General features: G+C 54.2%; 1 protein-coding gene and 1 long non-coding RNA gene across 3 annotated transcripts; one reads left to right on the top strand and one right to left on the bottom strand.

The window, feature by feature from the left end:
* Positions 1 to 26,646: 26,646 nt before the first annotated feature.
* On the top strand, positions 26,647 to 120,063 carry CMTM8 (CKLF like MARVEL transmembrane domain containing 8). 2 transcript variants are annotated; one of them, XM_051818533.2, is made up of 5 exons: positions 26,954 to 27,089; positions 89,556 to 89,675; positions 114,659 to 114,832; positions 118,798 to 118,914; positions 119,652 to 120,063. In XM_051818533.2, the coding sequence occupies exons 2-5, from the start codon at positions 89,604 to 89,606 to the stop codon at positions 119,733 to 119,735; spliced, it is 447 nt and encodes a 148-aa protein (XP_051674493.2). In that variant the 5' UTR covers positions 26,954 to 27,089; positions 89,556 to 89,603; the 3' UTR covers positions 119,736 to 120,063. The 2 variants fall into 2 exon arrangements, with proteins under 2 accessions (XP_002716293.1, XP_051674493.2); XM_002716247.5 differs by lacking the exon at positions 89,556 to 89,675 and having other exon boundaries at positions 26,647 to 27,089.
* LOC127482851 (uncharacterized) lies at positions 111,501 to 118,954 on the bottom strand. The gene is made up of 2 exons (XR_011388238.1): positions 118,834 to 118,954; positions 111,501 to 112,646 (listed from the first exon to the last, which is right to left on the bottom strand). It is a non-coding gene; the product is annotated as an uncharacterized lncRNA (long non-coding RNA).
* Positions 120,064 to 130,459: the final 10,396 nt, after the last annotated feature.

The following is a 130,459-nucleotide window of genomic DNA, read 5'->3' on the forward strand; positions in this document are numbered from 1 at the left end:
GCCCGGGAGTGCAGTGAAGGATGGCCCAAGTGCTTGGACCCTGCACCCGCATAGGAGACCAGGAGGAAGCACCTGGCTCATGGCTTTGGATCGGTGCAGCGCGCCGGCTATGGTGGCCATTTGGGGGGTGAACCAACGGAAGGAATACCTTTCTCTCTCTCTCTCTCTCACTGTCTATAACTCTGCCTGTGAAATAAATTTTAAAAAAAGAAAGAAATAGATGTCTGCCCATAATAAATTACTCAGGCAAAGGTGCACTGTTATCGGAGCACAAAACAGGTTAAGACACTGACCAAAACGTGGAACACGGGCAGTGAACCCATTTTACAACTGGGAATTATAATTAAGTCCACAAATGTGTAGGTGGTGGGGGCTGGCCCTGTGGTGTAGTGGGTAAAGCCACCCTCTGCAGTGCCGCAATCCCATGTGGGTGTCGATTCAAGTCCCGGCTGCTCCACTTTCTGATCCAGCTCTTTGTTATGTTCTGGGAAAGCAGCACAAGATGGCCCAGGTCCTTGGGCCCCTGCACCCACGTGAGAGACCCGGAAGAAGCTCCTGGCTCCTGGCTCCGGATCAGCCCAGCTCCGGCCGTTGCTTCCATTTGGGGAGTGAACCAGCGTACAAAAGACCTCTCTCTCTCTGCTTCTGCCTCTGTAACTCTGCCTTTCAAATAAATTAATTTTTAAAAAATGTGTAGGTGGTGACCACTACTGTTTGGCCAGTGGTGCTTTTCAGATATTCTTTCTGAGCTGTCAAAATGTAAAAAATAAACCAAAATGTTCACTCCAGTATGGTATATCCACAGCCTAGGACTTCTCCTGCACACAAGGTGAACTTCAGTTAATATACCTTAAGTAAATAAATGTGTTTTCTAGCTTGAATATCTGTGGGGAGCAACTCAGACTAGACTAAGTTACTGGAATTAAGACTTATTCTATGCATCTGCTCTCCCACAATATGGCGCTGGGAGGAGTAAACAGCTTCTACGCAGCTGCCTCTCGCCAACTTGAGTGATGACCTCCAGGAGCTGATCCTGCTCCTGATTGGAGGAGAGCAGCGTACTCGGCGTGTGGGTAGCAGAGTTGGGATTGGTGGAAGAGGACTATAAAGGAGGAGACACCATGCACCAGGAACATCTAAGGGGAACACCTGAGGAACATCTGAGCAGCCCCCGAGAGAGCCGGCCGGCGGTGTGCCGCTCCCCTGCAGAAGTGGGGAAAGTGGCAGGGGGAACCGCCCTTCCACGGAGGTGCAAGGGTCGGTAGCCAACCCGGGAAGGACCAGCAGCAAACCCGGGAAGGGCCGAGCAGACAAAAGAACAGCGCAGGGTCCTGTGTCGTTCCTCCGCGAAGAGGGGGAGCGACAATATCTTCGCTCTATTATTTTCCTCTATTTCTGGCTTATAAAAAATACGCTGTCATTAGGTACCCAGGCTGGGAATACTCACGTTACCATGTTATTTGTTTTCTTTGATTTTGCTAAGTACAACCTCAAGAGTAAAGTAGGTTATGTACCAAACAAAGGCGTCTCCAAAGTAAGTGAAAGCCCAGAGACTTTGAAAAACTAATTTACGGGTGGCCTTGAGGGCAGGCTTTTGTGTCACAGCTAAAACACTGGTGCCCCAGTTCTTAGCCCTGTCGCAGAGGCTGCTGAAGCTGTCGGAAGCAAGCAGGCACAGCGCAGCTGATGTCGTTAAGTAGCACCTTAAGGAAAAATTTATCTTCCATCTCATTACCACCAGGCATGACTGCGCTCGGTCCATCCGTATCATCTGTTACTCTCCAGTCGGCTTCCTAGGATAAATGGCCAGCAGGGCATTTCAGATGCTGATGCAGAATTCAAGCCAATACAGAGGTCAGCACAGCCCACCGGCGTTCTGGTGGGTGTCTGTCCACCAGACAGGCCGGTGTCCACTGAGTGTTCCATAACAGGTTAATAGGTTCTTCTACCACATAGATACCTTACGAGTGATTCTGTCTGGGCAGAAAGAATTCCTAACTCTGGTTATGCATATAGCAGGATTACTTGATGTTTCAGAGAGCAGGGAGCTTGTCAGATTCCCCACGCTGCGTCAGTGCTGTGGTTATGTGAGCCCTCGGGGGAAGCTGGGCGCAGGGTGCTTGGGCTGGCTCTGTACCGCATTTGTAACTTCGGTTGAGACTCTAATTGTTTCAAAATAAATAACTAAAAAGTAAAAAGAAGTGATCTTTTGGATCATTAGGTTTAAGATTATGTCTGAGGCAGGCGCGTGGCTCACTAGGCTAATCCTCCGCTTGCGGCGCCGGCACCCCGAGTTCTAGTCGCGGTTGGGGCGCCGGATTCTGTCCCGGTTGCCCCTCTTCCAGTCCAGCTCTCTGCTGTGGCCCGGGGAAGGCGGTGGAGGATGGCCCAAGTGCTTGGGCCTCTGCACCTGCATGAGAGACCAGGAAGAAGCTCCTGGCTCCTGGCTTCAGATTGGCGCAGCTCCAGCCGTAGTGGCCATTTGGAGAGTGAACCAACGGAAAAGGAAGACCTTTCTCTCTCTCTCTCACTGTCTATAACTACCTGTCAAAAAAAAATTATGTCTGTGAAGGATTTGTACACCATAAACAAGTAAGAGGGAGTTGACCCCTGGGGGAAAGTCCTCTGTATTGATATGTGTGTGTGTGTGTGTGTGTGTGTGTATACAAAGCATATTTACTTAACATTTTATTTTAAAAGATTCATTTACTTACTGATTTGAAAGGCAGAGCAAAAGAGAAAGACAGAAATATTCCATCTGCTGGTTCACTCACCAAGTGGCCACCATAGCCAGGGCTGGGCCAGGCCACAGCAGGAGCCAGGAGCTCCATCCGGGTCTCCCACATGGGTGCAGGGGCCCAAGTCCTTGGGCCTTCTGCTCTGCTTTCCCAGGAGCATTAGCAGGGAGCTGGATTGGAAGCAGAGCAGCCAGGACTGGAACCAGCGCTCCTGTATGGGACGCCGGCATGGCAAGGGCTGACGTAACCCACTGAGCCACATGCTGGCTCCAATTTAAAAATTATAAAACTTCTCTTCAAAAATTCTTCTTAAATTAAAAAATGGCATGATGGTTGCTTCTGGAGAGAACAGGGAGGAAGTGATTTTCTTTTCTTTTTTTTTTTTTTTTTTTTGACAGGCAGAGTGGACAGTGAGAGAGAGACAGAGAGAAAGGTCTTCCTTTGCCGTTGGTTCACCCTCCAATGGCCGCCGCGGCCGGCGCGCTGCGGCCGGCGCACCGCGCTGATCCGATGGCAGGAGCCAGGAGCCAGGTGCTTTTCCTGGTCTCCCATGGGGTGCAGGGCCCAAGCACCTGGGCCATCCTCCACTGCACTCCCTGGCCACAGCAGAGGGCTGGCCTGGAAGAGGGGCAACCGGGACAGAATTCGGCGCCCCGACCGGGACTAGAACCCGGTGTGCCGGCGCCGCAAGGTGGAGGATTAGCCTAGTGAGCCGCGGCGCCGGCTGTGATTTTCATTTCTTATATTTCTTTATTGACAGAATGTTATACCGGGAGTTGTTATTCCTTTTATAATTTGGGGAGGAGAGAATTTTCACTGTAGATGTTTCCTGAAACAGTTATAAAAGTCAGATTGCCCAGCGAAAATGTTCCTGAATGCTCTCCATTTTCAGAGGACATCTTCCATTTTCAGTGCCTCGGGATTTATGGCTTGGGAATAATTTCAGCACAAGGATACGTTTATGAATCGAAACTGCTATTTCTGCTACTCTGCTAAATAAAAGTAAACGACGTGGTATTAAAACTGGATCTCACCAGTGCACTTCCCCGAGGGCGCCAGGCTTTTCATAAAAGACTAGATGGCTATTGTGATTCCATTAAAGTATCATTTTTGTGTTTTTAAGATCAAATATATCACTCTGTAGCCACGGGCAAGTCATAGACTCTAAATAATACTCTCTTCCCAGTGTGTCCTCTCCTGGGAAACACTGGGAGAGAATACCCCGTCTGCAAGGGAGACTGCGTTTTCCAAACCGGCTCTGCCGTGGCAGACGGTGTTGACCTTGCACTCCTGACCTTGCACTCCTGACCTAGGGTCACTCCTGACCTTGAACTTTCCCTGGCTGTGGGTCATAATCGCTCCCTTTGTTGATTTCCTCTGCCCAGTTTCTGCTTCTTATCACCCCATCAGATGTCAGGATTTTTTTAGTTAATTCACCTTTGCTTTTCCACCACTCTGGGGGCCAACTGTGGGTCAGCTACCAGGCTCAGGCACAGTCAGTATCTGGAATGGAATCATTAGGGCCAGGCGTGATCAATACATCTCAATGGGAAATACCAGTTCTTCAGGGCCCGATGTTAATCCTTCCTGAGCAGCGGCCATGTGTCAGACCCTGGCCTGGGCATGCCAGAGAGAGATGAAAAGAGACAAGGGGCGTGGACATGTGGCGCAAGGGGCTGAGCCGCCACCAATGGCATGGGCTTCCCACAGGAGTGCTGGTTCGAGTCCCGGCTGCTCCGTTTCCCACTGAGCTTCCTACTAACGCATCCTGGGAGACAGCGGATGATGGCTCAAGTGCCACCCATGTGGGAGATCCGGATGGAGAGCTTGGCCCAGCCCTGGCTGTTGGGGGCATTTGGGACGTGAACCAGCAGAAAGAAATCTTTCTATCTGTGTGTCTTTCAGGTTGATGAAGAATAAATAGACAAATAAACAGACATTTTTTTAAAAAGAGGGGGAGACATGGCTTTCCTTCCCTGGGGAACCCACAACCCCAGGAGGGAGACACCAGACCCAGAGAGCCTGCAGGAGCATGAGGGCAGCTGGGTAATTTATCCCCCAAACGGGACATCTGGGGAGTCAGAAGGAACGCCATTAGAATGACGCCTAGACGAGACAAGCTAATTCAGACTATCCCTGGCTGGAGCGGAAGTTTGTGCAATGCATTAAGGAAACAAACAGGTAGCAGCTGGCTTCCTCGAGATGAAAGTTGCTGTCCTCCATTTCAGATCCCTAGGACTTTAAAAAGTGTGTGTGACTAAGTCCTTTAGCTTGCGAAGGGCCTTTATTCAACCAACCGTTGCATGAAAGTCACTTTTCAAAGCAAGGCTGCCCAGTGTGATTTCTGGAAGTTGTATGGGTGCTTGCGTACCTGGAGAAGGTTAAAGATAATTTATTCCCAGAGTAAGGATGGCATCGATATATTCACTTAATATCAAACGTTAATAAACCAGCTCTAATAGAGTAATTATTTGAAATCTTCCATGCAAATCTTTCTTTTTTCTTTTTTCTTTTTTTTTTTTTCTTTTTTTTTTTTTTTTGACAGGCAGAGTGGACAGTGAGAGAGAGAGACAGAGAGAAAGGTCTTCCTTTGCCGTTGGTTCACCCTCCAATGGCCGCCGCGGCCAGCGCGCTGCGGCCGGTGCACCACGCTGATCCGATGGCAGGAGCCAGGAGCCAGGTGCTTTTCCTGGTCTCCCATGGGGTGCAGGGCCCAAGCACCTGGGCCATCCTCCACTGCACTCCTTGGCCACAGCAGAGGGCTGGCCTGGAAGAGGGGCAACCGGGACAGAATCCGGCGCCCCGACCGGGACTAGAACCCGGTGTGCCGGCGCCGCTAGGCGGAGGATTAGCCTAGTGAGCCGCGGCGCTGGCCAAATCTTTCTTTTTTCATCTACTGCTTTTCCTAAGATTTCAATCCCAGCCACAGCAGATAATTAGATATGCTTGTCTGGCTTAAGGAGTAAATTGATTTTGCACATAATTCCCCAAAGATCTATACGACGGGCAATTCCATTTCATGCCCCCCCCCCCCCCCCGAATGGCATTAAATAGCACAAGATGTATCTGAAACCACGGGCCGCTAGGGTTTAAAGGAGAAACTTCTAGAAACTCACTTGCTTCACTATCTCCAGCCCCCAACGGCAAACATTTTCTAGACAGACTTGGCAAGAAAGCTGTTGCGTGCGCCTCTCTCGGAGGTGCCTGTCGACACCAAGCCAGCGGCGTGGGCTCAGGCGGGCACCCCGTTCTGTGCACAGAGGCAGCGGGAGGGAGCCCGGGCTGCGTCTCATCCCAGCAAGCCAGTGCACAGGGAGCATGCGCACATCCTTGCATGTGCGACGCGGATGTCCGAGCGGCAGGAGCTTTGAGAGAAGCGCCTGAACACACGTGACGTGATATCTTCATCAACAGGGGCCAGCCCGGATGCCAGATTCAGGCTCTACAGGAAAGGAGGGCTGGGTCAGGCGCTAACTCTGAGCATCCACCCGGGTCTCTAAGCCCCTCCCCACCAGAAGAGCCCGAGCCCCGTCCACAGCCTGGAAGGAATGTGCCACTGGGAGCAGCTGATGCAAATTTCTTTTGCAATGAGCTTCCACTGCCAATGGATGTGCCCACAGGGCAGTGGGAGGCTGCAAAGGACGAAATGCTATAATGCTATTTGGATATCCAGGGCTCCACCCTGGCCTGTGACTCCATCCCATATGGGCGCCGGTTTGAATCCTGGCTGCTCCTCTTCCGATCCAGCTCTCTGCTATGGCCTGGGAAAGCAGTGGAAGATGGCCCAAGTCCTTGGGCCCCTGCACACGCATGGGAGACCTGGAAGGAGCTCCAGGTTCCTGGCTTCAGATCAGCACGGCTCTGGCCGTTGCAGCCAATTGGGGAGTGAACCAACGGATGGAAGACCTCTCTTTCTCTCTCTCTATCTGCCTCTCCTTCTCTCTGTGTGTAACTCTGACTTTCAAATAAATCTTAAAAAAAAAAAAAGGCATAAAACTTCAGGGTAATACCATAAGACCCCAGGGGTCACCTACATCACCTCACTTCCTAACAAATAATGATTATTTCCACCCCCAAAATAATGATTACTACTATTAATATGCCTTAAGAAGGTAGACTCAGGTTTGCTGAGGTCAGAGGCGTCATTTTTAGGGCCCTCTTTAAGAAAAGGAACACACAATTATGATGACAAAATGAAGCGGCAACTGTGACGGCATCCTGAGGGCCCTCAGTGGTTGGTTTTTTTTGTTTGTTTGTTTGTTTGTTTGTTTGTTTTGTCAGGCAGAGTGGACAGTGAGAGAGAGACAGACAGAGAGAAAGGTCTTCCTTTGCCGTTGGTTCACCCTCCAATGGCCGCCGCGGCCGGCGCACCGCACCGATCCGATGGCAGGAGCCAGGTACTTATCCTGGTCTCCCATGGGGTGCAGGGCCCAAGCACCTGGGCCATCCTCCACTGCACTCCCTGGCCACAGCAGAGAGCTGGCCTGGAAGAGGGGCAACCGGGACAGAATCCGGCGCCCTGATCGGGATTAGAACCCGGTGTGCCGGCACCGCAAGGTGGAGGATTAGCCTAGTGAGCCACGGTGTCGGCCCCTCAGTGGGTTTTTGCAAGGGCCTGTGCAACTGAGTGGCTTGTACCTTAAGTGCCATTAGCTTTAAGGAAAGTCCACTCTTAGAAAAAAAAAACTTTATTTTTATATATTTATATATTTGAAAAGCAGAGAGCAACATAGAGTGAGAGAGAGATTTCACATCTGCTGGTTCACTCCCCAAGGGCTGGGCCAGGCTGAAGCCGGGAGCTAGGATCTCCACGTGGGCTTTCGCTGCCTTCCCAGGCGCATCAGCAGTGAGCTGGATCCGGAGAGGAGCAGCCGGCACTCATGAAATATGAGGCAAGGAAACGCTGAGTTGAAATCACACTGGAACCCTGTTGGAGGGACTGAGCCTTTAGCCTAGTGGTTAAGACACCAGCTGGGGTGCGCATGTCCCAGACTGGAGGACCTGGGTTCTATGCCCAGCTCTGGGTCCTCTCTCCAGCTTCCTGCTGATGCAGACCCTGGGAGGCAGTGGTGATGGCTCGGTGGCTGAGTTCTTGCCATCCACGTGGGAGACCTGGACTGGGTGCCCGGCTCCTAGTCTGGCCCCTTGCCCAGCCAGGGGCTGCTACAGGCACTTGCAAAAGGAACCAGTAGGCCGGCGCCGTGGCTCACTAGGCTAATCCTCCACCTGCGGCGCCAGCACCCCAGATTCTAGTCCTGGTCAGGGCGCCGGTTCTGTCCCGATTGCTCCTCTTCCAGTCCAGCTCTCTGCTGTGGCTGGGGAAGGCAGTGGAGGATGGCCCAAGTGCTTGGGCCCTGCACCCCCTGGGAGCCCAGGAGGAAACACCTGGCTCCTGGCTTCGGATCGGCACAGCGCCGGCCCTTTCTCTCTGTCTCTCTCTCTAACTCTGCCTGTCAAAAAAAAAAAAAAAAAAAAAAAAAAAAAAGAACCAGCGAATGGCAGCTCAGTTCCCTGCTTCTCCCTCCCTCTCTCTCTCCCCCTCCCTCTCAAATAAATACATTTGTAGAAAGAGAAAACCTACTTGTGAAAGGGCAAGCAGTAATGGATGCATTTCCACTAGAAAGACGTGGTTTCTGGGGTTCACAGGGAGTTGACCACTATCTCACCTCCCTGCTCTGCCCCAGGCCTGCCCTAGTGAGAGACACTTCCTCGCAGTGAGGCCACTGGACACAACTGTAATCTAAAAAGAGATAAAAATAGTGTCTGTCCCACTCCCTCCACCGCCACATCTAAAAAATAAGTCTTGCTCTGATAATAACAAGGACCTTGGATCCAAAGATGTATTGATAAGGAGAATGACAGGGCCATCCCTCCAGGAGACGGGATCAGTGGTCTATTTCCTTATGTCATCCGGGAAGTGTTTATTAAGTCAGGATAATGACCCTGGGCTGTCTTCGCTCTACCCTCTCCCACTCTGCTCTGGGTACCAGGCCTCCCTGGACAGACCGCCAGGGGCTGCCCACATCAGCCAGGGGATGCAGGCTGGGGGGTTGGTTCTCCCAGCCTCTGCCTCGCAAGGCCGGCTGCCTCTGCTTCCGTGACTTGCCCCTGTCACCAGCACCTCCACACAGCCTCTCTGTGTAAGGAACGGCTTCCTCCTGGGAATAACTCTGGGCCACTGCACCTCCCCCCCACCCCGTGTGGTTTCTCCCCATTCTCACAACCTCCCACATGCAAGGGGACTTCAAAAAGTTTATGGAAGGGGCTGGCGCTGTGGTGCAGCAGGTAAAACCGCCACCTGAGATGCCAGCATCCTATATGGGCGCCGGTTCGAGTCCCGGCAGCTCCACTTCCCATCCAGCTCTCTGCTATGACCTGGGAAAGCAGTAGAAGATGGCCCAAGTCCTTGGGCCCCTGCACCTGTGCAGGAGACCCAGAAGAAGCTCCTGGCTCCTGACTTCGGATCAGCCCAGCTCCGGCCATTGCAGCCATTTGGGGAGTGAACCAGCAGATGGAAGACCTCTCTGTCTCTCCCTCTGTAACTCTATCTTTCAAATAAATAAAAATAAATCATTTTTTTTTAAAGAAAGATTCCATGCAAAAGCCAGCAGCATCAGGTGTCAAATGGCCCTGCAGGCCCGCAGGGCTTGAGCACAGATAAGGGCGAGAGTCCAGGAGTCCTGGGCTTTTACTATGTGCAGGCACCAGTCTCTAACTTGCTCAATGCTCACAAAAGCCCAGGTAGGCACTGGGGGCTATTCTCAGCCCCATTTTTCAGATGCTCTAGTTGAAAAAGCTAAGAGTAGCTGTTTTGGGTACCTGTCACTTTGTAGAAAATCGCCCCCAAACTTGTAAAACTAACCAGGATTTGATTGCACATAGGGACACTAAGGACCAGGAGTTCGGCCAGTGCGGGCCTGTCTTTGCTCTGTAAGGTCGGAGAATCATCGGGAAAGACTGACTAGCCGGGGGCTAGAATAACCCGAAGGCCTTCTCAGGTCACATGGTTGGCCCTGGCCCTCGGGCGAGATGGCCTGATCAGCAGACTCAGCCAGCACAGCCTCACAGCCTGTGGCCTCTCTCGGCTTCCTCACAGCCTGGAGGCCTCGGGATAGTCAGATTCCAACTCGGCAGCTCAGGGCTTCCAGCGTGAGTGGTCTAGGGTTAAGCTCCCACTTAGGAGACTCCTATCCCGCATTGGAGCGCTGTTCCACTTCCAATCCAGCCTTCTGCTGGTGCGCCTGGGAAGGCAGCAGATGATGGCCCAAGTGCTTGCCATCCTGTGGAAGTCCCAGATGGAATTCCCAACTCCTGCTTCATCTGGCCCAGCCCTGGATGTCGTGGCTACTAGGGGCATGAACCAGGGGGTGGAAGATCTCTCTCTTTGTCTCTCTCTCTCTCTCTCTCTCTCTGTCAAACAAATAAGAAACTAAAACAAGAAAGAAGATCAAGTGAACAGCCAGTGGGCAAGGCTAAAGCTGCCTCTCTTTTTATGAGCTTGCATCAGAAGGAACACGGTGTCACATCCCCCACGGTCAACATTCAAGGGCGTGCGAGAGAACACAGATCTCACATCCTGGTGGGAGGGTCAAGGACCTTGCAGACGGAACATGAAGGGGACCCCAGCTGATGTCTGAGCTTAGCCACTGCTTCACTGGGAGTGACCTGCAAAATTCAATCCCACACCTGGGCTTCGTGTAGTCCTGTAGACTTCACGAATCAGTGTCTCATTGGCGATGATTAAGCAGGTGTTTCTATCTCTGTCCCACAACTTAAGAACCCGAGGTAGCTCGGAGACTTAAGGAACTTCCCCAAAGTGAACTCTGAGCTCCTGACCCAAGCTTTCCAGCCGTCTCCAGGAAAGGCTTTGCCCGGTAGCCTGGGCTGTGGTGTGCAGGCGCCGGCCCGTCACCTTTCACTTCTCCCAGGGGCAGGCATTTGGTGTAGCAGTGAAAGTGTTGCTGGGATGCCCCTGGCCCCATCAGAGCGCCTGTGTGAGTGCAGGCTCCTTCCGGTCTGAGCTGCCTTCTAACGAATGTTCGAGAAACAGTGGCGAGGACTGAAGTCGCTGGGTCCCTGCCACCCGTACAGGAGACCCACGTTGGGCTTCTGACTCCTGACTTCTGTCCTGACCCAGGCTCCGCCCTCGCTGTTGTAGACAACTGGGGAGTGAACCCAGCAGGTGGGAGCATGCTCTGTCCATCTCTCTGCTTTTTAAATAAATGAATGAATAAAAATTTGCATTGGAGCTTGATTCCTTTGGGCTTGAAGGCGTTTGGTCCCGTGCACACTAGGTGGTAGATCCTCTGCGGAAATCGCACACAGTGAGTGGGAACCGTTGTTACTGGGGCAGCGCTGTAGCACAGCGGGCTAAGTTCCGGCCTACAGTGCGGGTATCCCATATAGGCACCAGATCCCAGCTGCTCCACCTCCGATCCAGCTCCTTCTAATGTGCCTGGGAAAGCAGCAGAAGACGGTCCAAGTCCCCAAGTCCCTGCACCCACGTGGGAGACCCGGAAGAAGCTCCTGGCTCCTGGTTTCAGCCTGGCCTAGCCCTGGCTATTGTGGCCATTTGGGGAGTGAACCAGCGAATGGAAGACCTCTCTCTCTCTCTCTCTCTGTCTATCTCTCTGTCTCTTTCTCTCTGTCTCTCCACTCTCTGTAACTATGCCTTTCAAATAAATAAATAAATAAATCTTTAAAAAACAAAACTGTTGTTACCTGTTCCTGCTCAAAGGGTGTGGCTTAGGCAGAGCCCTGCCTGGAGGCAGGAGGGGCTTACAGGGCACAGGGAGAAGGTCAAGGGCACAGAAACAGCATCAGTGAAAGGCAGACAGAGCCAAGGCTATGCACACACCTCGCTGCATGCAAGGCTCTCGCGGTGTTACCTCCCATCCCAGGGCTCGTCTAGAGCTTGACGTTGGCACTCCTTCCAGAAGAGGTGGGGACCAGTACCCCTTTTCCTCACTCTGACCTGATCTATGGCTGACAACCAAAAGAAGGTAAAGAAAGCAACCCCTTGTGCCCTCCCAGGCCAGGTCAGAAAGATCACCTGGCTCTACCTGGTTCTCCTGGGATGCTCGCAGGTGCATGGAGGAAGCTCAACTTCCCGAAGACGGCCAGGCAGGCTCTCTACTCGACAGTCCCAGCAGGGCCCCCTCCCTGCCTTCTCCACCAAGACGCAGGCGTGAGTGATGTTGTCTGGGATCCTCCAGACCCAACCATCCACCTGCTGAGCAGCCTCAACAGACAAGACCACATCTGACCCAGGGAACCTGAGCTATCGTAAAATGCGGGGTGTTTCACGCACCGCACTGCATGTTGGGTAGTTTAGTAAACAGCATTAATGATGTGACACACAGCTTGACATCCGGTACCATATGGTAACCATTATTATTTCCGGATTAGGAAGCCGGGGAGGGGTAGTTCAACAACTTGCCTGGCCCTGCCCTGCCACCGATAGCTGGGACCATAACCCAATGCTCCAAGGCTGGCGGTCTCTGCCCCCGGCTGATCCTAGAGAGTGAGGGGAGCCTGGCCCCAGCCTGCACGATGCCAAGGAGAAGCACTGTGTCCCTTAGGCTTTGTGGGGGCCAGGCTGTTCCCGCGTCGCTAATTATGAAAGCAAAGAGCTCTCCCTCGGGTCCAAGGCCCAGAATCCAGCACCTGCCACTGTGGCTTTGGCCTCCAAGGTCTTGAGGAAAACCATTTGTTTGTTTGCACGTTTGTCCCTTGTGCCTCTTGGTTTCACAAAAGACAGAAGAGAGGCAGAGGTTCAAGGCCACCGAGGTGATGTCACTCGGGGACAGCGGCTTCTGTCCCCCCAGGCTGACAATTCCATCCTTTCTGATGTGTGTGCCCTATGGCTTGGACACACTATCCACTCTATCTTCCACAAGCCACCCAGCCCCGCAGCAAATCCTACTGACTGCGTGTTGAAATAGATCCAGCATCTAACCCCTGCCACCTTCTCCCAGGCGACGACGGAGCCACCACACCACTCTCCTGCAGGATTGCAGTCGCCTCCCCACCAGGCTCCCACTTCCTGCCCCCCTTGACCAGAGACCCCTAACGAGACCGTGTCTGGGTGAGCGTTCAGCTGAGGCGCTCATGGACTCACCTGGGTCCCATGCCCTGCTCTGCTCTGGCTCCAACTTCCTGTCAGTGCAAACCCGGAGAGGCCGTGCTGATGGCTCAAGTAGTTGAGTCCCCGGCCACCTACAAGGGAGGCCTGAATTCCCAGCTTCTAGCTTCAGCGTTTGGGTAGCAAAACAGCGGACGGGTCCTTCCCTGTCTCTCTCCCTCCCTCTCCCCCCCCCCCCACCCCATCCTGCCTCTCAAACAGATAAAGACAGGCCCATGTCTGAATGTGTGTCTCCTCCGCTCGCCCCCGTCTGTCCTGGCCCTGCACTGGCTTGCTCCTTTCCTGCCACCGGCACCATGGCTTTCCCCCCACCCCCGCCGGGAGGCCTCTCCTTGGGGCCTCTGCTCTCCCGTTCCCTACGCCCCGGGAGACTGTCCCAGAGCTCCCCAGGGCGAGCTTCACGGCTCCTGCAGGCTTTATGGGGCTGCTGCCACTCCCCAGGGGCTTCCTCCAGGCCATCCCAGGTGCACCCCCCCCCCCCCCCGTGCCAGGGGGTCTTCAAGAAGTTCATGAAAATGTGGATCAAGGAAGCCTGCATGGATTTCAATTGCTCTGCGCTAAATAATAAGATAAAGTAGAAGATAAACTTCTTTTTTACTCCCATGTCCCCCAAATTTTTGGAGACCTCTGGCGCTCCCTACACAGCTGGGTGTCTGCAGCGGACTTATTCCTGCCTCTGACTGATTCTGGCCTCCCTCCCTGGGAGGGACGGGACGCTGGCTGTGTTTACCCACTCTCAGCTAGCACGCACTTTACTGTGAAATGGACACTCGGCGCAGTTACTTCCCGAATGGTCCTGGACAGATTCAGTCTCGGAGTCTCTCGAACGTCAGGAGAACTTCTGCTCCGATGAACACGGTTCGGGTATGACCTTGCAGACAATCTCGGTGGGGCGGAGAGGCGAGGAGGGGGTCCCAGGTCGCCAGGCTCCGAGCAAGGTAAGGCCTTTTGCTTTGGGTGGCCAGAGTGGAAAACCAGGACCTCCAACCTCCGACAGCTGGAGCTGGATGCCCGTCTCAAGCTACACGTTTGTAACACTGCAGCCATTATTCAAGTCCCACCAACGCACCAACACGCCTGCCCTCCGCCCTCCATTGAGAGCCAGCTGCTTGCCAAGCGCTGTCCTAGTGAAACAGAATATCCTGAAGACCCTCAGTGCAGAGGAAAGAGCACCGGGTAAGTGCTGACTCTAACTGCTGACTCTAACAAGGTCATTTCAGAACCAGGGTGCAAGCTGGTGCCGTGGCTCACTGGGCTAATCCTCCGCCTTGCGGCGCCGGCACCCCGGGTTCTAGTCCCGATCAGGGCACCGGATTCTGTCCCGGTTGCTCCTCTTCCAGTCCAGCTCTCTGCTGTGGCCCGGGAGTGCAGTGGAGGATGGCCCAGGTGCTTGGGCCCTGCACCCCATGGGAGACCAGGAGAAGCACCTGGCTCCTGGCTTCAGATTGGCGCAGTGCGCCAGCTGTAACAGCCATTTGGGGGGTGAACCAACGGAAGGAAGACCTTTCTCTCTCTCACTCCACCTGTTAGGGTGTAGTGTGATGGGTGTTGTGGTGCAGCAGGTTAAGCCACCACTAGTGACACTAGCACACCGTAACAGAGGGCTCCTTTGAGTCCATCTGGTCTACCTCCAGCTAACGTGCCTGGGAAAGCAGTGGATGGTGGCCCATGGACATGGGACTCTGCTACACAGGTGGGAGATCTCATGGAATTCCTGGCTCTTGGTCCAGCCCTGGACATTGAGGAATGGACCAATGGATGGAAGATCTGTGTCTCTCCCTTTCTCTATATCACTCTGCCTTTCAAATAATTTTATAAAATTACTGTGTTGTGCCTCGCCCAATGGTGACCTAAGGATTGCTATGACTATCTCTTAGGTGGATCTAGAAAGAACTCAGAGAGCACAGGTTTGCATGGCGCCATTTGTTTTAAAGGATTCATTTTATTTATTTGAAAGGCAAGGTGTTAGAGAGAGAATCTTCCATCTGCTGGTTCATTCCCCACGTGACAGGATGGCCAAGGTTGGGCAGGCTGAAGCCAGGAGCTTCCTGCAGGTCTCCCACATGGGTGCAGGGGTCCAAGCACTTGGGCCACCCTCTGCTGCTTTCCTGGGCACATTAGCAGGGAGCTGGATCAGAAGTAGTGCAGCCAGGAGTCGAACTGGAGCCCACATGGGATGGTGGCACTATAGGCCCCAGCTTAACCCACTGTGCCCCAGCACCGCCCCCATTACAACAGTTTACACTCACTGTATGTGATTTCTGTCGCTCCCCGTCTTCGTGGAGGAACGACACAGGACCCTGCGCTGTTCTTTTGTCTGCTCGGCCCTCCCCGGGTTTGCTGCTGGTTCTTCCCGGGTTGGCTACTGTCCCTTCCACCTCCGTGGAAGGGCGGTGCCCCCTGCCACATTCCCCACTTCCGCGGGGGAGCGGCACACCGCTGGCCGGCTCTCTCGGGGGCTGCACAGGTGTTCCCCTTAGATGTCCCTCGTAGATGTTCCTGGTGCATTCCGTCTCTCTCCTCCTTTATAGTCCTCCTCCGCCAATCCTAACTCAGCTGCCCACACGCCGAGTACGCTGCTCTCCTCCAATCAGGAGTAGGTCCTACAGTTTATTGGTTGAACTGGAGGCAGCTGCGTAGAAGCTGTTTTCTCCTCTCCCAGCGCCATATTGTGGGAGAGCAGATGCATAGAATAAGTCTTAATTCCAGTAACTCAGTCCAGTCCGGGTTGCTTGCTCCCCACAATTTCCATAGAGGATCCTACCACCTAGCATGCCCAGGACCAAAAGCCTTCAAACCCAAAGGAATCAAACACCAATGTAAATTTTTATTCATTCATATGAATAATCCATATGCAATGCTATGTTGCAGGTGGCAGCTTAACCCACTAGGCAACAATGCCTGCCCCTTGAATTGGGTCTTGAAGCATGCATAGGAGTTCATCGGGCAGAGACAGGCAGGCAGAGTGATCCCGACAAATACCACCACATCTGCAAAGAGAAAGCCACCCCTGGTCTAAAAATTCAAAGTGAACAAACTGGTCTTAGTTCACACTTTCCCTGGAAGCAGATCCGAGAGAAAGATTTGAACCAGAGTAGTTTATTTTGGACTCTGAAGGGAACACGGGGAGAGAACTGGGAAGTGGCAACAGGAAGAGAAAGTGGCAATAAAGCGAGCATTGTGAGGTTAGCCAGCGTGTGGGCGCTCAGTGTGCACACTCCCACCCCATGGTGGGGGCGGGGGGAAGCTGCTGAGAGCTGTGTCCTGGCTGGGACAGGCGTCCCTTCCCCCGCTTCCCACCAACCAGGATAGCAAAGGGAGGCGGCTTTCCTGAGCCAATCCAGGCCCACTGCGGAGCTGCGGGGCGGGGTACAATGACTCTAGGGGAGACAGCCTCAGAGCCAGCCCTCCCTGCACCAACTCAACCTTCAGCTTGGAGGAAGAGCTGAGGGCTGTGGCTGCCGGATCGGGGGAGGTGACCAAGGTCTCCGTCCGCCCGCTCAGTCTTCTATCTCTGACTCTGCCCTCGTTCCGCAGTCACTGAGCTGGAGGCACCTGCCTCCCTCGGATTGAAGTCCTCTCCTTTTGAGTTTCGTCATCTGCCTCAGCCCGATGTAGGAAATGTTATTCTGCTCAGAGAGAAGAAGCAGGAGGGCGCAGGGCAGACTGCAGGTGACCCGGATCAGCCCAGGACGAGGGCGCGGGGATGGGTCCCACGAGGGCGCGGGGATGGGTCCCAGGAGAGGCTGATTAAAGCAAAGGGTCCCTCCCCCGGGAGGTCTCCCTTGCCATCAAAGGAGGATTGCTCCCAGCCCTGTGGTCCTAGCAGGTGAACGGGAACATGGGCAGCTCAATTGGGCTTCAGTTTCCGCAGCTCACAGCAGGGCAGGGCAGAAACTGACGAGTAGCCCGGAGGTGAAGACCTTAAGAGAATAGGAAATCTTTTTCCCCCAGGCAGAGACAGCAAATCAGTAGCAAAGCGACACAGGAAGGAGAGGACCCGGACACCTTCGAAAGGTGGCGTGGGAGAGGAAGGGAAGCCCAGGTGACACCCAGAGAAAGGGCAGGCACTGGGGCTATTTACCGTCCTTAAGCCTACATCAAACACCCAACAGGATAATCGCTTTCTTGGAATTTGCTGTCCTAATAGCGGAGTGTGGGGGAAGGGAGGACCCTGTGGCCCCGGCTGTCTCCGATTTGGCTGTCCACTACAGTCACCCAGGCAGCTCTTTAGCAGCCCAGGACCGGAAGTATATTTCGAACCCATTACATCCGGACCCCTGGATAGGAGACCCGGCCTCCGCATTTGCGAATCTCCCCAGCTGACCCCACAGTGCACCCAAGTTCAAGAACAGGGTCTTCAAGGAGACTTTGCTGCTCCACTTCTGCAGCGCACGAAGCACCTGGGGATCTGCTGAAGACGCAGCTCGGACTGGTGCTGCTGGCCTGGCGCGATGCGCAGGTGGTGCTGAGGCCTTGGTCTGTGGCCCGGCTCTTCGCGGAGCAGGCCTGCCGGTGTGTCTCCAACACCACAGGGAACGGGGCCATTGGGCAGCCAGAGAGTGGAGGGGCAGCCGTTCGGGACACTCGGCTCCCTGCTCCCAACCTTGCCCAAAGGGCTCCCTCCGCAGCTGAGCCACACTGCAAGAGCCTGACCACGGCTGACCAATCCTCACCAGGACCACTCTGTGCAAAACGCTGAAGAAGCAGGCACTCTGGGGTGGGGCTTGGACTGGGATGTCCCCCAGGTGAGGCCGTTCTGTGGGAGTGGCCTCGCCCTGAATCCCCAGGGTTCCAGCACTGGCCCCAGTTGATTTGGGGGGGGCGGGGCACAGACGCTATCCACCTGGACGCTTTTCCTGGAGGATGGGATGTGAGATGCAGAATCCAGCTTTGGCTGCCCCTGTTACTGCAGGAAACAGTAGAGACTGTTATTCCTGGTCTCCTGCAGAAAACGGGCAGGGCGGCACCACAGTGCCTGGGACCCAAGAGGTCTCCAGGTAGTGCTGGTGTAGGCAGACAGCGAGGTACCCGGCGGGCACAGGTGGGGCACAGACCTCCCTGGAGCCCCAAGGACTTCGCATATCTGAACAACCACCGGGTTGGAAAGGAGCCTCATTGTCAGCCATGTTGTCCCTGCCTTGTGAAATCACCGTAACAGATCCAAACGGGCTTTGTTAGAAGAGACGTGGAAACCCCACCTCACTCCCAGAACTCGCCTCCCTAGCTCATGAATATTCCACCCCTCATTATAAGGTAAAAGAAAACCTCCTCTGACCCTCCAGGCAGGCCCCCCCCCCCCCACGCACACATCTGCACACTGCCCTGTCTCGTGAGTGTTCTTTCTCTCTTTTTAAAAGATTTTATTTATTTGAGAGAGTTACAGAGAGGGAGAGGGAGAGACAGAGAGAAAGGTCTTCCATCCACTGGTTCCCTCCCCAAATGGTCACAATAGCCAGGGCTGTGCTGATCCGAAGCCAGGAGCCACGTGCTTCTTCCTGGTCTCCCATGTGGGTGCAGGGGCCCAAGGACTTGGGCCATCCTCCACTGCCTTCCCAGGCAGAGAGCTGGATCAGAAGAGGAGCAGCCGGGACTCGAACCGGCGCCCGCATGGGACACTGGCGCTTCAGGCCAGGGCTTTAACCTGCTGCGCCACAGCGTTGGCCCCCACCTTTGTGTCTCGAAGAGGGCCAGCTTCCCAGCTAGGGGCTTCACACGACTGCCCTGCAACCTGGAAGGTCCCACGTGCCCAGCCAGCAGCCAGCACGCCCTCCACCTTCAACCCTCCTCTTTTAAAATCCATGCAAACTGAGAAGGTATTTTGCAAGTTTCAAGAAGAAGGGCTTCTGGGGTCTCAGTCGGTGCTATTTGTAGAGGAACCATCGCCTTGAGCTTCTGCAGCTGTGCCTTCTAAATCCGGCCATCTGTTGACGTTAGGGGTAAAATTGCTTGTCTGGCCCGTTTTCTCAACTATCAAATGGAACTCAGCGTACGATCAAACGATCAAACGGCTTTGGAGAGGAACTAATAAAAGGTTATGAATCACCACGCGGATGCCGCAGCAGTGCTGCTGTGGGTGAGTCACCTCCTGGAGGCATTGCTGCAGGGGAGTGAACGGAGGTGTTTGGAGAAGAACGCCTTTGGAAATCCCGGGCTGGCCACCTGTGTCATCCTAGGCAAAGGGCTGAGCCACACTGGCCGCAGACGCTGGCGGCGCTGCTCTGCAGAACTCTCGTGGGGGACAGAATGAAGACACTGGACGAACAGCAGGTGCTCCGAGACTTGCTTCCCTTCCCACTGTCACCGCTCTCTTCCCATAAGGTAGATTCGTCAGGACAGAGTCTACTACAGCATTGCCGTGCCAAAGACTATACCTGTCCTCTCCAAATACAACGGCTGACGTCAGAGAAAGGTTGCTCTGTTTCTCATGTAACAATCTGAGCACGAGGCATCCAGGCTGACAGTTCTGCAGCGCTGGGCACCCGGGCTCTGCACGCGACTTCCCTCTGCAGTTTGAGATGGTGACCACCAGCTGGCAGGAAGGGGCAGTGGAGAGGAAGCCCCTCCCCCTTCGAGCTCTACTACATCCATGGGCTAAACGAGAGCTAGAATGCAAACCTGGGAGCCAGGCTTTTGTGGACGAAATCCAAGCTCTATCACCTACTACCCATGTGGCCTTGGGCCTTAGTTTCCTAATCCTTGATGATGCTATTGTGACAATTCAATAGGTTAATAGAGCTAAGCGTTTAAGAGAGTTACCTGGGACCGGCATTGCGGGGTAACAGGTTAGGTAGCTACCTGCAATGCCAGGACCCCATGTGGGCGTCAGTTCAAGTCCTGGCTGCTCCACTTCCAATCCAGCTCTCTGCTAATGCACCTGGGAGAGCAGCAGAAGATGGCCCAAGTCCTTGGGCCCATGCACCTGCGTGGGAGACCTGGAGTAAGCTCCTGGCTTCGGATTAGCTCAGCTCTGTCCATTGTGGTCATTTGGGGAGTGAACCAGTGGGTGGAAGACCTCTCTCTCTCTCTACCTCTCTTTCAAATAAATAAAATAAATCTTAAAAAAAAAATACAGAAGAGAAGTGACTGTGATCTCTTATATGGGCCTGGAAACACCTACACAGGGACAGCTTTCTGGTGCTAATGTGCACCCTGGGGGGCATCAGATGATGGCTCAAGTGCTTGGGTCCCTGTCACCTGTGTCGGACACCTCGATGGAGTTCCTGGTTCCTGGCTTTGGCCTGGCCCAGCCCTGGCTCTTTGAAGCATTTGAGGAGTGGACCAGTGAATGGAAGACCTCCCTGTGTATGATTCTCTGTGTCTTTCAAATAAGGTTAGACATAAACCAGATGCCTGCACGTGGACCGTGTATTTGAGTAAATCAAACTTGAAGCAATTCATTGTAATGAAAAATGCTACTGGGGTGAATGGGAGCAGTGCCTAGAGGTGGAGACAATGTAACAGTGAGTGGGGAGGGAGCTCTGTCTGGGTTGTCAGGGATGGCCGGCTGGGAGGCCCACAATCCTCTGGTTTTGGGCAAAGTGCCATTTTTTTCCTGCCCCATCCTCTTCCCAGATCTTCCCAAATGCTTAGCATCTTCCAGGCGCCCCGGACGGACGCAGGTAGGGTGTCCCCCGTGAATTCTACTTTCTCATGGGAAAGGCGCCCAGGATGCCTCCAGGGGTCTCCCTGCTCTGCCCCGACCCCCACACTGTGAGTGTGCCAGGAGATCTAACTGGCTTTTCCGGTTACAGATTCACCAGGTGAAAGGGAGGGAGGGGCTTGAATGCAGCCTGCCATCCAATGGGAAGCCCGATGCCCCAGCCAGGCCCAGAGCCCCTCCCCCAACTCCCAAAGCAAGCACCTGCTGGGGCTTCCCTCCCAGCCAAGTGGATTTGCACAAGGGAATTAAAACTAAGGGAGAAGCAGGTGAGGGCATTTCTTGACCAACTTCAGAATACTCAGGCCACGCTTTACCTGCCAGCAACTCTACAAGAATGCGTCGTAAATACATCTTGTACTACAAATGCAATGTTTCTAAGCCCAAGACCCCAGCCATCCCAGCTCCCTGTCTTTCTGCAACTAGGAAATTGTCCAGAAACAAACACTTAACTGTCTGTTGGCCCCTCGGGTGCCAAAGAACCCTCCAGTTAATTCTTTCTGAAGCCAAAGGCCAGAGCGAGTCAATAACCACCCCCTAAATTGCCTGCTTAGCGGGGTTCCTTTCGCAAGCCTTCTGGGGAGCACACAGGAACAGTAATTACTCCCCCCTTCCGAGTGCCCTTCTGATGGCCTGTGGAGGTCCTGGCGCTTCCTTGGGAGCAGCTGGCTTTGGAAGGGCAGGTCCTTGCTCATCCAGCACCTGCGGCAGAGGCTTGTGCACGTGGGCGCCTAATTAACCCCAAAGAATGAAAGGAGTGGGCACCTCTGTCTCAAGTCCTCTTAAAAGAGCACAGAGCTCTTCCAGTCTCCTAACAAAGCCTGTAGGTCTGGGCCCAGGGCACCTCCGCACACAGCATTTCCCACCGTTCTGTGGGGCTTGGAGGCGGCTCTTCCCGACTCAGCTGAGCTCACGGGAACCTCGCCCTGGATGGTCACTTGTGGGCTTTGTGTGCCTGTGAAGGTCGTTGCCCTATCTCTGTTGCAATGTGACACCGGAGCCTTGCTCCCAAGGCGTGCCTCGGGGCTCTGGCCCTTCCGGCAACAAGTCTCAGCTAGGTTTTTCTCTGCAGCCTGGCGCCATGGCCCCACCCCACCTCCAGGTCCCTCACTGAGCCTTGTTTTTATAATAATAATAATAATAATAATAATAAAAACATATGCATATGTATAATCCATCTGATTCTCTATTGACTTGCCAAATTGCTGGATAAAGTAAAAAGTCTGTAGACCAACAGGACAGTGTTTTAGCCCTGGAAGGTGATACACGATACACGGGGACTCTGGGTGCCTGGGTCCCTCACCCCTGGGTGCAGCTAACCTCCCATCAAAAATATTGAGGGAAAAACTGCCTCTGTACCAAACCTGTGCAGACTTTCTTTCCTTGTCATTGTTCCTTAAAAAGAAATCCATATAACTACTTACATTGCAGTTGCATTGTATTTGTTATTACCTAGAAGTAATGTAAAGAACACCGGCAAGGTGGACATTGTGGCACAGTGGGTTAAGCTTCCGCTTGGGACATCCATATCCCCTATCAAAGCACCTGGTTTGAGCCCCAGTTGCTCCACTTCTCATGGGCTTGGAAGGCAGCGGAGGATGGTTCAAGTATTTGAATTCCTGTCACCTCTGTGGGAGACCCGGATGGAGTCCCAGGCTCCTGACTTCAGCCTGGCCCAGCCCCAGCCGTTGTGGCCATTTGTGGAGTGAACTAGTAGGGGGGGATCTTTCTCTTTCTGACATGTATGAATGTTTTAAAAAGTTTTAAAAATTGAATCCAGGGGCTGGCACTGTAGCGCAGAGGGTTAACGCCCTGGCCTGAAGTGCCGGCATCCCATATGGGGGACGGTTCGAGACCCAGCTGCTCCACTTTCAATCCAGCTCTCTGCTATGGCCTGGGAAAGAAGTGGAGGATGGCCCAAGTGCTTGGGCCCCTGCACCCACGTGGGAGACCCGGAAGAAGCTCCTGGCTCCTGGCTTCGGATCAGCGCAGCTCCAGCCTTTGCAGCCATCTGGGGGGAAACAGCAGATGGAAGACCTCTCTCTCTCTTTCTCTCTCTTTTTCTCTCTCTTTCTCTCTGCTTCTCCTCTCTCTGTGTAACTCTTTCAAGTAAAATTAACAAAAAAAAAATTGAATCCAGGGGCTCTGGCGCTGTGGTGTAGAGGGTAAAGCTGCCACCTGCAGTGCCGGCATCCTATACGGGCGCCGGTTTAAGCCCCGGCTGCTCCACTTCTGATCCAGCTCTCTGCTGTGGCCTGGAAAAGCAGTGGAAGATGGCGCAAGTCCTTGGGCCCCTGCACCCGTGTGGGAGACCCAGAAGAAGCTCCTGGCTTCGGCCGTTGAGGCCAGTTGGGGAGTGAACCAGCGGATGGAAGACCTCTCTCTGCCTCTCCTCTCTCTGTGTAACTCCGACTTTCAAATAAATCCAGAAGGGAGTGCACAGGTTATCTGTAGATGCTACACCATCATATTATGCTGCAAAGCCGAGGTCACATCATGCCCCTCGCCAGGTCCCTCCAGCCACTCTGAGTGTGGGACATTCCCTCGGCGTCTGCCTTCACAAAACTGACAACAGAAAGCCTCTTGAGGCCGGCGCCACGGCTCACTAGGCTAATCCTCTGCCTAGCGGCGCCGGTACACGGGGTTCTAGTCCCGGTCGGGGCGCCAGATTCTGTTCCGGTTGCCCTTCTTCCAGTCCAGCTCTCTGCTATAGCCTGGGAGTGCAGTGGAGGATGGCCCAAGTGCTTGGGCCCTGCACCCCATGGGAGACCAGGAGAAGCACCTGGCTCCTGCCTTCGGATTAGCCCGGTGCGCTGGCCACAGCGCACCGGCCGCGGCGGCCATTGGAGGGTGAACCAACGGCAAAGGAAGACCTTTCTCTCTGTCTATCTCTCTTACTGTCCACTCTGCCTGTAAAAAAAAAAAAAAAAAGCCTCTCGCTGTTGGTCCATCTGCGCTCCTCCCGAGTCAGCCTGGGCTGTGCGGATCGGTCAGAATCGTAAGGAAGCAACGTGGGATCTTCCCGACGCGGCACCTGACACCTGGTGATGCCTACCTCGCTGCCTGGTGAAGCTGACCCCCATTCAAAGGGAAAATAGTGCTTTCTGGGCGCAGACTTTGAGAGGGTGTAAAACATTCTTTTTCTCATCATGCTTTTGTCTGCTAATTTTTTCTTAAAGATTTATTGAGTTATTTGAAAGGCAGAGTTACAGAGAGGCAGAGACAGGGAGAGGTCTTCCATCTGCTGGTTCACTCCCCAGTTGGCCAGAATGGCCAGAGATGTGCTGATCCGAAGCCAGGAGCCAGGAGCTTCTTCTGGGTCTCCCATGCGGTGCAGGGGCCCAAGGACTTGGGCCATCTTCCACTGCTTTCCCAGGCCGTAACAGAGAGCTGCATCAGAAGTGGAACAGCAGGGACTCGAACCAGTGCCCATATGGGATGCCGGCACTGCAGGTGGTGGCTTTACCCACTATGCCACAGCACATAGACCAGCCCTCCTTGTCCTTGGCTTTGACCAACAGAATGTCCCACAAACTCCCTTCCTGGAAAGTTCCCTCTGGTAGCTGGTTGCCATGCAGAGCTTCGGAAAGGCCACGCTTCAGGGAGACAGTGAGCGAAGCTGGATGAACACTGAAGCGCCTGCCTGTGAGTGAAGTCTCTGTGGACTCTCTAGCCCTGCCCAGTGGCCTGCCGGAAGCTGCTGAGGGAATGACTTCAAGCAATGCAGCACAGAGCAGAAGAGCCTGCCAGCCAAGCCCTGCCCCATTCCCTACCCGCAGATCCCTGAGCAAGTTACCGATTGATTGATTTGAGAGGCACAGTTACAGAGAGAATCAGAGACAGAGAGAACTCTTCCATCCACTGGTTCACTTACCAAATGCCCACTACAGCTGGCGCTGGGCCAATCTGAAGCCAGGAGCCAGGAGCTTCTTCTGGGTCTCCCATGTGGGTGCAGGGTCCCAAGCACTTGGGCCATCTTCCACTGCTTTCCCAGGCCATAGCAGAGAGCTGGATCGGAAGTGGAGCAGCCGGGACTCAAACCAGTGCCTATACGGGATGCGGGCACCATGGGCAGAGGCTTAACCTACTAGGCCACAGCACAGGCCCCGAGATGGTTATTTTAAGTCACTAAAGTTTGGGAACATTTATTTCATAGCAATAGATAACCCAGGACTGGCGCTGTGGTTAATCCTCTGCCTGCGGCACCAGCATCCCATATGGGCGCCAGGTTCTAGTCCCGGCTGCTCCTCTTCCAGTCCAGCTCTCTGCTGTGGCCAGGGAGTGCAGTGGAGGATGGCCCAAGTGCTTGGGCCCTGCACCCGCATGGGAGACCAGGAAGAAGCACCTGGCTCCTGGCTTTGGATCGGTGCAGCACTAGCTGTGGTGGCCATTTGGGGGGGGGGGTGAACCAATGGAAGGAAGACCTTTCTCTCTGTCTCTCTGTCTAACTCTGTCTGTCAAAAAAAAAAAAAAAAAAAAAAAAACAAGATAACCCAAACATACATGTCTGTTATATCTTTATTACAGGAAATTAAGTGTATTTGATTACAGTGCCACTCTAGCACTAGGGTGTTAAATAATATACAGCATATGCATAATTTACCTTTCTAAATTATAAAAAAAAAAAAAAAAAACAAACAACCTCTGAGTCCTGAAATCCCTTGGGCCCCAGGGTTTTGAGGATTGTCCTTTGTATTACAGAAATAGAGTTGTGTAGACTTCCTTCCTGTCTTAGGAATTCATTAATGTCACGCGCGCGCCTTGGGTGCCCCCGCCATTGCCCATGTCTCTCACCTGCCCAGTCTAACCCGCGGCTCTCACACCAGGGCTGGCCTCAGTGTCTTTGGGGGGCTCCTGAGCCCGCCCTCATTTTCTGACGCAGTGGCCGTGGGGCGTTCTGGAGAACTTTGACAAGTTCCCAGTGGATGGGGAGGCCACTGGTCCTCGGGACACATTCTGACAACCACTGTGCTAGGGAGAGTGGCATCTCGCTGAGTTCTGATGCGTTTACCCACCGACCAGCCCAAGCTGCCAAGCACATGGCCGGGCGCAGGACTTCCCCAAATCTTCACCTTGCCCACGCCTTTGAAGTCTCGGCGTCCTGGGCCCCAGACTGGGAGAAGCCAATGTCTTGTTTCATTCTCGTCACTGCTTCGTAGTTTTTGCATTCTTCTCTGCACATTTGTGGAAGATGAAATGTCCCTTCTCACCTTTTTTTTTTTTTTTTTTTTTTCAACCTGGCTTGGAATAGCTCAGGGGGAACGGGACGCCTACTCTGCAGACCCAAAGCTACCCTATGTTTGGGCCCAAGGGGATCACCTCTTCCCGGACGTGGGTGCCGGAGACAATGTTCCTTTAGCGAAACAGGAGGGACTCGACCGAGGATGGGCCGGAAGCCCCGTGCCAGAGCCTGCACAGTACAGACCTATGACCAAGGCCCGGGAAAGCAGGGCCACACGCGGTGACCCCACGGCCGCCCCGTGCAAGCGCGCAGGTCCCGGTGCGGGTCTCCCAAGGGGCCTCCCTCACCAGGGCGCGTGGCTGCTCGCCTGCCCCAGGGTGTGTCACAAGCGCCACTCGACCCAGTGTTCCAGGGGCAACGGGGGGCGATACGTCCCGACCAGCGACCCCGCACCTCTGCCCCCTGCCACCCACTCCGGGCTCCTCCGTCTCGCGCCACGGAGCCGCGGGGAGCGCCTGGACGCGTCTCGCCCTCCGAGCGCAGAGATTAAGTGGGTTCCTCGAATTGTTCCCAACAGGAGGGGCAGGAAATAGCGCCGGGACTCGGTGGCGGCCGCGGGGGCCCCGCCCAAGTCACCACCCCGGCCCCGGCCCCGGCCAGGTGGAAGCACACAGGTCAGCGGCCGCAGCGGCCCCAGGGGGCGGAGCCTTTCGGACGCGCGGGCCGGCGGCTGCGACCCCCCACCTCCACCCCCTCCCAGCTTTCCCCTCCGCGCCCCCAGCCCCTCGGAGACCTCGGGCGCGACCCCCGGGCGCCCTTTCCGCCGCGGGTCTCCAGCAACAGGTGAGGCGGCCGCCCGCCCGCGGCGCCTCCGCGGGGCGGTCCCTGCGCCGCCCGCCTCGCGCCCGCCCCTCTCCACGCCCCCTCCCCTCCTCCCGGCCTCCGCCGCCCGCCGCGCCCGGCGGCCTCCCCTCGCTCGCTCGCTCGCTCTCCGCCTTTTCCCTCGGGCCCCCGCGCAGCCCCCGAGCCACGCGCCCAGCAGCGGGGGTGGCGCCGCGCGCTCGCGGGACACGCGCGGCGCCTGGACGGGCCCGGGCGGGCGACCCCCGGCGCGCTCCCCTCCCCCTCGCCGGTGTCCCCCCCACCCCACCCCCCAACCCGGGGGCGCAGGGCCGCGTGCGCAGCCCCGGCCGCGCCGGGGGTCGCCGGGGCGCGAAGATGGAGGAGCCGCCGCGCGGGCGCTCGCACACGGTCACCACCACCGCCAGCTCTTTCGCCGAGAACTTCTCCACCAGCAGCAGCAGCTTCGCCTACGACCGGGAGTTCCTCCGCACCGCGCCGGGGCTCCTCATCGTGGCGGAGATCGTGAGTGTCCGGCGGGCCGGGGCGGGAGGCTCGGGCGCAGGTGGGCCCCCGTGCGCGCACCCGCCCGCTGTCCTGCTCGGGACGGAGTGTGCGTGGTCCCATAGGTGGGCTTGAGGTGCAGCCCGCCTGGGCTCTTTTGCTGGGAGAGACGGCCGTGACCCCCGGGACGTGGGTGGGCAGTGGCCGATGCTGGTTGCGGGATGCTTAGTGGGCACTGGGTGACGGGGACACCTGGTGCCTCCCTCACCTGATCTCCACGCGGATGGGCTCCGCTCTGAAAGCGAAGCGTTCTGAGCATGGGGGGTGGGGGAAGGAGACAGCTTCCTGCTTTTCCTCATTATCTCCCCGGAGGGAACATTGAGGAGAACCAGGACAAATTGCTGAGCGCGTCAACTCCAAATCTCCTGCCTGGTGCTGTGCACATCCCGTGTGGGTGCAGAGCGTGCGAGAAAGGAGGCAGAGGGGTGCCTCCCCCTCTCCCCTGGAGGTGTCCCCAGAAGCCCCCCCCCCCTTCCTTGCTGGGACAGAAAGGTCTGGAGCCCTGTCGGCAGCTGGTAGGGGTCACCCTCTGTAGACTCTGCACCCGGCCTGGCCAGCCCGTTCCTTGCCCTCCTGCGCTTGTGCAATGCCTACAGGAGCCGTCCCCTGTGGATGGTGGCGCTAGGGTCCAAGCCCCACCTTGCTCTCCCAGGCCCTGCTCTTAACGCTCCGGGGGCGTCCCTTCTGCTCTGTGTCCCAGAGTCTGCTTTCGGCAGGCGTGCTGCTGAAGGTCAGCTTGTGCGGGAGCTGTCGCGGTGCGGAAGTGACCGAAGGCTGCCCTCCTGGCCCTTTGAGAATCTTTCAGGCAAACGTGTCCAGCAGGCCGCTCGCTTGCCCCTGCAGCCCCAGAGCGCGGTCCACACCCGCTCCATCCGTGCACCCAGAGTGGGACCCCAGGGGTCCCCTCGGCTGGGCTGAACCCGGCAGGGGGCCCAATCAGAAGCTGCAGGCCTTGGAGCCACCTTCCAGCGCCTGGATTTCAGGAGTTCCACAAATATTTGCTGTGTGCATAGGGGAGTTGGCAGGCTGTGTTTGGGCAGGGCAAACAACCTGACATGACACGGCGGGCTTTCTACCCTGGCTACGTGTGGAGCAGGCATCAAGTACAGTGCCTCTTGCTTTCTGATTTATCTTCAGAATGCACTGTGTTCCAGACTTTCTCGGAAAACGTGCAGGGAAGACATATTGGCAGCCCATGCTGCCATCCCTAGAAAGAAGCGCATGTGGGCGTGTGTCCTTTGAGATTTTAGGAACTTTCTGGAAGCGCAGACGGGCACATAAGCAAAGCTGCCCTCATGACGGCTTGGGCCGAGTCTTTGTCCGCATTCATTCGGCACAGGTTGGAGTCCGGCCGTGCTGCTGCAGATGTCCGCCTCCCTCCCTCGCTGTCGCCACACCTCGGGGGCTCCCCAGTTGTACGCATGCGCCGTTGCCTTCCTGCCTGAACGGTGGGGCGTGTTGGCTCTCCTGGGTCGCCTTCCCCCACCTTTTACGTCAAGGGGTCTTCAAAGCCTCCTGGACAATGCATGTTGTGAGTGAACCCTGTGTCCAGACTTTCTTTCTACCAGAATAACTTTGTATTTCAATTCCATTTTCCCATGAGCCCTTGGAAGTGCCCGCGTATGCCTTACTCATCTCCCACCATGGCCATCAGGTGGTTTGGGTTAGAACAACAGCTCACCTATGGCACCCAAGACACTGTGCACCCCTGGGCCACCCGGCAGCCTGGGGGAGCTTCCCCTTGTTCTTCCTGATGTCATTCTCTCCTTCTGAGTCATAGTTCTCCAGGTAGTAAATGCTGGTTCAGCCCTGGATGTCCAACCCTCCTCCCAGTTAGCTGAGCAACCCCTCCCCTGTCGCTCCCCCTCTTCGTGGAGGAACGACACAGGACCCTGCGCTGTTCTTTCGTCTGCTCGGCCCTCCCCGGGTTTGCTGCTGGTTCTTCCCGGGTTGGCTACTGTCCCTTCCACCTCCGTGGAAGGGCAGTTCCCCCTGGCCACATTCCCCACTTCCACAGGGGAGCGGCACACCGCCGGCCGGCTCTCTCGGGGGCTGCACAGGTGTTCCTTCAGCTAGATGTTCCCCTCAGGTGTTCCTGGTGCATGTTGTCTCTCTCCTCCTTTATAGTCCTCCTCCGCCAATCCCAACTCGGCTGCCCACACGCCGAGTACGCTGCTCTCCTCCAATCAGGAGCAAGTCCTACAGTTTATTGGTTGAACTGGAGGCAGCTGTGCGGAAGCTGTTTCTCCTCTCCCAGTGCCATATTGTGGGAGAGCAGATGCATAGAATAAGTCTTAATTCCAGTAACTTAGTCTAGTCCGAGTTGCTCCCCACAGATCCCCCTTTCTTTTTATTTTTTGGCGTTGATACGCGCCTGTCTTCGGTGCCCCGCGGCACACACTCTGCTCTGCTTGCTAGAGTTGCCACAGGTTCTTACAAGTCCTATCAATCAGGCAAACCGAATCCGGGTCCTCTCTTTGCCATGTTGTGAGGAGGTTTTTAGGCGCTGATGCGTGCCTGTGTTCGGTGCCCCGCAGCGCATGCTCTGCTCTGCCTGCAGGTGCTTACAAGCCCTATTAGGCAAACCGAATCCAAGCCTTCTCATTGCCATATTGTGGGGAGGCTTATTGGTGTTGATTCGTGCCTATCTTCGGTGACCTGCAGCTCATACTCTGGTCGAGCTGCCTGCTGGTGCTTATCGCCTTAATCAGGCAGACCGAATCCAAGCCTTCTCATTGCGGTATTGTGGGGAGGCCTTATTGATGTTAATTCATGCCTGTCTTCGGTGACCTGCGGCGCATAAGCTGCTAGCCGCCCGCAGGTGCTCACCACCTCCCTAATCAGGCAGACCGAATCCAAGCTCTCTCATTGCCATGTTGAGGGGAGGCCTCACCTCTCTCCATTTCTCTATCTCCAGGCATTCCTATCTCTCCTATTTTACTTCTATCTGCCAGCATTCCTATTTCTCTCATTTTACTTCTAAACCTCTGTTTCTCTTATCCCTGCGGCTTCCCGGTGCCCGCCCCGAGGCTGCTTCTCGGCGGCTTTCCGGCTCCGAGCCGCTTCAGCCAGCTTCTCTCATCTGCGCGGCTTCCCGGCTTCGTGCCTGCACCACGGCCTCGCACTAGCCCAGCGTTCCCTATCTACTTGTGCCCCGCACGCTCTCTCTGCGCGCGGCAGCCTCCACGAGTCACACAGCGTAGCTTACGTCTCCGCCACTAGCATTCAATCCAAGTTCCCCAGACTAACCTGGCGAATTCCAACCTGGCGGCCCACGTCTCTGCCTCTGGTTCCAGATCTTCGCCTCTTGCTCCCCGGGGTGACTTGAAGAATTCCAAGGTGGCTTACGTCTCTGCCTCGGCCTGCACTCGCGGCTTCATCCTCCCTAACATTTTTCTCTACCCGGTATGTTTCCCTAAGTTTTCTTCCAACAATATTCCTCCCTCATTTCTCCTGGCCTCTCCCCACAGTCCGTATCCAAGTCTAAGTTTCTTATAGGTTTCACTTTCACTTTCAACCTGCAGTCCGTATCTGAGTCTAAGTTTCTTCTTGCTTTCACTTTAAATCCTAACTTCTTTCTCACAGTCCATATCCGAGCCTCTGCCTAGGCTTTCAATAGCTTCTTCCGGCACCTAGGCTCTTTGCTAGTCTCTCTCTCCGGTATTTTCCTGCTTCTTCCCTCCTAGGTTTCCTATCCGTCCTAGGTTTCCTATCCGAGTCACGGCACCATTATGTCGCTCCCCGTCTTCATGGGGGAACGACACTAAGCCCTGCCTAGGCTTCATATCCGAGTCACGGCACCATTATGTCGCTCCCCCTCTTCGTGGAGGAACGACACAGGACCCTGCGCTGTTCTTTCGTCTGCTCGGCCCTCCCCGGGTTTGCTGCTGGTTCTTCCCGGGTTGGCTACTATCCCTTCCACCTCCGTGGAAGGGCAGTTCCCCCTGGCCACATTCCCCACTTCCACAGGGGAGCGGCACACCGCCGGCCGGCTCTTCTCGGGGGCTGCACAGGTGTTCCTTCAGCTAGATGTTCCCCTTAGATGTTCCTGGTGCATGCCGTCTCTCTCCTCCTTTATAGTCCTCCTCCGCCAATCCCAACTCGGCTGCCCACACGCCGAGTACGCTGCTCTCCTCCAATCAGGAGCAAGTCCTACAGTTTATTGGTTGAACTGGAGGCAGCTGTGCGGAAGCTGTTTCTCCTCTCCCAGCGCCATATTGTGGGAGAGCAGATGCATAGAATAAGTCTTAATTCCAGTAACTTAGTCTAGTCCGAGTTGCTCCCCACACTCCCCCACCTGCCTGGTGGCCTGTGCCCGCTTGGGTCTCTCTGAAGGCTGTCATGTCCAGAGCTCTCCTCTGCCACCTGGAGTGACACACAGGTTTCTAGTGGGCTCATGGAAATTGAGACTTGGATTTTTTTTTTAAAGATTTATTTGTTTATTTGAAAGGAAGAGTTACAGAGAGGCAGAGAGAGAGAGGTCTTCCATCTGCTGGTTCACTCCCAAAATGGCCACAACAGCCAGGGCTGGGCTGATCCGAAGCCAGGAGCCAGGAGCTTCTTCCGGATCTCCCGCGTGGGTGCAGGGGCCTTTGAGTCATCTGCTGCTGCTTTCCCAGGCACAGTAGCAGGGAGCTGGATCAGAAGTGGAGCAGCCAGGACTCGAACCAGCACCCACGTAGGAGGCAGGCGCTGCAGGCAGAGGCTTTACCCTCTCCGCCGCCGCGGCGGCGGCCCCCAGACTTGCACGTAATGAATAGACTGATGGTTGGTTGGAAATTCTTGTTCTTCGGAATGTTGGAAGTATCCATCTGCCGTCCTTTAGCGATCCTCAGTTTTATTCGAGTCTTCGCTCCCCCCACCTCTCCCTGGAAGCCCACAGAACCTGCTTTCTCCCCAGAGACTGGAAATACCACAGGGACCAGTGTGTGTTCCTCCCTAGCACCGGCGCCTGGTGTGTTCTCTCCAGGAGGGAAACACGTTCACCTCGAGGAGAGGGACTTTCTTTTTGCTTTGTCTCTCTCCATTTTCTCAGTTCTAAAACTTTGTATTTTCCCCTACGCATGTATATGCCTGTGATTCTTTTTTTCATGCTGATTTGCGGCCTGCTTCTTGTATTCTGTGCCATGGGCGCTTCTCGGGGTGTGTGTCTCCTGAGTGGTTACAGTTTCTGCCGACAGTAAGGACATCCCTTGCTGGCCTTCCTCAGTCCTGCTCCTGCAGTAGAGTGTACAGTACGTGCTGTTTCTCGTATAATCAGTGCTGTCACGGCCTCCTTTGTCTTTCCACATTTGCGCAGCGGTTTTTCTCGAGGGAAAGCTTCTTAGAGTGGAATTGTTGGGCCCATGGGTGTGCACATTTTAAGATTTTGTGACGTGTTATCAGGTCGTTTTCCCCAAACTTTTTTTTTTTTAAGATAACCTTTATTTTTCTTTTTAAAGATTTATTTATTTGAAAGTCAAAGTTACACAGAGAAAGAAGGAGAGGCAGAGAGAGAGGTCCTCCATCCGCTGATTCACTCCCCAATTGGCTGGAACGGCCAGAGCTGTGCCAATCTGAAGCCAGGAGCCAGGAGCTTCCTTCTGGTCTCCCACATGTGTACAGGGGCCCAAGCACTTGGGCCATCTTCTACTGCTTTCCCAGGCCACAGCAGAGAGCTGGATCAGAAGTGGAGCAGGGCTGGCGCCGTGGCTCAATAGGCTAATCCTCCACCTGTGGTGCCGGCACCCTGGGTTCTAGTCCCAGTCGGGGTGCTGGATTCTGTCCCGGTTGCCCCTCTTCCAGTCCAGCTCTCTGCTGTGGCCAGGGAGTGCAGTGGAGGATGGCCCAAGTGCTTGGGCCCTGCACCCGCATGAGAGACCAGGATAAGCACCTGGCTCCTGCCATCGGATCAGCGCGGTGCGCCGGCCGCAGCTGCCATTGGAGGGTGAACCAACGGCAAAAAGGAAGACCTTTCTCTCTGTCTCTCTCTCTCTCTCACTATCCACTCTGCCTGTCAAATAGATAAATAAAAAAAAAAGAAGTGGAGCAGCCGGGACTCGGACAGGCGCCCATATGGGATGCCAGCACTGCAGGCGGTGGCTTTACCCGCTACACTATGGCACCGGTTCTAAGTTCTACTGGTTTAAATTGTCATCAGTAGTAGCACAAATCTATTAGGTTAAACACATAAGGATACTTTTGAAAGTTCACGGAACAGTGGAATAGAAAGATAAGTGTGTTTTGGTGCAAAACAATTTGCTGTCTATGCATAGTTTTTTCATAATATTCATTTTCCACAAACTTTTAAGAAAACTATTTACTTGAAAGGCAAAGAAACATAGAGAGAGAGACTGATACAGATCTTCCAGCTGCTGTTTATTTCCTAAATGCCCACATCAGCCTGGGTGGGGCCAGCTTGAAATCACAGGTGGGGAGATCCACGTAGGTGTCAGGAATTCAATTACCTGAGCCACCCCTGCTGGGTGTACATTAGCCAGAGCTGGGGCTTGAACCCGGGGACTCTGGTACAGGGTGTGGGTGTCCCAGGCAGTGGTTCACCTGCTGTCCCACATGCCCCCCTGTCCCCCCAGACTTTCAAGACTGCCTGTTTGTATGGATTTCATTTTTTTTGTGCTAAAATGAAATTATGTTTTAATTTAATTTTCCATAAAGTTTTCTTTCACAATTTAAATTTGTTTATTTATTTGAGAGGCAGAGGAGAATGATGGCGCTCACATCTGCTGGTTCACTCTCCAAATACGCCCAGCAAGCGGGGTGAAGCCGGGAGCCGGGAACTCCATCCGGGTCTCGCGTGTGGGTGAGCTGTCACCCCTGCCCCCCAGGTGTGTGCTTTAGCAGGAAGCTGGGAAAGGGAGTGGGGCCAGGATGTGCCCAGGCACCCAGGTACCCAGGCACCCAGGCACCCAGGCACTCCAGACACCCAGGTACCCAGGCACCCAGGCACCCAGGCACCCAGGCACCCAGGCACTCCAGGCACTCAGGCACCCAGGCACCCAGGCACCCAGGCACCCAGGCACTCCAGGCACCCAGGCACCCAGGCACCCAGGCACTTAGGCACCCAGGCACCCAGGCACTCAGACACCCAGGCACCCAGGCCCTCAGGCACCCAGGCACCCAGGCACCCAGGCACCCAGGCACCCAGGCCCTCAGGCACTCCAGGCATCCAGGCACCCAGGCACCCAGGCACCCAGGCACTCAGGCACTCAGGCACCCAGGCACCCAGGCACTCCAGGCATCCAGGCACTCAGGCACCCAGGCACCGAGGCACCCAGGCACCCAGGCACTCCAGCGGCTGTCTTACCTGCTGCACCACAAACTTTTGGAAGCACTTTGTACTTTTTTTAAATTGGATAAATTCTTAAAATTAAAAATGAGATACCGTGAAATTTTTTTAAAGATTTATTTATTTATTTGAAAGTCAGAGTACACAGAGAGAAGGAGAGACAGAGAGAGAGAGGGAGAGAGAGAGAGAGAGAGAGGTCTTCCATCTGCTGGTTCACTCCCCAACGGGCTGCAATGACTGGAGCTACACTGATCCGAAGCCAGGAGCCAGGAGCTTCTTCCGGGTCTCCCATGCAGGTGCAGGGACCCAAGGACTTGGGCCATCCTCCATTGCTTTCCCAGGCCATAGCAGGGAGCTGGATTGGAAGTGGAACAGCTGGGACTTGAACTGGCATCCATATGGGATGCCAGCACCACAGGCAGTGGTCTTACTCGCTACGCCACAGCACCGGCCCCGAGATAACCTGTTTTGATTCTAAGATACTCTTTGTTCATGTTTTAATCTCTAAATCAGGATGTAGTTTATAATAGATGACTTCTTGGATGTCAGGAAATATACTTTTTTTAAAAAAAGATATATTTATTTGAAAGAGTTACAAAGAAAGAGAGAGAGAGAGAATTTTCCATTTGCTGGTTCATTCCCCAAATGGCCGATGTGGCCAGGGGTGGTTCAGGCCGAAGCAGGAACCTGAAACTCCATCCAGGTCTCTCTTGCAGGTGCAGGGGCCCCACTCTTTAGGCCATCCTCTGCTGCTTTTCTAGGCCATTAGCAGGGAGCTGGATTGAAGTGAGAGCAAATGGGATTAAACTGGCACCCATATGGGATGCCGGCCTCGTGTCGTAGCCTGGAATATGACACTTGCGTGGAGTGGGGACTCCCAGTAGATTTATTCCAAGTTCTTGTCTCTGCCTAAGAGATGACTTCAAAGCAGGGATGGAGATAAGGTGGGAGAATGGCGGGAGGGGTATTTCAAGAGGTTAAGGGACAGGTGCACACTCACAGGTGGATGTGGGTGACCTCGTTGGGAGGCCTCACTGGGCAGGGCGTGGTGTCTTACTTGTGTGTCCAAGTGGGTAGAGTTTGGGTGGGGTCAGTGCGTTTGATGATCTCTGGGAAGTTGTCATGGAGTCTCCATGTGGAGCTCATTCCACACCTACTCGTGTGGTGCCTCGTGCATAACGGAGGCGGCTCAGGTGCATCGTGGGAAGTCGGTGTGCAGAATTGGCGTGGAAGGGGGTGGGGTTTTAGCGGTAGAGGGCTGCGGCAGGGCCTGCTGGATGCCTGTTACCCTTTGTTCAGCAACTCCCTGCCTCGCCCATATCAGTTCCACTCGTTCTTTATATGGTGTGTGTGTGTGGGGGGGGTTCGTGTGTGTATTTTGAACTATTGCTATCCCATTCCTGAGATTAAGATACACCTGCCGGGGCCGGCGCTGTGGCTCACTTGGTTAATCCTCTGCCTGTGGCACCAGCATCCCATATGGGCACCAGGTTCTAGTCCCAGTTGCTCCTCTTCCAGTCCAGCTCTCTGCTGTGGCCCGGGAGGGCAGTGGAGGATGGCCCAAGTACTTGGGCACCTGCACCCGCCTGGGAGACCAGGAGGAGGCACCTGGCTCCTGGCTTCAGATTGGCATAGTTCTGGCCGTGGCAGCCATTTGGGGGGGTGAACCAATGGAAGGAAGACCTTTCTCTCTGTCTCTCTCCCTCACTGTCTAACTCTGTCAAAAAAAAAAAAAAAAAAAGATACGCCTGCCACCAGAAAAGTGCTACTTCTGCCTTATAAAAGCAAAACACTGAGGCCAGCGCTGTGATGCAGTGGGTTAACACCCTGGCCTGAAGCACCAGCATCCCATATGGGCGCGGGTTCGAGACCCAGCTGTTCCACTTCTGATCCAGCTCTCTGCTGTGGCCTGGGAAAGCAGTGGAAGATGGCTCAAGTCCCTGAGCCTCTGCACCCATTTGGGAGACCCAGAGGAAGCTCCTGGTTCCTGGCTTCGGATCGGCGCAGCTCCAGCCGTTGCGGCCATCTGGGGAGTGAACCAGTGGATAGAAAATCTCTGTCTCTACCTCTCTCTGTAACTGTCTTTCAAATAAATAAAAACCTTCTTTTTTATTTTTTAATTTTTTATTATTTTTTGACAGGCAGAGTGGACAGTGAGAGAGAGACAGAGAGAAAGGTCTTCCTTTGCCGTTGGTTCGCCCTTCAATGGCCGCCGCGGCCAGCGCACTGCAGCCAGCACACCGCGCTGATCCGATGGCAGGAGCCAGGTGCTTCTCCTGGTCTCCCATGGGGTGCAGGGCCCAAGCATTTGGGCCATCTCCACTGCACTCCCTGGCCACAGCAGAGAGCTGGCCTGGAAGAGGGGCAACCGGGACAGAATCTGGCACCCCGACTGGGACTAGAACCTGGTGTGCCAGCGCCGCAAGGCGGAGGATTAGCCTAGTGAGCCGCGGCGCCAGCCAATAAAAATCTTATTAAAAAAAAAAAAAAAGAATAGACTACTGTCAAATGTTACAACATGGGTGAAAATTAAAAAAAGAAAAACTAATTAAAAGCAAAACACTGAGAGAATGACCAAGAACCTGACTTCCTGCTTGAAATTGGGCATTGGAAAAGAAAACACAGTTTTTCCCCAAATTGTTTATTTACCTGGCTTCCTCACAGGGACGAGTGGTAGTGGCTGTTCCTACTCAAATACTCAAGGGGTGCCAATGTAACGCCATTTCCTTGCCTTTAAGGTTTTCTAATGAGCCAGAAGCAATCCAGTGCTTGCCCTGTGACTTGCAGGATGCTGTGATGCTGTGGGCTTGGGACTGTCACAGTACTGGAAGGATCAAGTCATTTGTGAGCGGCTGAGTTAATTGTGCCCTTTCTGCTGACTTCATGGACTTCATCCATGATTTAGAGCACCATGCCATAATGTGAAGCTTTTATTTACTCACTGTCCCGGGCAAACAACGTTGAGCCCTGCACGCCGGGTTTCCTGAGAGCTGGAATCCAAACTGCTCTCTTGTTGATCCCTTCGAATAACAGTGAGCGTGGCTGCCATCACCCAGTCTCTGTGGGAGAATTAGGAGGAAACGGACTCGCGCGGTGGTTCCTGCAGGTGTGTGAGTTCCTCACGCCCCCGTGGGAGCAGATGGGCAGGGCGTGTGCCGTGTTGGGGTTTCTGTAAGTGCCCTCGAGGCCAGGAATGCTAAAAGTCCTGAAATGCAGGGCTGGGCGCTGCCACGGAGCATTGCCTCATGGCTGGTGGGTAGCAGCGTGGACTGTTGCAGGAGTCCTAAGCGATTGCGGACAAACGCTCCTCCTCCCTCCTGTGACCGTTTGTGACCCTTTGCCACATGTCCCATCACCACCACTGAGGTGTGCACTGTGGCAAGGCCCCGCCCCCGCCTCTGGCCTGCCCTGACACCTGTGGGAGGCTCCCAGGCGAGGGGAGGGGACAGCTCCCTGCTGGGGCTCAGCAGGCTGGCTGGGTCTCTCCCATGGCTGTTTCCCCAGCTCTCACTGTCCCTTCTGCCCTGGACTGTCGCTTGTGGTTCTCCTGTCCCCTGCTTTATAAATGACCCCTTTGTTAAGCTCTACTCGGATTACCCAATCTGAATGTGCCTGGCTTCCTGCTGAGACCTGATACATTGCCTTTCCTCATCAATGATTAATTTCTTGTGACATTCTTTTTTTTAAAAATTATTTAATTATTTAATGTATTTGAAAGAGAGGCAGAGGCAGAGACAGGTAGGCAGAGAGTTCTCGTTTGGTGGTCACTCCCCTGTTGCCTGCAACAGCCTGGGGCTGGGCTAGGCCATGGTCAGGAGTCGGAAGCTCATCCAGGTCTCCCCATGGGTGGCAGAGAGCCAGTGCTTCAGGCATTGTCCGCTGCCTCCCAGGGTGTGCGTTAGCGGGAAGCCGGAATCGCCAGTAAGTCCAGTAGAACTCAAACTCGGGCGCTGCACTATGGGATGTGGGCATCTTTTCCTTCCTTCCTTTCAAAGGGGGGGGGGGAGGAGAGGAGGGGGAGGGGAAGGGAGCTCTTCCTTCTGCTGGTTTACTGACCAGATGGCCACAATAGCCAGGCCTGGGCCAGGCCAAAGCCAGGAGCCAGGAGCTTCTTTCCAGGTCTTCCATGTGGGGTCTAAGCACTTGGGCCATCTGCTGCTGCTTTTCCCAGGCCATAGCAGAGAGCTGGATTGGAAGTGGAGCAGCCGGGACATGAACCAGGACCCATATGGAATGCCTATGTTGTAGGTTGTGGCTTTACCTGCTGTGCCACAGCTCTGGTCTCTCAAGCTGTATCTTTAACTGCTAGACAGGACCAGCACTGAGGTGTAGTGGGCATTCCATATGGGTGCTGGTTCATGTCCTGGCTGCTCCACTTCCAATCCAGCTCCCTGCTAATACACCTGGGAAAGCAGCAGAAGACAGCCCAAGGAGTTGGGTCCCACCCGTGTGGGAGACCCAGAAGAAGCTTCTGGCTCCTGGCTTTGGATTGGCCCAGCTCCGGCTATTATGGCCATTCGGGGAGTGAATGAGTGGATGGAAGACCTCTCTATGTCTGTCTCTATCTATCTCTATCTCTATCTCTCTCTAACTCTGCCTCTCAAATAAATAAACATTTAAAAAAATCTACTAGAGAAAATGTCCAGTCTGTGTTTTTTTATTTATTTATTTGGAGGAGAGAGGGAGAGAGTGAGACAGCTAGCTAGCTAAGTTACATCTGCTAATTCACTCTCCAAATGCCCACAGTGCCCAGGGCTGGGCGGAGCTGAAGTCAGGAGCCAGGAACTCTGCAGGTCTCCCCTGTGGATGGCGGGAACACATCTGCTTGAGCCATCACTGCTGCTTCCCCGGGTCAGCCCTGGCAGGAAGCTGGAGGCGGGTACTGAACCCAGGTACTTGAAAGACAGAGTTGTAGAGAGAGGTAGAGACAGAGAGAGAGGTCTTCCATCCGCTGGTTCACAATTGGCTGCAATGTCCGGAGCTGCGCCGATCCGAAGCCAGGAGCCAGGAGCCTCCTCCTGGTTTCCCATGTGGGTGCAGGAGCCCAAGGACTTGGACCACCCTCCACTGCCTTCCCAGGCCATAGCAGAGAGCTGGATCGGAAGTGGAGCAGCTGGGTCTCGAACCATCGCCCATATGGGATGCCGGCGCTTCAGGCCAGGGCATTAACCTGCTGCACCACAGCCCTGGCCGAATGATTTATATTTTCTTCTAAGAGCTTCATAGTTTGAGATCTTTCACTTATGTGTGTGGCGTTCCTTTTGAGTTCATTCTGTATATGGGGTGAGGTAGGGATAGCTAATCACCCCGCACCATTTCTGTTCTTTCTTTCTTTCTTTCTTTCTTTTTTTTTTTTTTAATTTATTTATTCGAAAGGCAGAATTAGAGAGATAGAGAAGGAGAGACGGAGAGAGACTTTCCATCCACCAGTTTACTCCCCAAATGGCTGCAATGGCCAGGGATGGGTCAGGCCAAAGCCAGGGACCAGGAGCTTCTTCCAGCCTCCTACATGGATGCAGGGGCCCAAGGACTTGGGCTGTCCTCTGCTGCTTTCCCAGGTGCATTAGCAGAGAGCTGGATCAGAAGTGGAGCAGCAGGATCTCGAACAGGTGCCTACATGGGATACAGGTGCTGCAAGTGTTGGCTTAAACCACTGTGCCACAGTGCTGGCCCCACGGTACCATTTTTTTTTTTAAGATTTATTATTTATTTATTTGAAAAACAGAGTTACAGAGAGAGGTAGAGACAGAGAGAGAGGTCCTCCATCTGCTGGTTCACTCCCCAGATGGCTGCAATGGCTGGAGCTGCCCCGATCTGAAGCCAGGAGCCAGGAGCCTCTTCTGGGTCTCCCACACAGATGCAGGGGCCCAAGGACTTGGGCCATCTTCTGCTGCTCTCGCAGGTGCATTAATAGGGAGCTGGATTGGAAGTGGAGCAGCCAGGACTCGAACTGGTGCCCCTATGGGATGCCAGTGCTGCAGATGGCAGCTTAACCTGCTGTGCCATAGCGCCGGCCCCAAGTCACTTCTATAGAGAATGAAAAGAAACGGTGAGTCTCTGTTCACCTGTCCTCCTTCACTGCCTGCTCTGCTGTGCACTGCCCTGATGCCACCTCCCTCGCCTTTCTGCAGATCTTTCTCTGTGCACGTACGGGTGTCTACACGGTCTTGGTATTTCTGTCCTTCTCCCTTTGTCTCCTAGCTGAAGTGAGGGTCACATGACAGAGTGAACCAGTTTAAAATGAACAGTTGAGAGGACATTTAAAATGTTGTCCAATTGCCACTCCTAACTAGGACCAAATGTTTCATCTCCCCAAAAGGGAAATATCCTCTTTTTTTAAATTTATATTTTAAAAGTGAACATACTCACTTAAAGGCTTAGAGAGAGAGAGAGAGAGAGAGAGAGAAGCAGAGAGATAGCTCCCATCTGCTGATTTATTCCCTAAATGTTCACAGTGACCAGGGCTGGGCGGTGCAGAAGTTGGAACTAGGCACTCAGTCTGCGTGGGTGGCAGGGACCCAGGTACCTGAGCCATCACCCGCTGCCTCCCAGGTGCACTTCAGCAGGAAGCTGGAGTCAGGAGTGGAGCTGGGACTCAGATCCAGGTCCTCCACTGTGGGATATGGGTGTTCCAAGTGGCGTCTGAACTGCTGTGCCAGGCACCCAGCCTTCCTTTTATTTTGTAACTTTTCTTTGTCATCTTGTTCTGAGTACATCTTCTATAGCCATCATGCAGGGGGCATTTTATTTCTATACACAGAATGAGAATTTGTTTCAATATAGGAATTTAACACATTCATATTGATTGTGATAACTTACTTAGAATTCTTGGTTTCTCTTACTGACAGAAAGTTATAAATTGTATTCCCATTTTGTTTCAAGTTACTTTAAAATCTTTGCCAGAATGTTTGAACACTTGCTACCTAGTCCTAGCCATGTGCCTTCCCGGCTTGATCACTCATGGCTGTGGCTCCCATAGCCTTAGTTGCCAGGTAAAGGACAGTGAGGGATAGCCACCCCATGCCGGCCGCCTTCTGCTATTATATTACCCACGGGAACGTAGCGACAAGCCGGAGGTGGGATGCCATCAGAGGTGAAATAGATGATGGCGGGCAGGCGGGGTTGATGGGGTTGGGAGTGGAAGAAGGTTGTTCAGCCCCTGCTTAGAGTTTGCGGAGTCGTGTCGGGGTCTCTCCCAGGCCCTGGGCGAGCAGAGTGTCCTCAGGGAGACCTGGAGCCCCCTTCGCAGATGTCTGTGGCCAGACTGCAACATTTGCATCTCCTGCTGTAAACTCTAACTTGCATACAGTGTACTCAGAGGTCTGGTTTTCCCTGGCCTGCCAGCTCACCGCCCTGTGAACCGGGTTCACCTTCCCTTTTGTAAGTAACTGAATGATCTTTTTTCTCTCCAGGAGCTTTTGGAAATTTCTCCCCATCTCTGGGGTCATATTTGCAAACTTTACCCATGTGTGTCTCTCTGCTTTCCTCACCACTTTTTTGTAATGGATACTCAACTCTGGTTTCAGTCAGGGTGATTTTTATATCCTGCATTTTTTTCTTTGTTTTCCCCTTTAAAGGAATTTTTATTCAATCCAGGGGTCTAGGAGAGATTAGACTGTCTTCAGTACCTCGTAATTTTTCTTTCATTTCCAAAAATTCTTTGCATAGAGTTTTAGAGAAATTGCACTTTCGGCCCCAATTCAGATTTTTAGTGGGGTTCGGTCTGCTTTTCGGCCCATCTGTGGGGGTTTTATTTTCTCACCTCACTGTGAGCTTTACAGTGTAAATGACTAATGCATATCCCGTTTATCCAGTCTTCAGAAATGTTGGGTATTTACTGCATGCAAGAATGTGTGTCAGGCCCATACAGTATCTCAGTAAATAGCAGCACCTCTCTGTTTACACCTCGATCGGTGATAGGATGGGAGGCAGGAGCGGCATGAAGAGGAAACTGCTCAGGAAGACCCTGAGTTTTAAAAGTGGAGCTGAGATTGAGAGGCATTGCTTTCTTGTGTGCTTTTGGTCCTGCATGTATGCTACAGAGTTAACTAAAATTTACCATGTAAAATGCTATTCGTTTCTCCTTCTTGTTTTTCTTCTCCTCCTCTTATCCCTCCTTCTCTCCCTCCTCCCCCCCTTCTTTCCTTCTTCCTCTACCCCCTTCCCCCTCTTCCCCCTCCCTTCCCCTCCTCCCCCTCTTCCCCCTCCCCCTCCCTTTTGTTAAGATTTGTGACCAGGGCTATTTCCAGTACTTGTCCTTAGATGAACATTGTACCATGTAAAGGGTTTTCACAGTCATTGTCCGACTGATAATTAACCAGCCCAAGCTGTGGGGAGTCCCTGCTCTCTTTCATTCCCATTTCTAGGTGAGCCTTGAGCCAGGAAACAGTCCCTGTCCTATATGGGAATGGGTCAAGCCTGCCCTGTGAATTGCAAGGTGAAACCAGCCCCATGGATTGCTTGCCCTGCTCAGGTCTCCGGCCATGAGATTCACTGTGACCAGTCCAGTAGTATCTCCCTTCCCTGGGAAAGTGGGGTATCCATTATCTTGGACAGGGTTCAGTTGCAGATGACAGAATCCAGTCTGGCTAGCGGAAGCAACGTGGGATTTGTTACACATCATTTGATGAACTCTGAAATCTTGGGTAGAGTTGGAGGAACAGACTGTGGGCTGGGCTCTGAGGAACACCTTCTAGAATGGTAATACAGACCTGGCCTGCCATGAGCTGGAAGGAAAGGAAGCAGGAGTTCCCCTTATGACTGCGGTTTGTGACACATGGCACCAGATGGCACCGGATGACACAGCCCCCTGCCTTGCCTCTCAATATTTTAAAGCTAGGAGTGGGACACTGGGGTTTCTTTTAACAGCCACAGAAAAACCAGATGCCTTCTTGGCTGTGTCTGCCATGGGAACACAGAAACACCCAGAGCCTGTCTTTTGCTTCCGGTGTCTTGGATAGGTGTGTCTGCCGCAACTCCGTCGTCATAGTAGCACCTGAGCTTCACTGTGTCTCTCCTGTCTCTGGTGAGCAGTGAGGCACAAGCAAGGGGACAGAGTGGAGTTGAGTAGATCCACCTGAATCTAGTATTGACTGTGTCTCCTTTCCCTGGAGTCAGCCTGGGTCACTGTGATGCAGGTGGAAGATCTCCTGGGAGTGGGTGTGCGTCTGAAGCGCTCTGAGGATTTGGCCTGTGTCAAAGACAAGCATTCTAGCTGTGTGACCTTGCACAACTGACCTAGTATTTCCTGAACTACTGCCTGTGATAATGAGAAAGGTGATGGCAGCTTCACTAATGGAGTGAGCAGAAGTGCCTGTGAGCCCAGTCCCAGAGTAGCTGTTGGTTATTTCTTGGGTAGAGTAGTTTGTTCCTTCAGTTCTCCCCTCGGTAGGTGTAGACTTGGTTGACTGGTCCTGCTTGGACAAGGCTGCATTTGGGTTGAGTTGCACACTGCCAGCAATGAGCGTGAACATAGAATTTAGCCTCATTGCTAGGAACTGGGGTTAGGATTAGGATAGTACCTTGAACAAAGCTTGAAGACCACATTAAGAAACGCAAAGACTTGCTTATTTGAATTTTTTACATGATGAGTGCATTTAGACTTAGTGAGAGATTCGTAGAATTAATGGATGATGCCAGCTTTGTACTTACAGGGCAAAGATTTTATCAGTTAACGTTCCTGCAGGCTTTATTCAAGGAATCGATAACAAGCTAGGAGGTGTCAGATTTCCAGAGATCTGTGTTGAAAAACAGGCAAAGCTCACTCCTTGTTCTTTTCCTTCGTTCTTCCAGAATCTAATTATAAGAGGTGTCACTTTCTGGGGGAAATAGAATTCAGACCTCTTTATTGTTTATTTACAATCTGCCTTGTTTACTGAAAGGGCTTGAGGCGGGACAGAAGTCTTTACATTGCGGCTTTGAAGGCTGCAACAAGAAATCTACATCAATCAAGGTTTGAAGAACATCCAAGATCAGTGGAGGGAAGAAAGCCGTGATCTGACGCAGGCTGGAGCGAAATGCTGTAGAACCAGAACAGCGGTCGAGAGATAAAACTGTGAGCACGTGTGGGCTGGCTGGTCGCCTTCGGCTTTGGGTTTACTTGAGTGAGGATAAAAAACCTGTGTGCTTTGAGACTCTGGCCTTCCAGGCCCAAATGGAGATGTGCTAGCTGTATTTAATATTCCACTAGCGCCTACACCGGCACTTGTGCGTAAGGTTCCTTTAACTCTGACGTGACTCCTGAGTGAGTTTCCTGTTCATTCAGTTTCCAACTGTGTGCTCACATACGCACCGCCTGAGGACACTCATGTTGGGTTTTTCCTCCCCCTCTATATGATTTGCTGAGAGGGGAAGCCCGAGCTCAGTTCACTAGGTCACTGGTTAGTACCGGGCTGGCTTAGCTGCCGCAGTGGGGCCAGGGGTCAGAGGGGAGTGCACCTGCTTCCCGTCTCCCAAGGTCTTTGAAAGTTGGAAAAGTGGAGCCACAAGGGTTCCTTTGCCGACTTGCACGATCGAGGGGTGGAGCTCTGTCTTCTGTAGGCTTTGCTCATGCTCCCCAAGCTGGCTTAACTGAGTGTGTGTGTGTGTGTGTGTGTGAAATGTACAGCACTAAAACCCATATATGAGTTAAAGAATAATGGAGCAAGTAGCCATATCCCAGCTGCCCTAGTCCACTTGTGCCAGCTGTAACAGAACACCTGAGACCGGGAATTGTCCGAGACTGAAAGGGGCTGTGGGGTGAAGGTCATGGCTGCTGGTAGGGGCGCTGTCTGCTGAGGCACAGCTCCCCGGTTCCCAGATGGCGCCCTGGACGGTGCGTCCTCACCAGGCAGAAGGGCACGAAAGGGCAGACTTGCTCGGCCAAACCCTCGCACAGCAACATCAATCCATCGTGAGGACGTGAACGCTGTGGAGTTGGGCTTCAAGCTGCCAGTAGGGGGTTTGCGGGGACACACTGAGAACATCACATCGACCCCGGAGCTCGGGGACCAGCACATCCTCAACTTCTGGGGCCTCACGTGGGCCTGCCCTTCGCCCCAGAGGTGGCCACCGCCCTCGATTTTGGTTCCGTACGTTCTGTGTTGAGTGGCGCTCAGCATGTTCTGGGTGCCATTTAGCTGTGGCTCACTTTGAAGTGTGCAGAGTCCGGGGTCACACGTAGTTCTTTCTGTCGCTCTCCTCTTTCGCCCGCTGTTGAGTATTTCCATGTTGGTCCATGTTCACTCTGGAAGCCCTGTCATGTTCCGTTCTCTCAAGTGCCGTAATCCGCATCTTCTGCGTTGGTGTCTCCTGGACTGCCACGTGGTGCACTGACTGACTGCTTTCCTTCTTGTATTTCTCATTCCCTCTCTTCTGCTTATTTGGAAGTTAATCTGTTAGTAGATTTCCTAGTTTTCTTCACATGCATCCTTAGTCTGTTACACAGGCTAATTTTTTTTAAAGATTTATTTTATTTACTTGAAAGGCAGAGTTCCAGAGAGAAGGAGAGAGAAGGAGAGAGAGCTCCCATCTTCTGGTTCGCTCCCCAGGTGGCTGCAGTAGCCGGGATGGGACAGGCCAAGGCCAGGAGCCAGGAGCTTCTTCCAGGTCTCCCACGTGGGTGCAGGGGCCCAAGGACTTGGAGTATCTTCCCCAGCTCTCCCAGGCCATAGCAGAGAGCTGGATCGGAAGTGGAGCAGCCAGGACATGAACCTGTGCCCATACGGGATGCCGGCACTGCAGGCGACAACTTAACCTTCTACGCCGCAATACCAGCCCCAGACAGGTTAATATTAATCAGCATTTTTAACCTGTTCCTAATCAGAAAGATCTCAGAACACCAACTCGAGATGGTATCCATGACGATTTACGTTTTCTGGGTATTTCGTTCTGTCCACTTTTCTGCCTACAAGGGAGGCAGTGCGCGTGTTTCGTGCAGCTGTGCCCGCAACCCAGACAGCTGCCTGGTGCCTTTCTCATGGTTCCTCCTTAAATCTCAGGCCCCCGTCTGTTTGTTTTTCTGAAACTCTTTTGCTTCCTCATTCTTGAGAGATAATTGTACAGGTGCTAGGATTCTGTGTTGACACTTACTTTAGTCTCAGCACATCGAGGGCATCAGCCTTCTGTCTGTTGGTTTCCATGGTTGCTGTCAAAGTTGGCAAAGTGCAGATTGCCACTGCCTTCAGTTACTGCTTCTGCTTTCAGAATTGGCTTTGCCTTTGTATACAAAACCTCTTTGATAGGTCTAGCTGAGGATTTCTGTTTATGTATCTTTGGGTCCGGTTGGGATTCTTTGATCTAATTGTTGGTCTTTTTTTTTTAAGTTTTTTTTTTTTTTTTTTTTTTTTTTTTTTTTTTTTGACAGGCAGAGTGGACAGTGAGAGAGAGAGACAGAGAGAAAGGTCTTCCTTTGCCGTTGGTTCACCCTCCAATGGCCGCCGCGGCCGGCATGCTGCGGCCGGCGCACCACGCTGATCTGATGGCAGGAGCCAGGAGCCAGGTGCTTTCCTGGTCTCCCACGGGGTGCAGGGCCCAAGCACCTGGGCCATCCACTGCACTCCCTGGCCACAGCAGAGAGCTGGCCTGGAAGAGGGGCAACCGGGACAGAATCCGGCGCCCCGACCGGGACTAGAACCCGGTGTGCCGGCGCCGCAAGGCGGAGGATTAGCCTAGTGAGCCGCGGCGCGGGCCTTTTTTTAAGTTTTATTTTATTATTTGAAAGACAGAGTTAACAGAGAGAGGTAGAGATAGAGAGAGAGATCTTCCATCCGCTGGGTCACTCCCCAGATGACCACAACGGTCGGAGCTGTGCCGATCCAAAGCCAGGAACCAGGAGCTTCTTCTGGGTCTCCCATGTGGGGGCAGGAGCCTGAGGACTTGAGCCATCTTCCACTGCTTTCCCAGGCCATAGCAGAGAGCTGGATTGGAAGAGGAGCAGCCGGGACTAGAACCGGCGCTTCAGGCCAGGGCTTTAACCCACTATGCCACAGCTCTGGGCCCGTCTCTTCCTGAAACATTGGAAATTTTGTCTTTCCCAATTTATTTCATCATTGTCTGAAGCACTAATTAGATATGAGTTAGATTCTCAGACTGTGTTTCCCTTATCTTTTAAACTGCTAATTTCCCACTCTGGGTTCTTGGGCTGCATTTCAGTTATTATTCTTGCTATATCTTCCATTGAATTATTGATTTGTATTTCTTTGGAAGATAAACAGAGGGGAGAGAGAGAGAGAGATCTCCTCTATACTGGTTCATTCCACAAATACCTCAACAGCTCATACTGGGCCAGACCAAAGCCAGGGACCAGGAACTCAGGCTGGGTCTCCCACACAGGTGCCGGGGACACAGATACTTGGACCATCATCTGCTGCCTCTCAGACACACTAGCAAGCAAGTGGATCGGAAGCACAGGTGGATTCGATCCCGGGCACTCAGGGATGTGGGCGCCCAAGCCGCAGCCTAACCTGCTACACCACAACACCTCCCTATCTTCTATTTTTGTATTTTTTTTTTTTAGCCGTTTAATCCAGCCATTGAATCTTCAGTTACATATGTAGAAATTCCCTAACAGTTTGCAGATCTACTACTTTTTTTTTTTTTTTAAGATTTATTTTTTATTTATTTGAAAGAGTTACAAAGATGGGGGTGGGGAGAGAGTGAGTGTGAGCGAACTGTCTTCCGTCTGCTGGTTCACTCCCCAAATGGCTGCAACCGCCAGGGCTGGACAAGGCTGACGCCAAGAGCCAGGAGTTTATCCAGGTCTCCCACGTGGCTGCGGGGACCCCAGCACTCGGGCCGTCTTCCACTGCTTCCCATGATCAGAAGTGGAGCAGCTGGGACTTAGGTCACTGCAGGTGGCACTTATCCTGCACCACAACACCAGCCCCTCTGCTGTGTTCTTAGTCTGTGTAGACTCAGACCCAAACCAAACGAGAGACTGAGTGTGGCTATAAATTGAAAGCTAGATTTTTCCCTCCTTTTACTCATTGCCAAGATTGACCTAGCTGCACTATCCTGCTGTTCTTGTGGGCTGGTGAGTTGTTATCTATCTAGCCTCAGGTTCAAGGATGGCCTTTTAAGGTCGTAGCTCTTGGGGGTGGGGGGGGCTGAGAGAGATTCTCACCTTGATGGGCCCTTAACTTTGGCTTCCACCATCCAACCCCGTGACCGAAGCTTGTTAAAGGATTTAAACAGCAGTTTCTCCAGAGATGGTATTCAGATGGTCAGTAGACACATAAAAAGACGCTCAATATAGTTAAAACCACAGTGAGATACCACTTCGTATCCGTGAGGATGGCTGTAATTAAAAAGGCAAGAACAAGTGTTGGCAAGGGTGCAGAGAATTTGTGACCCTCAGGTGTTGCTGTTGAGACTGTAAAACGTGCAGCCGCTTTGCACAACGATTTGTCAGTTCCCTGAAAGGAAAAGCAGAGTTATTGTGTGACCCAGCAATTCTGTCCTAGGCATCTACCCAAGAGAATTTAGCAAAACGTGTCCCCACAGAGAAAACCACATGCGGTGTTCATCGCGGCATTGTTGTAACAGCCAACGGCTGGAAAACAGTTCACATGTCCCTGGACTGATGGATAAATAAAACGTGGTATAGCCATACAGTGGGGTATTGGTTGGCAGTAAAATGAAGTAAGTATTGCTATGTGCTGTGTGGAGAACTCTTGAAACGTTGTGCTGGGTGAAGGAAGTCAGACACAGGTGGTGTGGGGTGTAGGATTCCATTTTTACGCAGTGCGCAGCATAGGCAACTGCACAGAAGCAGAAAGCGGTGGTGCTTGTGAGGAAGGGGTGGGGCTGCTGTGGGTGTGGGCTTCTTCCCATGAGGACGGGACTGCCCTTCAAGTAGGGAGTGGCGATGGCTGCACGGTTCCGTGGATGTGCTGTCAGCTGTGGCAGGTGTTTGGCAGAGCAGGCGAGCTGCTCTCCATTCCAGCGTCCTGCTCCCTGCACCCTGCAAGGCAGCAGGCGATTACCCCAGTAGCTGAGTCCCTGTTACCCATATGGGAGACCCAGATTTGGCGTGACCCAGCCCTGGCCATTGTAGGCATTTGGGAAGTGAACCTGTGTACATGAGATTCTCTCTCTCTCTTTCTCTCTCTCTTTCTCTCTCTCTTTTTCTCTCTCTCTATTGGTGTCTCTCTGCCTTTCAAATAAAATTAATTAATTAAAATTAAAAGGTCATTCTTATGGTCTGAAGAATACAGGTATCTCAAGAAGATGGAAACTCAAGGATCCCAAGTTTACAAACTCTCGGTGCGGAAACTGACTTTGACATTTAGGAACTCTTCAAGATTCTTGTTTTATTTCATTTTTGGCCTCTAAGGATTCTTTCATCCCAATTCAGCAACTCAGTGTTTTAAAATGGGGTGGGCGTTGTGGTGCAGCAGGTTAAACCGCTGCTTGGGACATCTGCATTTCATGCTGGAGTACCTGGGTTCAAGTCCCACCTCTGCTCTGGTTCAGCCTGCTGCTGCTGCAAAGCCTGAGAGGTAGCAGAGTTGACTCAAGCATTTGGGCTCCTGACACCTATCTGGGAGACCAGGATGAAGTTCCAGGCTCTTGGCTTAGGCTTGGTCTGGACCTGGTTCTTGTGAGTTTTGGGGGAGTGAACCAGCAGGTGGTAGATGTCTCTCTCTTTCTCTGTCCTACTGCCTTTCAAATAAATAAACCTTTTAAAAAGGCTTAGCTTTTATCTGCACTTTTTTTCATTTGGATGGATACCTGGTCTGTCATACCACCAGGAATTGAAGATGGACCCTCTTTAATTCAGAACAAAAGTTCAGGGCCGGTGTTGTGGCACAGTGGGTTAAGCTGCCACTGAGGACACCAGCATCCCATGTTGGAGTGCAAGTTCAAGTCCCAGTTGCTCTGCTTCTGATCCAGCTTCCTGCTAATGCACCTGGGAAGGCAACAGACGACAGCCCAAGTACCTGGGCTCCCACCACCTGTGTGGGAGACCTGGATGGAGTTCCTGCTCCCAGCTTCGGTCTGGCCCATCCCTGGTTGTGACCAATGGGTGGAAGATCTGTCTCCCCCTCCTCTCCCACTGTCCTCCCTGTCTTGTTTGCCTTTCAAGTAGGTAAGTAAGCAAATAAATCTTTTTAACTCAGAAGAGGTGTTGGGTCCTTCTGAGCACAGTTCATCAGCAGGGCAGGAGGTCAGTGTGTCTCACGATGCGTGAATCTAACCTGAGCTGCTTTTCCAAAACCTGCATCTGACATTCTCATGAGCAGAAATGACGCAGACTTTGGAGCAAACAGACCTGACTTTGAGTTAAGTAGAATGTTTAACGTCTGAACGCTATCTGTAAAACACATCTTGTGATTATTGGAAGGGTTAAACCTGGATTCCCATGGCTGTGTAGGGCAGTGCCTGGCTCATATGAGAAGTCATCACCCTTGTTTCGAGGGGGGTGGTGTTCGCTAAGTGGTGTGGGGCTGTGCCTCAAGGGTGCTGGTGCACCTGCTCAGAATCTCAGGGTGTCTGTGTGTGGAACCAAAGACCTTCCAGATGCTTCCGTTCAGTCCCAGAGAGCCACTGTTCCCGTGGCCTTTGCTACCTTCTCACTCACTCCCGTCCCCTTTGCTGTTTGCCGTGTCCGGTGTCCACAGGAAGCCCACTCGCCCCAGGTGAGAGCTTGGCTTTAGGTGTGGATGGGCGCAGAGGCTCTTGGAGAGTGTACACCTGCCTCACACGCTGCCCACCTCTCTCGTTCTGTCTCCTCTCTGCCCTCCTCACCTCCACATCTCTCCCCTCTATTATATAAGGAAACTCCGGCTGCCGCCTCCAACTTTGCACGTGGGGATGTCAGAAGATTCATAGAAAATGGAATTACATGCGTATTTTGGTGCAAAACTTTTTTTTAAAAAAATCCATGTGTATGAGGGGGTCTTCAAAAAGTTTGTGAGAAATGCCTATTATGAAAAAGCTATGCATGTGTTTCAAAACACAGTTACCTTTCAGGGCTGGCGCTATGCCACAGTGGGTGAAACCACCGCCTACAATGCCGACATCCCACATGGGAACTGGTTTGAGTCCCGGCTGCTCCACTTCCAATCCAGCTCCCTGCTAATGGCCTGGGAAAAGCAGCGGAAGATGGCCCAAGTGTTTGGGCCATGCCATCCATGGGGAACCCCATGCCATCCATGGGGAAGCTCCTGGCTCCTGGCTGCAGCCTGGGCCAGTGCTGGTCATTGCAACCATCAGTGGGGGGTGGGTGTGAACCAGTAGATGGAAGATCTTTCCCTGTCTCTGCCTCCCTCTCTGAAGCTGAGTTTTCAATGAATACTTAATTTTTTTTAAAAAGATTTTATTTATTTGGGAGCTAGGTTTATAGATGGAGAGAGGGAAAGGCAGAGAGAGAGAGAGGTCTTCCATCTGTTGGTTCACTCCCCAGATGGCTGCAATGGCCGGAGCTGGGCCTATCTGAAGCCAGGAGCCAGGAGCTTCATCTGGGTCTCCCACGCAGGTACAGGGGCCCAAACACTTGGGCCATCTTCTGCTGCTTTCCCGGGCCACAGCAGAGAGCTGGATTGGAAGAGCAGCAGCTGGAACACAAACCGGTGCCCATACGGGAAGCTGGCACCATATAAATAAATCTTCTAAAAATTTCAAAAAAATACATGTGTCTTTCAGGTACACTTTCTGTGAACTTTTCGAAATCCCCACATAGATCTGAACCCGTCGAGGACGCGAGGGCGGATGTTCCCCGCAAGCCGGGAGCTGGCCCTAGCGGGCAGGTGGTTACTAACAGGAGCGCCCTCTTCTGAGACACGGTCATGCTTATTCTGTTCATCGTGCTCCTGTGCAGCAGTAGAGCCTGGTAGCTCCCTTGTCTTTATTTTATTTTATTTTATTTTAATTTTTTTTTTTTTTTTTGACAGGCAGAGTGGACAGTGAGAGAAAGAGACAGAGAGAAAGGTCTTCCTTTTGCCATTGGTTCACCCTCCAATGGCTGCCGCGGCCGGTGCACCACGCTGATCCCATGGCAGGCGCCAGGTGCTTCTCCTGGTCTCCCATGGGGTGCAGGGCCCAAGCACTTGGGCCATCCTCCACTGCACTCCCTGGCCACAGCAGAGAGCTGGCCTGGAAGAGGGGCAACCGGGACAGAATCCGGCGCTCCGACCGGGACTAGAACCTAGCATGCCGGCGCTGCAAGGCGGAGGATTAGCCTAGTGAGCCGCGGCGCCGGCCAACTCCCTTGTCTTTATGTCGGCTTGCGAGCATAGCACATGGTTTGGACCTGTTTTCTGGGCCGTATCGCGATGGGGCGCTGCCCGGCTGGCAGTTAGAGTGATGTCTGTGGCTAGTCATGACCTCTGCACAGGTGTTCTACCCAAACCCTGGGGAACGGTGGGCTCGGCCGAGGTTGGGCCACCGGGTTTTGTGCTTTTTGGAAGTGGGTACGCTGGGACCTTGCACCGGCTGATGCCTCTCGTCAGGGCGCCCACAAGAGAAGCGTTAGGGGTTGTGCCTTCCCGCCCCCTCCCGCCTCCCAGGGAGCTGTCTGTCTGGGTGGACTTGTTTGGTGAGGCTGGCAGGCCACCTGAAGCTGCTCCTGCCTTTCACCCGCCAGGCTTTGCATAAATGACCGGCATTTCCATGATACTGTGACCCGGGCTCTGTCTCGGAAATTCTATAATCCTGAAAAGAATGGGGGTGGGGAGGACCAGAAAGCAGCAGTGTTTGTGCCGGTGCAGGGCACCCAGGGAGGCCCTGCCTGGGCAGGGACCCAGGGACTTGAGCCATCACCTTCTGCCTCCCGGAGTGTGCATTGGCGGAAGCTGAAATCAGTGGAGCGGGGATTTGAACCTGTGCACTCCGGGATGGGCTGTGGGTGTCCCAAGCAGTATCTCGACCACCACAGGACTAACAGGCTGTGTGGCTGTTGCTGCTGTTGCCTGTGAGGCTTTGGGAAATGGGACTGCCCTAGGGATTGTGTTTGAAGGTGATGAGACTTGGCGGGAATTATCTTGTGTTGCCAAGACTTGTAGGATTTCTGTGTTCTTTGTCCTAATGAGAAGCCTTTAGGGGCCGGCGTGCATTGTGGTGTAGCGGGTACCTGCAGTGCCGGCATCCCATGTGGGTGCCAGTTCGAGTCCCGGCTACTCCACCTCCAATCCAGCTCCCTGCTAATGGGCCTGGGGAGGCAGCGGAGGATGGCCCAAGTGCTTGGACCCCTGCACCCATGTGGGAGACCTGGAAGAAGCTCCTGGCTCCCGGCGTCAGCCTGGCCCAGCCCCTGGTTTTGTAGCCATTTGGGGAGTGAACCAGTGGATGGAAGACTCTTGGTCTCCTCTCGCTCCCTCTAGCTGTAACTCTTTCAAATAAGTTAAAGTCTGTGTTTCAGAGCAGAAGTGGTGCTGTCCACCCAGAGCAGTCGTGTGGACCTCTGAGGGTTGAAAATCAGAATTTGCTCCAATAGATCAAAATCAGACATAAGAAAAATCTCAGCTTCCGTGTTCTCCTGGGAACCTGGGCACATGGACGGCACAGGGCAGACAGCCCGCGTGGCAGTAACCCTGTGGAGCCAGGAAGTGCCTGTCTGTGCGTCGGCGTGCTGGTGGTGGTACGTTTGCCTGTCGTAGCAACGGCAGAAGAGGGGCTTGCTCACCACCGAGACTTGTTCTTCTTTCCTCTGACAGTCGGAGTGCGGGCTGCCCAGGGCAGGTGCGATGACCGAGGCCCCGGCGACTCCAGCCGGCTTGCTCTCTGTTCTCCACACCGGGCCTGGGTGCTGCTTTGTCTCCCTTTAAGACGCACCTGTCATCTCCTGTCACGTCCTGTGGGTCGGAACCTACTCTCATGGCCACATCGGCTGCAGATGAAGCTGGGGAATGGGGCCTGCTTTTGGGTTGCCGTGAGAAGAGCTAAAATCCACGTTTTTTTGTTTTGTTTTGTTTTAATTTACATTTTAATGGAACAAGGAGAGAGGCATAGACATCTTCTGTCTTCTGGTTCACTCTCCAAATGACTAATAGCCAGGCCTGGGCCAGGCTGAAGCCAAGAGCCTGGAACTCCATTTGAATCTCCCACAGGAGGGGCAGGGACCCAGGGACTTGAGCCATCGCCTTCTGCCTCCCGGAGTGTGCATTGGCGGAAGCTGAAATCAGTGGAGCGGGGATTTGAACCTGTGCACTCTGGTATGGGATGTGATGTGGGTGTCCCAAGTAGTATCTCGACCACCGCAGGAGACGCCGGCCCCCAAAACCACTCCTCCCTGAAGGCAAAGGTGAGAGTAGTAGGTAGTACAGACAACCGTGTTTGGTGCTGCCGTGGGCCGTGTGCGTGCCAAGGGGAACTTCCAAAAGTCGGTGGAAAGTGGAATAAAATGAGAATGTGCATTTTGCATGAACTTTGTGAAGACCCCCCCCCCCTTTTTTAAGTTTTTTTATTTGAAAGAATTACACAGAGAGAAAGGAGAGGCAGAGAGAGAGAGAGGTCTTCCTTCTGTTGGTTCACTCCCCAGTTGGCCGCAATGGACGGAGCTGCGCCGGTTCGAAGCCAGGAGCCAGGAGCTTCTTCCGGGTCTCCCACACGGGTGCAGGGGCCCAAGCACTTGTGCCATCTTCTACTGCCCTCCCAGGCTATAACAGAGAACTGGATCGGAAGTGGAGCAGCTGGGACTTGAGCTGGTGCCCATATGGGATGCCGGTGCTTCAGGCCAGGGTGTTAACCCGCTGCGCCACAGCGCCAGCCCCGTGAAGACCCCTTGCTACGCTGTGTGGGAAGACTTCTGTGCCGTCTTCCCTTGGCCGAGGCCGAGGCCTCGTCTCTCACGGCCGATTCCAGATCTCCTTCACCTGGCTATGTCACCTGCCTGGGCCCTGCAGATCTGAGGTCGCCCTGCTCTGCTGGTGTCTTTCCGTGCACCTCTGTGCTTCCACGGTGGCTGCTGCTTTTAGAACCACTCCCCCGGCCTTCAGAGGGGGCCTGCCCCTCCACGGGGTGATCCGGCCCCTCCGTGGGGTGATCCGGTCCCTGCTTCCCGTGACAGATTGGGTTCTTCCCCCCTTGACCCTTCCTGATCCACGACCTGCGAATTCTGCATCATGCCTCTTCATTTGCTTCCGTTATAGACTGAGTGTCTGACACAGCTGGCGGGGTAACAGACTAATGATCGGTGTCGTTGACCCAGGGCCTATTCAGAGACACTCTGCAAAACGTTCATAGCCCTCATTTTCGACCGCCCCACGCTGAAGCAGTGGATTAGTCATGAAATAGTGCGTTCGTCACGGCCCTCGCAGTTGAAGGTTCTGGGAACTTGGCCAGACTGACTTCAGCAATGACAGGAAGGAGGCCGATACACCCGACAGGTGGAGGAATCAGTGTAGACCTGGCTACGACGGGAACAGGCGACTGACGTGATGCAGGACTCGGTCTCTGCCTGCTTCTTGTGTGAGCTTGGTTTTCCGACGGCTCCCTCTGCACGACGACCCAGATGCCACCCACAGCCTGTGTTATCCTTACAGTTACCGCTCTCGCTGTCAGGACAGAAGAACATGAGTCTGTGTCTTCACAGTGCAGACCAAGCACTGATGAGGCCCCCGGTTGACGTGGCTTGGGTCACGTGGGCATCCCTGCTCCAGTCCGGGTGGCCACACCTGGGTCATCCATGTGCTTCTGGTATCTGGGTGGAATCGAACCTACACTGAAAGAAACGTCGGTCTCCAAGGAGAGAAAAAACAGATAGAAACATGCGCTTGCTGCACGTGGGGCCTCCCTCGTCCCATGTCACAGATGAGGCTGCTGAGGCTGAAGGAGAGGGTGGTGACCCAAGGTGACGACCGGGGAGCGGCAGAAGTGGGATCCGGCAGTTTTTGGACCCGCGTCTCTGCATGGGGACCACCCTGCGGTTCCCTGCATTTGGAGATCCATCCGTGGCAAGATTGTGTGTAGAAAGACAAGTTTACCTGTGAGTTGTGTTGCCCTTGAAATACCTCCGGTGGCTACACCTGCACACGCTTCTCTCAATCAGCAAAGGAACTCTTTTTTTGTTGTTTTGTTTTGTTTTGACAGGCAGAGTGGATAGTGAGAGAGAGAGAGAGAGAGAGAGGTCTTCCTTTTTGCTGTTGGTTCACCCGCCAGTGGCCGCGCGGCCGGCACGCTGCGGCCGGCGCATCGCACTGATCCAAAGCCAGGAGCCAGGTGCTTCTCCTGGTCTCCCATGGGGTGCAGGGCCCAAGCACTTGGGCCATCCTCCACTGCACTCCCTGGCCACAGCAGAGAGCTGGCCTGGAAGAGGGGCAACCGGGACAGAATCCGGCGCCCCGACCGGGACTAGAACCCGGGGTGCCGGCCCTGCAAGGCGGAAGATTAGCCTAGTGAGCCGCGGCGCCGGCTAAAGGAACTCTTGTCTCCCACTTGTGAAGCAGCGAGGCCAGGCAGCTGGGCTCTTCTGTTCCCTGGGAGCGTTTGGGTGGATGTAGCGCCTGTGTTCTCGGCGGGGTCTGTGTCCTCCAGCCCTCATCTGTCTGCCCACGTGCTTATGCGTGCGTGGGTAGGCGATCGGTTTATCTGCGGGGGCGCCATTTCCCAGGAGGATGTGTTGGATGACACCACCTGGAAAGCGGGAACCAGGGTCCACTGCCAGCCTCGCCCGCCTCCAGTCGTTGGCTGTGCTTTCTGAAAAAGCTGCCTGCCTGCTCCCTCCCCTCTCATCCACCCTTGAGCCCACGCCACGCAGCCTCGCCACTGCCCCACCCATCCAGCTCCTGCCAGGGTCACCGGTGTGGTCTGTTTTGGCAAACCCAAGGGTGAGCTTTCAGTCTTCATCTTACTGAACCTCCTTCTTTATTTATTTATTTTTTAAATTTATTTACTTACTTGAAACTCAGAGTTACACAGAGAAGGAGAGATAGAAAGGGAGAGAGAGGTCTTCCATCTGCTGGTTCACTCCCCAGTTGGCTGCAATGGCCGGAGCTGAGCCGACCTGAAGCCAGGAGCTTCTTCCAGGTCTCCCACGCAGATGCAGGGGCCCAAGGACCTGGGCCATCTTCTACTGCTTTCCCAGGCCATAGCAGAGAGCGGGATCAGAAGTGGAACAGCCGGGACTCTAACCGGAGCCCGTATGGGATGCTGGTGCTGCAGGCTGGGGCTTTAACCCACTGTGCCACAGCGCCAGCCCTAAGCCTCCTCCTTTAAATGCCGGTTGTCCGGAACGTGGTTTCTCGTATTTCACTGGGTATATACCTCGGCTCCTTTCCTGGCACTTCTGCTTCTGCTCAACGCTGAACCTAGGCGTGGCTGGACTCAAGCCGTAGACCACGTCTCCTGGCTTATTCTTACAATTGCCTCCTTTAAAAAAAAAAAAATATATATTTATTTATTTGAAAGTCAGAGTTACACATAGAGAAGCAGAGAGAGAGAGAGAAAAGTCTTCCATCCACTGGTTCACTCCCTGTTGGCCACAAAGGCCGGAGCTGGGCCAATCCGAAGTCAGGAGCCAGGAGCTTCTTCCAGATCTCCCACATGGGTGCAGGGGCCCAAGGACTTGGGCCATTTTCCACTGCTATCCCAGGCCATAGCTGAGAGCTGGAATGGAAGTTGAGCAGCTGGGACTCAAACCAGTGCCCATACGGGAGGCCGGCACTGCAGGCTGCGGCCTTACCTGCCACACCACAGCACCAGCCCCTACAGTTGCCTCTTCTGCTGCCCCCCACACCCCTCCAACCCCATTTCCTTCTCCACCCAGCAGCCAGAGAGGGCCGGGTAGGATGCGTTTTATCATGCACTTCCCATTCCGCTCAGCGTAAGCGCCAGAGTGCGCTCCATCCACCAGAGCCCTAGGGCCTCGTGTCCTCCTGTCCTGCTTCACCCGGGGGAGGTGATAATGGAGCACAAGCTTGCAAAGCTCTGCCTTAGCCCGTCTGGCCGCTCAGTGCTTGCTGCGGCCACCGCTGCCGTGCGTGATCTTCCTTCCCCTGCTCCTGCCTTGAGGCGGTCTCTTCTCTCTACTACAGGCCACCCGGTTTCTCTTTGCAGACCGCGCTCTCCTGGTCGCCGTGAGGAGCCACGGCAGCCACAGGGGCCCCTGAGCGGCGCGCCACGGGCGAGTTGGCTTCCTCCCCGCTCCACGAGTGGAGCCTGCAGGGCCCCCGGGGCGCCTGGCATTTCAGGCTGGGCAGCTGGCAGCGTGGGACTGCCCACGTGGCAGGATGTCTGCTCTTGGTGGCTCCAGGATTTATCTTCTTCTTTTTTTTTTTTTTAAATTTGAGAGGCAACGAGAGAGAGACAGATAAACACACACAGAGATCTTCCATCCGCTGGTTTGTTCCCCAGAGGCCCACAACAGCTGGGACTTGGCCAGTCAGAAGCCGGGAGCCAGGAACTCAGCCCAGGTCTCCCGTGTGGGTAGCTGGGACCCGGGTGCTTGAGCCATCACCTGCTGCCTCCCGGGGTGCGCATTAGCAGGAAGCTGGAATTGGAAGCAGAGCCGGACTCAAACCCTGGCACTCATAGATGGGATGTGGATGTCCTAGGCAGCAGCTTAATCACTGCACCAATCGGCCACGCCCAACATTTATGTCGACATCAGATATTTTAGCTTGCATCATCTGTGTGCATGCGTGTGCGTGCACACACACACACACACACACGAGGTGGCACACAGTCGGGGGTGAAGAATGGTGAAGAAATGCGGTGATTCTCGCAGACACTCACTGGTTCTGGCCAGGAGGCACTGCTGCAGGTATGGGGAGAGCCCTTTGGCGTGGTTTCTGATGCCTCATTTGTGAATGTTTGTAGCCCACGCTGTCCAAAGTGGGCTTGAAGTAGCTTTATGAGTCTACATAGACCCACACGCTAACACACCCGTGGAGGTGAAAGGGAGAACTCTGGCTGAAGGCACAGGAGGAAACAGGCAGAACAGTGAGCCCTGAGGGGTCCGTGGAGGCCTGGCTGGGGGAATCACCTGCAGCCCAGTGCTCTGTGCGTCCCGGCTCCCAGGGGAGGGAAACCTGGCTGAAATGCAGACACATGATTCACGTGGCCTCTCCTCGTCAAGGGGAAGTTGAAGTCCGGAGGCTGGAGGCTGGAGGGCAGTGGAAGGGAGAGTTGGAGAGGCCCCCGCTAAGGTGATGGAGGGTGCGTACCTTCTGGCCATCGGACCAGATCCAAGAAACACAGGCCGCTTGGGAAGGCCAGAGAACAGTCCTTATGCAGTATTGCTTCCAGGGCAGCTTTCCGTGTGTGCTGGAGATGGCTCTCCATGAGGTTATGAAATAGTCAAAAAATGCGGGGACATTGCGGAGAATGATAGACATCACCGCTCAAAAGAAGTGCGTGCAAGGGGCCAGCGCCGTGGTGTAGTAGGTTAATCCTCCACCTGCGGCACCGGCATCCCATATGGGCACCAGTTCTAGTCCCGGCTGCTCCTCTTCCAGTCCAGCTCTCTGCTGTGGCCTGGAAAGCAGTGGAAGATGACGCAAGTGCTTGGGCCCCTGCACCCATGTGGAAGACCTGGAAGAAGCTCCTGGCTCCTGGCTTCAGATCGGTGCAGCTCCGGCTGTTGCGGCCATTTGGGGAGTGAACCAACGGATGGGAGACCTTTCTCTCTGTCTCTCCCTCTCACTGTCTGTAACTCTACCTCTCAAATAGATAAATAAAATCTTTAAAAAAAATACATGCAAAAAATGAGTTGGGCTACTTAAGTATATTATACCCATTTCCATTACCTAGTTTTTCTTCTTTTCTTTTCTTTCTTTCTTTTTTTTTTTGATGTTTATTTTCATCTACTTGAGAGGCAGAGCGAGAGAGAGCGAGAGAGAGAGAGAGACAGATAAACACACAGAGAGATCTTCCATCCACTGGTTTGTTCCCCAAATGCCCACAGTAGCCAGGACTGAGCCGGGCCAAAGCTGGGAGCCTGGAATTCCATCTGGGGCTCCAACAAGGGTGGAAGGACCCAAGCACTTGGGCCATCATCTGCTGGATTGGAAGTGGAGTAGCCAGGACTAGAACCGATGCTCGTTTGGGATGCGGGTGTCACGAGTAGGGCTTAACCCACTGCACCACAATGCCCACCCTGATTTTCTGGTTTTGATAAAGTTTTATGGTTATGTAAGATGCCACTGTTGGAAGCAGATGGATTGTGGTTATGTAAGATCTCTCTGCAGGATTTCTGCAGCTTCTATAAGAGTCTATAACTTAGAAATACAAAGTGTTCTAAGAAGGAGGGCATTGGCAACAAGCTGGATTCAATGCCAGGCCACCCCGCTGAGTGGGGATTTATTTTTTCCTTGCACTCACCACCGCTGGTAACTTTGTAGTCTCGCCTTGCCTAAGACAGGGTGCATCCTGAGACATGTGCTGGAGGCACTGGCATGGTTCTGTGGGCATCAGGGTGTACTCGGGCTCACGCAGCCCTCGTGGCGTGGCCACTACACACCGAGGCTGTGCACTCTCCACACCGCAGGAACCGCTGGCCCCGGGAGCCATGCGGAGCAGCACGTTGTGAGATTAGCGCAAGCACGAGGGACAATGATGTCATCAGAGTCACCACGACACGTGGCACTGCTGCTGGCGTAACAGGGCGTTTTATTTACAGTGAATGCTCTTAGGCACAGCAGTACCCGTCCGACAGGGAGACGTGTGGGACAGTCAGTACAGGACAGAGTTGCTTGTCCTTATCACCACGTCTCACGTGCTGCACATGGCTGTGCGTGCTGCGTGTTAGACCCCCAGCAGCTCAGCAGGTGTGTCGACCTCGGAATCACCACTGCCACGGTGGTCTTGCGGGGCTGGCCTCGCCACGCGGGCTGCTGTCGTCTGCGAGGGTGTCATTGGTGGAAATACCGTTGTGTGGTCCATGACCGTGTCTGTTTTCCTCCTTTCCCCGTGGGAATAGAAACTCCTGAAAAGCAGAAGCCAGGGGCCAGCAGGTTAATCCTCTGCCTGTGGCACCGGCATCCCACATGGGCGCCTGTTCTAGTCCCGGCTGCTCCTCTTCCAGTCCAGCTCTCTGCTATGACCTGGGAAAGCAGTAGAAGGTGGCCCAAGTGCTTGGGCCCTGCACCCGCGTGGGAGACCCGGAAGAAGCTCCTGGCTCCTGGCTTCGGATCGGCGCAGCTCCATCCGTTGGAGTCATTTGGGGAGTGAACCAATGGAAGGAAGACTTCTCTCTCTGTCTCTATCTCTCTCTGTAACTCTACCTCTCAAATAAATAAATAAAATCTTAAAAAAAAAACAAACAAAAGCAGAGCCAGCCTGTTTTGCTCACTGCTCGTTCTCTGCTTCGAGCAGAAACCTGGGCTGGTGTCTTGTCCTTGAGTGTTTGGATGCAGCAGCCCCGGTGGGCACAGGGGGCTTTACCCGCTCTGAGCAGTCCTGTGGTCGTTGCAGCGAGGACACAGCCCCTCCTCGGGACACCTGGAGGCGGCACCGCTCCGGGTGCAGGGCTCCACCTGGGTGCCAGCAAGTTCTCCCACCCAGGGCCTGAGGGTGGGTTCCAGGCTCTGCAGGCTGGGAGGTCTCTGTGGCAACCCCCTGCCCACCGCAGGAGCAGCGCCGGGCCCAGTGTGACCAGGGTGGCACACTGAAACAGGAAATTGTTTGAAACTGAGATTTTAAATCTCAAGTTAAAAATTTAATCTTGGCCGGCGCCGCGGCTCACTAGGCTAATCCTCCGCCTTGCGGCGCCGGCACACCGGGTTCTAGTCCTGATCGGGGCGCCGGATTCTGTCCCGGTCACTCCTCTTCCAGGCCAGCTCTCTGCTATGGCCTGGGAGGGCAGTGGAGGATGGCCCAAGTGCTTGTGCCCTGCACCCCATGGGAGACCAGGAGAAGCACCTGGCTCCTGGCTCCGGATCAGCGTGATGCACTGGCTGCAGCGTACCGGCCATTGGAGGGTGAACCAACAGCAAAAGGCAGACCTTTCTCTCTCTCTCTAACTGTCCATTCTGCCTGTCAAAAAAATAAAAAAAAATTTAATCTTGATGAACATTGAAATTCAGATTTCATGTCGGGGCTGGTGCTGTGGCGTAGTGGGTTAAGCTTCCACCTGTGGCACGAGCATCCCATATGGGCATCGGTTCAAATCCCGGCTGCTCCACTTCTAATCCAGTTCCCTTCTAATAGCCTGGGAAAGCAGTGGAAGATGGCCCAAGTCCTTGGGCTCCTGCACCCATGCAGGAAGTCCTGGAAGATGTTCCTGGCTACTGGCTTCAGATCGGCTCAGTTCCACTTGTTGCGGCCATCTGGGGAGTGAACTAGCAGATGGAAGGTCTCTCTCTCTCTCTCCCTGTTTTCTCTGTCTTTTAATTAAAACGAAAGCATTTTTTAAAGAGTAGAATTGGAGTAGGTGTTTGGCTTAGTCATTAAGACACTGGTAGGGACGCCCGTGTGCCTGGGTTCGAGTCCTGACTCGCTCCTAGTTCCAAATGTGCACCCTGAGAGGCAGGGGGTGGGGATCCACGTGCTTAAATGCCTGCCACCTGCAGGGGAGACCTGGCTTGGATTACCAGCTGTTCCTAGCTCCTGGTCGGACCAGCACAGCCCTGGGTGTTGTGGGGGTTTGGAGAGTAACCAGCAGGTGGAAGATCGCTCTGTCTCTTAAACAAACAAAATGAGGAGTCATGTTTGTAGCTGCTGCCATGCCTTTGTTTGCAGCCAGCTGATACCTATTAAAGGCCCTTATCTACTTAACACGCTGTGCTGACCCAATGCATTGAGAGCTGCTTCGAAGGATAAGCGGTCAGGGACTTCGCACTTAACTACCCTTTGCGCTGGGCTCCTTCCCTGAGGTTTGCGTCTAGGGAGGTAAGATTGTCTGCATTCTTTCAGACACGCACGCACATTACCGCCCAGCTTGCTCAACTTGAAGGGGTCTTTCCCCCCACTTTTCTTTATGTTTGTCAGCGTGAGCACAGCACCGAGTCAGAAATTAAGGCTTTTTTCAAAGTTTCACTTCAAACCTCCTGATGTTTTGTTCTGAAACAAGTTAGGGCCCGCCCGATACGATATCACCCTTACCATAATATCTTGAAACACATCAGCTGTTAATCCTATTAAGCATTTACAGGGTGAACTGTTTTCATAGCGTTCAAATACATTTAGGATAGATTGGGTGAACTCTACTAAAAGAGCTTCATAGTTTGTCTTTTTTTATATAGTTTTCTTTTCTTTTCTATTTAGAGAGAGAAAGGTCTTCCTTTTGTTGGTTCACCCCCCAAATGGCCGCTACGGCTGGCACGCTGTGCTGATCCAAAGCCAGGAGTCGGGTGCTTCCTCCTGGTCTCCCCATGGGGTGCAGGGGCCATCCTCCACTGCACTCCCAGGCCACAGCAGAGAGATGGCCTGGAAGAGGGGCAACCGGGACAGAATCTGGCACCCCAACCAGGACTAGAACCCGGGGTGCCGGCGCCGCAGGCAGAGGATTAGCCTATTGAGCCACAGCGCTGGCCAATAGTTTGTCTTTATGTGTGATAGAAATTGCAAGGAGCTGCCAGTTCATAGTAAAGTTATAACATTAAAGGTAAGAAAGCTTTAGTATTGTGTGTGTACATATATTGTATTATTATAGTTATATAGTAAATAACACATATAATATGTAATGCACACTATATTATATAATGCTAAAGTTTCCCTAACTTTAGTATATATATGTTATATATATATATATATATATAAGCTGAGGTTGAGTAAATTGAAAGGTATTTTGGAAAATTATTCTTTTGAATTAAAATGCACATTTATTTATTTATTTATTTGAGAGGCAGAGATTGAGAGAGATTTCCTCCATCCACTGTCTCATTCTCCAAATGATGTCAACGGCTGGAGCTGAGCCAATCCAGAGCCAGGAGCTTCTTCAGGGTCTCCCACACGGGTGCAGGGGCCCAAGCACCTGAGCAGATTTTCAGTGTTTTCCCAGGCGCATTAGCAGGGAGCTAGATCAGAAGTGGAGCAGCCGGGACTTGAACTGGTGCCCGTATGGGACGCTGGCACCACAGCAGTTGTCTCAACCTACAGTGCCGGCCCCTGTTTTGTAAAGAATTGCTTGTTTCTTTATTTGAAAGGCAGAGTAACAGAGAAGCTGAGGGGAGAGACAGAGGTGGAGACAGGTGTTTTATCTGGTAGTTCACTCTCCAAATGGCTGTAATTGTGGCTGGGCCAGGCTGAAGCCGGGAGCCAGGATCCCCATCTGGGTCTCCCACGTGGGTGGCAGGGGCCCAAATACTTGAGCCGTCACCCGATGCTTCCAGGGTGAGCTTAGCAGGAAGCTGGATTGGAAGCTGGGGCAGGACTCAAACCCAGGCACTTAGACACAGGGTGTGGGGTGTAAGCAGCACCTAAACAGCTTCACCGTGTGCCCTGCCTTGTGTTAATATTAACAAGGAGACAAGGGAGCCAGTGTGACTGAGTGGGCTCATAGAAAATGCACGATCAGCCGCCAAAGCCTCAGCAAGCATTGTACTTAGTGACAAACTAGAAGCTGTAGCGGGGAGTTAGGGTCAGAATATAAGGATGCTCTAACCGGTGTAGTAAGATCAGAAAAAGCAGCAGGGGCAGGTGTTGTGGGTCAGGTCAAAGCCGCCACCGCCTGTAGTGCCGGCATCCCGTATGGGCACTGGTTCTAGTCCCAGCTGCTCTTCTTCTGATCCAGCTCTCTGCTATGGCCTGTGAAAGCAGTAGAGGATGGCCCAAGTCCTTGGGCCCCTGCACCCATGTGGGAGACCTGGAAGAAGCTCCTGGCTCCTGGCTTCGTATCGGCTCAGCTCCTGCCATTGCAGCCATTTGGAGAGTGAACCAGCGGATGGAAGACCTCTCCCTGTCTGTCTCTACCTCTGTATGTAACTCTGTCTTTCAAATAAATAAAAATAAGGCTTAAAAAAAAGCAATAAACATAAGGATTGGGAAGAAGCCAAATTATCTTTAATCATAGTGAAAAATGTCTACAAAGAAAATGCAAGAGAATCCATAAATGATTAGAATTAACTTATATAATTATATAGATAATTACAATTTTTATCTACAAGTGATTGGATTATACAAATATATAATTAACTATGAATGATTAAAATCAGCAGGCTTGCTCAATATAAGATCATAATCAAACATAAGCAAGCAATTTAAAATATAATGTTAAAGCATTTTCTTTTTTTTAAGATTTATTTTATTTATTTGAAAGATGGAGTTACATAGAGAAGTAGAGCCAGAGAGAGAGACAGGGAGGTCTTCCATCCTCTGTTACACTCCCCAGGTGGCTGCAACTGCCGGAGCTGCACCGATCCGAAGCCAGGAGCCAGGAGCTTCTTCCAGGTCTCCCACATGGGTGCTGTGGCCCAAGCACTTGGGCCATCTTCTACTGCTTTCCCAGACCACAGCAGAGAGCTGGATCGGAAGTGGAGCAGCTGGGACTTGAACTGGCACCCATATGGGATGCCGGCGCTGCAGGCCAGGGCTTTGACCCACTGCACCACAGCACCAGCCCCATAAAGCATTTTCTAAAATTTTATTGAGAAGTAGAGCGAGAGGTGGAGTCCTTTCTGTCCCCCTCTTGTTATCCCCCAGATGCCCCCAGTGGCTGGCGCTGGGCTGCCTGTAAAGCCAGGAGCCGGAAACTGAATGCAGGTCTCCCAGGTGGGTGGTGGGACGCCAACTACTTGACCTGTCCTCCGCTGCCTCCAGGTCTGCAGGGGCAGAGCTGGGAGCTGGGGCTGGGAACTGAACCGACTACTCAGATCTGGGACTGTGCATCTCAGCTAGCGTCCTCATCACAAGGCCGAACACCCACTTCTATGAGTACCGTCTTCAGACTTACCGTAGATGACCTTGACGAAGCAAAACTAAGAGACTTCACTGAAAGGTAAAGACCTAAATAAGGCCGGCACCGCGGCTCACTAGGCTAATCCTCCGCCTTGCGGCGCCGGCACACCGGGTTCTAGTCCCAGTTGGGGCGCCAGGTTCTGTCCTGGTTGCCCCTCTTCCAGGCCAGCTCTCTGCTATGGCCCGGGAGTGCAGTGGAGGATGGCCCAAGTGCTTGGGCCCTGCCCCCACATGGGAGACCAGGAGAAGCAGCTGGGTCCTGCCTTCGGATCAGCGCGGTGCGCCGGCCACAGCAGCCATTGGGGGATGAACCAACGGAAAAGGAAGACCTCTGTTTCTCTCACTGTCCACTCTCCCTGTCAAAAAACAAACAAACAAACAAAACTAAATAGAGAGCTGTACCATGTTCATGAATGGGAATCAATGCAGTTAACATGTCGGTTCTCTCAATTTTTTTTTTTTTTAAGATTTATTTTATTTACTTGAAAGGCAAAGTAATAGAGAGAGAGATCTTTCCTCCTCTGGTTCACTCCCCAAATGACCACAGCCAGGCCTGGTTCAGGCCAAAGCCAGGAGCCAGGAGTTTCATCCAGGTCTCCCCACATGGGTAAAGCACTTTGGCCGTCTTTCACTGTTTTCCCAGGCATGTTAGCAGGGAGCAGGACTGTAAGTGGAGTGGCCAGGACTCGAACTGATGCCTATATGGGATGCTGATGTTGTAAGTGAAACCTTAACCTGTTATGCCACAACACCAGACCCTTTTCTCTCCCGACATAACACATGCAATGTAAAGTCTGAATCACAATCATTTTTGTGTGGGTGTATGTAGACATTATATAATAGAAATATTTATAAATATACTTAAATAATTCTTAGGTAGGTATAGATAATATAATATTTATAATAATAATATAAATATATAATATACATAATAAAGTGAATATTATAAAATAGTATGTATACGTATCAGATAATCTAGGGCCAAGTTTGAAGAACTTTGGTGCCAGAATGGGGTTTAGACCTGACCCAGCCTGCTAATGTTTCTGAGGCTGGGGTCAGCATCTGCGTTTTTCTGGATTTTTAAGCAGCTTTTGTGTACTTTAGTAGTGAAGGCAAATTCTGCAACTGCAGATCTGCCCGAGGGCCGCCGGGCGACTTCGGCACAGACGCCTGTGTTTGTGTTTGCAGTCACCTTGGTGCTGAGCTGTGGTTTGTCACGGACTAATGACAAGGGAACAAAGCAGACTGATTATATAAGGATCTGGGTAAACCAAGGGTAGGCCAGGTGATGTCACAGCCCAGCAGGCACAGCCCGGGGCGGTGGGGTGGGGGGGTGCAGTGGTTGGAGAACTGCGCGGGCTGTGTCGTTGTCGCGTGGGAAGTGTTACACGGCGTGGATGTGGGAAACCCAAAAGGACCTGCCCCAGGCTGCTCTCAGTCCCATATCACAGTTGGCAAACAAACAGTGGTCTAGTTTCACAAAAATGGGAAATGTTATTGATCTGAATTCCTTTTGGTTTGGGAGGTTTTACCCATGGGGAAGTAAAAACTCTACATTCCATTTTTTGTCTATATTGACATTACACAGCTTGGCCATCACCAAGGGCTGCTTTAAGAATTATTTGCTCCTGGGTTGGCGTCGTGGTTCAGCAGGTAAAACCGCTGCCTGCGACGTTGGCATTGCTTACGGGCACTGCTTCGTGTCCCAGCTGTTCTACTTCCGATCCAGCTCCCTGCTGTCTCGGGAAAGCAGTGGAAGATGGCACAAGTGCGTGGGGCCCTGCCACCCACGTGGGAGACCTGGATGAAGCTCCCAGCTCCTGGCTTCAACCGGGCACAGTCCCAGCCGTTGCGGCCATTTGGGGAGTGAACCAGTGGGTGGGAAGCTGTCTCTCTCTAACTCTTTCAAATAAGTAAATAAATCTTAAAAAGAGAAAAAAAATATTTTCACCGTGCGCTGTTCAAGATAGAGAAGTAACTGCAGTTGGCCATCGGAGTGTGAGTTGGAGTCGCTGTGATGTGGATTTTATGTTTACAGTTTTGCCACTGTCAGTCGCAGGTTAGACAGGAAATGAGAAGCAAGAATGTGTTTGGGTGTAGAAGAGAATGCACTGAAGACCAGCTGTTACCGAGTCATTAGGCACTTAATTTCTTCAAAACACCCCCATGAGTTCATCTCTGCCTTTCACGAATGAGGACACTGAAGCTTCAGAGAAATGAACTCACGCAGAGCCACAGAGCTGGAGAGTGAGCAGACAGGGCTTCAGCTCAGACTGCAGTCCCACAGGGATGAGTGGAGGCCACACTGGGACGGTCACAGCTGGGTCCGGAGCAAGGAGTGAAGCTGGAACCATCTCTTGGATTATCCTTCCCCCACGAGAACACCCGAGATCCCCAGCCCCTGCCCGGTGACTGACCTCAGTGCCTTGGGTACAGTAAGGCCGGGGCCCCAGACCTGCCTCCTACACCCTGGTTCCTAGGGCTTCCTGTTAGAGGGCGGGGCCTCTCCCTGTGCAGCTCACAGAGTGGGGGTTGGAGCCTCCGTTCTTGTTGTTTGCTATTGCTTGGCAATTGAACAAGATGTAAACATTTTCTTAGAACTAAAAAAGAAACATGGGGCTGGCATCCCATTTGGGCATCAGTTCATGTCCTGGCTGCTCCTCTTCCAATCCGGCTCTCTGCTATGCCCTGGGAAAGCAGTGGAAGATGGCCCTGGTGCTTGGGTCCCTGCACCCATGTGGGAGACCTGGAAGAAGCTCCTGGCTCCTGGCTTTGGATTGGCGCAGCTCCGGCCGTTGCAGCCATCCGGGGAGTGAACCAGCGGATGGAAAACCTCTCTCTCTCTCTGTCTTTGCCCCTCTCTGTAACTCTACCTCTCAAATAAACAAATATTTTTTAAAAAGAAAAAACCAGTTAGGTGAGATTCTCTTTACATAAACTCCTCCAGCAGATCTATGGATCTCACTTCCTTCTCTCTAGATGTGCCCTGTGGTATGAGTCCTAACAGCCTGCCCTGGAGAAAGTGTGTGATGTGTCTGTGCAGTTACTAGAGAACTGCAGCTGTGCGTGGAAGTCTTGCCGTCTCCCACCCCCACTCACCGCCGGCGGCCTAGCCTCTGACACGTGTGGCTTCCCCGCCGTGTGTCTTTAGGCCGGGGTTTCTAACCCTCAGCGCTACTGACAGTTGGGGCCTTCTGTGCACAAATGCTGCTAGGGCCACCTCGCCCCAACCTGAGCCGTGACCATCAGCGATGTCTCCAGGCCTGGCCAGATGCCCAGGAGTGGGGCCGGGGGCAGAATCACCCCCCGGTTGAGAACTGCTTGATGCAAAGAGAAGCAACGTGCAAACATGTCCTTTCTCTTTCAAGATCTGTTTCTATCTATCTATCTATCTATCTATCTATCTATCTATCTATCTACCTACCTACCTACCTACCTACCTACCATCTATCTAAACAGAGACAGAGAGAGATCTTCGGTCTGCTGCTTCACTCTGCAGATGGTTGCAACAGCCAGGTCTGAGCCAGGAACTCCGTGCAGGTCTCCCACATGGGTGACAGGAACCCAAGCACTTGGGCTGTCATCAGGTTCGTCGGCAGAAACTGGATCAGAAGCTGAGCAGCTGGGACAGGAACCGGCACTTGGATATGGGGTGCTGATGTCACAGTTCTAGCTTAATCTGCACATCACCATGTCAGCCCTGAACTCGTCATTCTGCCTTCCTGTCCTCTGACACCCAGCAGTCTCTTCACAGAGCTCCTCTTCCTGACTGTATTTCTGTCCATCTGTCCATCCGTCCATCCATCCATCCATCCCTACAGATATTATATAACATGGCCAGATTTATGTTTTAAATGTGTAATAAATATCCTAATTTATTTTACTTATATGAAATATCCCAGAAAATCATGGAATATGTATTATGATGGGGCCAGCATTGTGGCATAGCAGGTAAAGCTGTTGCCTGTGGTCCCCGCATCCCATATAGGCACTGGTTTGTGTCCTGGCTGCTCCACTTCTGTTCCAGCTCCCTGCTAATGGTCTGGGAAAAGCAGTGGAGGATGGCTCAAGTCTTTGGGCCCCAGTCACCCACGTGGCTTTGGCCTGACCCTCACTGGCTATGGCAGCCATATGAGGAGTGAACCAGCAGATGGAAGATCTCTCTCTCCCTCTCTAAAACTCATTTTCAAAATAAGTAAATCTTTTTTTAAAAGACATCTTTTTTTTTTTTTTTTTTTTTTTTTTTTTTTTTTAATTTTTGACAAGCAGAGTGGACAGTGGGAGAGAGAGACTGAGAGAAAGGTCTTCCTTTGCCGTTGGTTCACCCTCCAATGGCTGTCGAGGCTGGCGCATCGCGCTGATCCGAAGCCAGAAGCCAGGTGCTTATCCTGGTCTCCCATGGGGTGCAGGGCCCAAGCACTTGGGCCATCCTCCACTGCACTCCCGGGCCATAGCAGAGGGCTGGCCTGGAAGAGGGGCAACCGGGACAGAATCCGGTGCCCCGACCGGGACTAGAACCTGGTGTGCCGGCGCCGCAAGGTGGAGGATTAACCTATTGAGCCGCGGCGCCGGCCAAAATAAGTAGATCTTAAAAAACAAAAAACAAAGAAGAAGGAAGGAAATGTATTATGAAAATCGTATGCCTGCATTTCAAATTTCTACCAAAAGTGGCATATCTTTTAGTTCCCCAACTCCACGAACTTTTCGAAGTGCCCTTGTATAGAAGGTATAGCCTGACCTGTGTATTACGGCAGGTGTGTATGTAGGTGAGTGTGATGTATCCACACACACTTTTATTTTTTTTATTTGACAGAGTTATAGACTGTGTGAGAGAGAAACAGAGAGAAAGGTCTTCCTTCTGTTGGTTCACTCCCCAAATGGTTGCTACGGCTGGCGCGCTGCACTGATCCGAAGCCAGGAGCCAGGTGCTTCTCCTGGTCTCCCATGGGGTGCAGGGCCCAAGCACTTGGGCCATCCTCCACTGCCTTCCCGGGCCACAGCAGAGAGCTGGCCTGGAAGAGGAGCAACTGGGACTAGAACCCAGTGCCCATATGGGATGCCAGCACTGCAGGCAGAGGATTAACCTAGTGAGCCACGGCGCCAGCCCCCACACACACTTTTTCAGCGAGTACACGTGTAGACATCCTGGAACTCCCTGGTCAGTGCGTGGAGAATGTCCCCACTGTGGCCGCTGCGTATCAGTCCTTGGTGTGGAGGCGCCAGCGTTGATGGGAGCAGACCAGTGCTTGGCACTGCCCCCAGTGTGTCGCTGTCGACCGCTCACGGGGCCTCCCTCCCCACGCACGTGTGCCCTGGGTTTGCAGGGTCACAGGTAAACACATGAGCCGCCGGATGCCCCCTGTGCCCGTCGGCCTGCGTCAGCAGTGATCTGAGAGGCTGCTCCCTGCGGCTTCCCAGGCACAATTCCCAGCCCTCACTCCTGCCAGTCCCATAGGTCAGCCATGCCTTTTGTCTCCCGTAGGCCGGCGTAACTGCCGTAGAGGAGCCTTGCGCATCTTGGAGGAGGGCTGAGTGACCACAGGGCCAGTGTCCAGGGCAGGTCTGCTCCGGGGCGCCGGGGCTCTGAGCCTGCACCAGGGACTTCCAAGCTCTGCTCCACCCACTGTGGCTCCCCGGTGCCATCTTCCCTTCCTGCCCAGGCTCTGCACACACACCCCTGCCTGGCTTCCTCCTCCACCATGCCTTCTGGCTTGTGACAGCCGCTCGGCTCTCTGGCCTGTCACGTACTTGTCTTGTTGTCCAGTGGCGAGTGCGACAGGTCTGGTTTTGAATTCCAGGTCTGCCACTCGCCGTCTTTGGACAAATTTCTCACCTGTAAAATGGTCACAATACGTGCTTCCTAAGATGAGGGAAAGGAGTAAACAGGAACTCACACAAAGCGTGCAGAAGCAGCACAGACGGGTGTGAGTAAGCGTCCACCCTGGAGGGCTGATCGGAGGTTGTTCCATTTGCTCTCTGCGCTGCGTCCATGTGCCCTTGCACGCAGTGAGTAAACGGATTGAATCTGTTTCTTTAAAAAACCCAAACTGGAGGCCGGCACTGTGGTGCAGCAGGTAGAGCTGCAGCCTGCAGGGCCAGCATCCGTATGGATGCCGGTTCGAGTCCCGGCTGCTCCACTTCCAATCCAGCTCCCTGCTAATGGCCTGGGAAAGCAGTAGAAGACGGACCAAATGTCTGGACCCCTGCACCCAGGTGGGAGACCCAGGTGTAGCTCCTGGCTTCGGCCTGGCTCAGCCCTGGCTGTTGTGGCCATCTGGAAAGTGACCCAGTGGACGGAAGATCTCTTTCTCTCTCCCTCTCTGTAACTCTTGCTTTTCAAATAAATAAATAAATCTAAAAAAAAAAAAATCAAAAATGAGGATTTAGCCTTGAATCTGAGCACCTGTTCCAGGCATTGATCTCAGGGCTTAGGGTTTAGCAGTGGGAAGAGACATCAGCCCTGTCTGGACAGAGCTGGCACCCCCTGGGGGCCACAGAACGAGAGGGGTAAAGGATGCTGCCCACGCAGATGCGTGCGTGTCCCGTGGCTCTGAAGTCCCGTGGTGCTGTCTTCGTGTTAATCATTGTTTGTTCCGGGGCCTGCTCTCCTCTCCAGCTCTGTCCTCCACAGGGCCGCCCCCTGCCCACCCCCCAGCCCCTGTACCCTGCCCTCCGGCTCCACCGGACCTGCAGCTTCAGCTCTGCTCATTTGCCTGGAGTAGCTGCTGTGCCCACCTCCGCTGGCCAGTGCCTTAAGGAAGCCACCCCCGTTCCCTGCGCTGAGTCCCGGTCGCTGCCCTTGCTCGGTGCTGTGGTCAGTTTGTTCTCCGCACACTTCCACCAGGCGTGCCTGACTCTCCCTGATGGTGAGGTCCCCGGGAGGAGGCACCTCTCTCTGGTGCAGGGTGTCTGCCGTGGGTGTCTGACACGGTGAGTGCTAGGTGGACAGGCGACACGATGTCCTGCCTCGGCTGTCCTCGCGGGGGCAGGCCAGCTGGAACCTGCTTCAGGTTGCCCTTGGCCACCCCCTTGGACAGACCGCATACCTGCTGCTGGCCCATCACTGGCCTGCTGACCCTTGAAAGATCACTTAACACTCCGGGGCATTTATTTTTAATTTTTATGTATTTATTTGTGGGGAAGGGACAGATGGAACTGCCGTCTTCTGGTTCGCTCTCCAGATGCGTGCAATGGCTGGGGCTGGGCCAGGCCAAAGCTGAGAACCTGAAACTCAATCCAGGTCTCCCACGTGGGTGGCGGGGATGCTACTACGTAAGCCATCACTGCTGCCTCCCAGGGTCTGCATTAGCAGGAAGCTGGGGTCAGGAGCAGAGTGAGAACCCAGGCAGTCCAATGCAGGATGCGAGTCTTAGCCACTGGGCCCCGTGCTCACGCCAGGGGCCCCGGGGTTGCTTACCGCTGGAGACTCGGTTGACACTGTGCTCCGTGGCAGTGCGCCCCTGGGGACTGTGTGGTGAGCCTTGTTGCAGTAGCTGGTCCTGCCCGATCCAGGTTCCATGGGTGGGGCCTCCTGTCTTTCTCCCTCGACTGCTTCAGAAGTGCAGTGCCTCATTGAACCACAAAGGGAAGGGAGGACTACAGAGGAGGTCGTGTGTGGTGATGGTGAGGGTGGTGGTGGTGATGATGGTGATGACGGTGATGATGGTGGTGATGATGGTGATGGTGATGATGGGAAGGGAAGACTACAGAAGAGGTTGTGTGTGGTGATGGTGGTGATGGTGATGATGGTGATGATGGTGGTGATGGTGATGATGGTGATGGTGAAGGTGATGGTGGTGATGGTGGTGATGGTGATGGTGGTGATGGTGGTGGTGATGGTGGTGATGGTGATGGTGGTGATGTGATGGTGGTGGTGATGGTGGTGATGGTGGTGGTGATGGTGGTGATGGTGATGATGGTGATGGTGATGATGGTGGTGATGGTGGTGATGGTGATGGTGGTGATGGTGATGGTGGTGGTGATGGTGGTGATGTGATGGTGGTGATGGTGATGGTGGTGATGGTGGTGATGGTGATGATGGTGATGGTGATGATGGTGGTGATGGTGGTGATGGTGGTGATGGTGATGGTGATGATGGTGATGGTGAAGGTGATGGTGGTGATGGTGATGGTGGTGATGGTGATGGTGGTGATGGTGATGGTGGTGATGGTGGTGGTGATGGTGATGGTGGTGGTGGTGATGGTGATGGTGGTGATGGTGGTGGTGATGCTTGACCTACCCGGTAGAGGGCAGCAGAGCCATCCACCGAAATGTCCACATTTTTGTTGTTTAAATAAGCCAGGGTGACGATACCTTTTCAGCCCACTCCCGACACACGTGTTCTCGAAAGATGGCTGCTTTTCCGCAGGGTTGGTGGTCCGGCCACTGCACAGAGCTGATGACAGGTGGACGGCCTTCCAGATCTGAGCAGGCTCAGCGTCTCCTCACCTTGACTGTACAGTCCAGACCAGGCTGCTCTCTCCAGTGACCCCGCGTGTGTGCCTGCCCCCGCCTTGTGGGGCTGGGGCTGGGGGTCGCCCACCCAGACCGTGTGGTAGGGGTGTCAGCCCTGTCTCCTGGGCACTGCTGCACCTGTTTCAAGTCCCGGCAGTGTCACCACAGTGTCTTGTGCAGAAACGTTGATGGCACAAGCTAACAATTTCTTCTGTTGTTCACCAGCTTTAGCTGGAGGAGCATGTAATTACCAGCTTGTGGTAGTTAAGGAAAAATAAACTTCTTAAACTTAGAGGGCTTTGGCAGTTAAAAAAAAAGGCTTGTGTGGGGAAAGTCAGGTCTGTGTGTGGGAAGCATTTGCTGAAAGAGTTGGATACTAATTTAAGTTCTTGGAGGGTTGGTTTGGAGGGAGCCCTGGATCTGAGTAACATTTTACAACTGGGAGGTGGGCGCAGGGGGGCTGGTTTCTGCTCTCTGCTCTCTGGGACGTCTCAAGGTCATTGGCATTGTTCATGGCTCGTAGAATTCCAATTCCACTCTGCATCTCCTAACTTAATTTTTTCTTAACTCAATCTGAAAGGCAGAGTTAGAGAGAGGAAGATCTTTCTTCTGGTTCACTCCCCAAAATGTCTGCAATGGCAGGGGCTAGACCAGGCTGAAAGCAGGAGCCAGGAATTTCTTCCAGGTCTCCTACGTGGGTGCAGGGGCCCAAGGATTTGGGCACACTGGCAGGGAGATCAGAAGCGGGGCACTGGGCCCGGTGCTGTGGCATAGTAGGCTAAGCCTCCACCTACGGCACCTGCATCCCATATGGGCACCAGTTCATGTCCCAGCTGCTCCTCTTCCAATCCAGCTCTCTGCTATGGCCTGGGAAAGCAGTGGAGGATGGCCCAAGTGCTTGGGCCTCTGTACCTGCGTGGGAGACCCGGATGAAGCTCCTGGCTCCAGGCTTCAGATTGGCTCAGCACCAGCCATTGCAGCTATTTGGGGAGTGAACCAGCAGGTGAAAGACCTTTCTCTCTGTCTCTCCCTCTCTCTGACTGTAACCATCCCTCTCAAATAAATAAAATGGAAAAATAAAAGGAGTGTCCAGGACTTGAACCAGCACCCTGATATGGGATGCCAGTGTCGCAAGCAGTGACTTAACCCCACGTACCACACCGCCTGTCCTCGACTGAAATGTTTTTATAAATATTTGGAAATCTAAGATGCAGAGATGCGTTAAACACAGGTGACTTTGTTTGCTTTGAAACCTTTCAGAAAGTAGACTCTTGGGGTCTTTGCAGGGCGACCCTGGCCAGCTGCCTTCCTTGTATCCCTCTTCTGCTTGTCAGCTTAGAACAACCTTGACCTCGTTTCCCTACGCTGTCCTAGCATCCAGCCCCTCGTCAGGTTGTCGCTTTAAATCCCCCGTGGGATCACACCTGCAGGATCCTGCTGCATTTTCCCGCGCTCCCTCCGTGGGCCTGGAGCTGGAGCCGCTCTTGTCCCAGTGTGAAGAGAGAGAATGTCAAAGGCACTGTTTGGCAGTGGGAGTGGCTCTTCGTTTTGGAGAGTGGAGAAGAAAGCACTGATCTGAATCAGTGAAGGTGCTGGCTTAGGTTGCCCTGTGTTTTGTAAACATGTTGGAGTGCTGTGGCTCAACCGTGGGGTGCAGGGCTTCAGCCTCTCTCCTCGCCAGAGAGCAGCTGCTGCTATTTTTTTTTTTTTTAAGATTTATTTATTTGAGAGACAGAGTTACAGAGGGAGAGAGACAAAGGTCTTCCATCTGCTGGTTCACTGCCCAAATGGCTGCAAAGGCTGGAGCTGGACGTTTCTGAAGCCAGGAACCAGGAGCTTCTTCTGGGTCTCTGGATGCGGGTGCAGGGGCACTTGGGCCATCTTCCACTGCTTTCCTAGGCCATAGCAGAGAGCTGGACCGGAAGTGGAGCATCCGGGACTTGAACCGGTGCCCATATGGGATGCCGGCGCTGCAGGCAGAGGCTTACCCACTATGCCACAGCTCAGGGCCTGGAGATCAGCTTCTGTTTTGTAAGGGTATTGATTGGGTGGGGTGGCATGATAAAGAGTCATTTTCCAGAACAATTGAGGGGCGGACGTTCGGCACAGCAGTTGAGACGTCCCATGTTGGAGTGTCTGATTCCAGTCCAGCTCTGCTTCTGCTTCAGCTCCCTGCTACTGCAGACCACAGGAGACAGCAGGTGCCAGCTGAAGGGACTTGGTCCAAGCCGACAATGTGGCAGACGCAGGTGGAGCTCCTGGCTCCTGACTGGCCTAGCCCAGCCCTGGCTGTGCAGGCATTTGGGGAGTGAGCCAGCCTATGTATGGAAGAGTCTCTCTCTGTCTCTCTTTCTTTCTCTCTACCTTTCAAATAAAGTGAACAGACATTAATAAAACTTTTAGGAAAAGAAAAATAATTCACCCAAAACTTGGATAAAGGCAAAACAAGAAGAAGGTTCCTTGGTGCCCTTTCGGTACCCACTAGAACATTTTCTCACGGATCCACTGCGGGGATCTGATATTCCTAAAGAAGAGGCCAGCAGATTTCTCTGGAGTGTCAGAGAGTAAATATGTTGGGATTTTTTTATTTATTTGTTTTCAGATTTACATATTTAATTGAAAGAGCTACAGAGAGAGAAGGAGAGACATAGTAAACATCTTCCTTCCGTTGGTTCACTCCCCCAGATGGCTGCAACGGCTGGAGCTGGGCCAGGCTGAGGCAAGGAGCTTCTTCCGGGTCTCCCACGTGGGTGCAGGGGCCCAAGGACTTGGGCCATCCTCCACTGCTTTCCCAGGTGCATTAGCAGGGAGCTGGATCAGAAGTGGAGCAGCTGGGACTCGAACCAGCGCCCATATGGGATGCCGGTGTTGTAGGCTTAACCCGCTGTGCCACAATGCTGGCTCCCAATGTTTTAGGCTTTATGTATGTGGATTTCATATCATTTGCTTGTTTCGTGGTAGGAAATCCTTCTTTCATTTTTTTCCCAGCCATTTAAAATCACAAAAGTCCACTTGTGGACCCTGAGGAGATGCAGATGACTCTCAGGGAGGGAGGACGCTCGGGACCCCGCTGGGGCGGCGCGGGGCACTGAGCAGTTCTGTGCTAACTTCCAGTCTGAACCCAGCACTCATTTCCTCTGGCCTGGGTTCTGTGCCCTCCCGTGAGCCAGCTGTGTCCTCCTGTCAACCTCCATCCGTTTGTTTTTAAAACTGAGAACAGGACACTTCAATAAGTCATTCAGTCGGAGGTGAAAGAATCATGCCTCATTGTTGTACCCGGGGCAGTGGGTGCAGGCAGTGGTCAGGTGCAGGGTGGCGCTGTCTGCCCTCCGTCGCTGCTCAGTCACGGTGCAGGTGCCTCTCGCAGGCCCCTGCTGTTCCCTGTGCCGAGGATCGCTTTGTTCCGAGAGCAGAAGTCCGAGAGCAAAGATTTCCTTGGCTAAAGGAGGATGAGATGAAGGAAGCCTGGGGCTGGTGCTGTGGCAGAGAGAGTAAAGCCTCCACCTGCAGGGCCAGCATCCCACATGGGTGCCGGTTCAAGTCCCGGCTGCTCCACTTCCAGTGCAGCTCTCTGCTAATGCGCCTGGGAGAGCAGCAGACATGGCCCAACTGCTTAGGCCCCGGCACCCACGTGGGTGACCTGGAAGAAGATCCTGGCTCCTGGCTTCGGATCAGCCCAGTTCTGGCCACTGAAGCCATTTGGGGAGTGAACCAGTGGATGGAAGACCTCTCTCTCTCTCTCTGCCTGTCTAACTTTGCCTTTCAAATCAATGTCAATCAATCTTTAAAAGAAAAGAGAGGCCCTTTTGAATGTACAAGCTCACTCGTGGGTGTTTGAGATTGCCTGTGCCCTCCCAGCCCAGAAAAGAGGCCACAGCACATGACATAGGCTTTGGTCCTTAACCTCTCCGGGGCTGGAGGGGGCCGTGTCAGGGATCTGTGGACAGAGGGGAGCTGAGGTTCCCACGTTCTGCCCATAACCTCGGGGTCTTTTGAGACCCTGACATGAAGAGAGTGACGTGGAAGCCCGGGACACTTGAATCCTAACCTTGGCCTGGTCCCAGGGTGACACGCCCAGCGGCCTTCATTTCATTAAGGCGTTTTCTCCCGGTACCTCCGACTGTTCCAACAATTGCAGGCCCCCGTGGGCCGCTCGCCCTGTTTTCAGCCCAGTGTGTCCGTCTCCGTCCCAGACGTCTTGGGCCCTGGATGAATTTAGGGTATCAGTAGGTTAGGTTTGTACGGTTCTGAGTGGCTGCCGGGCGCGTTCCTGGGCAGCGCGCGCCTCTGCGGGTAAGCTCTCGGGGTATTCTCTCGAGAGCCATTGTGCTAACACGCTGTAAAGACTGCTTTAACGCTCTGCTTGGAATTCACTGAGTGTGTGCATAAATCTTCAAGCCCGTTACATCGTTACATCGCGAGAAGTTTCTAGGGTTTTCGCGGGTTCTGATGCGTCACAGCTTGTAATGTCTGCTCATTGTTAAAGTGATGACACAATCAAAACATGTTGGATGAGAGGCAGGTGAGGTTTTTTTTTTTTTTTTTTTTTTTTTTTTTTAATCTTTGGCTTCCAACACTGAAAGTAACTCAGGTTACTTAATTATTTTTCAAAATAATTTTTTAAAATATTATTTATTCGAGAGGCAGAGACACAAGGAGTCCCACTCCCATCCGCTGGTTCACCTCTCAGATGCCTGCAGTGGCTGGGCTGGGCTGGGCCGGGGCCATGGCCTGGGGCGAGGAACTCAATCCAGGTCTCTCACTCAGGTATCAGGGCCCTAATCAGGTGAGCCATCCCTCCTGCCTCCCAGCCTCTGCCTTAGCCAGAGGTGGAGTTAGGGGTTGGAGCTGGGAATTGAACCCAGGCCCTCGGGGTGGGAAGTGCCCATTCCCAGTTACTTATCTCCAGTAGGAGATAGAAAGTAATATTTGGTGCTTAAACCTATTTTGCCCGAGTGATGCTTTTCCGCAACATTCGGGCTTGGTTACATATTCATAGCAACAGGTATAAGCCTAGCTCTCCCCTCCAATTTTAGTTTGAAAAGTTCAGATCTATAGGAAATCTGAAAACTGTATTTAAAAAGCAACACAGACCCCCTCTCTAACTTTGCTAGTTAATATTCTGCCAGATTTGCTTCGTCTCCCTGTGTATCTGTGTGTTGTTTTAACTTCCTTTTTGTTTCCATTCAAACACTGGGAAGTGGCAGACATGACATTTGTTCCCTGTTTCAGTATGTGTCTCCCAAGAACAGAGACTGTCTTAAGTAGTTGCAGTATCTTCATCACAGAACTTAGGGGGCGGGTGTTTGGCGGATACCTACATCCTGCATCCGAGTGCCTGAGCCCCGGCTGCGCCCCTCGCACCAGCTTCCTGCACTGCACCCCAGGGGGCCCCTGCCCACCCACGTGGGAGACTGGCTGTTGCAGGCATTTGAGGAGTGAACGGGCAGGTGGACGGTCTCTGTATTGATCTGTTTCTCTGCCTTGAGAGAGAGAGAGAGAGAGAGAATGTGCCGTATCTTTAAAAAACAAAGGACGTAGGCTCCGATGCAGTAAAACATAATGCCGCCTCTACTCTCATTTCCTAAATTGTCCCGATTATGTCCTCTTCCTCAGCGGAGGATCGGTCTGCTTCTCTGGTTGCTGTGTCTCTTCGGAGATCTGGGGTCTGGAAGAACCACCCCCCCCCCCTTTTATTTCTTGTGGTGTTGGACAAGAGTCCGGGCGAGTGGGCTTCCAGAAACTCCACGGCCTGGCTCTCTGAGGAAATTTAGGGTGGAGCTGTGTGTGCCTGGCTGGGATCACCTTAGGGGCCCCTAGCGCCGGCTGGCCCTGCAGTTGGCTTTGCTGAACTTGGACGTGGGGATACAGAGACACCTGCCAGACCTCATGAACTGGACCCTTTCCCCTGGTCGACGTTCATGGGGGTGGGGGCAGGGGCATCCTGTCCTGAGGCTGTGTGAGTGAATTTTTCCCCAGCAGCCTGCCCCCCACTGATGGTGGCGCAAACCCGTGTTCTTCCCGGCTTCGTTCTCTTCATTGCCAGAGGCGGCACCGGGAAGGGAAGCCGGCGGAGGAGGTGGAGCCGGCTCCCTGGCTCCTTGTTTATATAGTTACGAGGAGGGAGTGACGGGAGGCCTTGGTATTTTCTAGATTGTTATAGTCCATCCCTGGGAACACCAGCAGCTCAGTTGTCTGCCAGGCAAATATTTGTCCCGAGGCAGTAGCGTACAATGGTCATTGAAGGCCTGGGCGAGCTTATTAAAATGCCTGGCGTTTGCCCCGGTGACACACACAAGGTGAACGGGCCGGAATGTTGGAGCTGGGTGGCGTGTGGGTTTCTCGCCTTGGAGTTTACGGTGTGGGATGGGACTGGCCGGAGGGACGGCCAGCGGTGGAACCTTGTGGATTGAAGGGCTGGGGAGGACAGTTTTGTCTTTCCCCAGCGGGTGGTGAGCCCAGCGTTCGTTGGGGAGCAGGGAAGGAGAGCCACCTCTCCAAGGAGGAAACCTGCTGCCAGGGAGAATGCTCGTGAGTGGCTTTAGGTACAGGACGAAGTAATGCAGTCGCCTCAACCGTTGAAGCCATACCTTCCCATAGCCCCGTCCTTTAGGGCACTGGGTCTCAGCCAGGGTGCACTTCTGTCCCACAGGGAACGTGTGGTGATTCAGGAGGTATTTTTTTTAATTGTCACAGCTGGGAAGGTGCTGTTGGCCTCTCCAGATTGCTGCTAAAATACCCAACGTGGGGCCGGTGCTGTGATGTAGCCAGTAAAGCCATCGTCCGTGGTGCCGGCATCCCATAATGGGCACCAGTTCGAGTCCCGGCTGCTCCACTTCCCATCTAGCTCTCTGCTATGGCCTGGGAAAGCAGTAGAGGATGGCCCAGATGCTTGGGCCCCTGCACCCATATAGGAGGCCAGGAGGAAGCTCCTGGCTTCTGGTTTCAGATCAGCCCAGTTGCAGCCATTTGGGGGAGTGAACCAGCGGATAGAAGACCTCTCTCTCTGCCTCTGCTTCTGCGTCTCCCTAACTCTGCCTTTGAAATAAATAATTTTTTTTTTAAATCCAATGGATAGGGCCGCCCATTTGCTCCCCACCCCGACAAGAGAGAGATTACCTACGGAATTTCACAGTGCTTTTTAGGGTTGCAAGCACTTTGCTTTACGGGATAGTAAAGTTCTCCAGTTGATGAGTATTTGCATTGTGGAAGGCACAAGGCATCGTAAGAAAACTAAGTTGCAAACTCTGCCTTCAGAACTCACCATTTCATTGGGAAAACAGACCCGTAGATGTTCACAAATACGGTACGTGCATGTCCATGGTCTTCTGTCTGGGAGAGGCTGCAGACAGAAGCTTCGCCGGGCGGAGCTCACAGGCCCAGCATGCGTCGCCGAGCCAGGAGGCGTGGAGCCCCGTTCCAGCTCCCCCTGCGTCGTCACTGGCAACGTATTCAGGGAGCAAACGTAAATCTCTGGTTAGGTGTGGGTTTTTAAAAGTAAAATGTATATTATTGACTTTGTAGGCATCTTGCACAATTCTCTTGTGTAAATTATTTCTAGCTCTTACTCCAATTGGTCCACTGCTGTTAAAGTCGGTTTATATCACCATAGTGCCATCCATCCTGTGGCTCCTTGGGGGTGTGCACTGTGCATTTATTTATTTTTTTTTACAAAAGATCTTATTTCAACTAATGGAGTTTATGGATTCAAAAGGCTTCCATAGCCTAGGCAGCCCATGTCAAGAGCCTCGGGTGATCACTGACGTCACACATAAGAGTGTTAATTGTTAAATCAGCACCAGGAGGCACTGTGCACTGACTTCCCATGCAGGACCGCTGTCCTCAAGGAGTTGTAATACAGCTATGTCTAAGTGCTTCCAAAAGATGCATCATTCTTGGGTGCCTCGTTAAAGTTAATTAAGCTTCTAAAAAAAAGAAAAGTGAAATTAACTTCAAGATGACTTTCAACAGCCCTTGTCCTGACTGTTGAGGGATAGTTTTTGTTTTGCTTTTTGTCTTTTTTACCGTGCAAATTGTTGGACTCTTTACTTAGTATAGAGTTGGTCTTCTGTGTATAAAGTTAGTAAAAAAATGGATCTTAGTGGAGAATGGGACTGGGAATGGGAGAGGGAGGAGGAGGTGGGATGAGAGTGTGGGTGGGAGGGTGGGTATGGTGGGAAGAATCACTGCATTCCTAAAGTTGTACTTATGAAATGCATGAAGTCTGTATTCCTTAAATAAAAGATTCCTTTGGGGGAAAATAAATTTTTTAAAAAAATCTTATTTGAAAAGCAGAGTTACAGAGAGAAAGGGAGGGACAGAGAGGGGGTTAGAGAGAGAGAGAGAGAAACCTTACAACTGTGGGTTCATTTCCCAAATGGCCACAGTGTCCAGAGCTGGGCCAGGCCGAAGCCAGGAGCCTGGAACTTCATCTGGGTCTCCCACATGGGTGGCAGGGACCCAAGCACTCAGCCATCTCCGGCTGTTTTCCCAGGCAGGTTAGCAGGGAGCGGGATTGGAAGTGGAGTAGCCGGGACTTGAACTGGCGCTTATATGGCCCTCAGAGACTTCTGGGGCTGTGGCAGGACCAACTGCTAGGCGTTTAAGCAGGGGAGGGCTTTAGCAGACTGGAGCAGAACCGGTCGCCTCTCCTGCCGCTGTGCCCACAGTGTCCAGAACACAGAGCACCTACTAGTCCCAGTTTTCCTCCACGCTGGCCCAGCAAGAGCCTCCGCTGCCACCAAGCCTCTGGTCCCCCGGGGTCCAGAGTGGATGTTCAGATCCTGTGCTGGTTTCCTGCAGACGCTTGGTGATTTCCCAAGCCACCGCAGAGAATGGGGGCTTTGTGCTGGGGAGGTGCCCCACACCGTGGACATCTTGAGGTTGTGATGGGAGTGTGTGTTTGCGCCCTGCCCCCGGGCATCCCGAAGACCATGGTCAGTCACACTTGACCTTCGTCATTAGCCCTGCTTTCTCATTTAAGAGATTCCCATGGTCTTTATTTTCCCAGCTCAGTCCTGACAAGAGAAAAGAGGAAGCAACCCGAGGACATCTCAAAATGAGACTGAGTGACAGCGCAGTAGGAAGTCCATCCACTCCGAATTTTTATTGTGCTCGGAGAAGTCGCATGTAGGGGAGTTGTGGATGGATCCGAAATTTGTGTGAAGTCGTTTTCAACAAATCAGGTTTCTCAAGGCTAACCAATGGCTTTGAGAGCCGCACTGCTCTTCCGTGGGGGTGGCGGTGGGAGTGTGCTATGTGGGAAGAAGTCCCCATTCACGTTGGGCTGAGGCCGTGGGAGAGCAGAGGGATTTTGCTGGCACTGCCGGGCTGCAGCTGGAATATACCGTCCAGCTGTGTTCCTGCTCCAAGAAGAAACGCAGCTGGGCTGCAGGTGGGCTGTCGAAAGCTCCCGTGCTGGGGCCGCTGTTGTGGTGCAGCGGGTGGAGCCATGGCTGGAGACTGCAGCGTCCCGTATCGGAGTGCTGGCTGCTCTGCTTCCGGCTTCCTTCCAGTGCACCTGGGAGGCAGCAGCAGGTGCCCCAGGTACTTGGACCCCTGCCACCCATGTGGGATACCAGCATGCAAGGCCTGGCTCCCTGCTTCAGCCTGGCCCAGGCCTGGCTATTGTGGCCATTTGGGGAGTGAACCAGCGGATAGATCTGTCTCTCTGTCTCTCCCTCTCTCTGTCTCCCTCTCTCTGTCTCCCTCTCTCTGTCTCCCTCTCTTACTCTGCCTTTCAAATAAATAAAAATCTTAAAAAAAAAACTTCCCACCCAGTAAATGACATCCTAATAGGGGTCTTGCCGTTGCCAATGAGGAGTGCCACGGGAAGAGCCGAGTTCATCTGTGTGTGCAGGGTGCCCCTAGCAACCTGGGCACTTCTCTGCTGCCAGCTGTGGGCACAGGCGCCGGCAGGTGGTGGCAGGTGCACCTCTCAATCTCTAAGGAACCTGTTTAGGAGATAGTCTGACTTTGTGTCTGGGGATTGGTTTGCATTTTTCTTTTAAACACGTGTGAAGGATTATACAAAATTCGGGAAGAAATACACCAATCTGGAAATACAGACAGTTGGGGGAAAGAGTTTTTAAATACCAATGCTATTATAACAATCATTGTAGCTTTTCAGTCTGGATATTTATAATGTATCTGCTTAATGGTTGAGCTTTATAAAACTTTGGAGAAACGAGTGAATGAATGGACAATACGTTCCTGATACAAAGGGGTGCTGCTGTGGTGTGGGTTACCCTTGTCCACAACAACACAGATGGGTTTCAGGCACGCTGTTGAATCAGAAAAGCCACACACCAGGGAGCGTAGGCTGTACCAGGGTCAGCAAACGTGCCTTAGATGCAGCAGCTGGCCCCCTGTACATTCCTCTGTGGCCTGGGAGCTAAGAACGTCGTCTGCATTTCTGAGTGGCTGGGGGGTTTGAAATCTCTCGCTATGTGAAGATGCTGTGAATTTCAGGTTTGAGGGCCACCCGGTGTTGGGGTTTTCCTGGCACACGGCCATTCGCCTGTGCCCTCTGCTGCCAGGGCAGAGGGGAACAGTGACAGCGGTGCTGGGCCCTGCACGGGAATGGCGTGGTCGCCTCTGGACAGTGCCAGCCCATTCACGGGAACTGCTGGGGGTGCAGGGAACAGCTGGGCGGGGGAGGGCTGGGTTGTAAAGGGCACGAGGGAACGGGGCTGGGCGAGGGCACGTTTTCTGTTTTTGTGGGGAGCAAACCGGACTGGACTGAGTTACTGGAATTAAGACTTATTCTATGCATCTGCTCTCCCACAATATGGCGCTGGGAGAGAAGTAAACAGCTTCCGCACAGCTGCCTCCAGTTCAACTAATAAACTGTAGGACTTGCTCCTGATTGGAGGAGAGCAGCGTACTCGGCGTGTGGGCAGCCGAGTTAGGATTGGCGGAGGAGGACTATAAAGGAGGAGAGAGACGGCATGCACCAGGAACATCTATGGGGAACATCTAAGGGAACCCGTGCAGCCCCCGAGAAGAGCCGGCCGGCGGTGTGCCGCTCCCCTGCGGAAGTGGGGAATGTGGCCAGGGGGAACTGCCCTTCCACGGAGGTGGAAGGGACAGTAGCCAACCCGGGAAGAACCAGCAGCAAACCCGGGGAGGGCCGAGCAGACGAAAGAACAGCGCAGGGTCCTGTGTCGTTCCTCCACGAAGAGGGGGAGCGACATAATGGTGCCGTGACTCGGATAGGAAACCTGACTCGGATAGGAAATCTAGGACGGATAGGAAACTTAGGAGGGAAGAAATGACTCGGATAGGAAACCTAGCTCGGATAGGAAACCTAGGACGGATAGCAAACTTAGGAGGGAAGAAACGGGAAGAAACGGGAAGAATTGGGAAAATATCGGAGAGAGAGACTAGCAAACAGCCTAGGGAAAATACCGGAGAGAGAGACTAGCAAACAGCCTAGGGAAAAGCCGGACGAAAAAGGGTGCCGGAGGAAGCTATTGAAAGCCTAGGCATAGATTCAGATACGGACTACGGGGGGAAGCTGGGAGAAATCTCTAAGGTCGAAAACGAAAGTGAAAGCTAGAACAAACAGACTCGGATGCGGACTATACCGGAGAGAGAGAGACTAGCAAACAGCCTAGGGAAAAGCCGGACAAAAGAGGTGCCGGAGGAAGCTGTTGAAAGCCTAGGCATAGATTCAGATACGGACTACGGGGGAAAGCTGGGAGAAATCTCTAAGGTCGAAAGCGAAAGTGAAAGCTAGAACAAACAGACTCGGATGCGGACTATGGGGAGAGGCCAGGAGAAATGAGGGAGGAATATCGTTGGAGGAAAGCTTGGGGAAACATACCGGGTAGAGAAAAATGTTAGGGAAATTGAAGCTGCGGGGGGCAGGCCAAGGCGGACACGAAAGCCACTTTGGGATTCTCAAGTTAGCCCGGGAATAGGGGGCGAAAAGTTGAAACCAGAAGCTGAAATGTGAGCCTGGTTGGGATCCGTCTGATTAGCCCGGGGAGCAAAGGACGGGAAGCCAAACCGTGGGGCGGAGACGTATGCTGGGTTGAATTCGCCAGGCTAGCCCGGGGAACTTAGATTGAATGCTAGTGGCGGACACGTAAGCTACGCTGTGTTACTCGCGGAAGCCGCCGCGTGCAGAGAGAGCACGGGGCGTGAATAGATAGGGAACGGGGCTGGCGCGAGGCCGTGGTGCAGACACGAAGGGCGTGGAGACCGCGGAGCGCGCGAAGCCAAGCCGCCGAGAAGTAGCCTCGGGGCGGGCAGCGGGAAGCCGCAGGGATAAGAGAAACAGAAGTTTAGAAGTAAGATGAGAGAAATAGGAATGCTGGAAGATAGAAGTAAAATGGGAGAAATAGGAATGCCCGGAGATAGAGAAATAGAGAAATAGAAAGGCCTCCCTACAACACTGCAATGTGAGAGCTTGGATTCGGTCTGCCTGATTAAGTGAGGCGATGAGCACGATGAGCACCTGCGGCGGCTAGCAGCTTATGCGCCACAGGTCACCGAAGACAGGCACGAATTAACATCAGTAAGGCTTCCCCCACAATACAACAATTAGGAGGCTTGGATTCGGTCTGCCTAATTAAGGCGGTAAGCGCCAGCAGGCGGCTCGACCAGAGTGTGAGCCGCAGGTCACCGAACACAGGCACGCATCAGCGCCTAAAAACCTCCTCACAACATGGCGAAGAGAGGACCCGGATTCGGTTTGCCTGATTGATAGGACTTGTAAGAGCCTGTGGCAACTCTAGCAAGTAGAGCAGAGTGTGTGCCGCGGGACACCGAAGACAGGCGCGTATCAACGCCAAAAATAAAAAGAAAGGGGGATCTGTGGGGAGCAAACCGGACTGGACTGAGTTACTGGAATTAAGACTTATTCTATGCATCTGCTCTCCCACAATATGGCGCTGGGAGAGAAGTAAACAGCTTCCGCACAGCTGCCTCCAGTTCAACTAATAAACTGTAGGACCTGCTCCTGATTGGAGGAGAGCAGCGTACTCGGCGTGTGGGCAGCCGAGTTAGGATTGGCGGAGGAGGACTATAAAGGAGGAGAGAGACGGCATGCACCAGGAACATCTATGGGGAACATCTAAGGGAACCCGTGCAGCCCCCGAGAAGAGCCGGCCGGCGGTGTGCCGCTCCCCTGCGGAAGTGGGGAATGCGGCCAGGGGGAACTGCCCTTCCACGGAGGTGGAAGGGATAGTAGCCAACCCGGGAAGAACCAGCAGCAAACCCGGGGAGGGCCGAGCAGACGAAAGAACAGCGCAGGGTCCTGTGTCGTTCCTCCACGAAGAGGGGGAGCGACAGTTTTGACTGTGTGGGTTACGTGGATGCCCACATTGGTCAAAACCCTTAAAGCTGCATTTTACATGAGGGCTACTTATGTTTGTAACTCATCCTTCCATCGAGTTGTGGGGCGGCGGGATGGAGCCCAGATAATTCCCCCGTGCTGACTCAGTGTGGCAGATTCCGAATGCACCCCGCGTCATCCTGATCTATAAACGTCTTCTGTGATTGTGATGTTGAAGGTGAAAATAATGGTTTGAATGATTTAATTTTATTTGAAAGGCAGAGAAAGAGAACCATCTACTGTGTCGCTTACCCCAATGCCTGCAACGGCCAGAGCTGGGCCAGGCCAAAGCAGGGGCCTGGAATTCAGACCGGGTCTCCCACGTGGGTGGCAGAGACCCAGGTACCCGAGTTGTCACCTGCTGCCCCCCAGGGTGTGCATTAGCAGGAAGCTGGACTCCAAGCAGAGGAGCCGGGGCTCATACCAGGCACTGTCACGTAAGATGTGTCAGACATGTGCCCCTGAAGGTGTTTTCTCAAGGGGTCTTTGCAGATTTGTGGAAAATGTGAATTAGGAAAAACCTATGCGTGGATTTAAAAGAAAGTGTGCCAAAATAAACTTATCTTTGAATTCCCTTTTCCACGAACTATTTGGAGTACACTCGTATGTTCCTTCCTGGGCCAGTTCTGCTTGAAGGAAGTCTGTCACCTCGGTCAGGGTGACGCTGTCAAAGTCGGCTCCCCAAATGCCGCTGTGCAGCTGTCCCGCGCGACACTTGAGGGCTACAGCCTGGTTTTTCTTTTGGTGAAGAGCAGTCAGGAGCAGCACCAACCCTGGCTGTTGAGCCGCTCGGAGCAGGTGCACCCCTGTGCAGTCACCTTGCGCCCAGCCTGCCCGCTCACCTCCTGGGTCTAGGTCTCAGCTGCGTATCCCCGGTCCCGCGGTTGAACCCCACTGCCTGCCGTCAGCACCAGAGAGAACTCCACCTTCTTCCCGAGAGAGCGGCTTCTCCATCCCCACCCAGCCAGGGTCCCCTTCTTTCCAGTATCCCGGTCCTCACCTGTCCTCACTGGCTCACTGGGGACCGTGGTGTAGCATTGTTAAGCCTAAGTGACTGCACTCCCGCGGCAGGAACTCGGTGGTCTCTGTCACCACTGCCCTTGTTACTCTGCACCGCGGGCTGGTCCTACCTCACGCTGCCTGTGTCTTTAAAACCAGCCAGGGCCGGTGCCGCAGCTCATTAGGCTAATCCTCTGCCTTGCGGCACCAGCACACCAGGTTCTAGTCCTGGTCGGGGCGCCGGATTCTGTCCCGGTTGCCCCTTTTCCAGGCCAGCTCTCTGCTGTGGCCAGGGAGTGCAGTGGAGGATGGCCCAAGTGCTTGGGCCCTGCACCCCATGGGAGACCAGGATAAGTGCCTGGCTCCTGGCTTCGGATCAGTGCGGTGTGCCGGCCACAGCGGCCATTGGAGGGTGAACCAACAGCAAAGGAAGACCTTTCTCTCTGTCTCTCTCTCACTGTCCACTCTGCCTGTCAAAACAACAACAACAACAACAACAAAAAACCAGCCTGCAGATTTACTAAAGCACTGTCTTTCTTGGGTTTTCCAAGTTGTTGTTGTTTTTTTTTTTAATATTTATTGATTTATTTGAAAGGCAAAGGGAGAGACAGAGAGATCGTCTACCTGCTGATTCACTCTCCAAATGTCTGCAAGAGCCACGGCTGGGCCAGGCTTCAGCCAGGAGCTGGGTGCCCCAAGAGGGCTCCCTCGACAGGTGAGATTTTAAAGTGCAAGGGGCTGGTGGCTGAGTGGTTTGCAGGAAGGTGAATTTTATTATTGCCTTGGTGGCTCTCTGGACAAACACAGCACAGTGCCGAGCGATGCTGGCCTTTCCCCTAACGAATTTGACCGTGAATCTTGCTTTCCATGGAATGTTTCTGAAAACGTGGTTTGAAGCCTGTGAACCTGGAACCAGGTGGCTTATGATGTCAGATGCTAATTCCTCAATGAACTGGGACTCTGGAGTTGACGACTTGTACTTTACTCCCTTTAAAAGAGCCAAATGTTTCTCACTTTTTTTTTTTTTTTTCCTGAACTGGATCTATTTTGAGAAACTCTTACCATTCGTAATATAACTAGACAGCTCTGGGAAGTTACAGGACGTTACTGAAATCCAGCATTTAGTTCAGTGCCTCCGTGCACCGCTGCGCTCGCCACGGCCCTTCCACCGGGCAAGCCGATGACTGCGGCCGGCCGTCGTCTTGTGAAAGGACGCCTGTGCCGTCTCAGAGGCTTCCGGGTGCCCAGGCTTTGCACGGAGCCTGAGCCTGGACGGACGGCAGTGTTCCCAGGGTGGCTTAGAAGGGTTGAAGGAGGCCTGCCTTGGTGAGGGGTCTGTGCTGATTGTGCGAGACGGCTGGAGTGTGGCGTGCAACCTTGACCCCGCAGGGAAGCTGGGTGCAGAGGTGCCTTCCCGCTTGTTTTTAGATGGTTGGAGCATGGTGTCCAACCTTGACCCCGCGCCCGCGTCGGCTGAGCGCGCAGGGAAGCTGGGTGCAGATGCGCCTTCCCGCTTGTTTTTAGATGTTTTCCCCGCAGGACAGCAGCGATTCCAGGTGAGGTTCGAGAATTGTTGGACGGGAGTGATGTTGGGGTGAGGGGGACGCAGGCGTACAGACTTGCGTTGAAAGCTGCATTTTTTCAGTAAAGCTTTTAGAACTTGGTTACGCGTCAGGAGAACTCCTATTGGCTAAATTTCCATTTTCTTTCCCCCAAGTCATGGACTGTATGAATGTTAGGATTTTTTTTTTTAACATGTAAAACGTTCTCTGTTTATAAATATTTCAGGGCCCCGTGCTCAGATCAAATCCTTAACTGTGAGTCCAGATTTAAAAGTCCGTCTGCCAGTCTGATAAAGCATTTTCCCATGATAAGAAGATGCCTTTGTATATAATTATTCCTGAAAATGTAGGGCAAGCCAGTGTTTGAGAATTGAACACTAGACTTACACATTTTTTAAAAAGATTTTTTAAAAATATTTATTAATTTATTGGAAAGTGAGAGTTACACAGAGAGAGAAGGAGAGGCAGAGAGAGAGAGAGAGAGAGGAGAGAGAGAGAGAGAGAGAGAGAGGTCTTCCATCCACTGGTTCACTCCCCAAATGGCTGCAATGGCCAGAGCTGGGCAGATCCAAAGCCAGGAGCCAGGAGCTTCTTCCAGGAGGGGCAGGGGCCCAAGCACTTGTGCCATCTTCCTCTGCTTTCCCAGGCACATTAGCAAGGAACTGAATCAAAAGTGGAGCAGCCAGGACTCAAACAGGCGCTCCTACGGAATGGCAGCTTTGCAAGCTGCGGCTTACCCTGCCGCTCCACAGTGCCAGCTCCTAGACTTACATGTCACTTTAGAGGACCTGAATGTTGGGAAATGGATTGGGATTGGAATCTCTTAAGTATGTAACCCTCCGGGGTTTATGCACCCACAGACAGGCAGCAGAGGGGGAGAGCAGAGGGCAGCTGGCGCCAGCCGGTCACTCACCGGCGCTGAGACCTGTCCGAGCATCTCCTGTGCCTTCCCCCGGGTGACAGCAGTGGCCCCAAGGCCGTACAAGGATTGAGCTTGTTGGTACATGGGAAGGGCTCAGGGCACTGGCTGCTCCCACGAGACCGCTTGGTAAATGTTAGTTTATTTCTTTATGCAGGTGCTTAACGAAGATTAAACAGTGAGTGTGGACAGTTGGGATTGCTCTCCGAAAGTAAATTCTGCGCGTTGGCCTTGCTCCATCTTGCTGGGGATGGAAGATAAACGTATGTGTTGCAGCCAAGTGAATGCTGAGAAGGGGAAAGGAGAGGGCCGTGTTCGGGTTTTATTTTTCGTTCGTGCCGTCTGTGGGCAAGTGAATCGGCCTCACTTTTATGAAGGACAGTTGAACAATAGCCTTCATAATGGAAAACACAGTTTTTTTTTTAAGATTTATTTATTTATTTGAAAGTCAGAGTTACACAGAGAGAGGAGAGGCAGAGAGAGAGGGAGGGAGGGAGGGAGGGAGGGAGGGAGAGAGAGAGAGGTCTTCCATCCGCTGGTTCACTCCCCAATTGGCCGCAACGGCTGGAGCTGTGCCGATCTGAAGCCAGGAGCCAGGAGCTTCTTCCAGGTCTCCCACGCTGGTGCAGGGGCCCAAGGACTTGGGCCATCGTCTACTGCTTTCCCAGGCCACAGCAGAGAGCTGGATCGGAAGTGGAGCAGCTGGGTCTTGAACCGGTGCTCATATGGGATGCCGGCGCTGCAGGCGGAGGATTAACCTACTGTGCCACTGCACCAGCCCCGCCATTCACTCTTGAAAGACCTCCTGTATGTGTGGATTTTAAAAAAATTTGTAGTAAAATCAGATGCCTCCTTTGATTTCCTTGTCCGTGAACTTTTTGAAGGACCTGGTGACACCATGGGACGTGCGCCAGGTGGTGCTGTGTGACAGTTTGCAGCTCAGCAGACTGAAAACAAAAGCTCCCCCCCCCCCCCCCACGCACAGGGAGCTGGGGGAGGCGCTGCCTGCCCCGGACGGTGCAGCAGCTTCAGAAGCAGTGAGGAGGCTCCTAGACAAGACTTCGTTAATTCCTGCGTGAAGTCAGGAAGGCAAGGAGTGGGCAAGTGGGGGCTCAGGCTGGATTTTGGAAAGATACAAGGAACTGGAACTGTGTCTCGGATGGTTCTTGCGTTTCCTACGTATGAGGTTGGTTTGTCTTTGGTGAAGGGTGGTGATTTTCACCTTGGGGACATGGGGTTAGCCATACTGTACCCCTAGCTGCAGCAGCTCCGCTTTCCCGTGCTCCGCTCAGTGTAATAGACCAGCGAGGGCAAAGCCACAGAAGGCTGTCGCTCCCCCTCTTCATGGAGGAACGACACAGGACCCTGCGCTGTTCTTTCGTCTGCTCGGCCCTCCCCGGGTTTGCTGCTGGTTCTTCCCGGGTTGGCTACCGTCCCTTCCACCTCCGTGGAAGGGTGGTTCCCCCTGGCCACATTCCCCACTTCCGCAGGGGAGCGGCACACCGCCGGCCGGCTCTCTCGGGGGCTGCACAGGTGTTCCTTCAGATAGATGTTCTTGGTGCATGTTGTCTCTCTCTTCCTTTATAGTCCTCTTCCGCCAATCCCAACTCTGCTACCCACACGCCGAGTACACTGCTCTCCTCCAATCAGGAGCAAGATCAGCTCCTGCAGCTCAGTCAATCAAATTGGCGAGAGGCAGCTGTGTAGAAGCTGTTTCCTCCTCTCCCAGCGCCATATTGTGGGAGAGCAGATGCATAGAATAAGTCTTAATTCGAGTAACTTAGTCTAGTCTGAGTTGCTCCCCACAGAAGGCTGACCCCGTGGCGAGCCGGTGTGGCTGGGAAGGCGTGCAGAGGTCAGGAGCCGTTGGGGGGCGTGCTGGTTTGGCATTTAGGGGTCGCTCGGTAGCATGCAAGCGCGGACCCTGCGTGTTTCCTCATGCAGGCGTGCTGTCTTAGGAAGCTTTGGGGAGAAAGTGCGCCAGCAGAAAATTCTTTGAAGCCCAGTGATCTTTTTTTTCTCTATCTAAAAATTTAAATTGAACCCGAAGTGGGCCACCCAGCCCCTTAGCAAGCTTGGCTTGTGCGCTGAAATAGGATTTCATTTAGGAGCAATGGAACATATGCCCAGGGTGGTGGTGTGGCACAGTGGGTTAAGCTGCTGCTTGTGTTGCTGACACCCGTATCAGTGCCAGTTCAAGTCCTGGCTGCTCTGCTTCCGTTCCAGCTCCCTGCCAGTGTGCCCAGGAAAGCAGGGAAGGTGGCCCAGGTCCTTGTGGGGAACCGGATGACATTCCAGGCTCCCGGCTTCAGCTCTGCCCAGCCCTGGCCATTGTGGCCTTTTGAGAAGTGAACCAACAGATGGAAGATCTTGATAGCCCTCCCTCCCTCCACCCTCTCACCCTGCCTTACCAATAAATAAGTGTTAAAAAAAAAAAAAGTGCCCATCCAGAAACTCTGTACGCATGCGCATAACAGCATTATTCATGCTAGCCAAGCGTAGAACCGCCTCATGGTTAAGATGCTGCGTCCTGTATTGGAGTGCTTGGGTTCAATACCCGCCCCTGGCTTCTGACCCCAGCTTCCTGCTAGTGCAGACCATGGGAGGCAGCAGTGATGGCTCGGTGACCGGGTCGCTGCCGTCCCCAGGAGAGACCTAGGCTGAGGTCCTGGCTCCTGGCTTCAGCCTGACCCAGGCCTGGCTGTTGCGGCATTTGGGGGGTGAACCAGAGGATGGGAACCCTGTCCATCTCTTTCTCTTACTCTGTCTGCCTCTCCAACGGAAGAACTGTAATACACGGCATGACGTGCAGGGACTCTCACAGTACCATGCTGAATTAAAGAAGCCAGCCACGCAAGGTGACACATCGCGTGATTCCGTTTATATGGAATGTCCAGAATAAGACTAATGCTGACCATGGTTGTGACAGGAGCGAGGGCTCGACCTCTGTGTGGCAAGGGTTCCTTTAGGGTGGTGGGAAACTTCTGAAATTGGGCGATGGTAGCACAACTCTGTGAGTCTGCTAAAAGCCATTTGTTTTTGTAAACTTTAAATGACCCAAACTCCAGCATGCAAAATAGATCTCACTAAAGCTGCTATTAAAAAAAATAGGAATTGATTTACGTAAGGTGCTTCAGGATATGCCCAGGTGTCTTCGCTGTTCTTTGTGCTCTTGCTGGACTGGGGGAGTGTACTCCGCTGGGGTGAAGGGGGGGGGGGAGCCCTGGCTGCCTTTATCTTTCAAATCCTAGGTAAACAGAGCCCTGAACACTCACCTGGGAAACAGTAGGGACCTTGTTTGAGCTGCCAGCCATTCCTTCTCCACCCACTCCACAAACCCACTGCACAGCAGGCGCCTTTGTACTCTGGCCACGGTCAGTGACGTTCCTTCCCCAGAGGGTTCCTGTGTGGGAAATTGTCCTGGTCTTCAGCAACCAGCGCTGGTGTCCACTCACGACAGGCTCGGTGTTTACACAGCTCCGCAAGCAGACGGAGTTTAAAAATAACCCCAAGCCGGTGGTGTCTGTTCCGACTGGTGACGCGGCTGCTTTCCCAGGAAACGGGGCACTGGTTAAACAGCCGTGGGGCCCCCGCCAGGCCCAGGTCACAGGCAGGTTGCCCATGTGCAGGCTGCCGAGTGCAGAGTATCGTGGTGTCGAGAGGGCTGGGAATGCACTGTACGGCCCATAGAGAGCGTGAGTGAGTACAAGAGTGGATGCACACTCCTTCTGTTAGCCTGGCTGGTGGGGAGATAGGAGACGCCCAGCCGGCTTCTGCCATGAGATCTTCGGTTGCGGGGGGTGGTCTGCCTGCTCCAAAGGGCAGCTGTGGCTGAGATCTGCTGGGGAGGGTGTGGAGACACAGCCTCTGGCCGCTCACGTAGCTTCCACCCGCTTTCAGACCTCTGCACAGGGCAGTCCGCGCCCTTGTCTGCCTGAGTCCTGAGCCTTAGAAGACCTTTGCTAACTTCCGTGGGTGACTTCCCTTCCCGTGGGAGTCCCGGAGGAGGCCTTTATTTGTGGGCTCGGGGTCTGAGCCTACGGTGTGTTTCAGAGGAAGACCGCAGGTCACGGAGCAGCCTGGCCAGGGGGGCAAAAACTCGAGGGAAGGTGCAGTCCGGTCCAGGCTGTGCCGCTCTGTGCGGTCCACAGGTTGCCTGTTCCTGCTTTTTCCCTCCCTAGCATCCTCAGGAAGGTGATTGGTCATCTTCCAAACATTTTTTAAAGGCTTTATTTATTTGAGAGGCAGAGTTAGAGAGAGAGAGAGAGAGAGAGAGAGAGGTCTTCCAACTGCTGGTTCACTCCCCACATGGCCACAATGGCCAGAGCTGGGCAGATCTGAAGCCAGGAACCAGGAGCTTCTTCCCATGTGGGTGCAGGGGCCCAAGGACTTGGACCATCTTCTACTGCTTTCCCAGGCCGTTAGCAGGGAGCTGGATTGGAAGAGGAGCCTCCGGGACTAGAATTGGCGCCCATATGGGATGCTGGCACAGCAGGCAGAGGCTTTGCCTGGTACCCCACAGCACTGGTCCCCCAGATGGTTTTTAGTGGCGTGTTTGTCACTTAGAGGGAGGACCTCTTGGTGTCCGAGAGGGGCAGGCACAAGACTAATTTACATTTTGCTTCTAAAGGGAGAAGCTGCGGGACACCAAATTAAATGCGTCTGCCTGTGCGGTTACATCCTGGTGGTTTGACCCCCTGGCTGGGCCACTCAGTGCTGCTCTGGCTACGGACACCTGTCAAGTTCTTTGCCTACAGTGTTTGTCGCCACTGTCAGTCCCTCTCCCGATGGCCGTGGTGGGCAGGGCTGGTTACTGAATGATGACACCCTCCTGTTCTGTCCATTTTTTTTGCTCTGGGACGCTCCTTCCAAAAGAGAATGGCTTGTGACATATATATTATCAATTCTTGTTGTTAGAATTCACGCTGGGAGCAGGTTCAACTGGCTCAAGTCTCAGCTCTCCACTTCAGATCCAGCTCCCTGCTAATGCGCCTGGGAAAACAGCAGAGAATGGCTCAAGTCCTTGGGCCCCTGAACCCACGTGGGAGACCTGGATGGAGTTCCAGGCTCCTGGCTTCAGCTTGGCCCAGCCCCAGCCATTGCTGCCATCTGGAAAGTGAACCAGCAGGTGGAAGCTCTCTTGCTCTCGCTCTCTCTCTCTCTGCTTTTCAAGTCAATAAATCTTTTTTAAAAAATTTAAAAAAAAAAAAAAAAAAGGATTTGAGCAGGTTGAGCGGGAGTGTCTTGTGTGCTGGAGGCCGCGCCTCTGTGATGGGGTAAGGGGAACGACCTCCCGCTCCCCACGTAGGGAATTGTGACCACTGACCTTGCTGCCGGAGAACGGCACTTGGTGATGCAAGGGAGGCAGATTCCCTCGGCCCTCTGGGTTCCCTAGGGCTGGCTCTGAGAGATGACGCAGACAGATGGACAGGTGCAGGTGCACACAGTTCTACACATACACGAGCGCCCCCGTAGGAAGTCAAGAGTCCACAAGATGTGGCGAAACCCACGTGCCCACGCACGAGCTTGAACAAAAAGAGGCGATTACAGAAAAGGAACTAAAGCTATGGGGAGAGCAAGGGAAGGAACGGGTTCTCCGAACAAGGTCTGTGTTCGCAGAGTCCGCCTGGAGTCTCTTGGCCTCAGTCCCTCGCCTGGGCGATATGGCTTTTCCTTCCTAGCCCTGGGCATGGGCTGGGGGTTGGGTAGGTCTTCCATGAAGGGCTTAGCTCCTGTGCTCAGGAGGAGGGAGGGGGCCGGAGGGCACCTCTCGCACCTGCAGCCCATGCAGCTCCCTGAGTGCTCTGAGCTCAGCGCCTCTGCCGGGGTGGCGTCATCTGGCTTGGCAGCACCTGTACCCGTTTCATTGAGGGCACTGGTTCCCGAGAACCCCACGGGGCCATTCCAAGCCTGTTCAAATTGTGCTCTAGACTGAGGGAGGCTTTGGTGTAACCCAGTTGCAGGAAAAGGAAAAATAAGTCCCCGTGGAGCAGATGCGTCGTTGCTGGCAGCCGAGAACGCCTCGCAGTGCTGAGCCGCGACCGCCAGCTCCTGGGGGCGGGCAGGGGAGGACGTGTCTTGTTTGGAAGACTTGGTGGAAGCGAGATGTCGCATCTCATTTAACAAGTCTTCTGTACCATACAGCTGGGCTCATCCAGTTTTCAACCAAAATATCCCGGAGCTGGCAGAGGGAGCCCTCATCCCCTGCATCTGAGGGTGGGGCGTGCAGCTGCCCAAGTGAAAAATATCTGCAGAGTTTTCTTTTTTTTTTTTTTTTTTTTTTTTTCCATTCCTGCGAACTGTTCCTCCTCCCACCGCATTTCTGGTTTTGGATTGCAAGGAAAAGGTGCTTCCTGATTTCTCTCGCCACACCTCACTTCCTCCCCATCTCACCTCCAATTCCTCAGCGCTCCTCTTGTGTCCATGAGTACTGTAAGCCATGAGTGTACACACGATGCCAGGTCCCAGGGAGCCGCCCACGGCACAGTCTCCCTTCTCGGCACGCCGGGGCCAGAGGCCAGCTGCTGCCTGTGCAAAGCCAGGCTTTGAGTCCTTGGAGTGGAGGGCTGTCACTCTCCCCGGAGCTGGGGGAGCCCGTGGCGTTAGCCAGGATTGCTGGGAGGGGTTAACAGGACGTGGGAAACAGCTTGGGACCTTCTCTCAGGAATGCAGGTCTGCTCCCAAGATGGGGAGGTGCGGGCCACCATGTTCCCATCCGCTGGCCTCCTGGCGGCCTGGCCTGGTGCTCCCCATGCAGCCTCTGTCAGGGAGATTCGGGAGATATGCTAGCATCAGATTCCACAGATACCTCTGTGTCCATTCCTGCCTGTCGGGGAGTGAAGTCTCAACTCCTTAGCCCCCCATTCCACGCTCTCCACAACGTGGCCCCTGCCACCGTCTCCCGCCGCGTGTCGCACGGCCGTGCCATGTGCTGCCAGCCCTGTGGGCTCTGACTCCCATCCCCAGAGCAAGTCTGCACCAGACGCCAGCCGCTCATCCCTGCTGCAGGACAGCCACTCTGGTCCTCGCCTCCCTGCAGCTCAGCACGCCACGGTGGCCCCCCGTCCTCCACGCGTGCCCAAGGCTGTGCTGCAAGGTTGCCTTTTCTGTTTCGTTTATCTCGCCGGCCCCTAAGCCTTCTCCAAGGGAAAGGGCCATGTCCTGTGTCTTGTGTGCGTGGATGTCGTGCAAGGTCTCTTAGGCTGTCCTGGTGTCCAGGAACCTGGTGACCCCCATCCCACTGATGGGAGGCTGAACAGGTGGCGTCTTGGACAGCTCCACTCTGTACAGATGCGACCCAGGAGAAAGTCGCGTGTAAGATTGGCTGCATCCTCTTGGGAACAGCACTTCCCTGCGGCTTCTGAATTAAGTGTTGGTGTTCAGCAGCTTGATAACATCTTTTAGGAGGAGAAAAAAAAAAGCTCTTAAAATGTCAGGGGCACACCTAGATTTAAAGCCATAATTGTTAATGCATATTTCAAAGCTGTTAGGAGAAAAATATCGATGGTCATTACAGTGAAAAATAAACATACTCTTGCAACGCAGTACTGCGTTATCTGCCAAGGAGAATTTTGCTTTGAAGGGATTTCCCTACTTTTGGTTTCTCTCCTTCCAGACTCCCAAGTGAAATTGCTGGAATCTTCCCTGTGCATTTTTCTTCGTTCAGAACACCAGAGTCGGCACAGAAGGGGGCTTTTGGAGAGCCATGGGGGATTCGTTGCCATCTCCTGAATCACAGTCCGTCCTGTGGGCTCTCCTGGGAGTTGTGTAGGTGGGCGTCCACTGTTTGTGTGGCAAGTCACAGAGATCCAGGTGTGGACTGTGTTCAGGGAGGGCGCTCCCGGCCGTCTTCCGTAACAGGGCGGATTCTGTTCTGCTGTGGTCCTGGGTGAGCCTGTAGTCTGTGAGTACTGTAACCCGTGAGTGTGCACACGTGTGAGTGAATACTGTAACCCGTGAGTGTACACATGTGTCCGTGCGTACTGTAACCCAGGAGTGTACACACGTGTCCATGAGTACTGTAACCCATGAGTGTGCACACATGTGCGTGAGTACTGTAACCTATGAGTGTGCACACGTGTGAGTACTGTAACCTGTGAGTGTACACACGTGTCCATGAGTACTGTAACCTGTGAGTGTACACATGTGTCCATGCGTACTGTAATCCGTGAGTGTACACACGTGTCTATGAATACTGTAACCCGTGAGTATACACACGTGTCCATGAGTACTGTAACCTGTGAGTGTACACATGTGTCCGTGCGTACTGTAATCCATGAGTGTATACACATGTCCATGAGTACTATAACCCGTGAGTGTGCACATGTGTGAGTGAATACTGTAACCCGTGAGTGTACACACGTGTCTGTGAGTACAGTAACCCGTGAGTGTACACACGTGTGAGTACTGTAACCCACGAGTGTGCACACATGTCCATGAGTACTGTAACCCGTGAGTGTGCACACGTGTCCGTGAGTACTGTAACCCGTGAGTGTGCACATGTGTCCGTGAGTACTGTAACCCATGAGTATGCACACGTGTGCGAGTACTATAACACGTGAGTGTGCACACGTGTGCGTGAGTACTATAACCCGTGAGTGTGCACACATGTGAGTACTGTAACCCGTGAGTGTGCACATGTGTGAGTACTGTAACCTGTGAGTGTGCACATGTGTGAGTACTGTAACCTGTGTGTGTACACATGTGTCCATGAGTACTGTAACCCGTGAGTGTGCACACATGTGCGAGTACTGTAACCTGTGAGTGTGTACATGTGTGAGTACTGTAACCCGTGAGTGTGCACACATGTGCGAGTACTGTAACCCGTGAGTGTGCACATGTGAGTACTGTAACCTGTGTGTGTACACATGTGTCCATGAGTACTGTAACCCGTGAGTGTGCACATGTGTGAGTATTGTAACCTGTGAGTGTATACACATGTCCATGAGTACTGTAACCCGTGAGTGTGCACACGTGTCCGTGAGTACTGTAACTCGTGAGTGTACACACGTGTGCGTACTGTAACCCGTGAGTGTGCACACGTGTCTGTATGCCGTGAAGGCAGCGTTCCTTGCAATCAACGAAGCAATGCTTGATTGGTGTTTTGAAAAAGATCAACAAAATGGATGAACCTGTAGCTAGACAAAGAGAAAAAGTGAAAAATCAACAGAAATCAGAAGTAGAAAGGAGATCGAATGGGTGATAGTGCGGAGGTAAAAAGGACCGTAAGGGACTGCCCTGAGCAGGTGTGAACCACACAGTGGAGTAACTTAGGAGAAATGGAAACACCTCTGGAAGCATAACCCACCGAGGATACATCATGAAAAACTAAAAAAATCCAGCCATCTGGCAGCTGGTAAGGAGATCGAATCAGCAGTCTGAAACCTCCCAGTGAAAGGGGATTCAGGACCTGGTGGCTTCGCGGAAAATCCTACCAAGCGTCTACAGGTGAATTACTGCCAGTCCTCGTCCGAGAGGAGGCAAGGTGTTGAAGCAAGGTCGCCGAGGCGTGAACTCACGCGGCTGGGCGGCCCCTCTGAGGCTGTCCCAGCGTTGCCCGTGGCCTCTGCCCCGCTGTGAGCATGGAGCCCTGTCTGCACCCTCTGGATGCCTGGCGAGACCACCCTCATCACTGATGCCACACTGCTGGGGGAGGCGGGGCTCACTTCCCCACCCGCTCTGACACCTTTCCTCCAGGCCCTCCAGAGATCTCCTTCCCTGCTGCCTTTCTTCCGCATTCGGTCCCTGTCCCCCTGGGCTCCCATCAGCGTGCGGGGGATGGATCGTGGGGCCTGCATGTTGTAATGAGGAAGGGCTTGGAATGCGTGGACGGGAGCAGCCCAGGCCAGGCGTTGGCACACTTCCTATCTGTGAAGGGCCCACAGGAACTCTTTTTTTTTTTTTAAGATTTTTATTTATTTATTTATTTGAGCGGTAGAGTTATAGACAGTAAGAGGCAGAGACAGAGAGAAAGGTCTTCCTTCCGTTGGTTCACTCCCCAAATGGCTGCTACGGCCAGCACGCTGCGCCGATCAGGAGCCAGGAGCTTCCTCCCACGCGGGTGCAGGGCCCAAGCACTTGGGCCATCTTCTACTGCCTTCCCGGGCCACAGCAGAGAGCTGGATGGGAAGAGGAGCAGCCGGGACTAGAACCGGTGCCCATGTGGGATGCTGGCGCTGCAGGCGGAGGGTTAACCTACTGTGCCACAGCGCCGGCCCCCCAACAGGAACTCTTTCAATGGGTTGCGGGGTCCCTGCCGCAGCCACTGCCCTGTGTCCCTGTAACACAGCCGCAGCCACAGACTGGCAGTGAGCGAGCGTGGCTTGTTCTGATGAAGCCGCGTTTATGGGCACGGAAGCTTGAAGTCGTCTCGTTTTTATACATCGTGAAATATTCCTCTTTTGATCCTCCCCCAGTGCCAGCTATTTATGAAGTCGTAGCTCAGGGGCTGGGCTGTGGCTGGCTGACCCCTCCTCCAGCTCCGCGCTGCGTAATATGTAGAGCGGCAGCGGCTTCAGCGGGGAGCTGGTCGGTACTGCACGCTCCCAGGCCCCGCCCCAGGCACAATGGTGTCCGGATGTAGTGCCTGCCTCTCATGTTTCTCCCTTCTCGTTAGCGCTGGTTGAGGGCCCAGCCGTGTGCTAGAAGTGTGTCGAATCCTTGCTTCCGATGCAGGGTCGCGAGCCGCCTTCACTTTTGCACAGAGAGCGGGAGAAAGGAGACGTTAGAAGACGAGAGGTAACCAGGAGTCCCGGGGCTCCTGAGCTCTGCCCCCTGCCCCCCGCCCTGGGTTCGCGGCCGGCATCTCAAGTGCCTGCTGCCCGTCTCTGCTCAGCTGGGGAGGCTGCAGGCCTGACCAAGGGCAAGAACTCCACCCTGCAGGGGAGAGCCGGGCTTGGTCTCCAAGGACACCCACGGGCGCTGCCCAGCGGTGCCAGGCTATGCCACCGCACCTGTTGCCAGGGTCTCCGGGTGGGGCACCTTGGGGCTGTGGGCCGGTGCACAGGGCTGGGAGGCTCTCCTGCCTTGTAGACCATGGCCTGGGACGTGGCCTCTCACTGCTCCAAGCCGTGAGTCCCTAGTCCCTCCCCGTCTCGGATGGCGACTGTCAGGTTTACCCCACACGGCTGCTGTATGGCCACATGAGCTGGGTGTGACAGCACTGGAAATCCCGGCATGGGGCACAAGGCCTGTCGCAGTTGTGGGATCCAGTGTCCCGTCCCACGTAGACGTGGAGGGATCTGTGCTGTGGACTTACCTCCTCTCAGTGTGTCTCTGTCTCTTCTGCTCCCTGAAAGGGATCCTTCTTCCTCCCGTTGCCTTTTGTATCCCCCCATGCTTCCCCAAACAGGAGGAAGCCAGCATTGGAAAAGGACAAGTTGGGGTGGCGCCTGCCTCCCCACTGCAGTGCTGGGTCGAGTCCCGGCTCCACCTCTAGATGCCCGCTTCCTGCAGATGTGGACCCTAGGAGGCAGGGGTGATGGGCCCCTGCACCCATGGGGGAGACCTGAGTTCCTGGCTTCACCCTGCTCAGCCCCGGCCATTGTGGGTATTTGGGGAGGGAACCCGCAGATCGGAAACTGTGTGTGTGCGCGTCTCAAATTTTTTAAAAAGAGGAAACATGTTGCAAAAGCGAGGGGAGCTAGGAGCCAGCTGGCCTTTGACTCCAGGGGACTCCCTGCAGGCGCAGGTGGCCCTGGGGTGTCACTCGATCTCATGAAGTTCGCCCTGTTTTCTTGAAGCTGTTTGGCTAGGGCTGGCTGCTACTTCACTGCTGGGGACCCAGGACAGTGAGCCGCGCGTTTTGCACTGATGCTGGGGCGTCGTGAGCTCTCTGTGAGGTGCAGGAGCTTCGATCCAGGCCAAGGGCAGCCCAGGTCCCTCCGCGGCAGAAGGGAGGGAGGATGGTCACCAGTGGGGCCTCGCGGGGGGCTGTGGGACGTGTGGCCAGGCGCAGGGCTGGGTGGGGCCCCAGAGCCTGCACGTCTAAGTCTAACGAGCGCTGAGCCTGCTGGGCCAGGACCACACACCTGGAGAAGCAGGGCTGAGGGTGGCAGCGCGCCGGCGGCCAGCCCGTCCCAGCCTGCACCTGTGTGTGTACCCGGCGGGTTTCGGCAGAGTCCTGCCTCCCGTGCATTTACATACCAGACCTGGCTGCTTTCATGTGACGGAGGCAAAGCTCAGCAGCTCTGGTGCAGACCGACTGCCCTCAGAGCTGGGAATCGTGGCCGTCTACCCCTTTGCCGCTCGCGCCAGCCCCCGCGGCACCAGGAGCCACCCCAGCCCCACCACCTCCGGGATCCTTCAGGCCGCGACACCGGCTCTGCTAAGCACGAACGCTTGTTTCCTGGAGTTCAAACCCTGAGACCACTCTTTACTCGTATCTCTGCCTCTCTGCACCATCAGACCCTGCAGCAGCCTAGAGGGTGCTGGACCCATCTTACGGAGGTGCACACTTGAGGCTTGGAGGGACAGTAGCTTAGCTGTGGTCGTATGGCATGGTGGTGACAAAGCCAGTGGGCTTAAATTATTCTTTTAATTATAGAGAGAGATCTGGCCGGCACTGCGGCTCACTAGGCTAATCCTCCACCTAGCGGCGCCGGCACACCGGGTTCTAGTCCCGGTCGGGGCGCCGGATTCTGTCCCGGTTGCCCCTCTTCCAGGCCAGCCCTCTGCTGTGGCCAGGGAGTGCAGTGGAGGATGGCCCAAGTGCTTGGGCCCTGCACCCCATGGGAGACCAGGATAAGTACCTGGCTCCTGCCATCGGATCAGCGTGGTACGCTGGCTGCAACACGCCAGCCGCGGCAGCCATTGGAGGGTGAACCAACGGCAAAGGAAGACCTTTCTCTCTGTCTCTCTCTCTCACTGTCCACTCTGCCTGTAAAAAAAAAAAAAAAATTAGAGAGATCTTTTCTACTAGTTCATTCCTCAGATGCCCATCATGAGCAGGACTGGACTGGACTGGGAACCAGGAGTCCCGTCCAGGTCTCCCACTTGGGTGACAGGATCCCAGTGACTCGAGCCGTCACCCCTGCCTCCCTGGGTCTGCATAGCAGGAAGCTGGATGCAGGGGCCAGAGCCAGGCATCGGATCCAGGGTCTCTGGAGCGGGACACTGGTGTCTTCACCGGTGGCTTAATTGCCAGGCTACATGTCCACATCTGGTAGACATTTTGAAGCCCAGCCCACTCTGCAGATTTCCGCCGCGATGCCTGTCGGGACTGGTGGGGTCCCGCGGTGTCACCCCAGTGCTGGAACTCCAGGCTGCAGCAGACTTAAGTCGCAAGGACTGGCTTCACGCCTTGTTCTGCAGGTAGCACCCAAAGCACGCGAGGGCACCTGAGAAAGGGTCAGGGAGGGATGGGGACCACACCCACGCTCCTGGCATGGTTGCCAGTGGGCAGAAGACCACCTGGCTGGAAGTCCCCTGGTGACTCAGAGCCGCCCCTCCTAGGTACTGGCTGATTCCCTGCCCATGTAACCCTGCCCTCCCCATCTGTCAGACCAGGAAGCTGGGGAGAGCAGCGAGGCCCGAAGCCCCTCGGCTGCACTGGCCGGTACCCCCAGACTCCCCCCCCCCCCACACACACACACTTCCGCCTGTGGCGTATTCAACACACTTCCGTAAAAGCTCTGTGCGGGCGCCGGGAGGAGCTGTGGACTTGGCGCGCAGTTCTTCCTCCCAGGTCTTGGTGTTAACTCCTCCTCATCCCAGCCAGCTGAGGGTGTTTCTTGTCAGATCTGTCTCCAAGCAACGTCTGGGACCGGCGGTCCACGCCTCTATGCAAAGCATCTCACGTGGAGGCGCTCATCCAGGCAGATGGTAAACTTCTCTCTCTCCACTGAACCAGTCTGGCCGCAGTGCCTCCCCGCTGCTTCCTAAGCAGTGCTCGGATACCCCCTAGTGGGTGAGTGTGGGTGGTCGTGTGCCTCTGAGCTTCCAGCCCTAGTGGGTGAGTGTGGGTGGTCGTGTGCCTCTGAGCTTCCAGCCCGGAGCAGGTGGAGTGACTGCTGGAGGGCCCCCCTGGGTAGATTGAGGATCTACCCCTGAGGGTCAGGGAGCAGGTGCTGTCATCCTCTCTGACCAGTTGACAGAATCCAGCTGACAGAGGTGGACACGCACACGCACGCCTCTGTGCATGTCTGCGTGTGTGTCCTGCGGCGCAGAGCATGCGTGATCCTGAGTGGGAATCCAGATGGTAAATAGTTTAGGCTTTGTAGTCAAGAGGCCATGTGCTTTGCTGGTTTTGTTTTTTGTGTTTTCTTCTTCTTTTTTTTGATTTCTTAATATTTGAAAGGGAGCTTTTCCATCTGCGTTTTCAGCGCCGTGCAGGTGGGAGGGGGCAGCCTGCTGGCCCCCTCAGCAGTACCGCTCCCTGGCACAGGCAAAAAGATGGAGCAGGGGCCAGCATCTTAATCCCCAGCCCCAGCCTGTCCGGCGCCACCAGGGCAGGTGGTGGCCTGCCAGGCTGCTCTGCCTCCTCATTTGTGAGTCACGATGGTAGATGGCAAGTTATTTCGGCATGTGAGTTTTGGAAAATATATATTATCCTTGTACTGTAGATGAGACGCAGATGTGGACATCAGGTAGCATTGTAGTTAACGCTAGGACTGACTGCGACACGCCATGCCTCAGTTTCCCCCTCTGTAAAATGGTCGCGACAGGAGTTACGTCAGGGGCAAGCGGCGTGGGTGCAGTCATCAGCAGTAGATGTGTTATTCCCGGGGCTGGAGCAGGAGGCGAGGGCTCCATGAATCCCGGCTGAGCAAGTGCGAGTGACTCGCTGGGTCACACCGCAGGGAGGAATTCCAAGCCCGAGGGGCGGCTGTTGGGCGGACGCAGAGGCTCAGACACTCGGGGCCGCCTGTGTCCTGTCCGGAGTGCCTGGGTTCAAGTCCCAGCTCTGTTTCCGACTCCAGCTTCCTGCTACGCAGTAGATGATGGTTCAAGTCCCTGGGTCCCTGTGGGAGACCCAGACCGAGTTCCAGGCTCCTAGCACTGGCCTCACCCATCCCCAGCTGTTGCAGGCTTTAGGGAAATAAACTGGCACGTAGAAGAGCCCTTCATCCCCCTGCCTTTCAGATAAAGTAAAAATAAATAATTTGTGTAAATCAGGAAAAAAAATAAAATCTTTTTTAAAAAAATGCAAAGCCTGAATCTTTCTGAGCAGTGAGGTAGCCTTGGCAAATCCCGGTGGGAACGGAGAACACGGTCACTGTGGCCTTCAGGTGTCGGCACTGGGCAGGCAGGGCAGAGCTTAGGGGCCGGCGTCACTTGGCCTGCCATCTCTCGGGCAGCAGTGCTCATGGGACAGGGCCCAGGCTTAGTCTGCACATCCAGGGACCCGGCTCCGTGCACGCGTAGAACGCTGGAGTTACAGAGACAAGTGTTCTGGCTGAGAGCAAGAAGGGAGGCAGGGTTTTTGTTTTTTGTTTTTGTTTTTATTTGACAGATAGAGTTATCGACAGTGAGAGAGAGAGACAGAGAGAAAGGTCTTCCTTCCGTTGGTTCACCCCCCAAACGGCCGCTGCGGCCGGTGCACTGCGCAGATCCGAAGCCAGGAGCCAGGTTCTTCCTCCTGGTCTCCCATGCTGATGCAGGACCCAAGCACTTGGGCCATCCTCCACTGCACTCCCGGGCCACAGCAGAGAGCTGGCCTGGAAAAGGAGCAGCTGGGACAGAATCCAGCGCCCATATGGGATGCCGGCGCCGCAGGCGGAGGATTAACCAAGTGAGCCACGGCGCTGGCCCGGGAGGCGGTTGTAAGAGCCCCAGGAGCGCTGGGTGCTGCCTGGTGGTTAGTGACCCTCCTCGCTGGCACAGCGTCTGGTGTGGCTCAGGCACTGTTGCGTGTGTGTTGCTTAGTTCACTGTCCTCCCAACCGAACCCCCCATTTTACAGATGGGAAAACTGAAACTGAGGTTGGTTGGTGGCTTGCCCAAGAGCGGGGGATAGAATTCAGGTAGGCCAACGGCAACGTACGTACGTCTGCCATCACCCCCGGGAGGAAGAAGGACAGAAATGAAGGGGGGTGAAGGAAGGCAGGCCAGAGTGTCAATGCAAGTAGCGGCTGGGAGGCAGCAGGGGGCGCTGGTTCCGCTATACCCGCCTAGGAGCTCTGTGCCAGGCCGGGGCTTCTGAACATCTCCTGCCCTCCTCTTCACCTGGCGCTAACATTCTCTTATTATTATTAGATTGGTTATTTACTTAAAAGGCAGAGTGAGACAGAGACAGAGAGGGGTCTTCCATCCGCTGGTTCACTCCCCAGGGCTGGGTCAGCTGAAGCCGGGAGCCCCGAAGTCCATCGAGTCTCCCATGTGGGTGCAGGGCCCAAGGACTTGGCTCATCTCCCACTGCCTTCCCAGGCGCATTAGCAAGGAGCTGGATCACAAGTGGAGCATCCGGGACTCGAACCAGCGCCCCTGTGGGATGCCAGTGTCGCTGGAGGCCCCAGTACTGATATTCAGAGGCCCTCCAATGCATCTGGACTTCCAGAAAAGGTGCCACCCGTGGTGAGTGGTGTCCACTGTCAGGCCACGGGGCTGCCGGGAGACTCGCGTCACCAGCAGGCGTGTCTGGTCTGCCTCCCTCCACTGGAATCTTGCCTGTTTAAATCCACCTTCCTCCAACCCCTTGGCTGGGGTCCTGATGCTTTACTGTCTCTGATCAGCCTCGTCTCTCTTCATAGGATTTTTCAGTTTATAATTAAATATCGATTGGCATAGCTCCTCTGGGGCTCAGACCGCCCCGCCCCCATCGCTATCAGTGCGAGAGCTTTGTGAATGGGTCGGTGTTGCCGCGTGTGCGCAGCGTGAAACACGCGTGGGGGGGCACCTCAGCATAAACAAACCACGAGAGTGATTGCCAGTGCCGCCTCACTGCGAGGAATTAACACGGTGCGTGATTTACGGTCTCGTGAAGTGTCTCAGAGGTGTGCTGAGCTCACGCCTGGGACGTGGCCAGCTGGGAGTGCCTGCTGGCGCGCTGCTCCTGGGGTAGTCAGGGTAACGGTCAGAAGTCACCCGTCATCCTCAGGGCTGACGCTGGATGTGAGAGCGGTGCTCCGGGGTGCCCTTGCGGCACAGTGGGTTAAGCTTCAGTCTGCAATGCTGGCATCCCGTGTGAACGCCAGTGCAAGTCCCAGCTGCTCCACTTCCCATCCAGCTCCTTGCCAGTGCATCTGAGAAGGCAGCAGAAGATGACCCAGGTGCTTGGGGCCCTGCCACCCGTGTGGGAGGCCTAGATGAGGCCCAGTCCAGCTGTTGCAGCCATTTGGAGAGTGAACCTAGCAGATGAAAGATTCTCTCTCCCTCCCCCCTCCCTCTCTCTCTGTAGCTCTGCCTTTACAATAATAATAATAATAATAATAATAATAATGCGCTCCTGCCAGTCATGGCTAAAGTCAGAAATGAGTCGGCCAGCTCGTGTGCTGTGGCCAGCACTGTGGTGTTTCCTGCCCCAGCAGCAATGCCCGGAACATGCCTGTCTCACAATGCTGCTCAGTGGGTACTGGACTAAACAGGACCCGTGACTGCTGCTGGCGGATAACCTCTGAGCACCAGGACAGCTGTCACACGGCTCGGCCTTGGCTCCACACGAGAGTCCTCAGGCGCAAGAGTGTCTTTCAGTACGACTTATAAACCTAAGATGTGTTTCTTCTGTTCCTAGAGTACAGATGAGGCGGAGGATGGGTGTCCTTGGGAAGGCCAGAGGAAAGCTGCTGGAACCAGCTCGCTGGCCGCCGCAGAGGTCAGACGTAATGAGATTCCAATTCTCGAAAATTTCCTTACTGCAAAACACAGACGTTGGCAGCAGGTTCAGGCAATCTCATCCCATGACCCCAGGCAGCAGTGGAACACTTGGCGTTTGTGATGGCCCTTGGCCGGCTGAGGACTCAGCTGTGTTAGGAATCCCCTATCTGATTCTGAAGTGCAGGCAGCGCCGTGGTTCACTAGGCTAATCCTCCACCTGCGGCGCCGGCACCCCGGGTTCTAGTCCCGGTCGGGGCGCCGGATTCTGTCCTGGGCGCTCCTCTTCCTGTCCAGCTCTCTGCTGTGGCCCGGGAGTGCAGTGGAGGATGGCCCAAGTGCTTGGGCCCTGCACTCCATGGGAGACCAGGAGAAGCACCTGGCTCCTGGCTTCGGATCAGCACGGTGCACCGCCACAGCGGCGGTCATTGGGGGGGTGAACCAATGGCAAAGGAAGACCTTTCTCTCTCTGTCTCTCTCTCTCTCACTGTCCACTCTGCCTGTAAAAAAAGAAAAAAAAAAAACAGTAATGATGTAATAACGTGAGATATCAAAATGAACCATTAAATAAGGATGGTCATGGTCTCTGACGTCCTGGAGATTCTAGCCAATGCAATCATGCAAGAAAAAGAAGCAAGTGGGACAGATATCTGAAGCCATCCAAACTGCTGCTGTTGCAGACACGTTAGCCAGAAAACTCAAGGGAATCAAGTGATAGGAGTTGGGTGGCCAGATACCCATAGGCGTAGAACAAAAAGCAGCTCTGACCCCCACACGTCCCCAGGTCTCCCCAGACAGCCGTTTGCCACACCGCTCACTTTACCCACATCCATCCATGGTTGCACATATGTGAGGCGCCATCTTCAATTCTGCATGTTAGTAGTAACTTCCTGTTGCCTTCCGCCTCAGCTCGGGCCGGCTTCCATAATACAGTGTCGTAGATTGGTGGCTGGCATTTCAGGACTGGGTTTCTTCTAGTTCTGGAGACAAAGTGCAAGGTGAAGGTGTACGCTCCCGTCCTGCTGTGTCTTCACATGGTCTTTGCTCCGTGCACGGGGGCTGGGGGAGGGCGAGCAAGCTCCCAGGGTCCCTCCTTACCAGGCCGCAATCCCATCCGGTCACCTCCCCATGGCCCGGCCTCCTGAGGCCATCAGGGTGAGGGTTGGAGCCTCAGTGTATGGGGGAGAAGGGGAGAAGCGCACAACCAGTCCATAGCACTGTCTCCCATGCGTCCCTTCTCACTGTTGGAATGAGTTTGCGTCCATATCTGGTGTGTGTTATCCTTATGCAAATGTTGGCTCACTCTGAGTTTTGCGGTGAACAATGATTTATTTCCTTGGTTTTTACTGAGATTAATCATACACTGTAATTTTTTCTTTTGTCGAGTTTCCTTTGCGCCTAATCTGTCTCCCACGTCCCCAGGAGCCTCTCAACACAGCTGCCTTTGGATCCCTTTTGCCCTGCTGCTGGGTTGGTTCATCCTGATGAGTTCAGGTTAGGGAAAATGCTGATGGCGTCGACTGTGGCGCTCCTGAGTCACCCCGCCCCCCTCTGGCCTGGTGACTTCCTGTGCTGTAAAGGGGGGGAGGGGGGTTGGGGCTCTGCTGCTGGCTTCTCCTAGGTGGAGGACAGAGACACGGCAGTCAGGGCAGGGCCGCCGCTCTCCCCCCAGCACAGCCTCCAGCTTGCATAAGCCGCGGTTGAGGTTTCTGGTTTAGAGTGAACTTTGAGACCAACGATGGAAGCTCGGGCTCCTAGGAGCTTGCAGCAGGGCGGGAGGGAGGGGCCTCTGTTTTACCAGCAAAGCCATCGCCCACCACCACCCCGTGCCCTCCGTCCTAGAGCTGCCCGAGTCTTTGTAGACTCGGGGTTGGCTTTGGTTCTTGACTTTCTCACTAGGCAACTCAGAATTCGGCTGCCTCGAGAGCGGTTCAGTTATGCCTTGTCCTCGTGTGTTCTGAGCTTTCGGAAATGTGTCCCTTTTATTCCTTTCCTGCTTACCCTGTCCAGGGCTCCAACAGGGAACAGAGTCCGATCCCTGTGCCCAGTCTGACATTTTCTCCAGAAGCCTGGAGTACGGGAAATACGTGCAGAAGCTGCGGTCATTGGCCTTGGCCCAGCAGTGGACTCAGATGAGTGGCATAGAAGGTTCCAGAAGCTGACCCGACGTGTGGGAAGTCACTGATAAGTGACAGTACTTCAGGCTGCTAGAAAAATACAATTAGCCTTTCTTTGCCCCATATCTAGAACTCAATTCTAGTCGCATTAAAGGCATAAAAATACGGTAGTAGTCCAAAAAGTTCCTGGGAAAGTGGAATTAAAAAATAAATGAGTTTATTTTGAAGTCCATGCTTAGTTTTTTTCATAGTACATGTTTTCCATGAACTTTTTACTCTTGCATATACAAAACTCAGAGAATATTTTTAGGTAATCTTGTGTTAAGAGGGCCCTCCCTAAGCAGATGGAAACAGAAGGGTTAAAGAGCGGCCAGCTAACTATCACGTAGGACTTAAATTCGCCTATGACAGAGGACTTCATAAAGTTAGAGGCAGACTGGGATGAGGGGCTGGTGTTTTGCCCAGCAGTTAAGGGGCCAGGTGAGGGCTGCCTGCACCCCAGGTCAGCTCCTGGGTTCAGCCCCCAGCTCCTGACCCCAGCTTCCTGCGAGCGTGGACCCTGGGAGGCAGGGGTGCTGGCTCTCATCGCTGGGTTCCTGCTGCCCACATGGGAGGCCTCAGTTGAGTTCCTGGCTTTGCCTTTTCTCTAATTCTGACTTTCAAATAAATTGTTTTAAATGCCTGTTAGGGAAAAAATAAGCAGCAGTTTTGTAGCCTAAGCAGATAAAGATATAGGGCTTGCTTTAAACACAAACAGGAAGCAGGAGTGAAATGACATGTTTGTGGCGTGTGTGTGGCGTGGTTTCCGTGAGTACTGGTTGCAGTGGGAGAGAAGAGGGCCGCCTGCAGGCAGGTTGCAGGTACTAGGAAACAACTTGGGCCAACACTTATTTTTCTGACAGGGCCGTTTCTTTTAGTGAGTTGCTGGCAAGGCCTGAGTCAAGGCAGCGCAGGTCCCAGTGGTGCGTGGTATACCAGATGACCACATCTGGAGATGCGCCTGTTCCCAGCAACCAGCAGGTGCAACTGGCCTTCAGCATAGTAGCTGGGGCTGGTGGTTGAGCCTGTCCGGCTCCGTGCAGACTTTTTTGGAAGATTCTCAACCCTGTGATCCCGTGCCGAGTCCCCATAACCACAGCTCCCTTCGCTCGCTGTTGTGTCTCCCGTGTGCAGCCTCGACCGAGGGCCCTCCGAGCCCTTCCATCAAACCCAGTGTATGGATTAGCTGCAGATGGGGGCAGTCGGGCCCCAGGGCTCCGTCAGCGTGAGGCCCCGTGCCTTCTGCACTTATATCCCATTTGGTGCGTCTTCACTTACGATACATCTTGCTGCTGCAGACAGCTGTTGGCACAAAAACACATCTCCATTAAGTGCCTCTTCGCTGGGATTCATACCCAGTCTCAAGTAGACGAAAGAGCTGCCAGCTTTGGCCAGTGCCGCGGCTCACTAGGCTAATCCTCCCCCTTGCAGCGCCGGCACACCGGGTTCTAGTCCCGGTCGGGGCGCCGGATTCTGTCCCGGTTGCCCCTCTTCCAGGCCAGCTCTCTGCTGTGGCCAGGGAGTGCAGTGGAGGATGGCCCAAGTGCTTGGGCCCTGCACCCCATGGGAGACCAGGAGAAGCACCTGGCTCCTGCCATCGGATCAGTGCGGTGCGCCGGCCGCGGCAGCCATTGGAGGGTGAACCAACGGCAAAGGAACCACTCTGCCTGTCCAAAAAAAAAAAAAAAAGAGCTGCCAGCTCTAAAGAGGGGACGTGGCTGTGTTTAGCGTCTGTTCCCTGCTCTCAGTGGCACCAACATCATAAGGGCACCAGTTCTTGTCCTGGCTGCTCCTCTTCTGATCCAGCTCCCTGCTAATGTGCCTGGGAAAGCAGAAGATGGCCCAAGTTCCTGGCCCCTGCCACCCACAGGGGGGACCAGGAAGAAGCTCCTGGCTCCTGGCTGCGGCCTGGCCCAGTCTCGGCTGTTGTGGCCATTTGGGGAGTGACCCTGTGCATGGAAAACTCACTCTGTGTGTGTGTGTGTGTGTGTGTGTCTCCCTCTCCCTGTTGCTCTACTTTTCAAATATATAAATAAATCTTTACAGAAAAAATGTGCACCAGTGTCTTAGCTCACTACATGTTCTTCGAGACTCGGGGAGGCCCCCGTGCACCTGCAACCTTTGCCCGTGCTGCACACTACCGACAGCGCTGTTTCCCAGCTGCCTCGCCCCCTCCCAGGCTTCAGGGTGTGCTTCAGGGTGGCCGGGTCCACCTGCCTGTGCCTGCCAACAGGTGCTGGCCTCCGTGGTAGAACTTTACCGCCCTCGGAGCAGTTTTTCACAGCTGTGATTAGCCAGAGACGTCAGGGAACTGTGCGATTCGCATCCATCTTGTCCTCGGGTTATAACAGCGGCAAGCCTGGCCTGTTGTAGGTGCCAGCTGTTAAACCCAGGAGCGGACTCTGTCCTAGGAGCTCCGTGATGGGCACTGCTATAGCGTCTTGTTCCCTGTACCGCAGAGAAAGCTAAAGCAAAGTGCAATACTGGGGGCTGAGCTACACAGCGAGGCAGGGACTTGCAGCCAGGGCCCACCCTGGAGCCCGACGCTGTCTCCTAGGAATACAGTTCAGGTGCTTTTTCGTGCTGTGGGGATGAACTCTTCCTGATTCCTAGGATACAAGCCCACACTTTGTTCTGGCTTTCCTGTGTTCAGACTCAAGACCCCTGCAGGTGCACCTCTGGACGGCGGGTGATGTTGGTGTGGCCTTGGTTGGACGACTGTGCCGGGTGCAAATGCACCGCTTGTGATAAGACCCCGTCTTTCTCTGGGCCGAGCCCTTGCTCGGCCTCCCTCCTGGTGCCTCTCTCAGGCCGCACGGGGTTGGCTGTCGGCGAGGAGGACAGCCGTGCAGGTGGGCAGCTGCAAGGCCTGACCCAGCCCGGCAGGCCCAGGGTCCACCTGCACGTGCGGTCTTGTTTCCTCGACAGGTGTCAGCCCGTGAGCAAACGCCAGCCACAGGTGTTGCTTTGCCCGGCCTGCGTTTTCAGACTCTTAAGTAGTGCTCATATTTGAAAAGCAAGATGAGCAAGTACCAACCCGAGTTCGTGTGTTCTCCTGGGAGGGGTGGGGGGTGCAGGGGAGAGATCTGGTGCAACCAGCCTGCCACAGTCAGCAGGAGCTGACCAGAGAGTACCCCTCCCAGGTTTTCCCTTGGCCGTGGCACCTGCCATGCCAGCTGTGTTCCCTTAACTTGGCTCTGTGGCATTATGTTTTTCAGTCATGAGTGTGTGTGTGTGTGTGTGTGCAGGCAGGTTGCAGTGGACGCCCTATGACTCCTTTGTCTCTTCTTTCCCCTGCCTCCCCCATCTCACAGGTCCTGGGCCTGCTGGTGTGGACACTGATTGCTGGCACGGAGTACTTCCGGGTCCCTGCGTTCGGCTGGGTCATGTTTGTAGCTGTGTTTTACTGGGTCCTCACCGTCTTCTTCCTCATCCTCTACATAACAATGACCTACACCAGGATCCCCCAGGTGCCCTGGACCACAGTGGTAAGGAACCGTGGGTCTTTTTTTTTTTCTAAAGTTGTTCTAAGGTTCTCTTTTATTTGTTTGAAAGGCAGAGTTACAGAGAAGCAGAGGCAGAGAGAGAGAGGTCTTCCATCTGCTGGTTCACTCCCCAAATGGCCACAATAGCCGGAGCTTGCTGATCTGAAGCCAGGAGCTTCTTCCAGGTCTCCCACGTGGGTGCAGGGGCCCAAGGACTTGGATCATCTTCTACTGCTTTCCCAGGCCATAGCAGAGAGCTGGATCGGAAGTGGAGCAGCCGAGACTTGAACCAGTGCCCATGTGGGATGCCGGCACTACAGGCGGAGGCTTTACCTGCTACACCACAACATTGGCCCCACCCATGGGTGTTGTTCTTGTCCGATGCCCACTAGCAGGGATGGCACTCCGTCCTGTCTCTTGGCCACGCCACGGAGAACCCAACACAGCACACCATCTCAGCGCGTCTCGGGGGCTTGCAAGTGCTTTACCCCTGAGTGTGAAGCTGGGCGTGCTAGAAGACCCAGGCATTGTTGCAGACAAAGTAGCAAACCAGTGCTCAGGGACTGAGTCCAGCGACGCCGAGTGCTCCTGTGGAAACACAGGTGTGTCGGGGACCAGCCTCTGCAGGTCCTCCTTGCTTCCAACTCCTCCCTGGGTGGGTGTGGGCCCTGGTGGTTAAGACACCTGTGTCCCGTATCAGAGTACCTGTGTTCCAGCCCCAGCCCCAGCCCCCAATTCCGGCTTCCTGCTAATGCAGACCCGAGGAGGGAGCAGTGATGGCCCTGCCACTCACATGGGAGATCTGGATGCACGCCCAGCTTCGGGCCTGCCAGGCCCTGGCCATCGGTGGGCACTGGAGGAGTGAGCCAGCAGACTGGAGCTCTGTGTCTCTGTCTCTGCCTCTCAGATAAACAAACAGACCTCTCCTTAACCCTTGGCACGTCACAACCCTTGCATGCCGGGGTGCGCCGTGTGCAGAGAGTTAGAGTGAAACTGCCATTAAAAACGAAGAGGCAGGCGTGCTCCAGGGTGAGCAAATTCCTGTCCTGCCTGCCAGGCACAGGGTAAACAAAGGCCAGCACGCAGTCGGGGGAGGTACGGACGAGACCATGCCACGAGCTCTGGGTGAAAGCCGCCAGCTCGGCTCGGGATGGTGGCGGCTCTTCAGAGAGAAGCAGCATTTAGCTTTATCCTGAGTGGATTCGCAGGCCCCTGTGTGTGAAGTATTGGCGAGCTCGTTGGAGAATTAGAAGCGGCCGTATCAGTTTAAACAAAAAGTCCAGGTGATGCCGCGCGCCTGTGTAACAGGACCCTGAAGGGACGCTCTGTGTTGTTTTCAATCCGCACATCAGAAGAGTACCCAGTTCCAAATAACTGACTCAGGGCCCGCGCTTGGAACACGGCCCGTGGTGGGTTGCGGCCTGCAGTGAAGTGGGCAGGTTTTCAAACGATGCTAGCAGCTCTCAAAATGCACCTGTTGTTGGCCTGCTCTTTGCTGAGTTGCCCTCGGAGCTAAGTTAAGCTGCACAAGAAAACAAAACAGATTGGCTGGCTCCTGACTGTTCCCTAAACCCAAAAGTAAGCATTCTGCATTATGGGTTTGCAAGAATGGAACCCCAAGCCAGGGGCCCGTGACCACCAGGGCAGGGGTGAGAGCCGGGAAGGCGCCTTCCGCAGGTCTCCAGGTGTGCTGATGCCACTGTGGGTAGCACCCAGCCTCTCCACCTGCTGGTCGTGGGCAGCCTGGGGAGTGAAGGGGGTGGCAGGAGTTGGCCCAGTGTCAGCCTTTGCCAGACCATTCTCCTCCATCATACGGACGCTCAGTGATGGAGACTGGAGAGCCGCGCCCCTGCTGGCCTCTGATGGGAAAGACAGGCAGGTGCAAGGCTGGTTAGGCTGTGAAGCAGAGTGGCATTTAGCAAATGCCTCCTAGAGGGACAGGGGCCATTCCAGGGGAGCAAGAGGAAGAACGCATCCTCCCCACCGCTGGCTTACGGTTCTGGAGACTGGGGAAGCCCGACCTCGGCCCCGAGGACCCAACGTCAGACGCCCTGCAAACACAGGGACAGGAGCTGTGCACCGTTCTTCAATTCCCGCTTCCTTTGCTGGTGACAGAATTCTCAGTCGGGTCCATGGCCGGCCGGCTGCATTTGCGCTGCCCAGCCGCTCTGCCTTGCCCAGCGAATGGACGTAAGAGGAGGGGACGTGTGGTGCGGCTGTAGGAAGGGTGCACCCTGCAGACCCCCGAGGCCCATGTCCCTGCCACCCCGAGGCTGCCAGCCCGGCCATGGCTGCCCACGCCTGGCACTCGAGCCGGGAGTCAGCCATGCGACTATTTACGGATGGCTCTCTCCCTCTCTCAGTCTTCAGACGTGACGCTCCTCTGCGCACGCGGGGAAGTTGGAAGCAGGCTTTCTCCAGTGCCTTTTTTGAAGGGCAGTCCCCTGTGCAGGAACAAGCTCATTCTATTCCAAGCTCCGCCCACATTGCATGGGACGGGACGTTTTGTGTGAAGTCGGGCAGTGGTGGGCGGGCGGCTGCCTGGGACCTCCGGGGGCGGCCATGCAGGGCAGACTGCACCACTGAAGCCCTGCCTCGCGTACTGCCCGCGCTGGGGGGCTGCCGTCTGCTCGCAGCCCCCCAGAAGTCGCGAGGAGCCTCTGTCGCCTGTGGAGGGAGCAGGCGTGATTGGCAGGCGGTTGGGTCTTGGCAACTGCAGAGCCCAGTGAACCAGGGCGGAGGGTCGGCACACGCTGGCCCGCTGCGGGAGGCGTCTTAGCTGCAGGTGCTTCGTCTACCGAGGAGGGCTGGGATTCCAGAAGAGAAGAGCAGCGGGACCCCCTGTGAGACCCCCAGGGCCCACTGCTCCCCAGCAGCGCCGCCTCCTGCTTCCAGGAAGCCCGGTGCTGTTCCGGAAGCTTCCTGTGTCCTCCGTCCCCCTCTGCGGCCTGCAGGGCTCCTTGTTAACCCCCGAACCAGCTCTGCTGCTGGCTTCCTTGCTCTCCCTGCCCGTTTTCCTTACAGCTTCCCAACCTGACATGCGTACTTCCGGGGACTGTTAACTAACTCCACTGGGGGGGGGGGGGGGGGGGCCAAAAGGTTAGCTCTGTGATGGACTGGCCAGACTCCCAGCAGGGTGGGGAGTGGGGTAGGGGGTGGAGGGGTGCCTCTGCTTCACCTCTCCACAGCCCCCTTCCCCGCCGCTCTCCCAGGGAAATGGATGGGACCACCCTTGGGGAGTTCCCTAGCCATCCCCTGCTCCCCAGGGTCTGCACCGCCAGGAAGCTGCACCCAGAGTGAGCCGTGTCCCCCAGGCACGCCGAGGGGCCCTCAGGGTGGGTTAAGCCACCACTTGCCATGCCAGCACCCCATATTAGAGTGCCAGCGCGTGTTCTAGCTACTCTGCCGCTTATCCAGTTCCCTGCTAGTGCCCCGGGAGCCAGGATGGAGTTCCTGCGTGGGGTGCTGGCAGCCCAGGCAGCTCAGCCGGCGATGCCACAACGCCAGCTCCCCTCCTGGCATCTCCGTACGACCAGAAACCAAATGGCTGCTCGGCTTTAACGTGTCCCTCTCCCCTGAGGCTAGGAAGACGTCGGGCGGGCTGAGTCCTCAAGGGGCCGTAGGGAAACCTGAGGTCTCCTGACTTGCTGCCAGGACAGACAGCTGACTGAGTTGGCCGTCCCTGCCTCAGGCCGGGGCTGGCGTCGGGAAGCTCCGGCTCATGCCGGTACCCCCACCGCTGAGTCTGCAGCCCAGGAGGGAGAGACCCCTGGGGGGGGGGGGGGCGGCAGGCAGTCTGCAGCCGTGCGGGGCGCGGGCATGAAGCCCTCCCTCTTGGACCTGGGGACAGCTGCCGGCCCCCACGCTGCCAGGTGCCCGCTCCGGCCCTCCCCAGGGTCGGGTGCAGCTCTGGCCTGCGTGCCCTGGCGCCGCCCTCCCTGACCTCCCCGCCCCCCCCCCCCCCCCAGGGCCTGTGTTTTAACAGCAGCGCCTTCATCCTGTACCTCTCGGCCGCCGTGGTGGACGCGTCGTCCGTCTCCCCGGAGAGAGACAGTCACAACTTCAACAGCTGGGCGGCCTCGTCGGTGAGTGGGCGGGCCCTCTCCTCCCCTCCCTCCCCGGGCCTGCGTGGGATCTGGGAGCGGAAGTGACTCAGGGGTGATTGGCTTCTCGGTTTGCAAGAGGGCGGGGTGTGCTGGGCGGGGCTGGGGGCAAGCGGGACCTCAGGGCAAGGCCGGGGGTGGGGGGTGTAAAGTGGTGCCATGGGCCAAAATGACAGTGATAAAGCGGGCTGATGGGCAGGGGAGCCCACTATGCGCTCCCCTCCTGGTTACAGAAATCAGCGGTGCAGCATAGAAACCTCGGGTGCACGCGGGCGACAGTAAAAGTAGCAGCCTTGCCAAGGCCGGGCGCAGGGGCGCAGGCCCTGTCCCCCGACAGGCGCCACGTGGCGCGCTGCTTGCCCCGGCCCCTTCCCAGAGCTGACCCTGTAGCCCTGTGAATCCTGGTCGGTATTGCCCGCCCTGGATTAGAAACGATCCGGTTTTCTCTGGTGCACGGCCACCCTCTTCACCCCTCCGTGAACTCACGGAGGTTATTGGAGCGAAAGTACAAGGCTTTCCAGATGCGGCCCCAAAACGTAAAAACAGCAGGGCCAGGAATGGCGGGGGAGGGGGGCGACTGAGCCAGTGACGCAGTTTGAGATGGGCGAGCGGGATCGGGGGAAGGCTGTGCGCGCCTGGTTCAGCGGAGGTGAGAGGCGCACGTGCGCGCGTGAGAATGGGCTCTAACCCCGGCTCCCGGGACGCTTTGTTTCCCACAGTTCTTTGCCTTCCTGGTGACCATCTGCTACGCTGGGAACACATACTTCAGTTTTATAGCGTGGAGATCCAGGACTGTGCAGTGATGGGGCGTTTTCATAGCAAAAAGGAAAAGAAAGAATCGAACTGTAAAAGCAGCTGTAGGTGTGATGTACTGTATTCCTGGAGAGTTGTATTTAACTAATGTTTTATATACTTCGCCCGCAGCCGTTTGTACAGTGACACTGGATCCTTATTTGCAAAACGCCGGAGCCCCTGATGAACTCCTTAAGTGTCTTTTCTAAAGTCACAAAAACAGTATTTTCTTAGGCAATGTACAAATAGAGAAATTGCTAATATTAAGAATGTGACAAGTTTGTAAACCTAACTCTTAATATGCCAGATTCTTTTGTGATTAAATGTTGCAAAATCCCAGCCACTTGTTGTGTCTGATTCCGGAAAGGAGACCCACTTGGGAAGCCGGAGGCGAGGCACTGTGGGCGTCTCCATCTTTCCACAGCTGTGCAGGTGCCGTGCTGTCTGGAGGCGGGTGGGTGTGCACAGCCCCAGGGCAGGGGGCGGGAGCCGCTCAGCTCTCCAAGGCAGGGGTCCTCAGCGTCCATGCTTCTCTCGGGCCAGCAGCTGGGCCCAGGAAGCCTCTGTTGAGACCCACCCATGGAAATCACGGGTGGTCCTGGGTGCAGAGACAGATGCGGTCGTGGGTTTTCTAATCCACATTAGAATAGGGGTGGGTGTTAGGTGTGTGGTTATGATGCCCTCAGAATGCTCATATCCCAGATCAGTGCGCCTGGGTTTGACTTCCGGCTCTGCTCTCAGTTCCAGTTTCCTGTCACTGCATACCCCGGGAGGCAGCAGGTGTCCCTGTGACTCCCATAGGAGAACCAGGTGACTGCTGAGTTTGGCCTGGCCCAGTTCTGGCTGTTACATGCATTTGGAGGGTGAACTAGTAGATGGAAGATCTTTCTCTGTCTCTCCCTCTTTGTCACTCTGTCTCGCAAATAAATCAGTGTGCCAGCACTATGGCGTAGTGGGTAAAGCCACCACCTGCAGTGCCAGCATCCCCTATGAGCACTGGTTCAAGTCCTAGCTGCTCCACTTCCAATCCAGCTCTCTGCTGTGGCCTGGGAAAGCAGTGGAAGATGGCCCAAGTGCTTGGGCCCATGCACCCGCGTGGGAAACCTGGAAGAAGCTCCTGGCTCCTGGCTTCGGATCGGCACAGCTCTGGCCATTGTGGCCATCTGGGGAGAGAACCAGTGGATGGAAGACCAACCTCTCTATCTGCTTTCCTTCTCTCTGTGTGTAACTCTGACTTTCAAATAAATAAATAAATCTTAAAAAAGAAAAAAACCCTGCCAGCTGTGCCCACATCTGCCTGCACCCGCAGCCCTGAGCATCCTCTCCGGTGGCTGCACGGGTTTTAGTTTGATGTATTTGCCTACTCATGGCACATCAGTGCAACGCTTTAGGTGACTGATCTATCCCCACTGCAATTCCAACTTCTGCCCCCCCCCCCGAATAAATATTTAGCCAACATCTGAAAAATACAAGAAATCCAGAGATGAGAATGTTCAGTATCAGTGATTTCTTTTTATGTTTTAAATTGCTCCCTTCACAGGAGAATCCCTTTAGGGTATCAGCACACAGAAGATTTTAAATACATAAAGGATCTTTATGAAGACATTTAGAATTGCTTACTGCAGATGCAGCCCTGGGTGGAAAATAGTTAGGCCCAGGTTTCTGTCCCATGGACAATTCCCATTTTCATTGAAAATATGCATTGTCATAGAAGTGGGTTCTATTGACTTTTTAAAAAAGATTTTATTTATTGTTTGAGAGGCAGAGTTACAGAAAGAAGGAGAAATGGAGAAAGTTTTTTTTGTTAAGTTTTTTTATTTATTTGAGAGGTAGAGTTACGGGGGGGGGGGGGGGGCGGTCTTCCATCTGTTGGTTCAATCCCCAAAGGGCCACAACAGCAGCAGTTGAGCCAATCCGAAGCCAGAAGCTTCTTCCGGGTCTCCCATGTGGGTGCAGGGGCCCAAGCACTTGGGCCATCTTCCACTGCTTTCCCAGGCCACAGCAGAGAGCTGGATCGGAAGAGGAGCCACCAGGACTTGAACTAGTGCCCATGTGGGATGCTGGTGCTACAGGTGGAGGCTTAGCCTACTACACCACAGCACCAGCCCCAGTTCTGCCTTTTGAAATACTCACATATTAACACTGCAGGATGAATCCTCTCTCATTGTCTAATGATAACATCGGTGCTTACTTTTTAAATAAAAGTATGAGAGAGGCAGAGAGATAAAGGAGCAGGGAGATACACAGACATACAGACAGGTTTCCCATACACTGCTTCACTCCCCCAGATGCCCGCAATGGCCAGGACGGAGCAGAGCTGACACCAGGAGCAGGAGCAGGAACCCAATCCAGGTCTCCCATGTGGGTACCAGGGACCCACCTACCTCAGTATCACCACACCTCCTAGGGGATGCATTCACAGGCACCTGGAACGGGGAGCAGAGCCAGGACCTGAACCCAGGCATTCGGAACCTGGGAACCGGGGTCGTGACCCCCGAGCTAAACGGCCGCCCCTCCTCTTTTAATAGAACTCCCAGGAACAAAGCTCCTCTCCTTGGGTGGGGACAGAGGGAAGCAGCAGCCAGAGGTCGATGGCAAATATTTTTGTGACCACCAGGGGGAGCCTGGCGTGGGCTAATGATAACCAGCAGGAAGAGCCAGGTGGAGGAATCCTCATAGAGCCGGGTACCAGTTCAGCCCAGTTTGCTGCCAGTGGCTCGCAGAATCCTGCCCACTTCACTTCGGCTGATTTCTGTTTCTTAGGGCGGCGTGCGTCCTGGCCAGCACACGGGACGTCCCAGCAGGTGGCATTCGGCACAGACAGGCATCAAGTCCCGGCTCTGCCTGCCTGTGACAGTGGAGTCACATGGGGCCCTAGTTGACTGGCAGTGATGACGGGATAAGTCGGCACCGACACCAGAGGGCAGAAAAAGGAGAGCTGACTTTGCTGCTGTGAATAAGATGGCCTGTAAGTGCCAAAGAGCAGACAGTGCAACGGTGAGGCCCGGGACAGGCAATCCCACGTCCCACGCCAGCGTGCCTGCCTTCAGTACCGTCTCTGGCCCCAGATTCCACGGTCCTGCTCATGCAGACCCTGGGAGGCAGTGTTGATGCTCAGGTGGCCGCGTCCCTGCCGCCCCCGTGGGAGACCTGGATCCCATCCCTGGTCCCCAGCTCTGGCCCCTGACCCAGCTCTGGCTGTCATGGGTGTCTGGGGAGTGAACTGGCATACAGGAGCTCCCTTCCTCTGTATGTCTGTGTTCATATCCCGGCTGCTGCACTTCTGATCCGGCTCCCTGCTAACGCGGCTGGGAAAGCAGTGCAGTGCAGTGGGCCCCTGCACCCACACGGAAGACCCGGATGGAGCTCCCGGTTCCTGGTGTCAGCCTGGCACAGCCCCGGACATTGTGGCCATTTGGGGAGAGAACCAGTGGATGGTTCTCTCTCCCTCCCTCCCTTCCTCCCTCACTCTCCATCTATCACTCTGCCTTTCAAATAAGTCTTTTCAAAAATTAATTAAATATTAAGAAAAAGAATGAAGACTAAGCCTAATCTGGTATTTAAGACAAACAACTTAGAGATCAAAGGTGGTGCAATTTTTTTTTTCAAAGTAAAACCACAAAAAGCTGTTATTTCACATCCTCTAGAATGACTATGTTTTTTTTTTAAAAAAAAAACCTGACACTAGCAAATGTTGGAGCGCATCCGGAATTCTCACACACTGCTGGGAGGGGTACAACTATATCTAAAGCTAAATATGTACCTCAAGTGGGATCCGGATATTTACCTGTGAGAAATATGCCGGTGTAGAGACTGGTGCAAGAACACGCAGAATAGCCGTATGCATAACTACCCCAAATGGAAGCACCCAGTGTCTGTAGAGTGAGGAACACATAGCGAACTGTGCTGTCTCCTTGCAAAGGAATACTCCTGAGACATGAAGAGGAACCCGCTACTGACAGACTGGACGAGTGCGTGAATCACCAACAGTCTCACCGAACCGAAGACGCCAGGCAAACCCCAGTGTTGCTTGCGTGCGTAAGGGATTCTGCCGAGGGCTCAACAGACCTGCAGTGCAGGAGGACCAGCGGCTGCCGAAGGGCCCGGGGAGAGGCTCCGAGGCGCCAGGTGCTCTCCGTCTTGTCTGCGGTGGGCAGTGCAGCGGTGTAGACCCCGGGAGGTAAGCAGACAATGGCTTGTGGGGGAGACCTGGCTCCAGTCCCAGCCCTTGTACTTGGGACACTTGGGGAGTGAAGCAGTAGGTGGGAGTTCTGGTTTCTCTCTCTCTCTCTCTCTCTCTCTCTCTCTCTCTCTCTGCTCCCCCACCCTGCATTAAACATAGAGGCGGGAGATCTAATGTGGTCTGACACACGAAGGCCCTGTCCCATCCGCTGTGCTGCTGGATCGTCCACACTGTGGATTTCCCTGCGCCTCCGTGGTCTCGGGCAGAGTTGGAGATGGGTTCATCTCCATGTTGTCCGGAGCGCAGCTCGGGGCCAGGAAAGCGCTCTGTGTTCTGTCGCCGGGCAGCTGCTGGAACCCCTTGCGGGGTTAGCAAAGGTGAGGAACACGAGGTGACCTGAGGCACGGCAAGCCTGGAGTGGCCTGTAATGGGAGGAGCCTGCTGGGGCCACGTGGAAGGTTCTCGTGCGGCTTCTGTGTGTTCCAGGGAGCCGGCCGGGCTGGCAGGGACATGAAGACCCGCACCTGGGGCTGTGTTTATGGTCTCAGAAAGAGAGAAGCGCTTCGGTGAGAGTTACCGGGCAGGGAGCAAGAGCAAGCAAGGCTAACTGATGGTTTTCCAGAACCTGTCAATGGCCATAGGGCCTGGGAGCTTGCACCCACTTACTCTGCAGTCCCAGGTGGTTACCGGGTGAAACCGCCAGGATCAGACCCTGGCCTCCAGCTCACAGCCCTGCACCTGGAGCACCGGGAGCGCCTGGGGCACCTGCACACCTGCCGGCAGCGCCCTGAGTCACACAGGTGGGTGTCCACAGCTCCGTGGATGTGGCAAGGACGCTTGAGGTTGTAGGGAGTGGTCAGTGAGCTGCCTGAGGCTACAGCAGGTAGCCGAGCGCCTGGAGTGGCTTGGGCCACACTGAGATAGTCTCACTGCCTTTCCTCCAGCCTCGTGTGCTGGGGACATCTGGACGGCGAGAAACGGTCCAGGGCATGGGGCCAGGAAGTTCAATGGTTCCAGAAATCTGTCAGTATAAACGTGAAGACCCCTAGACACGGGTGTCCCCTCGGGCAGGCATGTCACACAACAGTGAGGACGCCACTTGGGGTGCCCACGCCCCACATCAGGGTACCCGGCTGGGGCTGATGTGCATCATGGGAGGCAGCGGTGATGGCTCGAGTCCTCGGGCCCCTGCCGCCCACGTGGGAGAGCCAGATGGAGCGTCCCAGCTCCCGGCTTCGCTGGCCTGTCCTAGCTATTGCTGGCGTCTGGGGAGTGAACTGGCAGGTGGGAGACATTCTCTCTCTCTCTCTCTCTCTCTCTCTCTGCCTTTTAAATAAAACAAGTGTGTGTGCGTTTTTAAGTTAGAGCCTTGGACTTGTATGTGGCCTCTTCAGAATCGAAGACTTATATGCAAAGGTGTGAGCACTGATCTCCTCCCTATCAGGAAAAATCCTGGAGCCAGCCTAACACAGCGGGAGCGTGCTTAAGTACCTGGTTAGAAACTAACGCACTCCCCTGAGCCCCCCACCCGCAAGTCACTCAGCCTCAGAGTCGGTTAGCACCGTCATGGATGGCTTCACTGTGCGTTTTTAACAGACACGTTTCTCAAGCTGCGCTGAACTCTGGTTGCTAGACTGGATATCACACTGAAGACCCGTTGTTAAAGTGCTGTCTTTCTAAAAATAGATGATGGAGAAAAATAAGTTATATGCACACACACACACACACACACAAATGCATGGCACCAGAACGGGTTCATGAGGAATTCTATTGGGCAGGGCTATGGCACGAGGGGCAGTCTACACAGGGCAGAGCTGGCCAGGCCGTGGGGAGCAGCAGCAGCGGAGGGGTATGGCTTCTGCCTTCTTTGTTTTTCTGAATGTCCCCCAGTGAGCATACGGGACTTTACAATTTTTATTTATTTATTTATTTTCATTTTATTTCACAGGCAGGCAGAGATCTTCCATCTACTGCTTCACTTCTCAAGTGGCCACAACAGCTGGGGCTGGGCTGATCTGAAGCCAGGAGCCAGGAGCTTCTTCTGCGTCTCCGACGTGGTGCTGGGGCCAGCTGTGCCGAATTATCTCATGCAAGCTGGGGCGGAGCATGGGGACAGATGGCCCAGGTTAGGAAGCCACCTTAGCAACTCTGTCCCCCAGGTGTGCACAGAGCTCTCTCAGGTATCGGAGGGAATACTGGACAGTACATGTAAGCCGGACGAGGGTGACGAGCCAAGAGGTCAGGTCTAAACCAAGGGCAGCCCTCGGCTGGCTTTTGGTTTTGCTGGGTCCTGCCTCCGATGCTTCTGCACTTCTGTTTGTCAGTGCCCCTGTGTACCCGGCCGGGCCACCCTTCACCCCAGCCTATTTGAGATTCCGTCAATGTGCATGAATGCCTGAGCGAGTGCAGTGCCCCGTGGGCCTCTCTCAGCCCTGGGAGCTGAGCAGTGTCAGCCCCACGTGCAGATGTGAGGACTGATACTCGGGGTGCCTCTGCGGCACCCGGATCCCAGGTCAGGTGTATACCTCTACCCGGCGCTCTTTCCCTTCTACTCCAGTCTTGACCCTCAGATAGATAGTCACCATTATTCCTGGGCTGCAGGGTGATTTGAGCACGAATCCACCGCTGAACTGGAAGGCAGTAGGGATGCACTGTACATGCCGGGTGTCGTGGCTGGTGTTGAGGATGTCAGATGAAGGCCAAGAACAGCCAGTGCACTCCTGAGGACAAGAGCGCCAAGCCCTGTGCTGTGGGCTTTCCACGTCTTAGTTCATTTAATCCTCACGGGAGGTGTGGGCAGTGGCATCTTCCAGTGATGGTCACAACAGTAATCAGAACGCAGCTTCCTAACGAAATGGTGGAGTTGATTCCAACACCTCTGGAATGCTGGGAAGGCCCCGCAAAATGCAGGGGAAGCGGTGATGTTCCAGCTGCAGGCACAGCTCTGAGCTCTCCCGGCAGCTTTCTCTTGCAAACTCCCTGGAGCATTCCCCCTGCAGGGCTCCCTCTCCAAGCCCAGCCACCGCACTCTGAGAGCCCAAGCCGCATGGAGAAGCACGTTCTGGCCCTCGGGTTGACAGCCGTCTGGGAGCTATAACCCAGATGAGCCTTGGGGGAGTCTCGCCCAGCTCCTATCTGACTGCCACAGCAAGAGAGGTGCCAAGAGAAAATCGCCCAGCTGAGCACAGCCACATCAGAGCCATGAGAGAGGATACATTATTTTATTTATTTGAAAGGCAGAGTTAAGAGAGAGACAGAATGCTTCCATCTGCTGGTTCACTCCCCAAACAACCAGGGTTGCACTAGGCCAAAGCCAGGAGCCAGGAGCTTCTTCCAGGTCTCCCATGTGGGTGCAGGGGCCCAAGGACTTGAGCCATCTTCTACTGCTTTCCCAGCTGCATTAGCAGAGAGCTGGTTTGGAAGTGGAGCAGCCAGGACTCAAACTGGTGCTCATATGGGATGCTGGAGACACAGGCCATGGCTTAACCCACTGTACCGCAGTGTCAGCCACAGGATACATTATCTGTATTTTTGTAAAAAAGATTTATTTATTTGAAAGAGTTATGGGGGTTAGGGAGAGATACAGATACAGAGAGAGATCTTCCATTCACTAATTCACTCCCTAGATGATCACAATGGCTGGGCTGGGCCAGGGCAAGCCAGGAACCAGGAGCTTCTTCCAGATCTCCCAAGTGGGTGGCCGGAGCCCAAGCACTTGGGCCATCCTCCGCTGCTTTTCTCAGGCCATCAGCAGGGAGCTGGATCAGAAGTGGAGCAGCTAGGACTCAAACTGGCACTGATATGGGATGCCAGCGATGCGGGCAGTGGCTTTACCTGCTATGCCACAGCGCCAGCCCCCGGATGCAGTATTTGAAGCCACAAGCCTTTGCAGTGGTCTCATAGCAGCTCAGGGTAACTGGGTCAGGAGGTGGACGTATTAGTTTTCATCCTCACTTGCTGATGGGAAACGGCGTCTCAGAGCAGGTTAGAAAGTTCCCAGCTTCATCACGCTGGTGGGTGCTGGGGTCGGGATGTGAACCCAAGGCTGACTGCAGAGTTGCCAGCTGTACTTTCTTCCCTGGGTGCATTCCCAGTCTGGAAGACACACGGCTGAGGCTGACGTGGGGTGTGCCGTTCACTTCCAGGAGCGCACTCGGGAGGGAGGGAGCCCACCCACGTCCGCCAGGTGGTCTTACCCCCTCTGCAGCCTCAGCCAGCACCGGCCTCTGCTGTGCCTCACACTCAAATCTGCATGAACTTCGTGCCCTCTGCTGTGTCAGCCTCTGAACTCTCATCTGGAACTCTGACCTGCACCCACCAAAGGCTGGGTAACTTCTTCCTTCAGTGTGTGGGCAAGATGGCACCTCCTCCAGGAAACCCGCCCGGACTTCCCTGCCACACACCCGACAGGGTGACCTGTCCCAGTCTGCTTCCTCCCCCCCGACAGGTCTGGCACCCAGTAAATTCGTGGGTGCTTAATGAATGATGGTTGGGGGCTGGTGTTGTGGTGTAGAGGGGTAAGCTGCTCCTTGGGGTGCCCACATCTTGGATCAGAGTGCCTGGTTCAACTCACGGCTCCTCCACTTCTGATCTGGCTCCCTGCTAATGCAGCCTGGGAGGCAGCAGGGGATGGTCAAGTCGCTGGACCCTTGCCACCCATGTGGGAGATCCAGATGGCGTTCTAGGTTTTGGCCTGGCCCAGGTTTGGCTGTTGTAGGCCAGAGGAGTGACGAGGCAGATGGAAGATCTCTGTCTCTTTGTCACTCGGCCTTTCAAGTAGACGGAAATAAACAAACTTGGAAACAAAAAAGGGGCCGGCGCTGTGGCACAGTGGGTTAATGCCCTGGCCTGCAGCCCCGGCATCCCATATGGGCACTGGTTCTAGTCCCAGCTGCTCCTCTTCCAATCCAGCTCTCTGCTTATGGTCTGGGAAAGCAGCAGAATTTGGCCCAAGTGCTTGGGCTTCTGCACCCGCCTGGGAGACCTGGACCAAGAAACTCCTGGCTCCTGGCTTCGGATCAGCGCAGCTCTGGCCATTGTGGCCATCTGGGGAGTGAACCAGCAGATGGAAGACCTCTCTCTCTCTCTCTCTCTCTCTCTCAGCCTCTCTGTAAGTCTGTCCTTCAAATAAATAAAATAAATCTTTAAAAAAAAATTCTGGTGCCATAGGGGGTTGATCGTTGCACCAAGTAGGCTCCCCAGAGGCACTGACGCTGCAGCTGGACTTCATGGAATTGGGGGGAGTTTCCTAGCTCTTGGCCAGGGTCAGAAACGCATCAGAATCACCTGTGCCGGCCCCACCAGGCACCCTGAGTCAGGCCTTGCAGGGCAGGGCTCAGCCACCTACAGGTGCCAGGGGTTCACAGGTGATTCTCATTTGCAAATCACAGCATGGAACAGAGAAAAACAAGAAAAATATTCAGTGCCGGCGACATCAGGGCCCAAGAAAAGAATGTGTTGGGGAAGGAGCCCTAGGCAGGATGACATTGTCATGATAACAGCCCACTGCCACTACCACCACCACCACCATCATCATCGTCATGGGGGCATCACCACCAGTGTCAGCCCCAGTTCTCAGTTCTCTGTGTGAAGCACGAAGCCTAAAACTGCAGTGGGCTTGTGTCTCCAGCCGAGCCCCCAGCCTCTCTCCTTGTGTCCCCACACACCAGCTTCACCATACCACTAATTCCCAAAACCCGTGCGCTGTGGCTTACTTACTTATTTAAGAGGCAGAGAGAGATGTGCAATGCCAGCACCACACTAGAGCCAGCGACGCCACGGCGTACCCACATGTCAGTCCCCTTGGGCATTATTCCTGCTGTGCACAGAGAGGCACAGAGCTGCCAGGGGGCTGTGTCTAAAGACAAGGCAGATGTTGCAGGCAGGTCTAGTGGGTGCCTTGAAAACTGTCAAGTGCACACAAGAGTAGGAAAAACCAGCGTGACCAGCACCCCACTGTCCCAGCTGTGGGACACTCCACAGAGACACTGCTCCCCAAATCCGAGGGTGCATCAGAATCGCCAGGAGACACGGAAGACTGCATGGATGTCATCCACATTCTGGAATTACTCAGGTTTTGCCACAAAGAAAAATCTGGTGGCAGGACAGCGCTGGCATCAACAGGCTCACAAGGCAGATTTGTGATGTCTGGCCACGGGGACACGCTGTCCCGGGCAGGGGCGGGGGGGGGGCACCTTGCCTCATTGGTAGTCCTCTGTGAGCGTGTTAAGATGCCCGCATCCCAGGGGTAGTGCGTGGGCTCTAGTCCCGGCTGCTCTCTCTCGTCCAGCTTCCTGCTAGTGCGGATTCCGGGAGGCAGCAGGCAATTGGGCTCACATGAGAGATCGCAACTGGGTTCCTGGCTGGCTCCCAGTCTGGGCCTGGCCCACCCCCTGCTGCAGGCATCTGGGGGGTGAAGCGGCCTTTGGGAACACGGTCTGTCTGTCTGCCTCTCTCTCTGTGTCTCTTATAAATAGAAGTGGTAATTTTTAAAAACCCAGATGGGTGACCACACAGTACATCACCGGTAGGTTCCAAGAGAAATAAACATTC

The sequence above is a fragment of the Oryctolagus cuniculus genome, chromosome 4 (assembly GCF_964237555.1).
Source record: "Oryctolagus cuniculus chromosome 4, mOryCun1.1, whole genome shotgun sequence".
Classification (NCBI taxonomy): Eukaryota; Metazoa; Chordata; class Mammalia; order Lagomorpha; family Leporidae; genus Oryctolagus; species Oryctolagus cuniculus.

What these genes read in the sequence shown, in the direction of transcription:
- CMTM8 (XM_002716247.5), top strand. Translation starts at nt 26,943, where the DNA reads ATGGAGGAGCCGCCGCGCGGGCGCTCGCACACGGTCACCACCACCGCC. An exon ending in TCCTCATCGTGGCGGAGATC is followed by an intron (nt 27,090 to 114,658) that starts GTGAGTGTCCGG and finishes CCCATCTCACAG; the next exon opens with GTCCTGGGCCTGCTGGTGTG. An exon ending in AGGTGCCCTGGACCACAGTG is followed by an intron (nt 114,833 to 118,797) that starts GTAAGGAACCGT and finishes CCCCCCCCCCAG; the next exon opens with GGCCTGTGTTTTAACAGCAG.